The 133,511-nt window shown below is 41.9% G+C and overlaps 8 protein-coding genes, 2 long non-coding RNA genes, 1 other non-coding gene and 2 pseudogenes across 14 annotated transcripts; 6 read left to right on the forward strand and 7 right to left on the reverse strand.

Annotated features, from left to right (window-relative positions):
* The first annotated feature begins 10,796 nt into the window (after window positions 1-10,796).
* On the forward strand, window positions 10,797-23,172 carry LOC146710927 (interferon-induced very large GTPase 1-like). Its single transcript, XM_085453604.1, has 5 exons — window positions 10,797-11,340; window positions 12,440-12,471; window positions 14,686-14,794; window positions 17,087-17,121; window positions 17,210-23,172. Exons 1-5 carry the CDS (start codon window positions 10,941-10,943, stop codon window positions 21,983-21,985), a joined length of 5,352 nt encoding a protein of 1,783 aa, XP_085309730.1. The 5' UTR covers window positions 10,797-10,940; the 3' UTR covers window positions 21,986-23,172.
* A 1,402-nt stretch (window positions 23,173-24,574) lies between these two features.
* On the reverse strand, window positions 24,575-27,509 carry LOC146710928 (galectin-2-like). Of its 2 annotated transcripts, none has more exons than XM_085453607.1 (5): window positions 27,254-27,509; window positions 26,108-26,168; window positions 25,887-25,966; window positions 25,492-25,663; window positions 24,575-25,268 (listed from the first exon to the last, which is right to left on the reverse strand). In XM_085453607.1, exons 2-5 carry the CDS (start codon window positions 26,114-26,116, stop codon window positions 25,122-25,124), a joined length of 408 nt encoding a protein of 135 aa, XP_085309733.1. In that variant the 5' UTR covers window positions 26,117-26,168; window positions 27,254-27,509; the 3' UTR covers window positions 24,575-25,121. The 2 variants fall into 2 exon arrangements, with proteins under 2 accessions (XP_085309733.1, XP_085309732.1); XM_085453606.1 differs by having other exon boundaries at window positions 26,108-26,171.
* Window positions 26,845-33,198, forward strand: pick1 (protein interacting with prkca 1). Its single transcript, XM_085453605.1, has 13 exons — window positions 26,845-27,017; window positions 27,507-27,580; window positions 27,803-27,914; window positions 28,128-28,256; window positions 29,294-29,360; window positions 29,494-29,583; window positions 29,654-29,707; window positions 29,830-29,892; window positions 30,195-30,328; window positions 30,539-30,631; window positions 30,721-30,771; window positions 31,410-31,554; window positions 31,679-33,198. Exons 2-13 carry the CDS (start codon window positions 27,540-27,542, stop codon window positions 31,933-31,935), a joined length of 1,236 nt encoding a protein of 411 aa, XP_085309731.1. The 5' UTR covers window positions 26,845-27,017; window positions 27,507-27,539; the 3' UTR covers window positions 31,936-33,198.
* A 266-nt stretch (window positions 33,199-33,464) lies between these two features.
* On the forward strand, window positions 33,465-33,537 carry trnar-ccu (transfer RNA arginine (anticodon CCU)). Its single transcript has one exon. It is a non-coding gene; the product is annotated as a tRNA-Arg (tRNA).
* Window positions 33,538-33,731: 194 nt separating this feature from the next.
* Window positions 33,732-49,658, forward strand: plbd1a (phospholipase B domain containing 1a). Its single transcript, XM_085453610.1, has 12 exons — window positions 33,732-33,883; window positions 34,460-34,682; window positions 34,793-34,876; window positions 36,053-36,188; window positions 36,665-36,805; window positions 38,577-38,721; window positions 39,274-39,416; window positions 47,710-47,767; window positions 47,912-48,052; window positions 48,146-48,331; window positions 49,061-49,167; window positions 49,287-49,658. Exons 1-12 carry the CDS (start codon window positions 33,814-33,816, stop codon window positions 49,461-49,463), a joined length of 1,611 nt encoding a protein of 536 aa, XP_085309736.1. The 5' UTR covers window positions 33,732-33,813; the 3' UTR covers window positions 49,464-49,658.
* On the forward strand, window positions 40,875-45,242 carry LOC146710932 (uncharacterized). 2 transcript variants are annotated; one of them, XR_014920056.1, is made up of 2 exons: window positions 40,875-43,069; window positions 45,117-45,242. It is a non-coding gene; the product is annotated as an uncharacterized LOC146710932 (long non-coding RNA). The 2 variants fall into 2 exon arrangements; XR_014920055.1 differs by lacking the exon at window positions 40,875-43,069 and adding an exon at window positions 43,076-44,418.
* On the reverse strand, window positions 45,498-46,770 carry LOC146710933 (uncharacterized). The gene is made up of 2 exons (XR_014920057.1): window positions 46,563-46,770; window positions 45,498-46,517 (listed from the first exon to the last, which is right to left on the reverse strand). It is a non-coding gene; the product is annotated as an uncharacterized LOC146710933 (long non-coding RNA).
* A 10-nt stretch (window positions 49,659-49,668) lies between the features above and the next one.
* Window positions 49,669-57,028, forward strand: LOC146710934 (uncharacterized). Of its 2 annotated transcripts, XM_085453612.1 has the most exons (3): window positions 49,669-52,286; window positions 52,611-52,793; window positions 56,224-57,027. In XM_085453612.1, the coding sequence occupies exons 1-3, from the start codon at window positions 52,184-52,186 to the stop codon at window positions 56,544-56,546; spliced, it is 609 nt and encodes a 202-aa protein (XP_085309738.1). In that variant the 5' UTR covers window positions 49,669-52,183; the 3' UTR covers window positions 56,547-57,027. The 2 variants fall into 2 exon arrangements, with proteins under 2 accessions (XP_085309738.1, XP_085309737.1); XM_085453611.1 differs by lacking the exon at window positions 49,669-52,286 and having other exon boundaries at window positions 52,317-52,793; window positions 56,224-57,028.
* gucy2ca (guanylate cyclase 2Ca) lies at window positions 57,006-76,869 on the reverse strand. Its single transcript, XM_085453608.1, has 27 exons — window positions 76,321-76,869; window positions 75,108-75,220; window positions 73,564-73,631; window positions 73,262-73,480; window positions 73,047-73,165; window positions 72,729-72,828; window positions 72,513-72,618; window positions 72,290-72,434; window positions 70,349-70,434; window positions 70,135-70,252; window positions 69,946-70,027; window positions 69,602-69,695; window positions 69,070-69,132; window positions 68,911-68,982; window positions 68,719-68,823; window positions 68,105-68,191; window positions 67,720-67,852; window positions 65,527-65,664; window positions 65,241-65,329; window positions 64,964-65,055; window positions 64,593-64,751; window positions 60,625-60,817; window positions 60,280-60,454; window positions 59,045-59,143; window positions 58,822-58,916; window positions 58,629-58,705; window positions 57,006-57,762 (listed from the first exon to the last, which is right to left on the reverse strand). Exons 1-27 carry the CDS (start codon window positions 76,541-76,543, stop codon window positions 57,561-57,563), a joined length of 3,252 nt encoding a protein of 1,083 aa, XP_085309734.1. The 5' UTR covers window positions 76,544-76,869; the 3' UTR covers window positions 57,006-57,560.
* An 18,654-nt stretch (window positions 76,870-95,523) lies between these two features.
* Window positions 95,524-96,386, reverse strand: LOC146710936 (interferon-induced very large GTPase 1-like). Its single transcript, XM_085455346.1, has 2 exons — window positions 96,361-96,386; window positions 95,524-96,218 (listed from the first exon to the last, which is right to left on the reverse strand). The coding sequence occupies exons 1-2, from the start codon at window positions 96,384-96,386 to the stop codon at window positions 95,714-95,716; spliced, it is 531 nt and encodes a 176-aa protein (XP_085311472.1). The 3' UTR covers window positions 95,524-95,713.
* Window positions 96,387-96,392: 6 nt separating this feature from the next.
* LOC146710937 (interferon-induced very large GTPase 1-like) lies at window positions 96,393-97,469 on the reverse strand (annotated as a pseudogene).
* Window positions 97,470-98,767: 1,298 nt separating this feature from the next.
* Window positions 98,768-99,523, reverse strand: LOC146710938 (interferon-induced very large GTPase 1-like). The gene has a single exon (XM_085455347.1). The coding sequence runs from the start codon at window positions 99,521-99,523 to the stop codon at window positions 98,768-98,770; it is 756 nt and encodes a 251-aa protein (XP_085311473.1).
* Window positions 99,524-106,300: 6,777 nt separating this feature from the next.
* LOC146710939 (interferon-induced very large GTPase 1-like) lies at window positions 106,301-107,083 on the reverse strand (annotated as a pseudogene).
* Window positions 107,084-133,511: the final 26,428 nt, after the last annotated feature.

Here is a 133,511-nt window from a genome sequence, read left to right on the forward strand (position 1 = left end):
TAACATAAAGAGCCTTGTTAAGTCACAGAATCTTCAGTCTAATATCATCATACACCAGTAAAAAGGTTCGTGTGTCAGCAGGTTCTCAGTTCAAACCATATAAGGAAGTTCCCCCTAGCTCTGAAAGGGGCCTTCTATAATCTCAACATATCTTTGACAGGTCCATTAAACACTAGACAGTTAGAATCCTTTAGTGATATAAGTTTGCACATGGTAAAATACTACATGTAGTTATTTGCATTAGGAAATGGTTAACCATATATACCTAGAGGCACATAATCAATTGTGTGTGATCTTTAGCAGGCTTGCAAGCTGCCTGTTTCAGTTTAAGTGCCTTCTTTACATATAGATGAACTGTTGGATTTTCCAAACCAGCAGGCCAAAGGAAATTCCCGTGGGGTCACAGCAAGAGGAGATGAAGTTTAAACAAAGGGCATTTGCAGAAACAGGGTCCTTTGTATAATATTGTAACGTTCACAAGAACCAGACGGTTGGGGTCTCAGTTTGTCCGTTTATTTGGCACATAAGCCAGCGGGTTGTTAACTCAGGGGGAAGCGCTCTCGAACTCCACCTCTCTTCCGCCTGGCACACACACAGAACAACCAGGTCCCACCCACCCCTTCCTGTACACCACAACCAAACATGAATCTTAAAGGAACAACAACAGTGTGCAGAGATCACCAACATGTCACTGTACAATAACACTTAACCATCGTTACACTGCCCCCCCAGCAATAAGTTCCTCGTCCCCGAGGGAACGACACAGTCTCTGAGGCGGGGTGGTAGCCTACGTTCCCTCCTTGACCTCCTGAGCCCCTGAGGTGGACGCGGAGCTTCGGGGCTTTGGGGTGGAGAGTCCGAGGGAGGGGAACGCAGCCCCGGTCGGGGGTCCCTCTGAGCAGGGTCACGGACGCTCTGTACACGTCCCTCTGGAAAGGAGGGGAGGGACTGCCCTCTGTAGGGGGCCATCCGGTCTCTGTGCAGCGCTACTATCCTCCCCCTAGGAGGCAACTGCACCCTGTAAACAACCTCCCCTACTCGCTCTAGGACGCTGCAAGGCCCCACCCAGCTGCTATCCAGTTTAGGACACCGTCCCTTCTTCCTCTTTGGGCTGTAGACCCACACCAGCTCCCCAGCATGGAAGTGCCTCCCCTTAGTGGTGATGTCGTAATTCCTCTTTTGGCGCAGGCCTGCCTTCGCCAGCTGCTCTCGGGCGTAGGAATGTGCAGAATCCAGCCGGTCCTGCAGCTTCCTTGCGTAGTCCCGGCCCGGTGGTGCCTCTGGCGCGTCCGGGGGCTTCCCAAAAGCCAACTCTGCAGGAGTTCTCAGCTCTCTCCCTAACATGAGCAGGGCAGGCGTACATTGGGTGGAGTCCTGTACTGCCGACCTGTAGGCCATGAGGGTAAGGGGAAGATGGTAATCCCAGTCCCGTTGGTGTTCTGAGGTAAGGATGGCTAGCTGCTGGGCCAGCGTCCTGTTAAACCTTTCCACCAGCCCATCGCTTTGGGGGTGAAGTGGGGTGGTGCGGGTTTTCTTAGTCCCAAGGCGTTCACACATGGCAGCAAATACCTTGGACTCAAAGTTACGCCCCTGGTCACTGTGGAGGGTCTCTGCTGTTCCAAAGCGGCTGAACATCCCCTCCACTAATACATCAGCGACCGTCTCAGCCTCCTGATCTGGGATGGCGTATGCTTCCGGCCACTTGGTAAAATAGTCCATGGCCACAAGAACATAGCGGTTTCCTCTGTCTGTGCGAGGAAATGGGCCCATGACGTCCACAGCTACTTGCTCCATTGGGGCTCCTGCTGGTTGCTGCTGAAGCTGAGCCCGGGACTGGTCCTGTGGCCCTTTGTGTGAGGAACATGCATCACAGCTGCGGCAAAAGTCCTCCACGTCCCTCCGCTGTTGACCCCAGTAATAGCCCTGGCGGAGGCGGCGGAGAGTCTTGGAGACCCCAAAGTGGCCGGAGCCAGTGCTCCCATGGCAGGCTTCCAGCACAGCTGACCTCAGCGACCTTGGCACCACAACCTGCCACCTCCCCCGTGGCAGGATCCTTCCAGGCACGCTCCAACACCCCCTCCTTCAGCCTGAGAGCTGCAAACTTGGCCCATAGCCCCCTGGTACAGATGGAAAACCCAGTGACCTCATCCCAAAGGGGTTGCTCCCCCTTCTCCAGCCACTGCAGGACCGGCAGCAGGTCCGTGTCTTGTTCCTGCCGTGCCCTCCACTCCGCTGCATCCACCATCAGAAGAGCCCTGCAGGCGAGCTGTGCTGCTCCGTCTATTGTCGTGAGTTCCCGCTCTATTTCCTCTCGCTTCTCACAGTAACGGCAGCACATGGGCGACGAGAGAGGGCGTCTGCGTTAGAAAGGTGCGTCCCTGCTCTGTGCTCCACAGTGAAATTGAAGGCTTGGAGCTCCTCCAGCCAGCGAGCCACCTGTCCCTCTGGCTCCCTGAAAGACATCAGCCACTGAAGGGCAGCATGATCAGTTCTGATAACAAATGCTGTGCCGCACAGGTAGTACTTAAAGTGTCTCACCCCCGCCACCACAGCCAACAGCTCTCGTCGTGTGACACAGTAGCGCCACTCACTCCTGTTCAGGACCCGGCTGAAGTACGCCACCACCTTCTCCCCTTCCGGCCCAACCTGCGACAACACCGCTCCCAGCCCCACATTACTTGCGTCAGTGTCCAGGACAAAAGGCAGGGCGGGGTCAGGGGGGGCAAGGACTGGAGACTCTGTCAGCGATCTGCGGAGGGTGTCGAACGCCTGCTGACAGTCCCGGGTCCAGATGAAGTCACGGTCCTTCTGCAGCAGGTGGAAGAGTGGTGCGGCTATGGAGGAAAAGCCCTTCACAAACCTCCTGTAATAAGACGCCAGTCCTAGGAAGCTTTTGAGCTGTTTCTGGTCTGCTGGTGTGGGCCACTCGGTAATGGTGTGAATTTTTTCCTCCAACGTGCTGATGCCCTCACGACCCAGCTTGTGGCCCAGAAACTCCACCTCCCTCCTCATGAAGTGGCACTTGTCGGGGTGCAGCTTCAGGCCTGCAGCTGCCACCCTCTCCAACACTTGTCTCAGGGCATCCAGGGCAGCATCAAAGGAGCTCCCGTGCACTAGAAGGTCATCCAGGTAAACCAGACACCGTTGCCGTGGGACGCCAGCCAGCACACTGTCCATAAGCCTCTCGAAGGTCGCAGGAGCATTGCAAAGACCAAAGCTCAGGACTTTGAACTGCCATAGTCCCCTGTTAGTGCAGAAGGCTGTCTTCGGTCTGGATTCCGGGGACAGTGGCACCTGCCAGTAGCCACTCCGCAGGTCCAGGGTGGAGAACCAGGAGGACCCGGCTACTAAGTCGAGAGACTCATCAATCCTGGGAAGGGGGTAAGAGTCCTTCTTCGTCACTTTGTTGAGTGGTCTGTAGTCCACACAGAAACGCATCCTAGGACTTTTTTTCTTAGGCACCATCACCACCGCGGAGGCCCACGGGCTATCAGATGGCTCTATGATGCCCGCCTTCATCATTTCACACAACTCTCTGTCCGCAGCCTCCTGATGAGCCAGGGGCAGGCGGCGTGGGCGCACTTTAATAGGCTGGGCATCCCCGGTCTCAATGACGTGCTCTACCAAGTGTGTCAAGCCAACATCACTTTCTTTCAGGGCAAAAATGTCACTAAACTCTTTTAGTACCTGCCATAGACTCTCTTGCTGCTGTGGAGTCAGCCCCTCACAGTTCTTTGACCAGATACTCCTCACTGCTAAGAGCCTCTCCTCCTCCTCCTCCGCTCGCTGTTCTGCTGGCGGGTCTGCAGCGGTCTCTGCGGTGGAGGTGGACGCCGCGGCAGATGCTGTGCAGACCGGGGGAGGAATAAGCGGCACCTTCTTCCCATCAGGGGTTACGAGGAAGCCTTTGCCTAAGTCCAGTACACCGCCAATGGCTCGTAAAAAATCCAGCCCAAGGATGCAGGCGTCCTGCACGTCAGCCACCCAGGCAGCATAAGACACACCGAGGTCCCCCACCTTGAACTGGAACACTCCCCTCCCTCTCATTGGGGCCAGATCACCGGTCACAGTCTTAAGTTGCACATTAGTCGGTTGCACAGCAGCTCCGGTTGGGACAATATCGGGTCGGACCAGCGTTGCATTGGACCCCGTGTCCAGCAGGGCCGTACAGGACACCCCCGCGATCGTCACTGGAACATGGCAAAAGCCGCCAACCTGGGTCCAGCCCACAGCGATGGCCGCACCGGGTGGAGGTGGCGGTGGTGTGGGGATGTCGTTCTCCCAGGCCCGTGTACTCCCGCCTACACGGGCCCGTGGGCGTTTCCCTGAACCGCTGCAAGCTTGGGGCACTGCCTGATGAGGTGTCCGGGTTGTCCACATCCCCAGCAGCTCTGTGGTCGGCGGTGTGGGCCAGCCCGAGGGGAAGGCGACTGCAGCGAAGCCGCCTGCACCAAACTGCACAAGCCCGCTGGCGTCTCCATCTGTTCCACAGGTGCTGACACAGCCCTCACCACGTGTGCGTCATCAGCGCCCCCAGAGGATCCTGCAAGCATCTCCCTCTCCAACGCTAGCTCCAGGGCTGCACTGAGTGTGGCTGGCCGAGCAAGCTGAGTTTGCATACGGAGCTCTTTAGGGCTCAGGGCCTGCAGGAACTGGTCCCGAGCTAACTCCGCTTGCACTGATGGTGGCATGCTGTCATAAGATAAGAGATAAGATAAGATAGAACTTTATTAATCCCTCGGGTGGGTTCCTCTGGGAAATTCGACTTCCAAAAAGCACAGCAACGACCGAAGTTACAGTTACAGAATTGTTATATATATATATATATATATATATATATATATATATATATATATATACACACACACATACATATATAAATACAGAGACAAATATAAATAAAATATACAAAGGGGATAAATAGAATAAATAGGAATAAAAAATAAAAATAAAAATACAAGTGAATTGCACATTTCAAGTATTGAGTCTATTGCACTGTTGACTATTTACAAAAAGTATAGCACAAGGTATTGTACAGTGAGGTGAAGAGGCACTACAGCTTAGTTGTTCCCCCCTCCTTTGTCCTCCTGTTTCCCCTCCCTCTCCCCTCCAGAGAGGAGTTAAACAGTTTGATGGCGTGTGGGACAAAGGAGTTTTTAAGTCTGTTAGTTCTTGTCTTGGGGAGAAGCAACCTGTCACTGAACAGACTCTTCTGATTGTTTATGGCCGTGTGCAGAGGATGCCCAGCATTGTTCATAATGTCCATCAGTTTCTTTAATGTCCTTTTCTCTGCCACTGTCACCAGAGTGTCCAGCTTCATGCCGACCACAGAGCCAGCCTTCCTGATCAGTTTCTCCAGCCTGCATGAGTCCTTCTTTGCTGTGCTGCTCCCCCAGCACACCACAGCATAGAAAAGTACTCCAGCAACCACCGACTGGTAAAACATCCTCAGGAGCTTCCTGCAGATGTTAAAAGACCTCAGCCTCCTGAGGAAGTACAGTCGGCTTTGGGCTTTTTTATACAGGTGCTCTGTGTTGCATGACCAGTCCAGTTTATTGTCCACCCACAGCCCGAGGTACTTGTACTTGTTGACCACCTCCACCTCCTCCCCCTCTATCTGAACCGGCAGTGGACCTTCTCTGGACCTCCCGAAGTCCACAACCAGTTCCTTAGTCTTTGAGGTGTTGAGTTGCAGGTGGTTTGTGTGACTCCATGCGACAAAGTTCCTCACCAGACTTCTGTACTCTTCTTCCTGATCATCCCAGATACACCCCATGATGGCCGTGTCATCTGCAAACTTCTGAATATGGCATAATTCAGAGTTGTAGCAGAAGTCAGAGGTGTACAGGGTGAAGAGAAGAGGGGACAGCACAGTTCCCTGTGGTGCTCCTGTGCTGCTGACCACAGTGTCAGACGTGATGTCCTTCAGCCTGACGTACTGTGGTCTGTCGGTGAGGTAGTCGGAGATCCAAGCCACCAGGCAGGGGTCCACCTCCATTCTGTTCAGTTTTTCCTGAAGCATACAGGGCCGGATGGTATTAAAGGCACTGGAAAAGTCAAGAAACAGTATCCTGACCGTGCCTTTTCCCCCATCCAGGTGTGAGTGGGCTCTGTGTAGGAGGTACAGGATGGCATCCTCCACTCCGACACCCGCCTTGTATGCAAACTGTAGTGGGTCCTGGGCATGTTGTACCTGTGGTCGGAGGAGGTTGAGGAAGAGCCGCTCTAGAGTCTTCATAAGATGTGACGTCAGTGCCACCGGTCGGAAGTCATTCAGCTCATTGGGCCGGTTCTTTTTGGGGACCGGGACGATGCAGGATGTCTTCTATAGGGCGGGCACTCTCCCCAGTCGCAGACTGAGGTTGAAGACTCGTTGTAGCGGCTCCCCAAGTTCAGCAGCACACGCCTTTAGCATCCTAGGACACACCTTGTCTGGGCCTGCTGCCTTTCTGGGGCGAAGCTTCCTCAGTTGCCTCCTGACCTGATCCACTGTGACACTGGGAGATGTTTGGGAGGAGGGGAGGGGGGGAGATGTCTTGCTGCTGAGAGAGGGATTGGAGGAGGGGGGTGTCATGGTGTCAGGAAGGGGGGGAAGCGAGGGAGGCAGGAGAGTGGGGAGAGGACTCTGTAGTGAAGGTGAGGGTGAGGGTGGGGGGGTTGTGGGCTGGTCAAACCTGTTGAAGAAGTTGTTGAGTTCGTTTGCCTTCTCCACAGTCCCCCCCACTGTGCTTTTCTTGGTGTTGTGGCCTGTGATGGTTTTCACACCATTCCAGACCTCCCTCATATTGTTCCTCTCCAACTTCTGCTCCACCTTCCTCCTGTAGGTGTTCTTTGCTTCCCTCAGGCAGCGTTTCACCTCCCGCTGTGCTGCTTTCATCTCCTCCTTCACTTTGCTCCTGAAAGCCTTCTTCTTCATGTTGAGGACAGCTTTGACTTCCTGTGTTACCCACGGTTTGTTATTAGGATAACACCGTACCGTCTTAGCAGGGGCGACTGTGTCCACACAAAAGTTGAGGTAGTCTGTAAGACAGTGTGTCGCCCCCTCTATGTCCTCACCATGTGGGCTCAGGAGCACATCCCAGTCTGTGGTGTCATAGCAGTCTCTCAGAGCATCCTCCTTTTCTGGGGTCCATCTCCGGATGGAGCGCGTTGTGACAGGCTGCCTTTGGACGAGGGGTGTGTATTGTGGCTGTAGGTAAACCAGGTTGTGGTCTGACTTCCCTAGTGGGGGGAGGGGGGTGGCTCTGTATGCATCTCTCACATTAGCATACAGTAGGTCAATTGTCCTGTTGCTCCTTGTGGGACAATTCACAAACTGGTGAAAAGCAGCCAGAGTAGAATCCAGTGTGGCATGGTTAAAGTCTCCAGATATAATAATGAAAGCCTCGGGGTTTTGTGTCTGAAGTCTTGCTGTGACTGTGTGTATTTTCTCACAGGCAGCTGTTGCGTCGGCCCTCGGAGGGATGCAAACACACACACAGATCACATGACTGAACTCCCGAGGTAGATAATATGGCCGCAAGCTAACAGCTAGCAGCTCCAGGTCCGGACGGCATACCGAAACTTTAACGGAGACGTGTCCAGGGTTACAGTATCTGTTGTTGACGTAGACAATGAGTCCCCCACCTCTGCTTTTTCCGCTGGCCTGCGTGTCCCTATCGGCTCTCACGGATGTGAAACCGCATAGGTCTACGTTAGCCTGCGGCGTTAGCTCGGTTAGCCACGTCTCCGTGAAGATAAACAAGCTGCACTCACGGTATAGTCTGTGGTTGTTCAGAGCGCACAGTTCGTCAATCTTATTCTGTAACGAGTTCACGTTGCCCATGATCACTGTCGGGATTGATGGTTTGAATCGCCTCCGGTGATCCGCTCTCCTCGCTCCAGCTTTGCAGCCTCTGTAGCTCCTCTTTAGCTCAGCCGGGATGTTGTGTCGCATGCCGGTCTGTCCCTTTGTTCTTAGTGCCAGCAGCTCCGCTCTCGAATAGATGAAGGAGCTGGTTCCAGAAGTTTTGAAAAGTGCATTATCCATCTTGTATCGCTATATCTAAGAGGTATAAGTAGAGGAAGGTGAAAAAAAGTTTGAAAAGCCTAGTCTAAAAAAGTTAAAGTTAACAAAAAAAGGTGCGGTGTTGCAGAGCTACTTGGAAAGGCTGCCGTCACTCCAGCACCATGTTTGCATACGCCCTCCGGCAAAGGCACTCGATTTCATGAGCCAAAATGCGGAGGGGCTCGCCTGGCAATCTGCGTCTGTTGTGGAACTCCGACCTCAGCAGCACTGGTTGGTTATACTGCCCGAAGCGCCTCTGAAGTGCTCCGACCAGAGCATTATAATCTCCCCTCTGCTCCTCGGTCAGCAGCAGCAGGCAAGCAGCTGCATCCTCACACAGACACAAAGCCAGTTGGAGAGCTTTATGTTCCTCAGACCAGCCAGCTGCGACAGCTAACAGCTCGAACTGTGCGATAAACACTTCCCATGGCGTCTTGCCGCTGAACCTAGGCGTTTTTATATTCGCTGCAGCTTGCTGGGCGCCGCCATGTTTGTTTACATCACGTGACGGCGCGCCAAGCGAGGTCGACTCCTTCCCGCCGGAATCGCGGCCACTGTGCGAACAGTTCCCGAGCCTAGTCAAACCTGGAGAAAATCCAGCCTCGGCAGACAGCCGCAGCGCCGTTTCCCTCACTCCATGGGCGGGCGAGCGCGGACGAACCTCCCTCTCCTCCGTCTCCTTCTTAATCTTGCCCGGCAACATCCTCGTCTCGTAACGGCAAGCGTCGCCAGCAACAGGGTGTCGGGCGTTCTGGGGTTCTTTTTTCTTTCTTCACTTCTGACACCAATGTAACGTTCACAAGAACCAGACGGTTGGGGTCTCAGTTTGTCCGTTTATTTGGCACATAAGCCAGCGGGTTGTTAACTCAGGGGGAAGCGCTCTCGAACTCCACCTCTCTTCCGCCTGGCACACACACAGAACAACCAGGTCCCACCCACCCCTTCCTGTACACCACAACCAAACATGAATCTTAAAGGAACAACAACAGTGTGCAGAGATCACCAACATGTCACTGTACAATAACACTTAACCATCGTTACAATATCATCAAAAACAATATCCTGTAAATGCTAACCGTAGTGCTAAAATTCACAACACTATCTATATTTCTTAATTGCAAATGGCACCAAATTGTATTCAAAATTGAGCCACACTTATGGAGCTCCCCAATTCTTTTCCTGGTGTTTTGGTTGACATCTCTTGATTTTCCCATGTCAAAGAAACTGTCACGGTCTGGGGGGCAGACCGTGGGGGATGTAGGAGAAAGGACCCAAACGCTGGACTTAGTGGAATGAACAGTGGGTTTATTTACAGTGAGGTAAATGTACACCACACATTAGATCTCCAAAAGTGCTCCCTCGACTCCCGTGACGTGTCTTCTCCCAAGTGCTGGTATCCCGTGCTCTCTGCCCCTGTGCCTTCACACACCCCGTGTGTCTTGCAGTCCTGTGTTCCGCTGTCCTCCTGAGGAAAAACACAGACACAGCCGTTATGGCACCAACTCCAGCAGGCATACACTGACCAGCACTATAAGGCAAGGCAAGGCAAGGCAAGTTTATTTGTATAGCACAATTCAACAGCAAGGTGATTCAAAGTGCTTTAACAGAGACATTAGAAACAAAAACAAATAAAAAGCATGATTTAAAATTGATTAAAACAAGCAAATAAACTAACTAACTAATTAACAAACAAACAAACAAAACAGTATATAAAATCAAAACAGATAAAATCAGAACAGTAGATAAAATCAGTAGTTAAATGTAAGTTTTGAAATTTAAGCTTAAAAGTGTGGATTTGGTGCTTTATTCAAATGCAGCTGAGAACAGGTGAGTCTTCAACCTGGATTTAAATAAACTGAGTGTTTCAGCTGATCTGAGGCTTTCTGGGAGTTTGTTCCAGATATAAGGAGCATAAAAGCTGAATGCAGCTTCTCCGTGTCTGGTTCTGACTCTGGGAACTGATAAAAGACCGGATCCAGATGACCTGAGGGATCTGGAAGGTTCATACTGGGTCAGGAGGTCATTGATGTATTTTGGTCCTAAACCATTCAGAGCTTTATAGACCAGCATCAGAACTTTAAAGTCTATCCTCTGACGGACAGGCAGCCAGTGTAAAGACCTCAGAGCTGGACTGATGTGGTCCACTTTTTTGGTCTTAGTGAGTACAAAGTACAACACTAAGAGTAATATTCTCATTGTACAAGTTGGACAAAGGAGCAAAGTGACATTCGGAACTAAATTGTGTGCACATCAATCTTTCTGCAAAATTTAGGTGCCCTCGGGTGTTGAAGAACGGAATCACATGTTAATCTATTCTGTTAATCTATTCCTGAGGACAATGAAAGTAGGAAATAACCCCTAAACTGAAAATTTTCGTGCAGAATTATACTACATGTATACTTAAAAGTAGTACTTGTTATTTCAAATACTAATGTTACATTTTGCTCTATTTTCCTTTGACTGTAATAAGATGGAAGATAACAATGATAACACAGCAGCTGGAGAGGGAGGAGAAAGTGAAACCAATTCTGTGACAAAGAACAAAGGTAATCAGAATTTTTTTAAAGAACATTTGTTAAAAATGTTGATGATACTACTGATTTGATAGTTTAAACTTCAGTTGTTTTTGTAATTTTTGTTTGTTTGTTTGTTTGTTTAAGAAAAGCTTTATACCGCTTCAACAACGCCGTTTTTATAATCTGTAGTGTAATCTACTGATGTTCTTGTGTTTGTTTCAGAGCTGCCTAAGTTCACACTTTTGTTAATTGGTGACTCAAACGCCATTGAGATTGGACCAAAAAACGTCTTACTTGACCATGAAGAGAGAAGAAACGTGGAAGAGTTTTCATCCAAACTGTGTGATTTGTGTGGTCGACACATCTCTGTCATTAACATGCTTGGTTTAGAAAACCTTGAAGAATTCCCGGTAAACCAGGGAAATCATGCCTTTCTATTACTGTTACCATATGGTCTGCATAACAGCCATTACAGCTCGAGAGTTCAGCAGCTAGAAAGAGCTTTTGGGAAAAGATCTCTTCTTAATGTAATGACAGTTGTGACTCATGGGCCAGGGGAAAAATGTGAAAGTGCACTGGCAGACCTGAAAGCTCACAGCGGTTTTAATGAAAAAAGATTCCACACATGTACAAGATGCATGACAGATGCCAACGACATAATAGATCTGTTAGAAAAAATAGATGTCATGGTCTCTGAGAACAACTGCTGCAGTGAACGTGAAGAGCAGAGAGAACACCTGGACTGCAAATGTGACAAGGAAATACGGATCAGACATGGTGAGATTTTAATGTGTATAACTGGATTAATTATTATATTAAAGCGAGGATTTGAACATTTTGGAAAAAAGTTTGGTAATTATATTTGTAGCATTTGGGTTTTTGAGGGAATGCTGTATTTCTTTTTAATTTTATGAACACTTGATCCTGAATTTGTCCTCTTGTGGAGTTATGTAATAATGACGTGAGATCTTATCACATTTTACAACTTTAATCTCAGCTTCACTCAGCTGGTTTCACAAGGTGGCAAAACATATCTTAGAACCCAGAAACATTATTCCTCCCACTTTCTTTCTTGCTGGGTGTGAGTGGAGTCCCCTGGTGGTCTCCTACATTCTCACAATGCTTACTAAATGAAAGGGTTTTGTTTTTTTGTTTTTTTAAATTATTATAGTTTTTGTTTATTTTTTTTTCCTTCAAATGGGAATAAAATTAAAAAGCAGCTTCACTGCTGATCACAAACCACATACAAAATAATTAAGGACAAGACAGAAACTAATCACAGAATAAGGACTCAGGGTAATTAAGCCAAAAGCACATAAGACAAAAGACTGTCAAAATAAGACATGAAATAACTATCACTGAGACCAGGCCTAAGACAGAAGCTAAACCATCACAGACAGCACACTAGAAGAACAGAATGAGAATGCAAGAGGTGATTAACAAACCTATTGTCAATTAGGTGAGGAACTTAAGGCACAGAAACCGGGAAATTAATAAATATATAAGGACTATAAACATCACACCATAATAACTAAGAAATAACACAAAAATAAATAACAATACAAACACTACACAAACATGATTAAGAATCCAAAGCTAGAGAAAACTCAAAATATCCCCAAACCTAAAACTCTTGGTCCAGTATTTTTTAAATATTTTGTAAAGACTTGATGTGTCTTTTCACAAAGTGCTCTATATCTGCAATAACATCATATAACTTACACAATTAATGAATACTGCAAAAGGAAAAAAATTAAAGGGTCGGTTGGATGAGAAAATTTCAACATATAATGAATATATAGTAGGTGACTCTTGTGTTATAAAACTATGCAATGACCTGGTCCAATCTTTTTCTTCTTACATAATCCTTCATCAGAAGAGAGGGAGAATCTGACTGAAAATCTAAAGGTAAGATTTTTTTTTTTCATGGACTTCACATTCATTACAGCAATAAAAAAAATTTAAAGCCCTTTTAGTTCAGACTTTTTCTAACTGAAAAGTTCCAGCTTTGAAAGATAAAATTTGGAACTTTGCATATTTTTACTATACTGTTGTTGCTGTCTGTCCTGTTGATCTTAATTTTTTTTTTTTTTTTATGTACGTGGAGGGTCTTTCCGTACACTAAAAAAAAGAGCATGTTGGATTTACTTAATTCTATAGTGGACATTGGTTGCACACAATTGTTTTGCTTTAGCAGAAACATAAACAACTTAGTCAAATCAACACAAATTATTCATATTAAATAAACCTGTGCATTTTTTGTTGATGAAACGGGATTGAAACATATTTAGATGAAGCAAGTTGAGGTCTTGGAATATTTTCATCTATCACAATTTTGTAATTTTATTCCAACACTATTCAATAACCTTTACCCCAATACTACTTGTTAGAGCCAATCTATAGAGAAATATTTTTGATACTGTTTCCGTCCTTATGTTACATGTTTGATTTTGTATAATATGTTGTTAGAGAATATATGCTGCATGTTTGATTTGTGTCGGGTAGGAAAACATTACGGCGCATGTGTGGTAGCAGGTCAGAATGAGCCAGGACAGCAATGGAAATGTGAGCTGCAGCAGCAAATAGTTTTTTGACCGTGACATCATTTGTTTGTATGTACGAGTCAGAAATAAATCTGGACAGCTCACATTAAGAAGTGGAAGAATTCTTTTTTCAAAGCTTGAGACAGAAATTTGCCACTACATTACTTGGCCACTTAAATACTACATGTTGTCTTTATATTACTTAATGTTGAACAAAGTCTAGAGTGTGGCTAACATAAAAAGCAATTGGATTTACAATGACTACCATCCTATCTTTATCCGGGTTGCAGAGGGGCTGGGGCATATCCCAGAAGTGAAAGGTTAAGAGGCAGGATACACCCTGAACAGTTTACCAGTCTATCACGTAGAGACAAACAACCATTTGCACTCACATTCATGGGCAATTTGGTATCACCAATTAACCTAGTTCTAATTGCATGACTTTTAACTGTGGGAGGAAACCAGAATACCCAGAGAAAACCCACTGTAAACTAGTGAGAATGTGGATTTGATCTTCTTGCTGTGAGGCAATAGCACTAGCCACCATGCCACCAATCCAGGCTTAATGAAGTACGAAAGCTATGATTTCTGTACGTTTTTGTCCTTGACAGGTTAAACCACAATAAATAGCGATAGCATACATTTGATGTGTGTAGTTCTCTGCCACTTACAACTCGAGTGATTTTCCTGCAGTTTAAAATCTCATGTGATCTTGTGAATTTCACGAGTCCAGCAACTAACCACTCTGACTAGATTGTATCATGTCATCTAAACAAGAACAAATTAAGTTGTTGAATTTCTTATAGATCCTACATGATTTAATTATGTTCACCATAGAAACGTGAAATTATTTTGTTCAAATTATAAGTTAAGACTTTTGTAAATGTAACAACCACCCAATGTCCTTTTTCGGTATACCGAAAAAAGTGCTGCTCGACTTGACTGAGATGGATGCCTTCCTCAAACCACAATCCAAAGTGCGCAAGATGAAATCACATGCAGTGTTGCAAGATTTAACATTCCTATATTATTGACTTACTTCACTCGAACATGATATGAACAATTCAATATACCCTCTCTGCATATCATGTAGTTTCTACACTATATAGTTACACTTAACTTTAAAGCATGAGGCACTTGTGCTGAATAAACGCAAGATGCTTACATAAATCCAAGAGATGGCCATTCTCTTTCATCATCTGCTGCTAATAAACATCCAACAAGTTCACTGTGAATCATTCCGGTTTGCTGATAAATGCATGATTTTATGTATGTATATTGGGACAGTGAACCCCGAGTGGCTCCAGCAGATCCCAGGAACAACATCTGAAGTCTCTGTCCAGAAAACCTTTCTTAGCCCTTGGTTTTTGTTGACCTTCTCACATCCCTTCTTCTGATGTTGCTATTACTTAGCATTGCTACATCAATCACAACAACCTTCTTACTCTGGTTTTCCACCACTACATATGCTGGATCTATTTTTTTTTCTGTCCACTCTGGTGCTGTAATAATGTGAATTGTCCAAGTGTTGGACTAATGAAGAATAAACTTAAGTTGTTTAAAATAATCCTTTTCATAGTGTGAGTCTTTGAATGGACCTGGAGTTGCTGGACACTCCCAGCAGAATGATGGCAGCGCAGGGGGAGAAGGTGGACACAAGACTGTATCAGCTGAAACTGAGGAGAAAGGTAACATCTTATTGAAGAATTACATTGCATGCTTACTAATTCAAAGGTTTTGTTTTTTTCTTTAACTTGTTTTTTTTTCCATATGGTAGAACTTACTGCTCTTGCTGTAACAGAATGAGGCAACAGTGTAGAGTTGGATGTTATTCTAGCCGTTGCCCTCTTCTGACCCCGGAGTTTGTATCATAGCCAGTATAAAAGATTGATGTAGTTTCGAGGTCAGAAAAAGGAAGCCATTTTGAAAGTGCCTTAAACCATTTTCTAGCTGAAGACCTCTAATGGCAGTTGCTGTTGTTGCAAATAGACTTCCTGTTTCATTGATCTGTAGGAAATGGCTTTCTGTCTTGGCGGTTTGGCAAACAACTTGTCAATCTCAACTCATTACTAGAAAAGTGTGTGGTTTCGTAGTCATCCCCATCCATTCATATCACATCCAGGTTTTTGCAAATGAAATGCAACAAGTTTGCAAACAATCATCTTGAGCCTTCAAAATGGGACTTCTGAAACCAGTGATCGAGATCCCAGTAGCTGTATCCATCTTTTTTACTGAATATAGTTTTCGTGCAGTTGATATTATGAGGTTTGTACCCCTTAAAAACATAACAGAGGAAAGATGGCGCTCTCTTCTGAATTTCTGAATTACAACTGCAAGCTATTTTTAAAATCAGTGATTTTCATGAAAGGGTGTATCCTTGGCAGCATGGTGAATTTCAATGTTTCACCATGAATTATAAAACTTTTCTGTGCTCTGTCGAATCTGCACTAAAATTCATAAACATGATGAGGGTCTCGTCCCAAACAGATTGATATGCTCGTTATCAGCAATAAGTTAGAGTGCCACCTAGTGGGAACGGAAAATGTAATTATTAGTGTGGATGCTGATGAAGCATCCACAATATTGTTCTTGTATTCTTTACTTTTATCCTTATATTTAATACTTTGATCCACGGCTCCTTCCAGGTTAAACACATCTGACTCAAAAGTGGTCTGAACATCAGACCTTGATGATGCTTCAAGATTTTAATTTTGAGTTTTGATTGAACGGTATACCCTGGCGGTTTTGCACTTCTCCATGAAAAGGGAAGCAGTTTTTGTGGGTCTTAGACAGCTTGAAACGCCATGAAATTTGGCACACGCCTCCAATTTAATTAACATTTTAGCTTTTATTGCTCTGGTCATTGAATATTGGAAAATGGCTCCATTAAACCATCTATAAAATCTTTAAACATCTGCACCTGCACTAACTTCCATCTATGACTCAGAAATTTTGCAGCCTTGGAGCCATAAAAGCACATTAAAAATAATGTGAAATTTTGGTTGCAATTTTCACAGTTTTCAGACCTCATTTTAAACTAATACTCTTTGAATTAAAACTCCTCCAAGGAATTGCATCAGGTTAACATGATCTTTGGTGCCACCAATCTAAAGATCTTGGGGATATTAAATTGCAAAGTTTTTGAGCTGGTGTGGCAGCATGTTGAATTTCAATCATTCACCACAGAACACGACATTGTCAAATCCCAATTATACATTGTCCAATATGATCCAAACTTCACATACTTGATGGGAGTCTGAGTCTCAAAACATCTATGTATCAGTATTAGGTCACAATTATTGTGGCACCTAGTGAAGATAGGAAATATAGAGTGAGTTATGGTCATCATCCAATCTAGATGAAATTTGAAATGCTGATTCCATCCATGATGCACACCAATGTGACATTTGATTAGTATCTACATTTCCATCTACCGGGCATAAAAATGTTTATGGTTTGTTGTGTTGCAAGGGCCTTTTAATCACTGCTTTCAGCTTCATTCGTCTTGTTTTTACTTCAGAGCACTGTAAAGCTGTAGGGATCATTTCAGAGCTTCCTTCTCAATTGTTGTTTTAGCAAAAGGCTTGGTATTGGCTATAAAGCATCAAAAATTAGAAAGACAATGCAAAGCAGATGGGTTTGATAAGCATATGCATAGACACCCCACAACTGCACAATCTGGTCATAAATTCTGAGTATTGTGCTGTTATCTTCTTTTAACAGACTAGAGCTGCTTACACTTGTCAACTCTTTTTTCCCTTGTGTTTCTTGGGCCAATTAGTTTGTTTCTTAGTTCCATCATGGAGCCTGATTCATGCAGTCTGCTCAGAAGAGGTCAAATATAACTGATGGTCACAACATGATAAGAAGAAAAAACAAAAACAGAAAAAATAGTAGATGTCTTCAAACTTTGTACTGTTAATACTTCCATGGTGAATTAATCTCTTTCTCTCCATGTCATAATTAAATCTGTTGTGCAGGTGCCTTCAAGGATGTGAGTGGAAACAAGGATAAGGTCAGAAACATATACTATTTTGCATGATGTTAGTGATAAAATGTTATAATTTCTGCCAATTAGTAAATTTCATTTTTTTAAACTACAGACTTTTAATATTTCTGATGAGAGGAACAGTCAACGATTTCAAGCAGAAAGTGAAACACTGCTCAGAAGACTCAACCTTCAACACAAACAACAGAAAATGTCATCAGCAGACTTTCTTAAATTAGGCCCTCCTGTGAAACAGGGCCATGACACATCTGAGAAAGATCTAGCTCATACATTTATTCAGAGGTTGATGATGTTAGACTACAGAGCCAGACATATTCAGGTAAAACAAGACAATCCTGGTGTGAGTTATTCACAGTCTGTTCCAGTGTCTGACAGTGAAGCCTTTGATGATTTATTTAGTGACAGTGTAGACTCTGATAACTCAATACAATCTCATGTGCATCCAATGGATGTTCAGATGGCAGTATTTCACTGTTCAGATAACTTTCTGAAGCAGAACATAATTACAAAGCTATCACAGTGTCAGTACGCCTTACCTTTGCTTGTCCCTGACTCAGTCACTATGGATACTGAATGTCCTCTGTGGACATTCAGGCAAATAACAAAAACATGGAAGATAGCTAAAATCAAAGATAATTCAAATGTTGTCAACATGAAGACAATGCCCATCTGCAAAGCCGAGACACCCATGGTGTTTTTCTTTCGCTTGGGTTCACTGCCAGTGTCAAAATCTCAGCTCATGAACACTTTGATCAATGACCGTCACAGCACCTTCTTCCACAGGAACTGCCCAGGTAGCACCAAATCTCCCCTGCTGATGGATGGTGTGGCAGAGATTGCCTGGTACTGTCCAGCCGGAAAACCCAATGACTCCTTCACAGACTGCACTGCCTTTTGTAATCTTCATGGTGATGCTCTGTCATTTCAAAAACAGCGTGAGATACTGACAGAAAAATCATCAGTCACTGTTGTTCTTGTGCCGACTCTGAAAAAAGGCCAGGAAAGTACCACAGTAATCCAATACCTTTACGAGTCACCAAAGCCTTTGATTATTCTCATTGCTGATAATGATTGTGGTGCTCTTCAAGTGAAAAAGAGAAAATACAAAATGGGTCTGAAATACAGAAGCCAGTCAGATGTTTCTGAAGGATTGAAAGGAATTATCAGAAAGATTTTACATGAACCTGATAATACATCCTTCCAGCTTGAATCCTTGGCCAAAGTCCCTGGAGTCAGAGTGGATGAAGATGATGAAGTCTGTCAAAAAGGGAAATCTGCTGCATTGAAAACAGTTAATATGCTTCAAGGGATGGACATTTCAAAGATCAAAGTTACATTTCTACCTTGTCAAGGTGATCTGTGGCATGAGTGGTGCAGAATAAATAAAGAGCTGTATCACCTTAAAGGAAACATTGAGAAGGAAAAAAGTCAGAAACAGCAGCAGCTGATGCAAATAAGACAAACTCAATGCAAAGCTTCATGTAATGTACTGATGAAGTCATTCACAGAAAGCCTCTTGTCTTTGCCATCAAAACAGAAGGAGTACTTCCTGAAATGGAATCAAATCTTAATAGATGCCCTATCCACAGATGATCTTTCTTTGATTCTTCAAAGCTATGATGAAAAGTGGACTGAGCTCTTGACTCTGAAAAAGAAACACGACAAATCTGATCTGTTAACAAGTAAACAAACTGAGCTTGAAGAAATCTCCAAAAAACTGCAGTCTGCAACCTTTGGCCTGGAACACATCTTCAGAGAAATGGGACAGATCTATGAAGCCCACAGAGATATACCAGCAGAGAGCAGAGCAGTAAAACCAAAACATACAAACACTGAGTGGGTTAAATACCCTGAACTGGCTGCAGATCTGATGATTTCAGGATACCCAGTGGAGCTGATGGATGGTGATGCAGGTCATGTGCCTCTAACATGGATCTCTAGTCTTTTAGATGAAGTTATCAAGAAATTAGGCGACCAGAGAGTTTTTGTGTTGTCAGTTTTGGGCCTACAAAGCAGTGGAAAATCAACAATGCTGAATGCCATGTTTGGATTGCAGTTTGCAGTGAGTTCAGGCAGGTGCACCAAAGGTGCCTTCATGCAGCTGGTCAAAGTGTCAGAGGAAATCAAGAAAGACTTCCAGTTTGACTATTTTCTAGTGGTGGACACTGAAGGACTTCGTGCTCTTGAGCTGGCAGGAAATAGTACTCGTCATCATGACAATGAATTAGCAACATTTACTGTTGGTTTGGGAAACATGACACTGATCAACATCTTTGGTGAGAATCCAGCTGAGATGCAGGATGTCCTGCAGATTGTTGTTCAGGCTTTCATGAGGATGAAGAAAGTTAAACTTTCTCCGAGTTGTGTGTTTGTTCACCAGAATGTGACAGATATCGCAGCTGCTGAGAGAAACATGGATGGGAAAAGACGCCTGCAAGAAAAACTGGACCAGATGGCTCAACTAGCTGCTAAAGAGGAGCTGTGTGATGCTGAGTGTTTTGGTGATATCATTTCCTTTGATGTGCAAACAGATGTGAAATACTTTGCTCAGTTATGGGAGGGAAGTCCACCGATGGCTCCTCCAAATCCAGGCTACAGTGAGAGCATCCAAGAGCTGAAAAACATCATCCTGTCTAAAGCTAAACAATTTGCTGGCGTAAAACTGTCCCATTTCAAAAGCAAAATTCATAACTTGTGGAACGCCCTGATGAATGAGCACTTTGTTTTCAGCTTCAAAAACACATTGGAAATTGCAGTTTACAGAAAACTTGAGGTTGAATATGGAAACTGGACCTGGGCCCTGAGGAGCAACATGCTGACTATTGAAAACCAGCTTCACACCAGAATTGAAAATGAAGAACTTGACAAAATTAAGCGTAGTGATATTTTTAAAGAAATGAGCAAAACATCTGAAAAAATCAAGAAAGATATGTCAAAGTACTTTGAGGATGACAAAGACAACGAAATACTGGTTCAGTGGAGAGGCCAATTTGAAAATAAAATAAAGGAGTTCCAAGAGGAACTGGTGAGAGGAGTGGAAAGAAAACTGGATGAAGTTATTCAGCAGAAGAAAGCTTGTAAAAAGCTGGATGATAAGAAAAAAGACTTCGAGGACAAGCTGCTACAAAAGAGTGAAGAGCTCGCTCATCAGTTAAAAGACAAAGCAAAAGATGAAGAGAAACTTAAAAAACAGTTTGATGGTGTTTGGAGTGACTTGGTGAGAGAATTAACTACAAATATGCAACCCATTAAGGACATCAATCTTGAAGATGACCTGATCCTTCATATCCTTGGTTTCGAATGGGGTCTTATAATTGACTCTAAAAAGAGTAGCAAATACAAAACAATATCCCAGGTCAGTGATTACACTGAATACGTAGTCCTTCGCAAGCACCAAAACACAAGAGAACAGGGGTTTGCCAGCCAAATGTATGAAAAACTAAAATGTCAGTTTAAAGGACTTCTTGAGCATGGGGACCAGGGACTGATCATATCACTAATAACCAGTGTTGAAAACCAGTCTCTTCATGAAATTATGAAGAAACCTGTAGCAACAAGAGGCTACAGTTCAGCTTACTTACAAGAAGTGGCCCAAAATGTTCAGCGGACAGTGACAGAGTTTGAACAAAACAAGAAGTATGCTTTCAAGAAGGAGTTCACAGTTGATCTCCTACTGTATGTATTTGACAGGGCAGCCACTTGGCTTTCAGAGTCTCACAAAATATTCACAGTGAAAAATGATGCACACACTTACTTGGAGAGTAAAAAACCACAATACTACAACATTTTTAGAAGCTTCTGCAAAGGAAACTCATCTGCTGTTGTGTTTGGAGAAATGATCTGTGAAAAACTGAAGGTTTCCATTGTTGAGGCTGTTTGTAACAAGACTGCCATTGATCTCACTGGAAAGATGAAGTGCAGCTGCCCAGCATTCAGTGAGAACAGACTGAACTTAGAGAAGCATTTGTTGAAGTCCCTTGCAGAGAAAGAGGACTTTGATGCTTTCATCACCTACATCAGAAATCCAAAGAAGCAAGTAGAAGCTTTTATCAAAGCGAGAGTAAACACATACATGTCCGGAGAATCAAAAGATGCAGCATTGGATATACTCAGGAAAAATGTGGATGACATCAACAAACTTGTCAGTCAAGCTTTATTTGATGCAACAAATCAAGTCACAACACAGAACGGAGACATTTACATGTGGGTTAAGGAGTTTTCCAGGTTCCTTAAAGATAAACTGACCCTTGGTACCATCTCTTGTCAAAACTTTGGGGACATAAACAATTTTGACTTTCTTAAAGAAGAGATTGAGAAAGGTCTTATATCCATCAAAGAGGAGATGAATCGGCTTTCCCTGGATAAGATAAAGGAATTCAGACTGAGACCTGATCAAATCCTCATTGATCAGCTGTGTGACTGTTGCTGGGAAACCTGCCCGTTCTGTAGAGCTGTTTGTACCAACACTATGAAAGAGCATGTGATTAAGGACAAAATTGATCACAGTTGCCCCTTTCATCGATCTAAAGCAGTCAATGGTGTGCATTACAGAAACACTACGGAAATTAGTATTAATTTCTGCACAACAGAAGTTGCAAGTGATAGAAGCTTTTACCCAGATGGAGTTTCAGAAGAGCTTTTTCTTTATAAAGAGTACAGAAAAGCTGGGCCGAGGTTTGCTAACTGGAGCATTACTCCTGATGAGTATACATCGAAGTACTGGATATGGTTTGTTTGCAAATTTAAGAAGAGGCTAGAAGAGCACTATGGTTTAAGTTTCACAGGACGTGGTGAGATTCCCCCTAAATGGACAGAATTCACTAAAGAAGAGGCTATTCAAAGTCTGGATGAAATGTACCGTACACGCTGAATGAGTCAGCACATTTTCAACTCTGCTGAAAATCACAAAAGCTGTTCTCAGTTGATTATTCACAAAATGGATAATGATTACATATAATATTGATTTAAACATTTAATGTGAAGAATCAATAAGTGATTAAACTGGTAAAAAGAAAACTGCTTCATAGACATAAACACACAGGCAAGAATATTGGAACAATAATCATTTTGAGAATGCAGTGAGAAATATGTCAGTGTTAATATTAAATCACTGTGTAATCAACAAAGTTTGTGATTAGGAAATTTTTCTCATGTAGGAAAAGCAGAAGAATTTTTTTTATTTATTTTTGAAGAAAAACACAAAGAGCACCAATGAAATTATTGTATGTAAGGATGGTTTAAAATTGTATTTAATCATATCTGAAATTTTTTAACTTTAGCTCATGCAGAATACACGAATAGTGTTCTTCATACCCTATTTTTTTGATATTGTATGGAAGTTATATTAGTTTGCTAACTGGCTTATGTAATTTGAAATCACACCAATATTTTCTTGAGTGTTTCAGTACTGAAAATCCTATATTCTCTATATCCTTGAATGTTTTATTATTTGCATTTTAAATGGGTATGATTTTTTTTTAAATTAACACGAACAGAGAGATATTATATGCTTCTGATACATTAAAGCTATTTTTCTGCTGCTCCTGTGTCACAAGGGTTCACTGCACCAAATAGCTCCTCATGCTTGATTTTGGTTGAGGTTTAAGCCAGATGCCTTTCCTTGTGCAACCCTGAAAGGGTCTGTAGCTGGAAATGAACCAACAACACTTTTGCTTGTCAAACAACTGTGTAGATCACTACACAATGGAAATATTTTCTCTCAATTTAACATAGCTGAACATTACACTGAAATTGAGATTATTTACCTGGTGGTACATCCGTAATAAATGTGCACTGAGAAAAACTGAAGTGCCTCAGCATCTGCCAGACTGACCCCACAGCCAGTGATCTATCTGTGCAGCATCTATCCATTTTCTTAACTGCTGGTCTGATTCAAGGTCGTGTGTTGCACCATACATACAGAATATTAGAATATTTGTTGGGAAGCATACCTTTAATGACATGTTTTGGTAAAACGTTTGGAGATTTTTCTTTGGTTATAACTGCAATGTAATTATCAGACTGATAATAAACAGATGATGTTCCATTCTTCAAGTCGCTGATCGTCTGTGTCTTTTATCCAATATGTACAAAGCTATCACAGTTTACCTATAACTATAAATACATGATCTTAGTCACAGATTATAATTGTGGTGGAAGATTTATTTGCTGATGTCTTGATCACATATTTTAACTATATCACTTTAGTAATTGTAGAATCACTACAAATGGAACTTATGCTCGATCCAACATACACAATGGGCTCGCTCGGGCCACTTTGGGGGTGGGGTGCCCTCGGCCTCTCAGCCTGGGGCTCAGTCGGTCACTCTGGCACAGCTGGCTGCCGGCGGAGCTCACGGGCACGTCACTGCAAGCTTTTCGGATGAGAGGCGAAACGTCTTCAAGTAACTTAAAGAAGTCCAGACGCTTTTCTTTGCGAGCTCCTTTGACTAAGATGACCTGGATGACTGAGAACCTTCACAGACCTCTAGTAGATCATTACATGAAGGAACCTTTTAAAAACAAGCGTGCTCATGCTCACAGGTGTAAACACACACAAACTACACCCTTTTTGGCTCCTACCTCAAACCACACTGTGCACTGTCGATCTTACGTGCTGCACAATAATGTTTAATATTTAGTATTTACTGTTATATTCACGTCGCGATGATGTTGTTTATTATATTGCTCTCTTTTTTCTTCTGCTTGTTCTCTCTTTTGTCTTTCTCAACAGGTGATCCAGGTGATTGATATATGTATTTTTTGTCTGCTTATTTTGTTGGTTTTTGTTTTTTGCCCTTAACCCCGTCCCTCTGTTTTTCTTTCCTTTCTTTCTCCCTTTTCTTTTCCCCAGTCAAGTCTGTCCTGTATTTAGCAAGTGAAAATAAAATAAAATAAACAATAAAAGGTGACTCAAATAGACCATTACGGCAAGGCTGGGATGGTTCATTTGGTAAAGTCAATCCGTTGGGCATCTTTCTTCACCTTTACACAATAATTCTGATGGCAAAAGAACCAAACGGGACAGGCAAAAAAGAAAACAAAAACAAAAATAACATACACAATGGGGCCATTGTAAGTTCATGGGAGACATTAAGCGGATAGTAGGGCTCCTTCTGGTTATCAGGGATGTAGATCTCTAGGTGACGGCTAAGCAGAAAACAAGGTCATAATTCTCTCTCTCTGAAGAGAGCTGAAGGTATAGACTCACTTGATGTGTTAAGGAATTTTCTTTGTCTCTGAGTTTGGTCAAAGCACATAAGACATGAGCAACCGCGCCCATTTTCAGAGACTGCTTAGGTGATTGACCAGAGTCTCTCCATATTGCAATATGTTATTAAACTCACTTCAAATCATGCTCACTGAGGTGTTTGCAGGTTTTATTTAAAATTTCCACAACATAATTCAGCAGGATTCCAATGCTAGATGGCTTTATTGATTTGACTGATATATTTCAGGGGTGGCCAACTCCAGGACTACTTTTTTTGTTTGGAACTTAAAAGGCCCACCAGTTAACCTAACATGCATTTCAAAAGAAGTTGGAAACCTATGGAGGCACAAGTAACATACAAACTCCACATAGAAAAGTGTTAACTAGGAACCCTCGTGCCCCACATGCATTTTGTATGATTTGGAGCCATTTTTCTCTGCATGTTTACATGACTATAAATAATTAGTTACTGGATTTAGCAAATAACTACTATATGTGCATTTTCTTCTATTGTTCCGTGTCATCATACTTTTACCCTTTCATGCTTTGACTTATACTGTGTTTGTGAGAGGCTGCAAAACCTTAAAGATGACAAAACATGATTATTTGACTGTAAACATTTTATATCCTTTTGCACAACAGGACATTTTAATCCACTTAAATGTATCAATTTCTCTTTATCTCTTAATGATTCTTCAGTCAATAACTGACTGTTATTGTAAGAATAACATTCAGACAGTCAAACCTCATCTATAACTAAAGTGTTAAACACAGCGTCTGTTTACAGTTGTATCTCTTAGCAGATCTTGAAGGATTTCAGTTTAAAGTCTCCTGTGACTCTGATGTAGCTGATGGTACCCATACCAACACGATTTGGAAACTGGACTTCCTGTCCATCAGGAAGTTCCACTTCAAACGTGTCTTCAGCCAGTTTCAACACAATCTGAAACAGAAGAAAAATTCATAAGAAAACATTTTTTCCAAAACACAATCAATTCCAACCCAACTTGCATCCCCCAGCTTAATATCTGCAAGAATATTAGTGTGTTTTTTGTGTTTTATGTGGGTAAACCAAACATCCATTTGATCTAATCAAAAACCTTTGTGATATTCATAATACTCAGACACTCAGTACATCATCAATTACTTCGATCACATTCCCTCACCTTCACATCAGCACCCCTCTGTAGGGGGTTGTGAATTTCCCGTTTTTCATCGCCCCAGCAACCAGCAATCTTTGAGTTGCACACCAGCACAGCACCATCAGTGTCATCATGGAAACGAGGGTTGAAGTGCAGTGCCAGGTCATCTGCATCACAGCCGAGATCAATCTGGAATCTGTTGATCAGAGGTTGTACAAACTAGGTTTTAATATCAATGGCTTGCAGAGCTTTGAACACATGATCACACAGTGGAATACAAGATATAATATAATTTGTAAAAGTCCACTTTGTGCTAGATTGGATTTTCCTACTGCAGGATTAACAGCATATGTAGCTTTCATTCAGTTTATATGGTTACTGTACTGAAAAAATAAATGTTATGAGTTTTGTTAGCTTACCTCTCTGCATCATGCAGAATTACCCCTTTTATTTTCAGCTCATCTCCGGCTCTCAAATCCACATTCTTCAGTTCGAGTTCCTGAACACATGGTTAGAATATAATCTGAAGAAGTCTTGAGAATGAAATAACTTTGCATTTTCAGTTTTGCAAATAATTTATTAAAGGGTAAAATGTAGTTAATTTGTTGACATGTAGTGGCATACACAAACCTAAGCTTACCATACTCATACTGGTTGCTGGTGAACAGTCCTGGATGATGGAGTGTCAGCAGAGGTATAGTCTACTGTGCCGGGAGAAAAAAAGGTAAATGGGATAACTGTGAATTCTAGTTTATTTCTGATGCAAGACATGAGTTTTAGTAAGATTCTCTTTTGACACTGACTCATTCAACATCATACTATATTCAGTACAAGCACCACTCTGTTTAATCACCTGCAACAGCAAATTAGTATATGAACAAATTAGTGTGATTTTTGTATTTTTCATTGGTATTAATTTTGCATATTAATGAGGGCCTTCAATATACTGCTGATGACTCTAGAACAAAATAATCTATACTAGTGCACCATACCCATGCAATAAGTCTATTTCGCAACAATTGTTTTTGTATGCTTGACATTTAAAATGATCTACAAACAAGATCATTGTGAAATGTACATCACTTTTTCCATCAAAACAAATCTGTAATAATATTATATTTGACAAATTTCATGCAGGGGCAGGTTGACACTCTAACCACTGGATGGCAGTAAAACGCGTAGTCTAAATTAGAAACAAGCGAATCCTGGAAGGACTTTGATTAAATCTGCTAAAATACAATTACAGTGTTTTCATATGAGCTGATGAGAAGTTTAAAAAAATAATCTGTATCATTTACACTGAGGAATATAGAATTATAGACTGTAAGAAAAAACTAGAAAATGATCATCCAGTCCTTCCTTTTGTAATACGTTTTAACAACAACTTCCGTCATCCTTCCGGAAGTGACAAAATAAAGTAAATAGAAGCTGTCTTTAGATCGAGAAGTTGAGATAATTGCGAATAAAAAGGGCGATTAAAAAAAAAATATTTTGATTTTATGCACACTGAATAATATCTTTATGACGACTCTGTGCGACGCCTAAGAAAGGTAAATTGTTAATGGCCTGCTGACGTTTCAGGGGACAACATTAGCTAAATGCAGCTGCTATTAGCCTACAGGCTAGCAGCTAATAATCCAAGTTCCTTACTGACCTCGGTCACTGTAATGAAATCTAACAGTGACTGGTTTGTGTGTGCATGCAGATATATTAAGTGCAACAGTTACATTAATTAAAACGTATTTAAATGGTTGTTGTTAGGATGTTAGCATGCACTGCGGGTTACCAGCTGTTTGCTCTGCTCCAGCGTTTCCTCACTGACTCCACAGCGATTAGATTTGCCGCATCAGGAAAGCAAAGCTGCCAATTTTGGTGATTTTCCGATAGTCCATCTGACTATAAACTACTTTTAAATTCACCGGTAGCTCAAACTCTTAAACGTGTTCTGATTCTCACTCTTTTAATGAGCGTTTCTTTGGTTTCTGATCACTAGATCCAGTTAAAACCTTTGATTTCTGTTTTATTGTACTCTCTCGCAGGTTTCACAGGGACAGGAGTGACGCTGTCCTGCAATGTTCACAGATATGGACTATGAATTGGAGGAGGACAAACTGTGAGTCATTAATGAGCTTTCTCTACCCACCCCGCCGAATCACATATGCTTTTCATACATTATAAACATAAATCATTATTAAACATCTAAAACAGTAACTGATAAGGTGAATGCCTTGATATAAACTGTGATATAGTTCCCTCATTACAGAATGTCCCAGAATAAGCTGAACAAAATGCTTCAAAGCTCAATTAGTGTGGGTTTTTTTCTCTGTCTTAACAGGGGGATACCAACAGTGCCTGGGACTGTGACTCTGAAGAAAGATGCTAATAATCTTATAGGCATCAGCATTGGTGGTGGGGCTCAGTACTGCCCTTGCCTCTACATTGTTCAGGTGCACACAGAATAATTTATTATGACTTTATTTATTAACATGTCATCGATCACCAGAAGTTTCCATCATGCTTTAAATGTTATAAGACTATCTGTCTCAGTTTGCTGCTGTTTAGCATACGGGTCATTAAATGCAGCTTATCGCCTCTTATTCAGGAAAAATAACTGTACTTTGTCACGGTACTTTTTAAATGCGGTTGCTGTTGCTTTGCAGGTGTTTGATAACACACCAGCAGCTTTGGATGGGACGCTGGCAGCAGGTGATGAAATCACAGGTGTGAACGGGAAAGCAGTCAAGGGCAAAACTAAGGTGGAGGTGGCCAAGATGATTCAAGCTGTGCAGGTACACCGACTCTGAAAGTGTTTATTAAAAACTCAGCATTACACTATTGACCATAACTGCTATTTATCATTACAGTGTGACAAAAATGCACACAGTTTAGAATAATAGTACAGTCATTTTTGCATCTGTAGCTACAAAAACTCTCACCATCTCCATACACACTAAAGAAAAAGATGCATTTGACTGATAGCTTTATTAGCCTTTTCAGATTTTTGGTAGTTGTTGTGATGTGATGATTATTTCCATGGATTATTTTGAATACAATAATAGTGTCATTGCTGTGAAAATCTTATGACAGCCTTGTTGAAATAATGATGTTAACATGAGCCCTATTATTAAACTCTTGTTTTTAATCTTTTAAACCTAAAGACAGCGACTCTTCATACTCACCCTCACCTCTGATGACCAGTGCCCCATAATGAAGAAAAAAAGAACCAAACCACAGAAACACTGTGTGTCATTTAAAATAAATTTTGAAAATAGTTAAAAGATGACTCACTTTTTTATGTCCAGCACAGTCCAACAGTTAGTGAGATATGAGCCCACCTTCCCACTGTAGACAGGACACTGTAGGAGTGACTTCACTGGTTTGCTAAGCTGTGCTGAAGAGGTCGGGACAATAGCCCGTAGCATGTGGCGTACCATCACCGGTGAATAGTGGCGCTGTTGTTTTTGGCATCTTTTGTTCACAACCCAAAAAATTCCATGACTTCCTGCGTGGTGGGATAAAGATGGGGTTCAGTGTGGGATTAAAAGGATTAGGTGGTGTTGCTGCTGCCCGTCACTGAAAATACATTTCACACTTAGCACCATGAATGTTGCACATTATTAATTTTAACTTATCTACTAAGGTGAAATGTAACTTTCTTTGAAGCATGCATAGCAGTGCTTTGTACTGCATTCTTGCATAATCTCAACAAAAGCTAAAACAGTTCTATTTCTTATATTTAGCACTGCTACAATAGATGCTCTTCCTCTCACCATCCTATATTTATTTATTTATTTGGTTCATTTAACTGTTGATCCTATTTTCACAGGGAGAGGCAGTGATCCACTACAATAAGCTGCAGGCTGACCCAAAACAGGGGAAGTCTCTGGACATAGGTATTTATATTTATGTTACTTTCTTTTGAAGCGTGCACTGCAGTGCTGTGTACTGCATTCTTGCAGAATCTCAACAAATCGTTTTCACTGCTGCGTTAGTTTGTGTTAAACATTGATATTTTCTATGTTTCAGTGCTGAAAAAAGTCAAACATCGACTCGTAGAGAATTTGAGCTCAGGAACAGCGGATGCTCTTGGACTCAGTCGAGCTATTCTATGCAATGGTAAGACTGCTAAGATGGTAACTGCAGGTTTGTTCATATCTACTTAGATTTAACTTATTCTTCTTTACAGATGGACTTGTCAAAAGACTGGAAGAGCTGGAGAAAACGGCAGAGCTGTACAAAGGTAAAGAATGATAAGATTCTTTACCTAAACATGTTAATCATGTAATGTGAAAACTCCATAATCACAGATATGAGAGAGCTTTTAATCCACAGAGACGCTGTTGTTCTCTGTTTGCGTTGCAGGGCTTATGGAGCACACGAAAAGACTACTGAGGGCGTTTTTTGAGCTTTCTCAAACCCACAGAGGTCAGTCACTATATCCAAAATCACAAACGAGAAAAACAGTATTACACCAGTGGAATAATCCACTCTCACCCCCAAGCGAAAGTTTGCTGTTGTTTTTTTTGTTTTGTTTTTTTTCCCCAATGAAGGCTAAAACCTGGTGGAGCTTTTAGTTGAAACGTGACCATAAAATGAAGAAAAATGTCATGTTTTCATACAATGTCTGCTTGCTGGTGGAGTTGTATTTATTACTTTTTGTTTTCTAACTTTAGCAGATCTTTGCTCGTAGCTATATCTGAGCGGTTTCTGGTTTTGTCCCTTTGCAGCATTTGGAGATGTGTTTTCTGTCATCGGGGTACGAGAGCCCCAGGCTGCTGCCAGCGAGGCTTTTGTGAAGTTTGCTGATGCTCACCGCAACATTGAGAAATACGGCATTCAGCTTCTAAAGACCATCAAACCTGTAAGCACAGATTTAATTTATGCTTTGAGTCATTCATTGTACTAAAAGTGCACACATCAGTTAAAAACATTCATTTTAAAGAAAGCTTTGGAAAATTCTGTCTGTGTATACTTTATATTGTGTTCCTTAAATCTGTCAGAGTGAAATTTATTATGTAAGATGTCAGTTTTCCAGTGGATGTTAGATTTTAAAGTGTCTCTCGTTGTGCAGATGCTCCATGATCTGAACACGTACCTTAATAAGGCCATACCAGACACCAAGCTCACCATCCGCAAGTACCTGGATGTGAAGTTTGAATATCTGGTGAGACCTGCGGTGCTGTCACTCTGTTTACTGAAATTCACTGTCAGCCTGTAGGTTGAATAACAGGACGGGTTTTTTGTGTCTTTCAGTCGTACTGCTTGAAGGTGAAGGAAATGGATGATGAAGAATACAGCAGCATCGTGAGTCACAATTTTTACTGATTTAATTATATCAGTATGATATTGACAGTTGATGTAAAAGTGACATTTTGATTGCAACATTTCTTCCTGTTCAGTGTGTCAGATTATTCTTCTATGAGGAAAAATTTGACCCCAGGAAAAATGTAACCGAAACCTGCTACTTTTTGAACGTTCTAAAGCAGAAAGATGAAAACATTAGAAAAACTGACTGTAAGAAGATGGAACATCACATTTGTATCTGCAGACTAACTATAGATGCCCATCTTTAATTATCATGAGATCATTATGTTCCTCTCTCTAGTTATAGGGATGGTACCTTGAAGTATGAAGCTGCTTGAGATGACTGCGTTTAATCATGTTCTGTTTTGTACACAGGTGTTAGATTAGAGTCAGACTCGGTGATAACAGGTGTTCTTTTTAAAAGGTGTAGATATTTACCATCTCAGCATGACCGCCTCTATATCCTTCATGCTCACAGTCAAACTTTAGTTCACCACACTGATGCAGACTTAGCAAGTGCAAGGTTCTTATTTTCCGATAAGCACTCTGGGGAAGAACTGGCTATAAGCTTTCCTTGGATTTCCGCAGCTGAAAACATGTTTGATATGAACCAGTAAATCCTATTTTCCTTCTCACAGGCCATGGGGGAGCCTCTGTACCGCGTCAGCACTGGTAACTATGAGTACCGTTTGGTGCTTCGGTGTCGGCAGGAAGCCCGCGCCCGCTTTGCCAAAATGAGGAAAGACGTCCTGGAGAAGATAGAGCTGCTGGATCAGAAACACGGTCTGTTCTTGCTGTTTTTCACCTTTAGCTATTCCCTCCTCTGTCCTCCGTGGCCTGTAAACAGATGCTGAGGATTTAGTAGCTTCAACATGTTGCTTTTGTTTTCTTTCTTCCCCGTCTCCAGTTCAGGACATCGTGTTCCAGCTGCAGCGCTTCGTGTCGGGAATGTCACATTACTACAATGACTGCTACGCCGTCCTGAAGGAGGCAGATGTGTTCCCCATCGAGGTGGACCTCTCCCGCACAATGATCAACTACAGCAGCCAGCCGTTCTCCTACACAGACGAAGACGAGGAGGAAGAGGGAGGCGGAGAGGGAGGAGGAAGCAGTGCTGGCAGACAAGCAGAAAACGGAGCGGAGAAGCTGATCGATGACGAATGAGAAAGCCCACATGCGTTTGTGTTTACCATCAGTTACATTTAATGTCTACACACTCAGCAGGCAGTGATCCTGGCAGCAGAAAGCAGCTGCAGGAGCGGTTAACACTGTTCACACAGAGAGGAATACTGATTAGAAATGCTGCTATGATACTGTATGTGGGCGTTTTTACAGTTGTTTCTGTGGATTGTTAAAAATTCTATAGCTTTACGGTTACTTTATGATATTATTTACATTTGCAAATTTTCACTTAAAGAAAATCATTTATGGTGTCTCATAAGGTCATCACTGAAGGAGTGTGAGAGACACAATCAACTGAATGAAGCTTTATTTTGTTGTGAGTGATGTGTTTGGGTTTTAATGTTTCAGACTGGGATCTGTAAGCATATGAGGTGTGCCTTTGCTCTCTGTACAGTGAAGTGTACTGGGTCTGAGCTGTTTCAGTGTGGATAATATTTATTTTCTTTGCTGCAGAACCTGCTGCATCTTTGACGTTTATTTGTTTACCTGCTTGAAATGATATCACACTCTAAATGTTTGTCACTGCAGAGAGAAATTCTCAGTGCAACAAACCACTGGATAGTTTTACAAAATGTCAGGGTGTTTGTTACATTCAGCCTTTTTCCTCCATCTTTGCACATTTTAAGTTGTCTGACCGAGGTTCTTTTTTTTTCTTTGTCTAAGGTGTCTGTTTTATCTTCTCGGGCAGCATGCTTCAGGTGGAGTGTTCACATTCCCCTCACTACATTTGCATTCCAGCTGTGCCCTCACAGTATGATGAAGAAACTAGATGGATGCACAGCTTCACCGTGTTGTAAAAAGGAATTTAAGAAAAAACACTAGAACTGTGTAGAAAAAAGGTGTAAAAGCTCTTTTACTTACTGTTTTATTTATTGTGTTTATCAAATTATATCTGAAAATTTATTAAGGAAAAGTTAATCTGATAGTTTATTAAACTGTTCCAAAACCTATCACTAGGGGGCAGTGTCGCATCAGCTCTTAAATGTTTCTTTTTGTTTCTCTGAATGCAAAGAAAGGGACCCATTGTTTATGTTTCTTAATTTTCTTGGTTGGTTGCTTCGTACTACGTCATAATGACTTTTCGGAACTTGACTAAATATATGATCATTTTAATGAATATGCTGTCAGTTTATTTTCTATTTTAACTTTCTTTTACCTCGATAGGGTCTGTGCCACATGAATTGCGCAGATGCACTGTCCGTGACATTGTAATATATCAAATAAAGTAAATCCAAATATAAAGGAGGGTTGTGTGTTAATTATAAGAATGTAATCTCGAAGCCTCCATGAATATGGGGCTTTTGCTTTCAGTTGTAAAACGGAACGGAAACATGCCAGCTGCGCAGAAAGAATTCTCTTCGCTGTAGACGCGTCATGTAACTCTGAACTAAACCTTCGAAAAGCCCACACACGGCTCCGGACTCAGGCTCTGGTACCTACGATATGAAATCGTCGCAGGGTGATTGTTATAATCTCTAAAGAGTTTCCTGTGAGAGTCACAAAGCCATACAGCCCCAGTGGCCTAATGGATAAGGCACTGGCCTCCTAAGCCAGGGATTGTGGGTTCGAGTCCCATCTGGGGTGGAAAGTTATTTTCTTTCTTTTCTTGTCTCAAAACTGAAAACCATGTACTCTTGTTTACCAACTATCTTAGTTGTTCCAGCAGCTTGTCTCGAAGTGTTTTCACGTTCTGTTCCCCTTTTCCGCTCCTGGCCGCAGCCAATCAGGAAACTGAGCTCGCGTCACCTTTGGACTTTCCTTGCATAGAAAAGACAGATTTCCTCTTTACCCGTGCCACTTCTGTTCGAACCATTTCTATGTCCCGCAGCAGTTTTAGTTTTCAGCTCCATTCTCGCAGACATGTCTCCACTAAATTGGTTACATGCCTGTCTTTTATTCATCGTGGCTGCGACCTTCGCCTCTGCTGACAGTAAGTAGGACAAGTACATGAGAAGTCACTGGTGATTGTTTAAGGATCTGAAGAATCAGAATCAGAATGTCTTTATTGTCATTGTCGCAGGTACATCCAAAATAAAAGTGGTATCCGATCAGTGCATCATCCATAGAAATATAAAAATCTAAATTAAACAATAACATTTAATTAAATCACTAAATAAAATAAATAAAGTGCTAATAAGAATAGTATGAGCAAACATTCCCACACACATGCTTCAGTCAGTGCATAGATCATTTCAAGAATGGCGTGATGGACATTTTTTAGTAGCAGCATTCAGACATGTTATTGCGGTTGGGTAAAAGCTGTGTTCGACTCTATTTGTCCTTAAACTAATTGCTCTGAACTGTTGCCCTCGGGCACACAGTACAAACAGGGAGTGTCCAGGGTGTGAGGTGATACAGTGATCCTTTGGTCGGTATTAAACTTTCATTTTTGTTTGCACCCATTAATTCATCAGAACAATATAGAAGGAAAAAATCCATAAGTAAAGGAGCTGGGATCTGTGCCTCCCTTTTTGTTTATATTTTCATTGTGTTGATGTGTTCTCAGAGCTGACAGCAGCCACTGTGTACTGGGACCCCGATCACAAGCTTGTCAAGTTAAAGGAGGGGGTGATGGAGGTCGAGGGGGATGCTTACGGGTTCCTGAATGACACCCTATCCAGTACAGGCTGGAGTGTCCTTGAGATCCGAGCAGGGTATGGAGAGACTCCTGAAACGGATGAGATCACTTTCTTCCTGGCTGGCTACCTCGAAGGCTTCCTGACTGCCCAGTAAGTGCTGTCAGTTCTTATTATAATCTTATTTCTTTCACTCAAATTCTGAGTCTGGGCATTTTGTATTCATTCTTATACTTGTACTCATTCTTCCTTTTCTTCCCGAGGCAGATGATGGACCACTACACCAACATGTACCCGCAGCTGATCACCGACCCAAAGATGCTCGACCCAGTTCAGAAATTTATGGAGTGAGTCTGTTCCCTTTTCCTTTCAGAGTTACAACCCGAGCAGCAGAAATGTCACATCTACTTCACAATCTGTCATCTTCAATATCCTCTTCTGAAAAAAGTTCAACCAAACATTTAAGCACACTCAGCGTTGGCATTCAGCCACTCTTGACCACAACAGAGGTGTGGTCAAGAGGTGGGGGAGAAATATAGGAGTGGTGGAGAACGAACTTAACCTGCGTGTCTATTGTCTTGCGTAGTTTGGGAGATGATGATGGGTCGGGTGGGCTGCTGCGGGTTCTGTGGGCCCTGGTCCGGATGGGCCTGGGCCCCCTGGCCTTGGTGGATTCCAGAGAGCGGGGATGGCTCCGTGGGCTCGGTCCACTCTGGTACAGCTGGCTGCTGGCAGAGCCCACGGACATGTCACTGCAGCCCCCTCTGGCTTCTGCTCCTGGATGTCCTTCATGCCCTGGGGGACGGGGGTATGGCTCCCCACACCCTCTAGCAGATCGTTTAATGGAGAAACCTTTTGAATACAAGTGTGCCCATCCACACAGGTCGCGGACAGGTGTACACACGGGTGTTCACAAACACAAACTACACCTTTCTTGGCAAAAGCACAGTCTTGCATGTTCCACAATAACATTCAACATTGAGTATTTACGGTTACTTACACTTAGCCAGATTATTGCGACGGTGTCGTACTTATTATATTGCTCTCTTTTTTACTTTCTTTTTTTCTCTTTTTTTTCCTTCTCTCAACAGGTGATCCAGATGATTTTTTTAAGTGCCCTTTCTCACTGTCCCTCTTCACCTCTGTTTTTCGTTCCCTCCCTCGCTCACTCCCTCTCTTTCTTTCTCCCTTTCCTATCCCCCAGTCATGTTTGTCCCATCTGTAAAACTGAAAATAAAATAATGAATAATAATAACGAAGGTCATTAAAATGGACTAATACAGCAAGCCTGTGATGACCCACTTGGCAAAGTAAATCTGTTGGGGATCTTTCTTGGCCTTCAGACAGTAATTCTGACGGCTAAAGAACCAAATGGGATGGGCGGGAAAAAAAGACCATGTTGCAGAGTTAAGAACATTTTTGATCAGGTTTTTCTACTGATGCAGTATTACGGTGGGGTTTTGTAAAGTAGCATTTATCCATTTAGTTAAATTTCAGTCTAAATATGATTCTTGTACGTTTAGGGAGCAGGACTCATGGGTCAGACAGCAGGTGAACAAGAGCTCCGATCCTCTGTGGAAACACACCGGCTTCATCATGGCTCAGCTGGACGGATTGCAGGCAGGAGTGGCAGCGTGGGCCGAGAAGCAAGGGAAGAAGGTAGGATAGCCGTTTGGCTGGATTTTTGTCCCACAAAAACGCAACAAAACACAAGAATGTTTAAAAAAAAATGCTATCAAATAAATCTGCACTCTGAAATGCAGAAGCATCAACCAATAATTTTATATCAGGTTTCACAGGCTTAAGTCATGTTAAATATAAAAAGTAGAAGTAATAGTACTTAAGAAGATTTTCATGAATATGCTATAGAGCCAATAGTGATATTAATGGCAGTAAAAGTAATACTACATACCAGCAGTTATGAATTCAAATAATTTATTTGTTTAAAGAATCCACTTTGATTTGCTGTAAGATGTGAATTATTTTTAATATTTTCTTTTCTCATAATTAATTATTTTGTAGCTTTTATTCCGTGTTTTGTTTTGTTTTTGATAAATGGCCGTCTCACTTCAGGGGCAGCAGCACTGTTTGTTTGCATTTGATGACCAGCTGTTTATCTGTTGTCCTTCCCAAAGCCGCTGACGCTGTTTGACGTCCAGTTCCTGAACGCGGTGGGAGACCTGCTGGATCTGATCCCAGCCCTGGTCCCCAGCTCCTATCCTTCACTCAGAGACTTCAAACTTCCAGGGATGGGTCACTGCTCTGCACTCATCAAGGTCAGAGGTCAAAACACAAGTTAATCACAGACTGTATATAAAAGATGGATATAGAGACCAAAAGTGAAGCTAGCGATGCCTAAAATCAACTCACTCTTTCTTCTGGTTGCAAAAGGAAGTCTGACTTTGAAGAAGCATCTGCTCTATGAACAGTGTTGGGGAGTAAAGGAATACATGTACCGGCGTTACGTATTTAAAATACAAAATATGAGTAACTGTATTCCGTTACAGTTACTGTTTAAAAAGGTGGTATTCAGAATACAGTTACTTTGTTGAAGTAAAGGGATTACACGGCGGTCTTTTCCCATTTCATATGTTAGGCTATGCCCTTTCTATTTTTGGTAATTCCACGCTGGTGGAAATAAATAAAACACACATTAAGAGGCTCTAATGCCTGTGTCTCCATCTCGCGGCCCATGTCACCTCTATTTGCATAATGACGTGATGAAATATTTTTAAAATTATTGTTCAACAAATTATTTAATATGAAGGCAAAAGGTAGAGTGTTACAGGTATAACCCTAAAGAATGCCTTTCTCTGTCTCTCGTTAGCAAAGTTGACCCAGACAACAAAGTAAAGCTAGTTTTTGGCTACGAGCCCGACACGGAGCCCAGCGCATTAGCCAGACGTCCCTTTACTACGGTTTGGAGCCGCGGACCTGTTTTATATATGCGCAGAATAGTTTTCTATATGAGATCGCTGCAAAAATTTGCAGCCTTACCTAATGTCCACCCTACTGTTACTCATTTTATATTAAGATTTAAAAATCTAGTTGGTAATGGTATGGCGAGTATAGTCTTCAGTAATAGTAATAAATCGCACAGCAATCGTACATTCATGTAATTGTACAAAAGCTTGATAATATATTAAGTAATCCAAAGTATTCAGAATACGTTACTCTCATTGAGTAACGTAATGGAATATGTTACGAAATACATTTTGGGGCATGTATTCTGTAATCTTTAGTGGTTTCAAGTCTTGGTGAATAAACCGAAATGTTCCATTTCTGCAACATAAAACGAGCAGTTGATAAGTTCACTTTATGAAGATGTGGTGTCTCCTCTTGCTCGTCAAGTTTGAGGGGGAAAAAATATGGCAACCGATAAAATGCCAAACCCGAGGATCTAAAACACAAGTCTGCGCACAGCTTACAGTGGCCATCTTTTATATACAGTCTACGATCCTGATCAGGCTCTTATTCTTATTAGATATTAAAAAAAATACACATAACACAAAAAGCAGCTGATGTATATGAGTAGTTCCTCAAATTTACTTCACAGCAAATTAGTAATGCTTCACTGACATCAGCTGTAACCTGATTTTCATAGGTGTGCAAAATAAGAAGAACAAGAAACTACCAGTGAAGAGCAAATTTCCTGTGTAATCGAATGTGCTGGTGCATTAGTGCAGTAACGCATTATTCATCTTTATTTCATATTTAAAGAAACTAAGTTTAATTTTCAGTGACATAATTAAATCAGGGGACAGTTTTGTACACAGAGGTGCATATTCTAAAACCTGTAACTTCAAAGTGTTTTTTGCACGGCAGCTTTAACAAATGTATGTTTGTGCTAAATAACAGGCCAAATTCAAAAGTCCTATAACGTCACCTGTTCTGACTTCTTGTCTGTTTTGTTGCTTTTGTTGAAAGGAAACTATCGAATTTAAGTTAATTATCTAACTAAACCAATGTTATTATGTTGGTTAAGCTACATAACTGTTGGACATGACGCACGATTGTCTCATTACTGATTTCTGTCATCATCTTTAGATGCTGCCGGGGTACGAGAACCTCCTGTTCGCTCATTCCAGCTGGTACACGTACGCTGCTTCGATGCGGATTTACAAACACTGGGACTTTCACATCAGCGAGCCCCATACAGCCACTGGAAAACTATCCTTTAGCAGCTACCCTGGTATGTAAGAAAGCAAGAGCATCAGTGAAAAATTTTTACAATCTTTTAAAACGTGTCCTATCCAAGACAGGCAGCATTACAATCAGTAACTGCACAGACTAGTACAACACAGATGAAAATACACAGCAAAAACACACTAAAACTATAAGAATGTAAAACTGATGGACTAAAATACAAACACAACCAACATTTATGAACTGCTGAAACAAACATAAATAAAAGTAAAAGTCACTGAGTTTATTGAATAGTACTGTGCTGTTAATATTCATGCAGTACATTTGTAGTAGCTGCCTCCAGGTCAGTTAAAGACGTCTTAAATGAATTTGGTGAGATCAGCTTCTTAAGTTTTAGAGTTTTGCTGATGATTCCACTTCGTAATTCAGTCAGTGTCAGCCATCTCCAGAAGGCCAACCATTCATTCTGCTGTCTCTGTATAACAATTTTGGTTATCTCGCCCTCTTCACACATGGCACACATGCAAAAAGAACATCATTATGGAAGAAGATCATCCATAAAGCTCATGTTTGTAATGTGGCTTGTTTGTGGCTTCAGGGTTCCTGGTGTCGCTGGATGACTTCTACCTCTTGGGAAGTGGTCTGATGATGACGCAGACGACCAACGTTGTCTTCAACTCCTCCCTTTTTGACACAATCACCCCAAATAGCCTACTGGCCTGGCAGAGGGTCAGGCTGGCTCACAGTGTTAGGTATTTTAGTACCATGGTAGCATTTACTGGATATTGTTTTATAGTGACATTATGCAGGAAAACTCTGTCATTCAATAAGGCCCCTTTGTTTTAGTTATTTTTCTCTTTGACCCAAGAATTGATGTGTGAGAATCACAGGCTGGTACAAGGTTGAAATACCACAGAGATCACTCCCTCAGCTACATTAGTTTCTTAATCTTTTAGACGCCTGTTGAAGGCCAAATGGTTTGTTTCAGATTTCACTAATGAAAGAACTCTTCGTTTTGTGCCTTGAAAATATGTCGCTGAGATAATCACAATTGTAGCTGAACTAATAAACTACACAAAGGATGCTTCTTCACCCAAGGGCAGGAAGACGCTGCCTTATCTTGGTCTGTACTGGTTTAAACTGATAATCTGCTGTCTCATGAATTTTACCCTCTATATAAACTGTTGTACTTGTGAATAAAGTTGAGTCACTTTGGGAAGACAATCTAAAGCAGTCTCTGTTTTCTTGTTCTCCCAAGCTGCTCCCGAGCTCGTACTAACACGCTGAATGGCATGCTTGAATATTACTTGAGAATATATTTGACTGTGTTACAGACTAAGGGACATTCTCTGCTGATAGGTGAAGGTACATTCTCTGCTGATAGACGTCCACGCCTCGGAGGAAGTCGATCCACGGATTAGGCCTTGGAAACCGTTTCCTTCAATTTTGGTGTCAGAAGTGGGATCCTGACGAAGGTAGGCACTCGTCTTTTATTTTATAGGACTGTGTTATGCCTTTCTCAGTGATCCACATAGAAACGGGATACGCTGACAAGGCCTTCTTCAGTGGCCCACATAGTAACAAGTGGGATACGCTGAGGAGCCTTCGTTAGTGGCCCACATAGAAACACAGGAAGTTGCCTGTTGTTTTGTAAATAAAAGCAGAAAGGACACAGGAAGTTGCCTGCTGTCATAAACTAAGAAGTTGCTCACCAGCAGAAAGGACACAGGAAGTTGCCTGGGGTCATAAAACGAGAAGTTGCTCGTTAAAAAAGTGAGAAGTTGCTCACTAAAAAGATAAAATTGCTAGCAAAAAAATCAAGTAACCTCAGGTGTGCCACAGCAAAAATAAAAACTAACTTAAATCCTTCAAAGCGTCTAAACCCCTCTGGAAATCACTGACCATGGGTCAGAATAATTCAAAGACCTTAGACGGGTCCGATAAAAAATCAAAATTAACTGTAAAACCGAAAAAAATAAAATATAAAATCACAAATAGCGGCTCAGTACGACTCCCACTTCCGGTTACGTTTAACCCACGCTCGCGAATCAATGAAGACTTCCATGATTACGTATCCAGAACATGCGGAAGTGCTTACGTGACTGATTTCGTCTCGAACTTAAGAACTATAACTTTAATGCATCCTAATGTATTTCCGGAGCCCTATCCCGAACGATTATCGCCAGAAAACAGGTCAGTAGAAATGTTAAATACTATTTGTGATAAGGAAAGTAGGCTGATTAAAAAGTCCTGTAAAAAATATATGATAGAATGTCGTGATGTGATCAATCGCATGCTACCGCTATGGAAAAAAGGACCCGAGCCAGACGTAAATGCTTTAAATCAAGCCAGTGTAGGCTCTAGTAAATCCACTGCAGAAAAAACTAGCCTTATATGCCCATCCGTTCAACCTACGGCTCCGCCGCCTTATGATGAAAAGACAGAATTAATAGCTGCTGCGGCGGCTGCACGTCATCAGCGCGTATATCCTGATATAACAGCAGAATCCCAAAAGAGTGAGGAAGGCACTGAAATGACACCTAAATCAGAAGAAGATGACTGGTTTAACCTAGATCAAAGACAGGAACGAGAATACACTGAACGAGAAAGAGAGTTACAGGAACATAAAAAGCAAACAAAACAGTTAATGACAGAGTGTGAGGAAATCATGAAAGATCCTTTAACTGAACGTACGGAAGCTGAACTGCAGCAAGCCGTTTCCGTCATAGATAATCATGTTCAGCGCCACACTAGAGTAGCGAATGGTTTGACTGTGCCAAAAGCAATAACTAACACCAGAAATTTAATAAGGAACTACTTAAAGCAGAAAAAAGAGGAAAAAACTCAAGAGGGCCCCCACAAAAACACCCGTTATAAAGAAAAGCAGGGATCACAATTTAATGACGTCAGCACCTCCCTTCCGTTCATGATAATAGGGGACATGTGTTGCATTCAACCCCCTAAAATTTCAGAGTTAGCAGCAACCATTAAAGAACTTCCCGATCCTCTACAAAATCCTACAGCCTTTGTTTCTGCATTACAGAGAAGTACCAGATACCACCACTTGGGTGGGCCTGACTATAGATATATATTATGTCAACGAATTCCAGGTGTGACTGAATCTCAGCTTATTGAAGAAGTAGAGGAACTAGACCCTAAAAATGACCAAGCAGCCAACACCACCTCGTTTTTGTGGATAAACGATGACAAAATCACAGCCTTTTTTCAAAATCTAAAGAAATTTCTGCTCACAATGTCTAGAGATTTAGTTTTTATGAAACGTTTCACACACTGCTGGACTAATGAGGCATGCATGCCTGAAGGAGGAAATGATCAGATTTTCATAACAACATTCTTAAACAACATTCATCCAGAATGTTCACAACTATTGAAGCTGACTGCCACTGATAATCTCTATGACATGAAAATAAAGAACTTTATCACACTTGTCAAAACAAAAGCTGGTGCAGATCTTTTCCCCAACAGCACGAAGGCTAAAAGTGTTAAGATGATGTTGAATTTTGATGTTGAAGGCTCAGAGGAAAGTGAAAAAATGATGTATGCAGGGGCCCCGCCCCCTCAACAAGCGCAGCAGGGAGATTTCAGAAGGAGAGATAGGAGTGGAGACGTATGTTTTTATTGTGGAAAAATAGGACACTGGAGGAGGGAATGCAAATCAGCAGCACATAGGTCTCAACCACAAAACACAGGACCAGCTCCTGCCACTAGGCGTCAGCAGAGCTCTTACAGACAAGGTAACTGGCAACGCAGACAGGAATCACATCAAAGAAACGGCCCCTTTGCACTTAGGCAGCAACCTTATAATCCACATTTTAATCCCCACCCATATGATAACGAAAGACTGGACCGACAATAGGGAGGCCCAGGTGAAGATGAGGGACAGTGTGAAGCACTACACACGATGCTGCATTTGCAATTGTCCCGTAACACAGAAAGCTTGCCCATGTTAGATATAGAGATAGGTGAAAAGATTTATTCCTTTTTAGTTGACAGTGGAGCCACTAAAAGTTCACTGTCTGGAAAATTCTATAGTGGGCCTGTTTCCTCTGTGTGCATCAACACCATGGGAATAAACGGAACTCTAGTGCAATGCCCCAAAACTCATTCTCTAAAAACACGCTGGGGCCCAAAACCAGACGAAATTACATATCATCCATTCATAATTATTCCAAACTCGCCTGTGAATCTATTAGGCAGAGATTTAATGGCAAAAATGAACTTGTGTATTTCATTTAACACAAAGGGTGAAATGTTTGCAGATACTGATAACAGCTATGTTTTCTCTGCCCTATGCACCGACACCATGGAGAAGGAACAGCCTCTGTGTCAGCTGGACGCCTCAGCAGAGAATGAACTCAATATCCATCTGACTGGTATCCCACGTCACACTCTGTGTCAAAAACATGTGCAAACACCGTTACCAGGTAGCCCCATGCCTGGAAGCCACATATTTGTTTCTCTCACACTGTTCAACAACATGATAACTGCTCACACCAGTGAAGGCCGAACAGTGGTTTTGTCACATAACTCAGACATAGGCTATGACATTACTGCACCATGTCGACACATAGATCTAACCTACCCCATACACTGTACTATCTCTGCTGTCACATTGCCAGCTGAATATCAAAACATGACATTATGGTCAAGAGGTGAGAATGATGTAGGATTTATTGACTGTACACCTTATCATGCTCAGCTGAAAAACAACAAGCCGGTATATGTCAAGCAATATCCCATTTCCGCTGAAAAAGCCGCAGCCTTAGACATCATCATAGGAGATTTATTGACAGCTGGAGTAATAAAGCCCACAGTATCTCCATATAACACTCCTGTCAATCCTGTGCCAAAGCCTAACAAACCTGGCGTATGGCGTTTCACACAAGACTTAAGGCAAGTTAATGCAGTCATTATGCCTCTGCCACCTATTGTCCCAGATGTTCCCAGCATACTGACATCTATTCCAGCAACAGCTACACATTTTACTGTGGTGGATTTGTGCTCCGCCTTTTTCTCAGTACCTGTGCATGAAGACACACAGCCGATATTTGCTTTTACACATAGAGATAAGCAGTACACTTGGACTCGCTTACCCCAAGGCATGGTAGACAGCCCTGCGGCTTTCTCAATGGTGGTACGTGCTACCCTGGACGGCTTCACTCCTCCAGAGGGCTGTACTCTGATCCAGTATGTAGATGATCTCCTCCTCTGTGCTGAAAGTGAAAAACTATGTCAAACTGCCACACACATGCTACTCCAGCACCTCCAACAGACTGGCCACAAAGCATCAGCAAAGAAAATGCAGTACTGTCAGACTTCTGTTCAATATTTGGGATTTACACTGTCTCACGGACAACGTTCCATGACTACAGACAGGGTCAAAGCTGTGACCTCTGTCCCTAAGCCCACTACACAGAAGGAAATGCTGTCTTTCCTAGGCATGGTGAACTATTGCAGACAGTGGATACCAGACTGTTCTTTTCATGACCACATTCTGCGTGAATGCTGCAAAAAAGACAAGCCTCCTCGAATACTGTGGTCCACAGAAATGACTGCCTCTTTCAATGCATTACAGGGAGCGCTGACCTCCGCCCCTTGTTTGGGTCTGCCTGACTACCACTTACCGTTCCACCTGTACGTCACAGAGAACGGCACAACCTGCGCAGGTGTATTGGCCCAAGAGCATGGCTGTGGCTACCGTCCAGTAGCCTTCTACTCAAAGGTGCTGCCAGCAGTAGTTCAGGGGATGCCGGCCTGCCTGAGAGCAGTAGCAGCTTGCTCTATCATGATAAGGGACTGCGAGAAGCTCACACTCTCACATGACACTATTCTACACACCAATCACCAGGTCACGACCATTCTAGCAAACATAACTACACAACATATGACCGCACAACGTCGCTCAGGTTATGAAGCTACACTGACTTCAACAGCAAATCTCACTATAAAAGCAAGCAGCACACCCAATTCGCCAGCACACTTACTCATTCGTATGCTGTGTTCCTCTGACCGACAGGATGGTTCAGACGACCCTGACGTTCATGATTGTATGACACGTATACAGGAATCCACAGCACCACGCCCAGACTTAGAGCAGACACCAATCCCAGACTCAGTCATTGTTTATGTGGACGGGTCCTGTTCAAAACCAAATGACAACTTATTTCTTTGTGGCTATTCGGTGGTGACATTGCCTGACATCATACTAGAGGCTCACTCATTACCATTTCACTCAGCACAAAAAGCAGAGCTCATGGCTTTAATACGCGCCTGTGAGCTCCATGTGGATAAGCGGGTAACAATTTACACTGATAGCCGTTATGCATTCGGTGTGGTGCATGACTTTGGCACATTGTGGAGACAAAGAGGATTTAGATCTGCTGATGGAAAATCGATCGCTAATTCTGACCTTGTTCAAAGACTTTTGCAGGCTATACAGCTGCCATCGGCAATTGCAGTTGTTAAAACGAAGGGGCACAGCACGGCTGACACAGACGAAGCAGTGGGAAATGCTCTTGCAGACGTAACCGCGAAAGCAGCTGCTGCCTCACAGCAACCACCCAGAAGGGAAGTATTATCTTTGCCTTTACAGCTGCCACTTGTCACGCTCCCAGACTATTTAGAAACAAATGTTGACCTAAAATTCATACAAGAGCAAGCCTCTGCCTTAGATTACACTTACTGGGAAAGTAATGATTGTACCTTAGATAACAGAGACGGCTTATACAAAAACCTTGAGGGTTTGATTGCCCTCCCATCTTCACTACTGCCAATCCTTGTCCGCCATTTTCACGGTGTGAGTCATGTCGGACAAAGAGGGGTAATAGGAGCAATAAAATCAAGATTTGTAATCGAGAAAACATCACACGCAGTAAAACGCATATTAGCAACCTGTCTAACATGTGCACGAACTAATGTAGGAAAACCAAAAGCAAAACATCAGCATTTACCACAACCAGATTTCCCATTTCATACATTACAAATTGATTTTACACACATGCCAGCACAAGGAAGCATCAAGTACTTACTGGTAATAGTGGACCAATTTAGTAAATGGGTAGAAGCTTACCCAACATCAAAAGAAACTGCAGAAGTAGTCTGTCAAAAGTTGTGCAATGAAATAATACCCAGATTTGGAATACCTCACCAAATTAACAGTGATAGAGGACCTTCATTCACATCAGAAGTAATTCAAAAGTGTGCTAAAACTCTAGCAATAGACTGGAAATATCATGTGCCATACCATCCTCAGAGTTCAGGAGTTGTAGAAAGAATGAATAGGACCATAAAAAAATCGCCTGACTAAAGCAATGATAGAAACAGGAATGACCTGGATCAAACTACTTCCTCAAATCCTCTGCGAGATTAGAATGACTCCATCCGCAGCAACCAAATTATCTCCATTTGAAATAATCATGGGAAGACCGTTTCCAACACCATGGTCAGCCTCCAGAGGGGCACCGCTATTGGAAGGGGACATAGACACTGCATTGTCTGACTATGTTCATAACCTGGTAGAAACACTGAATAATAACTATCAGAAAGTTTGTCTCTCTCAGCCTCTCCCTTCCATAGATCCAACCCATCCGTGGAAACCAGGAGATGCGGTGTTGGTAAAGTCGCTAAAACCAAGGGCACTCAGGGAGGCCGCGTGTTCCAGCCCCCAGACTGTACTTGCAGTGACGAGAACCAGCATCCTAACAGACGGACAACCTCAGTGGATTCATGCCAGCAGGGTTAAGACCAGCCCCACCAAACCACCTAAGGCGTCGGATCAAGTAGATGACGTCTCCGGCGAGCCAGCGCCCGGATTCAATACACCTACAGATGACGACTCAGGTGAGCCAGCGCCCGGATCCAATCCACCTACACACACACAATCACTGATTAACACACAACGCCTGAAAGAGCCAAGACTCAGAAAGCCCTTTGATCCCCCGCCTGAACAACAACAAGGTACTCGAACATCCAGCAGGAACAGAAAGCCTAGAGTACCACACAATGTCTAACCTGATAAAGATAGACTCGTTTCATCCTGATAATGGAGAAAATGAAATGCCCATTGTCATCACACGACGCTTATACTGGGTCTCTCGAACCTGGGACCAGGCCAGGAGACGACTGAAGAACTGTGTTTTTTATATATTTAGGTTATTAATCATATCTACTGCATTAACCTTAGGATTTTTATTTGATATTAAGCCTGCTCGACAGACCAGTTACATTTTATGATTTGCTTTTTATATTATCTTATTACATTTGTGATTTTTCCTTTCTATTGAGTTATTATTTTTAAAAATAATAAAAGAGGGGAACTGTTAGGTATTTTAGTACCATGGTAGCATTTACTGGATATTGTTTTATAGTGACATTATGCAGGAAAACTCTGTCATTCAATAAGGCCCCTTTGTTTTAGTTATTTTTCTCTTTGACCCAAGAATTGATGTGTGAGAATCACAGGCTGGTACAAGGTTGAAATACCACAGAGATCACTCCCTCAGCTACATTAGTTTTTTAATCTTTTAGACGCCTGTTGAAGGCCAAATGGTTTGTTTCAGATTTCACTAATGAAAGAACTCTTCGTTTTGTGCCTTGAAAATATGTCGCTGAGATAATCACAATTGTAGCTGAACTAATAAACTACACAAAGGATGCTTCTTCACCCAAGGGCAGGAAGACGCTGCCTTATCTTGGTCTGTACTGGTTTAAACTGATAATCTGCTGTCTCATGAATTTTACTCTCTATATAAACTGTTGTACTTGTGAATAAAGTTGAGTCACTTTGGGAAGACAATCTAAAGCAGTCTCTGTTTTCTTGTTCTCCCAAGCTGCTCCCGAGCTCGTACTAACACGCTGAATGGCATGCTTGAATATTACTTGAGAATATATTTGACTGTGTTACAGACTAAGGGACATTCTCTGCTGATAGGTGAAGGTACATTCTCTGCTGATAGACGTCCACGCCTCGGAGGAAGTCGATCCACGGATTAGGCCTTGGAAACCGTTTCCTTCACACAGTTTGGCAAAAACCGGAGAAGAATGGGCCAAAACCTTTTCCATGTATAACTCTGGTGAGCATGTCTGCCTTATGTACATGGATCTTTATACACGAAGCACAGAAACTGTGCTGTGTTTTGATAGAAAAAGCTAAATCATGCTCAGGCCTCTTTATTAAACTTTTTTCTCTTCCATAAATCCACCTGTAACTCTTGCAGGAACCTACAACAATCAGTACATGGTGTTGGACAGAAGCAAAGTGAAGCTGGGTCACAGTCTCGACGACGGTGCGCTGACTGTGGTGGAGCAGATCCCCAGCTTGGTGGAGTACTCGGACCAGACACAGACTCTGCGCAGAGGCAGCTAATCATTTTCTACATTCAATTGTATTTTGTATCGTATTTCATTTTTAGACTTTTCTGTGATTTCGTCACCACATCCATTTCTTACAGGTTATTGGCCGTCCTACAACATTCCTTTCCATCGGAAGATCTACACAATGAGTGGTTACGTAGAAATGTGGGAGCAGTACGGAGAGGACTTCTCCTATGACCTCTGTCCCAGAGCCAAGATCTTTCGCCGTGACCAGTGTGGCGTTAAGGACCTGGAGTCCTTGAAGCGCATCATGAGATTCAATGGTGTGTGGCTCCATCTCAGCTTCTTAGTTTTAGCTCATTCTGCTGACTCTTTGTATGTTGCTGTTTCATAAGCTAGATTTTTGGCTGCAGTACACTTCATTAGTTACATCTTGTTAGAGGCACACATTCAACAAGCTGCTGGATTCAAATCACATCTAGCAGTTTGAGATGATCTGAGCTTTGCGATGTGGTCCGTTGTCCTGCTGGAAGCAGCCATTAGAAGATTGGTAGAACATGTTCATAACAGTCATAACAATACTGAAGTGGATTTGGGGATTTAAATGATGCTCAGTTTGAACTTTAGCAGGTTGTCTTCACCATGTCTATGTGCATAAATCCACTGTGTTACTGCTGTTTTACTGTCTGATTAGATATTTGCACTAACAAGTAGTTGAACAACTGTACCTAATTAAGTGGCCTTTTCCTAGCTATTCTGATAGCTATAGCTTGAGCTGATATAGTTTTATACATTTCTTTTAGGTACCTCTTCTGTTCAGACTTGTTGCACGTCTGTTTAAACCAAAGATGCACAAGTAGAGCATTTCTTCCCAACCAGGTCCACGAGTGTCCCAGGGTTTCTTCTGCAGTAGCCAGTGTGATAGCTGAACTGTGACACAGAATTAGGCTTAGTTGGATCTCTGTTTAATTTTTGAAATCTTTTCATTTCTTTTTCCAGTAGCCACCCATTTACATTCACAAGCATGATATTTTTGGTTTGCTTGTTTTCAGACTACAAGAAGGATCCGTACTCAAAGGGTGACCCCTGCAAGTCCATCTGTTGCCGTAACGACCTGCAAAGCGAGAGGCCTTCACCAGGAGGCTGCTATGACACTAAGGTATTCCCAGAGCGCCACAATAGCCTTTTCATCAGTAGCAGTCATGCAGGTTTCATGAATTCAGATGCTTTTAAGCTCTACCCAGCTTTCTTCTTGTTGGCGTCTTTTTCCCTGTGCAGGTGACAGATTTCCACTTGGCTGGGGATTTCCGTGCGGAGGCGGTGAACGGGCCGACAACACAGGACGGACTCCCGCCGTTCTTTTGGGACAAATTCGGCAGCATTAGCCACCAGGGTCTGCCACAGTATTACAACTTCACCTTTATCAAGATGCAGCCCATTCTTTTCGATCCATGAGCATCAGTGTGTGACTGTGTGCGCGCGACAGAGATTCTTTCAGGGTAATGGAGGTCCACGCCCATCTGTACAACCCAGTGAGTTTCTGGGAGGCGGGTTTTATCTGTCCTTTCAATGTCCATCCAGCAGATGATTTTTTTTTTTTCTGCATGTTTGCTATTGCATCCATGAGTAGATCTCCTTTCTTCTCAGCAGTCACTTCATTCAGCACTGGTAAACACAGATTTCTGATCTATTTCTAAACACGTTTTTTTTCCCAGGGTGTCCTGTGTGCAGCCATTGGTGCCTTTGATGCTCACAGTAGCTTTATGATATAATAAAATACCAAATCACAAAATCAGCAGATGTGCCACCTTAAAGTAAAATCTTTATTTTTGATGCTTGAATGTCTTCATATATACAAACACTATTGCTGCAGGAGTAGAGGAAACAATCAGTGCAATGCCTCAGGACTCAGGAGCTGATCATCTCTTATGATCTGATTTTTGTTTGCTGCTTTTTTTATTGTGCTGTGCAAAATTAAAAACCTCTTTTTGTATTTTTGTGTTTCTTTCTTTGCATGTCTACGATATGCCTTTTATTCCATTTTTGTTTTACACTTAAATTCTCACAGTCTGGACTTTCAGCTACTCGGGTTTAGATTTTTTTCTGGTGCAGGGTCATTTGATGTGTGAGATTTTAAAACATATGTTTGAGTGATTAAGTTTAAACTTTACTCAGATTTCAGTTAGTTTTCTTCACAATCTAAACTCAGTTCTATTAAATCTACATCAAATTAAGTGAGCTCAAGTTTAGGCTTTAAATCAGATCCCCACAAAAAGAGATCAAACCAGGACATTAGGATTGGAATCTCATCGAGCTCTGCGGTGAACTTCTCTAAATGAATGTGGCTCTAAGCCTCCATCAGTCACTTATCACCAGATTTAGCATTAGAGTTCTTAAGCCTTTGATCTTTTGTCACCAAAGTCAAATCTAGTGATCAAGTGGATTGTTCATGTGAGTTCGAGGCTTTCATAAATATTTAATGGAAAAGTAACAAAGCAAGACAATTCGAAAACTTGTCTTCTTCTGTAGCTGTCTCCGAAAAAAGTGATTTTTGGTATTGGCCCGTAAACCTATGTCAATTTAATGAAGCAGAAAAATGTTTATAATTTTATACATACTTGTAATTGGCTGTAAAGTCTTATTTTACATCATACATATGACAGCTGGGATAGGCTCCAGCGGCCCCCGCGACCCTGAAAAGGATAAGCGGAAGCGAATGGATGGATGGTCTTATTTTACATTGTTGGAATTGCAGCTACTAGTACACAGATTGGAAAACTGATCAGTTACATTCGTTGGTCACCAAGACCGACTAGCAATCAAAATGCATTTCACTTTGATCTGCCAACAAAATAAAGAGATTTACACGTCCTTACCTGTCCTGTGGGACAGAAACGTTTAATGTTTAAATGTATCCAGATTACAGTTTCAGAGCTCTGATGCGCACTCTTCAAATTAGAAAATCCCAGATTTTCTGCAGCATTAATCTCTTGTCTTGTGTGCAAAGATATTGTATTTAACTGTTATTTTTGTTTTACATTCTTTATACATTTAATCGTCATCATTTGTGAGTAAGTTGCACTCATAGAAGCCGCCTTTTTTTCTGCGGAAGAAGAGTCACATGATCCGAGAAATGCTCCTTTTTTTTTTTGTTTGTTTATTTATGCGAACACAGATCCGGGGTGTACCGGAAGCAGAAAACCCGACTTATCAGAGAAAGTTGATAACCATCGTCGCGACAATCGTTATCTCCAGCTGAGGTTTGGGGGTTAACCAGCTAACGCAAAGAAAGCCTGGTTGTACTGAACTCCCATCGTAGTTTTCCCCTCAGAGAGGGTGAGCTGCTGTTTTCATCATTGCTATCGTAGCAAGCGCAATTTGAATTTGAAAGTTGTGGGTCCACCTTTAGATGGTGCCTGTTTTTGTGTGTTTTTGTTTTTTCCTGATCACAGTGGGGTCACAGAAAGCATCTTTACCTGAGCTCACTGTGGTTTCTTTGCTTTAACTGTCTGTCCAGTGTGCTGAACCGCATCACTGGGTGCTGAAATTTACCCGGTGATGCGCTTTGAGCATTTTAGCGGTTTGTTTTGTTCTTTTCTTGTTTTTTTTCTTATAGTGCATTATTTCTTACATGTCACTGCATCTCAGTATAAAACAGAGGTCTTATTCAGTGATATGTGTCTTTGCTCAAGGCTTGAGGACCAGCAGCATATAAGGTCAAATATCTGCATAATTCTTGGCCCCTCTGTGCAAAGGGTTCTGAAATCTGACCCCATGCACTGTGCATTCATTGCAAACAATATTTCCAGTGGTTGGGGGGAAAAAAGACTGATAAAGCCGTCATGTTGAGATGTCTGCAGTGAAGAGTCTGTTTAATATAAACCTGCAAGCTTGAAAGTCAGGAACTCTTTGTTTTTGAAATAGAAATGTGGTCTCTCTCTCTCTCTGTCACGCTGTCCCCAGGAGACACATGTAGTGATTCACTCTTTCCTATTAAACGGAGGAACTGAAACGTCTGTTGGGCCTTCTGCATTCATTTCACAAATCCTCCCGTCATAGCCCTCCTCTGTGGCTCGCTGCTCTGTGTTTTTGTGTGTTTGTGTGTGTGCAACAAACACAGCATTAGACAAAGGCAACAGTCCACTTTACTTTTCGTTACTCACGTAGCACCAGGAATGGATAAGAAGTCTTGTCCTGAGGGAAAAAAGTTTGACAACTTAGTCCACACGTGTGTGCCCAGCAAGTCACTAATGAGATCTCACCCTGATCCACCAAAAGGTGAGTTTCACTGAATTCTAATCATTTTTTTCTGCCTCTTGGGCACAAGTTTGATCTCTCAGTGTTCTGCCTCTGTCTTGGAGTATGTCTCAGTTGTGGATTCAGCATGTCTTTACAACTTTATCATGTAGACTTTTATTTTACCTGACTACCTAATACATCAACGTTATCATCTTCTTTTTTCTTGTACAGCCGCTTATAAAATGAGTGAGCGAGTCAGACTTGAGTTCATCCTTTTTCTTTCTGAAACTTTTCTTACATGTCAGAATGCAAACTGTTTAACTGTTGAGGTAGTCAGCATGTGGCTGTCCTCCCCCCTCACAGAGCCGCCCCTGACTGTCGTGAACCAGCTCAAAGCCATAAACACCACTGTCAAGCCCACTTCGATGGTGGTGCTGAGTCCGACTCTGTGGATTTCTGTGGTCGTGGTCGTGGTGGGGTCCATCTTGGCTTTGACTCTTTGGTTTATCATATACAAGCGACAGACCAGACGCAGCAGCACCTCCGGTAAGGACAACAAGCTTTTGATGGTTTGTGTCACTTAGAGTGTTACGGTTTATAAGTTTGCCTAACAAGTGAAAGATCCCTGGTTCGATCACAGGAGGAGACACAAATCCCTTTGGGGTAGTGTCAGGAAGGGCATTCGCTGTAAAAATCTACCAAAATCATACACGCAGACCTCCCCACTGTGACCACCGCTTGTGAAAAAGGAGGAAGCTGAAAGCGGCTTTTATAGTTGTTTAAATTCCGCTCATTAGACTAAATGGCAAAATATACATCAGATGCTTTTAATACATCTAGTGATCTAGAGAAGTTATAAGAGGTCTTTTCCTAAGATACATATTTTACAAGACAACATGGTTTTTGAAGCTGTGGAGAGAAGTCGGTTTACTTAAAAAGAGGAGATCTGACACGCAGAGCTGACAGTCGGGTGGAGGAAACAGGGCTGCAGAAGGGCAGGTGATGAACTGTGACGTTCAGCACAGTAGAAACTCCACAGTTTCTGTTCTCTTCTTCTCACTTGTCCCAAGGGTCAGTCCCGCTCCCTTACCATCTATTCTGGTTTCAGCACACATCCGCTGGTTGGGCAAGAAAACGTAGGCACCCCCCGCACAACATTGAAAACACATAAACAGACTCTTCCGTGCCAGAGGTTGTACAGGGCTGTGAAAAAGTATTTGGCCCCTTCCTTATTTTTTGTGTGTTTTTGCTTGGTTATATTTATATGTTTCAGGTCAACTAACAAATTTTAACATTATTAAATACAAAATGATGTTTTGAAATGATTATTTCCCTTCTTAAGGGGAAAAAGTTATCCAAACCATATGTGAAAAAAGTAATTGTTTGCTCAAAAAATTAAATAGAACCGGTATGACAAAGTGAAGTAGGCTGAAAGATCTCAAACCAGCACAGCATGCCACCATCTAAAAAAACTCTGAGAGACAAAGTCATTGATATCTATTTGATTACACATTCTATTAAATTTTATTTATCCAGCGCCAAATCACAACAAAAGTGGCCTCAAGGCGCTTTATATTGTAAAGTAGACCCTACAATAATAGACGGAGAGAAAACCCCAACAATCATATGACCCCCTATGAGCAAGCACTTTGGTGACAGTAGGAAGGAAAAACTCCCGTTTAACAGGAAGAAACCTCCAGCAGAACCAGACTCAGGGAGGGGCGACAATCTGCCATGACCAATTGGGGAGAGAGAAGGAAGACAGAATAAAAGACATGCTGTGGAAGAGAGCCACGGATTAATAACAAGTATGATTCAATGCAGAGAGGTCTATCAACACAACAAAGCAATTTTGAAAACTTTGGAACTCCACTGAACCACGGTGAGAGCCATTATCCACAAATAGAGAAAACGTGGAGCAGTGGTGAACTTTCCCAGGATTGGCTGGCCCACCAAAATTACTCCAAGAGCGCATCCATCACTCATCCAGGAGGTCACAAAATAACCCAGAACAGCATCTAAAGAACTGCAGGCCTCACTTTCCTTAGTTAGGGGAAGTTCATGGTTCAACAATAAGAAAGATACTGGGCAAAAAATGGCATCCATGGAAGAGTTCCAAGATGAAAACCACTGCTGACCAAAAAGAACAAAAGGACTCGTCTCATATTTGCCAAAAAACCTCTGGGAAAATATTCTGTGGACTGATGAGACAAAAAATTATTATTTTTTTAAGATTTGTGTCCTGTTATGTCTGGCATTAACGAACACAGGAGTTCATAAAGACAACATCATAACAACAGTTAATTATGGTGTTGGTAGTGTGACAGTCTGGGGCTGTTGCTGCTTCAGGACATGGATAACTTGCTGTAATCAATGGAACCATAGAATCTGCTGTCTAGCAGTAAATCCTGAAGGACAATGTCCGACCATCAGCTCATGGCCTGAAGCTCAAGTGCACTTGGGTTATGCAGCAGGACAATGATCTGAAACACACCAGCAAGTCCCCTCTGAATGACTCCAGAAATCTAAAATAAATGTTTTAGAGTGGCCTAGTCAAAGTCTGAGCTTAAATCCAATTGAGATCTTTTGGCATTCATGCCTGAAAACCCTCCAGTGTGTCTGAATTAAAACAAGTCTGCAAAGAAGAGTGGGCCAAAATTCCTCCACAGTGATGGGGAAGACTCATTGGCAGTTATCACAAACGCTTCATTGCAGTTGTTGCTGCCAAAGGTGGCACAGCCTGTTATTAGGTTTCTGGGAAATGACTTTTTCATACAGGGCCATGCATGTTTGGATAGATTTTTTCCCTTGATAAATGAATCCATTATAATAACAGCATTTTGTATTTACTCAGGTTTTCTTCGTCAAATACTAAAATGCGTTTGATAATCCCAAATACGCAGCTGTGACAAACATGCAAAAAAACTAAGAAATCAGAAAGGGGTGCAATTACTTTCTCACAGCACTGCATAGCCCGAGGCTGAACATTTGAATGCTACAGATTTACTTTGTGAAAACACAAAACCTGTGAAACTAAAACTGACAGTCTGACAGCCAACAGCAGCTGCTTTTAAAGGCCTCTGTGTCTGATGATGGCCTGAATCAGACACACGAGTTTTTGTGTTTCGTAAATACACCAACATGACTGTGGCCATTTTTTTCAATCTCCTGGAATGCAGCTCTTATTCAGCCTTAACTTAATTTAAAAAAAGAGGAAAAACAAAGAAAGGGCTGAGGAGAAGCTCAAGTCACTTGGGCATCCTTTGCGTCAGTGAATAATCTGTCGACTCACACCTCTTACCACAGGAAATATGGAATGTAAAAACATTACTGCTTAGCTGCGTTTTGTTGCAGTGCAGTAGTTCAAACATTTTAGTTGCACGCCTACATTTTTCCCAATCTTTACTTTGATAACAGCTCGTGCTGAGCTTTTTTTTTTTTAAAGTCACAGTAAAGTTTTCTCTAAGAGATGAAAAATTTGGAATTTAGCAAATAGGATGTAAATTAAAAATCATATATGCAAATTAATATTTAATTTAAATTGTCAGGAGGTTCACTGAACAATCAACTAAAAAAAATAGAATTTTGTGGCAATTTTTTTAATGGTACAGCCTTTAAAGGGCAATATATTCATCCCAGGCCCGCAGTTCTGCCTGTGAGAAGTCCCGCCCACTTTCTGTGCAAACCTTCTGTTTTTGAGGGGCAACCAGTCAGAAGTCCTCTTTTTCATACAGAGGATTTATATACTCATCAATCTCATGACCTCGTTAACTGTTTTGATAGACATTCGTTTAATTATTTTAAAGCATGTTATGAACCTTTAATTTAAAGAAAAACACGATTACCTTTAATATATAAAAAGCACCTTATTGATCAATTGAGGAAATAAGGGGGGGGGGGGTATAATGTTGTGAATGGCTGAGGAGTCTTTCAGCGTGAACGTTCAGTGACAGTTTTTCTGTTGTTTGTGTCACAGAGGATGGCATGCCAAGACAGGAACTTCTTCAGAAAGCGCAGCCACCTGCCAAACTGCACCCTCTGCCCTCAGAAAGAAACGGTCAAGCTGAGATATTTCAGAGAGCGGCAGAGGCCCCATCACCCTGCTCTCACGTGCACTCTGGGAGCCAAACAGGCTCAGAGTGGGAGAATGGCTTCACAGCTTGCAGGGACCTCATGATGCGTGGTGGAGCAGAGGTGGGCGGAGACTCGCCTGCATGCAGCACAATGGCGGAGCACAGAATCCCACTTCCTGCCACAGAGCTGGGTGGCACTGCTTTAGTTACAACTAAAACCATGTAAGGCTGCGGGTGTGTGGTCGTACTCTTTAAGCAGGCTGTGGGGAAACACATTTGTTTGCTCACTAACATTGTGGCCACACCTCTCCCTTTTGTGGGCAAAAAGCAAGTTCATTAAACCTTAGAGTGAAGACTTGGCTTCAGGTTGGGGTACAGCTTTCATGAGTACTGAGAGGGGTCTCCATGAAATGTGAGGTCGAAGTAATATTCTCTAAAGAGATGAAAACACACCTGTGTTCTTAAAAACGTATATCCACTGCATTTATACTGCACGTTGTACTCAGTATACTGAGATTTCTGTGTTTCTACCATGTTTTTATGGGTTTTTTAAAAATAAGATTACGATTTTCTACAGCTGTTTTTATTCCTCTGCACTGCTTGTGTGAAAAAAATAGTGTACCAGGTGACTGTATAGTTTGTTGTTTTTGCCGTTGTACAGGAAAAGTACAGGAACTGCTTTAAATCTTGTGTCGTATTTCAAACATGTTTTAATAAAACAAACTAAAAATCAACACAAATATTTCTGATGCTGTGAAAACGGAAAGGTAGCATCATTACAGTGCAAAATAGTCTTGATGAGTACTGTTTGGATAGAGTTCCACTGTCTTTGAAGCAGAAAAATATTTACACGATAAATATATATTTTCTTTATCACGTGTTGCTCAATCAGTGAGCTTCCTGCAGGCAACATTGAGACATAAACAGAAGGATGGCTCAAAGTAAAGAAGAGTGCACTGGGTATCCTCGTCCACGTTATCTGGATCGCTTATGGAGAAACATTTGTATATAAATATGCCGCTCTTTGTGCCACAACAGTAACTACTTAACATCTTTAAAGGATCAGCAAGGCGAGTTGATCTCAAGGCGTTACGCTGTTGGGGATTAAGAGACGTGCTGCTGCGGCGTTGTCTCTCCAACCGATGAATGAACAAAGCTGTCCAAAGAAACCCAGCAGTCCTGAATCTAACTTGACAAACTTGTACAAAGTCTACGTCTTGTGCTGAAAGCTCTTCTATGATCACAGGTAGGTGCTCGGGTTCTCAGTGACAGCTAGGTGGAAGTACTCTGGCAGGCTGTCGCTCTGCGCGCTGCTGTTGGTCTCCCTCCGGCGGATTTTGGTGGACAGGGTCTTCCTCTTTTTGAAGCTGTCCCCTCCACGCTTCTCCAGACTTAACACGATCATCTCTGCCAGATCCTTCTGAAGCGACTGGAAGTTCTCCCTGAGACAGTAACATTGTTTTAGATTATTGTGTAATGATGTAAAACTAAAATTAGGTATCACGCAGATTCTGAAAAAAAATGTGGAACGGTAAAATATAAATTGAAAACCAAATGCTAGCCTACAATATATTTTATCTAATATTCAATCTGTCTAAAAGAAAACTACATTACAAGGGGGAAACTGCTCTTTATGAACTCAGTGTGCATAACATCGGACAAGCTTTGAACCATCCCTTAGATCCATAGGTTTTTTGGATTGTGCCACAATTATGTAATTTTGTCAGATCAAATATTTTAAATGTGACTGAAGTGCAGACTTGCAGCTTTAAAACAAGGGGTTTAACAAAAACTATTGTATTACAAAGGCTCAAAAGTCATTGGACAGCTGACTGACAAGCTAGCTATTTCACTACCTACAAGCAGACGAATGATGAAAAATGTTTTCAACAATTTGGAGCCTTCTTTGTGATATTTTTTCTTTCATAATATGAAAAATACTTTCAGTGAGTGCCAGGTCTGAACTTCAGGCTGACCAGTTTGACTCTTTTACTGTAACATGTCCACAGGGTAGTCTGGTATTGTCTCGCTAAAACAAGCAAGGCTGGAAAAGCAGTTATCTGAGTGGCAGCATGTATTACGCCAACATCCGCATAATTCATCCTCATGTAGTAACTTTTTAAAAAATTTACAGTTAATTAGTCTATCAATTAACAAATGAAGCACTTTAAAGTAGGTGGTAATCTAATAATATAAAGAACATACATTATTTATTAAATCATAATACTGTTTACGTATTGTGTTCAGGGTATACCAGAGTTCTTCAACAGTTTGTGTAAAAATTCTTTATTGATAGGACTTTACTCACGCGCTCGGTGGCGTCGGCAGGTTGTAACTTCCCCCGGTCACGCCTGTTAACCAGTATGTCATCATTTTTCCTTTACCCTGTGGGTGAAGTGCAGACAAACACAAACACTCACACACACTCGTGACCTCAGTTTGTGTGGTATGGCATTTAAAGTAAATAAGTAAGTTAAAAAGCCCAACACCACCCAGCTCACCTTCAGATACGTCTCTCCTCGTTTTTCATACTCAAACTTGCAGTCCGTCCTCTGCAGGATGTTGATGGTAGACTGGCTGACATGAATTCTCAGAGCTGGAAAGATGATGTGAAAAGCAGCCATCGGACTCTGTGCTTGCATCTGCCCTCCCTTTGTGCCAATTCAAGCTAAGCGCCTAAGCTGCCAGTGTTGTGAGTGTGTAAAATGTGTGTGGTTGTCTTACGCAGGCCTGTGGACTCCATCCGTGAAGCCGTGTTAACCGTATCTCCAAAGAGACAGTAGCGAGGCATCTTCTTCCCCACCACTCCTGCTGCACATGGTCCTGGACACAATTACATAACAAGATTCAATTTATGCTTCCTTTAAAAAAAATGTATTTAGTTTTTTATTAGCATATAATTAACATTAACCTACACGTATATTATTTGGCCACTAGATGTCAGCAGCTCCATGACAGACAAAGGAAAACCGAGTTTGAGGGCTACACACAGAGAGGTCTAAACTTAATGGTTTATAGAATTTTTAGGAGAACATAAACAAACGTGAAATTATGCTGGACTTCTGGGATGTGCAAACTGATATTTCCACTAATGCACCCCCATACATCAGAGATAGACAATTATGAACTGAGTGCTTGCTGCTGAACAGCTGGACGATACCTATACCTCTTTAATCTGGAGGATGTGGCACATCCATGTTTGCAAAAAAAAAGAAAAAAAAAGAAAGAATGTTTGGATTCATCTGACTACAAAATACTTTTTCACTTTGTCTCAGTCCATTTTAAATGAGTTTTGGCTTAGCATAGACAGAAGTGTTCCTGCATCATGTTGACGTTTGGCTTCCTTTTTACATGATAGAGTTTGTATTTGTAGATGGCACGGTCGGCTGTGCTCACAGACAATATTTTTGGAAGTGTTGCTGAGCCCATGCAGTGACAGAATCATGTCTGTGTTTAGTGCAGCGCTGCCTGAGAGTCCGAAGATCACAAGTATCTTTGTATTGATTTTCAGTCTTGGCCCTTGCACGGCGAGATTACTGCAGATATCTCAATCTGTGATCATATTATCTAGTGTAGAGATGATCAGTTTGTCGAAGTCTTCACAATTTCACTTTGAGGACCATTATTATAAAATTGTTCCATAATTTTGAGACATAAAATCTTTGCAGATCTGTGAACCTCTGCCAATCTTTACTGGTAAGAAATTCTATATTTTCTCCTCTTTTTTCCAGCTTTTTGTTGCTGCTGTTAACAAGCAGTTGCCAGGAGTTTTCATAAAATGTTACATTTATTCAATTTAAACATTTGATGTATTTTTTATTCTCTGTTGTGAACATCATTTGTGGCTTTATGAAGTTTGTAGATCATTGAACTCTGTCTTTATTTAGATTTTACACAGCATCCCAACTTTTGCAAAATTCGGATGAGACCATAGTAAAATCATTGTGAATCTCTGGTACCTGAATGTACACCAATACGGATCCATAGAGGAATCCCAGGCAGGTGCTCCAGCTCAAACGTCCCCACAAATGATAGGATGTCCAGGGCCATGTGGGCAATGTCCAATGCATGCCTGTTGCCGTTACGTTTGGGCAAACCGGATGCAACCATGTAAGCATCTCCTATTGTTTCAACCTACGAGACAATGGAAATGTAACTTATCTATAAAATCTTTGTCTTTATTCAAAAAGAAAATATTTATGTCTAACCCTAAGCACTTTCTTAGAGATGATAGATTAATGCTTAAAGAAATTGTGACCTCCTTGATAGTAGAGGCCTGGATTTCTGTTATCCTGCTAAGCTACCTTGTAGACATCATGGTGATCAAGAATGCTGTCAAAGTTCTTGTAGATTTCGTTGAGCATATCGACCACCTCCATGGGGGTGCTGTAGTAGCAGAGGGTGGTGAATCCCACAATATCACTGAAATAGATGGTGACCTCCTCAAACAGCTCTGGCTCCACACTCCCCGTTTCCTTCAGGGAACGCACCACTGGGCTATGGAGACGCAGAGAGAGTGGAAAATGTGATTACTGTCAGATATATTAATGTTACATGACTACAACATGTAAACATCCAAATACAGCATGATGGGGGTTTTCAGCCTCTACACGCAGTAAATGCTGGAGTGTAAATTCTGCGCTCAGTCATGACCAGAGATGGGTAATCTGATTACTTAAACAAGCACCGAGTGCGCAATGACGTAATGGGAAATTGACAGAGAAACTCGCGGATTCTTCCACTGACCGCTGCGGCACACCTGCACCAGGGCAAACCACCCCACTCCTGCTTTACAGGTGAAAATAGAGCAACAGGACCGCTAGTCTTTGATTTTATTTATTTTCAGCTGTGTTTTACTTGCATCTATTTGAAAGACTGAGTGTAAACACAAAAAATATTTTATTTTATGTGCTGGAATGTGCAGAAAATAGGTTTAAATGTTAAACAAATTTCTTCAAGTCAGAGAATGTCGCATATAATTTAATTTTTGCTTGATGCATAAAGTTAAAAGATTAAAACTAATAAAACAAGTTTTAAAAAGAGACTTTTCCATTTGATTACATTTTGTATGATGGATTATGTAGAAAAAGTAGAATTGGGCTGAAAGATCTATCGCTTTATCACCTATTCAGGTTGTAAATCGTGTTTTTAAAAAGTAACTAAGTAATTAATTACTTTTGAAAATAAGTAATCAGTAAAGTCACGGGATTACTTTTTTGGGGAAGTAATCAGTAATTAGTTACTGATTACTTTTTTCAAGTAACTTGACCAACACTGGTCATGACTATGCAGTTATAAGGCTGCATAGTCAGATAGAATGCCCAGAAGAGACGGCGGTCATTACTTCAACAGTAAATACACAAGTGTACAATCAAATTCATGATTAGATTTGTGATGGCAAAGTCACTTTGAGGATGATAATCCATCTTGTTACAGCGCAACGAATGCTAAATCTTTTCTTGCTGAAAGGCAATCAAAGGAAAAGGTCTGTATCTCTATCCAAATAAAAATTAATGAACAACAAAAAATGGACAACAACAAGCCTCCTCCCTACAAAGCTGACCTAGCAACTTATTTCTGACCTCAAAAAGTTGGAAGCAGTTTGATGGACAATATGATTTTTCAATAGTAAACCCCAGGCCTGATATAATTCTGACCATTATAAAAGCTGGATGCTGTGCAACAAAGTATTAAGTGTTTTTAATACTTCTTAATATTTTTTCTTCTACAAAAACAAATAAAAGAATGAAGTGTGGTGATTCTATAGATTTTGCCAGGTATTGTATTACAAAATACTCCAATTACCAATCACTGATTATGATTGAAAATTTGTTATAATTATATTATGTTTATATGTTATGATACATGTGTTATATTTGATAACATTATTAATATCAGTATTCATAAATAGTGTAAATCTGCATAACCTATGTCCCTAAACAGGTGGATATTTAGAGGGGTTTGTTTTTTTAAACAAAACCACTGCCTGCTGCTGCTAAACCTGCTTATTTTTACTAGAGATGGCACGATACCACTTTTTTATGTCCGATACTGATACCGATATCACAAATTTGGATATCTGCCGATACCGATATGAATCCGATATAGTGTTTTTTAATCAACAAAACTGTTTTTTTTTTAATATCTTGCTGCATTTTGTATAAGTTCATACTCAAGTTTAAAACAACTACACTAAAGCTATTCTGTTATACCTATATGCAAAAAAAAAAATTTCATAGTTCAGCAATACTGATCAATCTAATAAACTTAAACCTACACCATCCTCCCTATTCTGGTATTTTAAAGAGTACTTAGCATAAATATTAAGCAACCTAACTAACAGGGTTCCAACTCCCAGCAACAACAAAAATAAATAAATAAAAAATAGGGAACCACCCCTCACGCTCCACCTCATGATGCTTAATCGACGTAATCAACCTTAATTTGATGCAGTGTGGAAAAAAAAATGCACAGAAATCAATTATTTTTCAAGAAATATTAAATAGATTCAACATCTTTCTTCAACAAAATTGCAGACTGCACAGATGGTACCTTCCCAAAGGAAAAAGTACTATAGCTTACTAGGGTATATATATTAGACTTAATAGTCACTATATACAGTAATGGACTTCTATTCATTTTACATCAAATTAAAACTTTGGGTGTAAGATTCGGATAATTATTTATTAAAAGCTAGACATTTTAAATGAGAATAAGAAAGAAAAGTATGTCTTTGTGCCCCCTTTTCCCTGTTCATGCCCTATCGGCCCCCCTGGCTAAACTTTGCTAGATCCGCCCCTGCACAGTTACCAGCGTCAGCTACGTAGAAAAAGATCCTCGAGTAGAAAGTAATAATAAATACATTCTAACAACAGCTGATCAAGCTTAAACGTGCTGCTGTTGTTCAGCCGCTGGTTTCCTCTTTCTGGTGCAAAGTGGGCCAAAAACAAACCAGAGAGACGGACTCGCGACAGAAAAGCCGATCAGCTGATCATTAAGCAGTTTCATGATTGAAGTAGCAGCAAGAAGAGGCAGTCGCTCCATATATCGTTTGGTAAGCTTAACGCAGGAATGCTTTACAAACATTCAGAGATGGACTTACACACTTGCTTTACTTCTCTCGGGGATAACTTTGTCGGAGATGAAATGCCGGGTTGCTAGCGAAGCTCCAAATGCTATCCAGACCACCGACAGGTCCCGCATGCCACAGCCGCTCTATCACGTGATGCATACTGCTCCGACGTGCTAACGTTCTGAGGTGAGTTACGGCGTGTTGCAAGTTTTGAGTTGCTTTCGTGATATTTAATGGATCGGATTACATTTTTTATTTTTCTCAGATATCCGATCCAGTAATTTAGGTCAGTATCGGACCGATACCGATACGTACGGAGCCCCCCAGGGGACATGGGAGAAAAAAAAATTAGGGAGGAAAAAAAAAAAATTAGGGAGGAAAAAAAAAAATTAGGGAGAAAAAAAAATTAAGACGGACTTTTGCGAGATCTCGCAAAAGTATTGCGAGCACTCGCAAAAGTATTGCGAGATCTCGCAAAACTCCAACAATGGCGGCAGCTACTTAGTTGTAATATTACTCTTTCTGGGTCACAAAATACACTTTTAAGATATTTTGAGGCGTGAATGTAGTTGTGTAAACGTCAGATACCTGCTCGGTTTACAAGACATCACATATTTGCAAAAGAGCTCCGACGTTTTTGGAGATCTGACACCCACTAGCTCGAAGCTAACGGGAGGTCGAGACCTACTACAGCCGGGAGGAACACCGCTTTCCCGGCACATCGTGCCTCGACCTCCCGGTCGGCTTCGAGCTGGCGGCCACTAGCTCGAAGCTAACGGGAAGTCGAGACCTACTACAGCCGGGAGGAACACCGCTTTCCCGGCACATCGTGCCTCGACCTCCCGGTCGGCTTCGAGCTGGCGGCCTCCGAAGAATGCGGCTAAAACTTTTGCGAGATCTCGCAATACTTTTGCGAGCGCTCGCAAAAGTCCGTCTTAATTTTTTTTTTCCTCCCTAATTTTTTTTTTTTCCTCCCTAATTTTTTTTTTTTTCCTCCGTAATTTTTTTTTTCTCCCATGTCCCCTGGGGGGCTCCGTAGATACGTAATATCGGATCGGTCCATCTCTAATTTTTACATATGTGGTGTGCAACACTATAATCAGCACAACATATACAGAAACACTGTAATGAGGAGGAGAATGCAGACTTGAAAGTTCCTGGTGTCAGATGCCTCTGAGTCAGCTGAGTGTAAAAACCCACCCAGGAAGAAGCATAAAGTTGAGGCGATCCGCTCTGTCCCTCTCAGCTTTGTACAAAGCCGTTCTCTCCTCCACGAGCTTCTCCAAAGTCCTGGAGTACATCTGCAGACGACGGATCAGGTTGTCCATGTACGTCTCTGTGGCTTGGTTATGGAGGTTACTGCATCAGATCAAAAATGTTTTATATCACCATATCAGCTGTTACTGCTACTTACTGCTCTTCATTTAAGAGAATATGACAGAAAGACGTATTTTGAGGAAAACCTCCTCACTTGGGTCTTTGAGGTGAGGTGTTTGGCAGTTAGTTCGGAATGTGTCAAGTTATAAAAATGAATCGAAGCCACACCGAAGAAACACACAATGGGAATCTACCTGAAAATATTTCCAAGCGTTAACTCGATTCTTTTAAAATCTGGCCTCAGTTCTGGGTCTTCCTCCCAGCAATTCTTTATCAGTGTGTACAGCTGTATAGACACAGAGATACACACAAAACACGCATAAAAAAACACAAAGAAAAAAAAGAAGAGGAAAGTGTTTTTTATATACTTCATTTAGTTGAATGGATCCATATAACTTTATAAACTCTATAAGAATCAGGGTGTGTTGCTGTAACAGCTCCTTTGCGTTTGAAAGGCTTTTTTTTTTTTACCTCAATCTCTCTGTCTGACACACCCTCAAAGTTCAGGTCAGGTCTGAAGACATTGTGCCCGATAGGATGCTGCAATCTGTAGATCTTCTCTGTGGGTTTGCACAGCGGTCAGTTAAACAAGATAAGTATGGGACACACGTTACTCTGTGACCTCTGTGTTTCACAGTGTGCCGAATTTTGCATCTTGTATGTGTAAAATGGTCTTTAAATCAACGAAAACCGACTGACAAAGACAGAAATACATTTTTTCAGTTCTGCTGTTTATGGCTGTATAATGGTGGCCTACCTCTAACATCAGTGCAGTACTCTGTGTAGAAAGGGGCTTGTCTCATAACAATCTCATGGGCAATGATGGCATAGCTGTAGACATCGCCTTTTGGAGACACCCCAAATTTACGAAGATGCTCCGGGGCGGTCCACAAATCTGATTGGACAGAAAACCAGCAACATCAGTTTATCATCAGTTACTTTCACCAATCAGAATCACACCTTTCAATGTCAGACACATTTTTCAAATATATTAATTCTATGTTTAAATCTGCAGCTACCCTAACCCTGAACATAAGTTCAGCATTTACAAAGTCAGCCCCCTTCATCTGACTTCCCCTTGTAGCCAGTGCTCATCTTAGCCTGGCTTATTAGAATGTTCGTCAGACATATCTTCCTCCGCTGTCTTGCAGTACTTTGAACAAAAAATAAGAAGACTTATCTGAAATTACACGTAACCCAGTGAGCTGCTGCTGGAGCAAAGAAAAAGGTTAGCTAGTCTTTGACAGCCAAGCCACAGGCGGTGCAATATTTCCTCAGCCTGACAGAAACAGATAGTGACTCTCTATTGGAGATCCTTACTGTGTGTCTCTATGGGAGCTTTGTACAGGGATCTCCAGCTGCCCCTGAAGCCTATTACAGGTACAGTAGACAAAGCAACACCTCTGACTATTCATAGTTGATGTGTTTGAAAAGATAATAATAGTGATCCTTCAGCAATGATGGAAAGTCAGGCAAAGAGATTAACTGTTTACCTGCAGAATGAGTCCTGATTACATCTAACAGGCCAAACAATCCTGACTTTATCCAGCAGCCTCTACAGAAGTTACTGAGACCTCACCCCAGTTTCCTGAGCCAGCCTGGCTGCATTTTCTGCTTCCCTGCAGACCTCAGACCCGCCACTGCTGTTACAAGGTCCTGGGTCATGGAGTAGAAGCTCCTCGGCAGTGTTACTGTTACAACCCTTACAAATGAAAGCAATCTCTTTTGTTTTTTAAAACAATTGTCCAAGTGTGGAGAATCCACTGGTGAAAAAAAGTCTATGTCTGGCTGGTCAAGGAGAACTTTAAAATAGCATCTATGCTACTCTGTGAAGTAACATGGACGCCATTTAAAACCAAGGTGATTGCTGTTTATGATAGAGATGCTGCTGCTATGTGTCGCAGCCAAATAGCAAAATTCTGCTATGTGGCTCCGAAAGTCGATCAGACCCTGCCCCCTCCAAAACAGGATGGAGTCTTACCCAAAGAAATTTTGCATTTTTTTTTTTTGTGTCTACAGCTACTGTAGAGGTTCTACAGCAATACAATAGTGTCACGTTGTTCTTCAGTTAAAAATTCTGTGTTCTGATTTCATTAGTAGCTTATTTAACTCCTGAGAGTACTTTAAAATAACTCTCTGAATTAAAAGCTGTTTTTTTTTCCTAGTTTATACCTTTTATAATTGTTGTGTGTTTTGTGCCAGTTTGCTGCCAGAAAACTAATTTGTTTTTCCTTCCCAGTCTTTTTTCCTCACACTGACTTCAGAAGTCAGAGAAAAACTAACAAGAAAAGCTGATTTAGTGATTTAGTGACTGCAATGCATGATTTAGTCATGCATTGCAGTCGCCGTAAGGTAATGTCGGAGGCCAAACCAGTCATATCGTTGCTTTAGTTAAGCTAATGTTTATATTTGATTAACATAAATCCTGGACAGTTTATGAGGGGAGGATTATTATTCAAGGAAGTCAGAATACCAGGAGCAAACCCATGCAATCAGAGGGAGAAGAGGCAAACCCTGCACAGAATGGCCACAGCCAACGGGGAGGTTGGCTGATGCTGTGATGTGACGGTGCTAACCACCACATCACTGTGCTCACCTGACCACAGACATGTCATCCCAAGCTCAACCAACAGGTAAAGCAAGAGCAAGGCAACAATGACCATTAGAGAGCCGTCAGTCTAACCCATGCTGGCAACCCTCATTAGAGAAGGATGATACAACCCAAGCATATAAAACACAATTAACCCAGTTAAACTCTCTAAGTCAAGAAATGATATGATTAAATTAAAATCAAGAAATACACTCCAAAAGCTTCAAACACTCAAAACTCTCACACAAACACTCAGAACAGAGCAGGATTCTAACTCAGCAGGAGCTTTTAGGAGAAAACGATGATCTCAGAGCTTAGATCAATACTCAGCCACACTGATAACATTTTTTTAAAGCTTACCTTTTCCTGTATTTAGCATGGTGTTGCAGCCAAAGTCAGTGATCTTGACCACCATACGGTTGTCGACAACACAGTTGGAGGACTTGAGGCGGCCGTGGACTGCAATATTGCTTGAGTGGAGATATGACATGCCCTATCGAATATATACAGCAGAGCAGTGGTTATTATTTGCTATTTCAACAATTTTTTATCATGTGTTCTGGTTGTTTTTTCTCTTAAGAAAATCCTGAAATTATATGTTGTTGAAACAAAATATGTGCTGGAGGTGCTTTAAATGTGGTATTTAAAAACAAACCAGTTACCCAAAAGAAAACAGGCAAAATAAAAATAAAAGAAAGCATTTAATAAATCACATACTCAGAAAGGCAACTTAAAGAAACAATACCTTTGCTATGTCATACATGACTGATATTTTAAACTCCATATCCATGAATGTTTCATCTGGGTAAGAGATCCTGTCACTGAGAATGTACTGGGGGGAAAAACATGAGCAAATTCAGGTTTTAGCATTTTTGGAAACTGAAACAAGTCTGTGTGTGAGAGAGTCTGAATCATATGCATTCATACACACTGTAAGTGTTCTTTAAACACTGAGTGTCCATAACTTATCAACAAGTGAACATCAAAGTCACTGTGAACTATGTGAGCACTGAAAAGTCAAATCAGCATAGAGTCAAAAATTGTGTTTTTCTGCATGCAGTGTGACAAAAAGCAGACACAAAGCTCAAATCATCTCAAATTAGTTCTTTGAACTTTGTAATCAAACGGCCTCCACATCACCAAATCTCAATCCAGTCGAGCACCGTTGGGAACAGCAGGTGTAACTAATGAAGTGGCTGGTGAGTGCATTTCTGTGCTCATGGGTGTTTGTTTTTTTTATTGTTATACAGATTAGAAAACAATCTAAACAATAAGATAAACTGATTTACAAACAGAAATCCCAGCAGCAGGACCTGATATGAAGGTAGAAACAGTGTGTGAACGTTGCTCTGCTCTTACCCTGAGGGAGCCCCTCTGACACAGCTCAAACACACCGTACACACCATATTCAAACTTCACTGTGCCATAAAATTTGGTCAGATTGTAGTAGTCAATGCGCAGCAGCTGGAACATGAAGACAGTGGCAGGGAGAGTTAATTATTTTTTATGTACTTTTATTAACCTCTAAGATAAAACGCAGAGTTATCTTACAGTGTTGAGCTCAATCCTCTGGTCCTCGGTGAAGTCTCCCTCTGTGGTTTTCAGCTCTTTCATGATTACAGGCTGGAGAACACAGAGAAAAGGACCGACATGATCATTTCCCTTTGAATCTTTTTAAAATCAGATATCAATTTTTTGGATTGCTGATACCTTCTTGTCGTAGCGGCCTCGCTGCCTGAAGTATATACTGTCCTTCCTCTTATCTTCATCAATCTGTTTCATAAACACACACATACATTCTTATCTTGAACTGCCATAGATCTGAAAGCTTTTTACATACATTTTAGGACAGGTTTTATTTTCAATAAGATAGCTGCAGATGTATGGCCCTGTTCTAACACAAGAATCACTGAGCAAACAGGTCCAAAACAGAGCAGGCATCCATGACTTAACATTCACCTTCCTTCTAGGTGTATCATGTTCAACATGGGCTGCAAAGCAGCTTGCAGAGGCATTAAGATCATCTGTTATCACCTGGGATTGTGTGACTCTTGGACATCAGTTTCACTTTTTATTGAACTTTAACAATTTAGCACATACTCTGACATTTTCATGTAGTCATATCTTATTTATCTTGTTTAATGCGTATCAAAAAAAAAGCCTTACTGTGTCATAGAGCTGCATTTTTTCAGCAGTCAGGGAATAAAATCTGGAGTTAAAGTTTGCTGATGAGAGCATTTACCTTCAGAGACACTTCCTTCTCATCCAGAGGGCCAATCAGGTGAGGTTCGATGTGAGACCATTTCTTCTGTAGACAGCGTTCTTTCCTGTTCTGCCTGTCAGTAAAGAAATATTTTTAAAAAGCATGCAGTAAATGATCGTATATGTTTACTGCATAATAAGATGTTGTTGCGCCAGGTTGAAAAACACAAGGCAGTATTTGCCACAGAGCTGTTACCCTGTCCTCCTTTACCTAAATAAGGCAAATACTGCCTCATTTTTTCAGCTCAGCTCTAGTGATGCACTTGTGCTAAAATGTGACATGCAGCTCTTCTACCACAACTGGGAAATGAATCTGCAGTTTACCTGTAGAAGATAAGAGCGACTCCCGTCACCACCACAACGCTGAGACTCAGAACAATCACAATGATTTCCTGCATGTCAAACTCTGAAAGCAGACATGCATGAATAGAGTAGAAGATTCAGAGCTTTGCCTTGAATAAAGCATTAAATCATTCTGTAAATTATTCTGCAAAAAGTTCATGTGTGTTTTACCATCCGGCATCTTTGGCTCGTCAGGAGGCAGCTTGTTTCCTGCCCACGGCAGAGTGGGGTTTTGGGTGTAATTGATGGTTTTATTTAGTGATGTATCAAACAATAGCAGAGTTTTATACTACAGAGGAAGAGAGAGAGGAAAAATGTAAGGAAAAAAAACAGCTATTCACTTTTAATGCAGCAGTGTTAACTGATTAATAAACAAAGGTTTCACCTTGGCAGTGTTAGCTGATGTGTAAATGATTGAGAAGTTAACATCTCTGTCCCCATATTCATCAAGCACATAGTGTCCTCCCATACCTGCTTGCACACACAATCATATAAACAAGACAATAAAACATTTTTGCATTATGCTTTTCCAAAAAGTTTCATTTAAAAAAAATGCTTTGACTCAATGTTACCTAAAAATTTGACATGAAAAACTGCAAATAATTATTTCATTATCAATAAATTCTGTTTATATCCTTTATTAACTGTTAGGTAATTGCAGCTATACAACATGAGAAATCTGCATTTCTGAAAGTCAAAGTTGATCTTTTGAAGCTTTGTTTTTTCTTTTTTACACAATAACTACAAAACATAGAGATTCTATATACTCCAATCGAAATTATTGCCAGCTGAACGGATTAACAGATAAATCACACACAAATTACAAAAAGCACTACTCGAAAAATTAAAGTAATGATTAGGGTGGCAAGAACTGCTGCTCCTGGAGTGGCCACTGGAGGTTGTCTCCTAAAGTGACTCAATCCTTATAGACTCCCATGTTTAAAAGCCCAAAAACTACTCATCCATTTGTATTTTGTTAAAACGTAAAGTTCAGGATGTGGCTGCTTTGACTGCTGACGACGGTAACACTTTCATAAGTGGAAACTTGATTTATTGTATACATGCATAAAATAATACACGTGAAACTTAAATTGTTCTATGAATGTTCAAAGAGGGATTCTTCCTGGCCCTACCTTTCACAATAAAACATGTGACTGCTGTAAATAAAATTGATTGGTAGAGGCAGGATACACATAACTCATAACGCATAGAGACAGACAACCATTCACACCTATGGGCAGTTTAGAGTTACCAATTAACCTAACCCCTCACATGACTACATGTCTTTGGACTGTGGGCGGAAGCCGGAGTGCCCGTAGAGAACCCACGCAAACAGAAAGACCCCGCCCTGATGGTTGAAATGAACTCAGGACCTTCTTGCTGTGAGGGAACAGTGCTCACCACCGTGCCACTGTCCTGCCCTGATAGATTCCTAACGTTATATATAACAAACAACAGTTATGTGAATTAAACAATTGAAAAGCTGTTTATTTGTGACTGCAGTAATGACAGAAAGCATGTGTATTTTCATACAAGCGTAGAACAAATCAAACCTCCATGTAGAAATCAAGAGGTGACAATCACTTCTGGCTACAAAAAAAGAAGCCATTTTCCAAAACCCCTGACATGCAGGCTTCATAAAACTGAGCCCAGAAGCAGGTGACCTTATGGTGACTCATCCATCTTTTATATACAGTCTGTGGCATCCCATTATTGCTGTAGTCGGTACAGAAAAATAAATCACAATGGAATCGTTTTCATACCTGTACCTTTTAACCATAAAGAAAAATCCAGAAGACCGACTGACCCTTTTACTTGGGTACAAGTAAGAGGGCAGGATAAGAGTTAGCCAGAAAACAATAAAAGTTACCATAAAACAAAAGATCAAGGGCTGTAAATACTCACTTTGATCTCATACTCTGTATCTTGGAGGACAATCTCCACATTACAGTGAGCTGAACTGCAGTAAATATTAACTTGAAGAAAAAACAAGCAATGAAAATCTCTTTATCCTTTCAAAGTCATCTGAAGTCATCTTCAGGTATGATTGGTTTTGTTGTATGATAGCATCCAAAACCTCAACACAGAGCAGCAGAATTTAAAAAAGAGACGGCGGTTGTGTTTTAATGTGAAAGCCATCTTTGTTCCTCAGCTGCAGTCAAACGTTGATCTAAGCAACATCAATCTTGTGGGCATAAAATAAAAGAATGTTTAACTCATCCTTCTTATTTCAGCTACTTGAATAGGCATGGTGTCCTCCCGGATACTGCTTATCACAGTCCTCCGGCATTCTGCCTCCAGCTGTGTTATCTCTGGTCATACGCACCATAAAATGAGATGTTTCCAAATGGGTTGTCACCCAGAGAGCCATTGTCGGTCCCGTTGTATTTTTGCATGCTGAGCATCCTCTCTCTGAGTGCGTTACCAAACAGCAGAGTCCCATCATGATATCCAGCCACATAATCATTTATCTGCACGAAAGAATGGACGATAAAAGACCGAGCAGTTACTTCATGTGGTCTTCTTTCTAAACTTGAGGTGCGACTCACCGTTTCATTGAATGAAGAGCCAGAGGTGTAGTTTCTCTGCGGCAGAGTGACCACTAAGACACTTTCCATACCCGCAGAAGATGTGGTGTTTAAATAATAATCAGGGCTGAATGAAGGAAAATAGTTTCTTAGTATTAAGATTTCTTGATTCCCACTTAATAAAAACATTGTGGTAGCAGTGCATATGTGAAACAATAAATTCATGTCCAGGCTTACTTGTACACATCTATGAGAATAAACAGGAAGTCTTTGGGAATCTGGCCCACCAGCTCCTTTACTGAAATCATCTCATCAGTGTTCCCACATAAGATTAAAACTGAAAGAAATAAATCAGTTTTACAGTAAGCAAGAAGGAAAATTCTTCAGCTGTCTTTGTGCACTTCTTCAGTCAGACTACTGGTTGTTCAGCTCTTTCAGTCTTGACTACTGCTTAAATAATCAACTTACAATGAAATCCCCAGAGGACCAAGGCATTTTCTGCTTTATTAAAAAAACTATAAATTCTCAAAAACAGACAAAAATATATATATTCACTGTTGCTGTGTCTTTTCGGAGACTGGAACAATTTTTTCAGGCCCTCCTCTCCATGAATTGCCTCTGTGTTTGTGCCCAGCATAAACTTGTTATTTTGTGCCGTCAGTGCGTTGATATACCTGTGGCAAAGCAATGAAACAAATCAAAAAGCTGGTTTATGCTGGAGTACAAATGAAACAACAGATCTTATCCATAATCACTTGAGTTTGGCTCACCAGAAGCAGTCCTCAGATGCATTGTTGGTTTTCTTATAGACGTAGAATCGGCTCCACGGCTCCTTGAATGGCAGAGTTTCATTCAGAAAGTGAAGGAAAAAGTCACAGATCTTTCGTGCTGGAGGCAGAATTCGGGTTAGTTTAGGCTTGTAGTCACAAGAGAGGCCAAAACTTCCAGCAGAGATGATGGGAATGGTTAAACGCAGACCAATGTTTTCACTGGAGAAAAACAAACGGGCAAAAATTAAAAACTCATGAATTAAAAAATCTCCTGAAAGTAAAAGAAAAAGATCCATACTTACTCTACTAACTGATAGGTGGCATATGTGCAGGAAGGCCCCAGCATGACACATCCAACTTCACCATTAGCCTGAAGAAAGTTACAACTGCATTAAGGAAAATTAACTTCAGAGCAGTTACTTCACAGTCTAGTACTTGCATTTAGTCTTTTTGCTTCAATTCCTCCTAGCTCTGTAATTTTGCAATATTTCCCCAAATCCATTTCATTAGTCCCCAGTAAAATTGGACAAATCTGTTGCTCTTGACTGTGCTGGAGGAAGCAGTATCAGCTGTTTGGCCTAATGTCAGCTGCACTGACTGAGTTCACTATGTGGCATGCTTTGTCTACATTGCACTGTGCTTCTATTTAGCCTGGTGTTTGTGGTGATACTTGTATCTTGACATTCCACTAATTTATAAGTATCATAACTTCTATATCACCAAACCCTCTGGTAAACTTCCTCTTTAGCTCAGCTGCCTCTGTGACCGATGCACACAGTTACCTTCCAATCTAAACCAAACAAAGCTCATAGTTTAATCTCTTGCAAGTGATGGCAGTATCATCTTCACATAATCAATGAGTCTGTGGCATCAAGCACAAGTCATCAAGTCATCCTGCCCCCAACACCACTCAGAAAAATATTTCAGTATTTCTCTGATCTCTTTCACTTCTGCCCCCTTCCTCTCAAATCTCTGCTCGTCTGACACTGGACACTTGTCAGATAATATCTCCAAGCTGCAGACCTTATATACTGACTGTTGTTTACCTGAGGTCTATACTGTATGACTTTTTGGTACATAAAATGGGCAAAAGTATTGGGTCATTCTGTCTGCCTTTACAATCACTGATGAAAGAGTGGGTTGTTCTAAAGAGCTCGCTGAATTCAGACGTGCCACTGTAATAGGATGCCATCATTGCAAGAAGTCAGTTCATAAATTTCTTCCCTCCTAGATCCTCTATGATCAGATGTAAGTGTTTTTATTGCAAAGTGGAAGCATTTAGGGAGCAAAAGAGTTCCCAATCCCTTCTGGCATTAACATCAGCATAAAAACTGTCCACCGGGAGCTTCATGGCACCTTCTCTAGATGTAACATGTAGATGTCCCATTACTTTTGTTCATATATGAGGAAAGGTTATTTTACAAATCAAATATAAATATTACTATTATTATTATTTGAATTATGACGAATAACAGTGGTGACATTTATGGAAAAAGTCTACAGAGAGCTGAGGTCATCACTGATTTCTTTGTTTTCTACTGATGATGTTTTAGAAATAATATTTTCATGCATCCCCAAGAAATGAAAATGTCCATTCACGATGTTAAGTTCATGTTTACAACTAGAACTGTCCTGCTGTGTGTAATGATGCCAGTTACAAGCCAATTTAAGCATAACAACCTCAAACCATCAGTAGTTGCAGAACTGCAAAAACCCCTCAGACCTATTTACAAGATCTAAAACAAAGGCTTTAAAAAAACTCAGGGGCTTTAGGAACAAGAAAATCACATCAGAAAGTGTTATGTCTGATTGTGCCCACTATGTTTAAGCAAGTAACCACACTTACGTTTAGTTTCTTGAGTATTGTCAACCCCTCGCACGTGCTGCTCCCGCAGCCCTGCCGCTTGTACAAGTTGGTGTTGAACCCATTGAAGTTAGCAGTCAAAGTGAAGTCTAAACCTTGAGTCATGGAAAACAAATTGATAAGAGTTATGAATGTCGGAAAACAATGAGATTAGATTAGTCTGACACTGGCAAAAATAGGTCTAATGGTTGAATTTGCATCAGAAGCAGGAAGAACAGTAACATTTTTTTTTTTTTAAAGGGTCCCTTAATAACAGATACAGCAGATATGTTTAAATAACATATCTAAACATAACATATTTAAATCTCTAAATTTGTTTCATTTGTATCATATCTGTCAATATGTTTTTCCCCTACAGAATAAAATGCTAAAAATTACTTAAAATAGCATCATAACAAATGCTTTTGTCCACCAGAGCAGCTCTGGCTCCGCTGTTAACAGCACAGCCAAGGTTGTGTGTGACGGAGTACAGGATCAGAGTCGAATGGTGTTACGGGTAGCTATTAAACATTCCTGAGAACCGTGAGTCATCTTTTGTCCTTCTGTTGGCATTGACTGCAGAAATCTTGCATCAGTCCTTTTAGTAATAAAACGAGCAACCTTGAACTATTTAACAACAGCGAAAGTGACATATGATTTGGTACATAAACCACAAGTTAATGATGTATTTAACTTTTTCGTGGTAAACACGCACAAGCAGTAAAACACTGGTCAAACATCAGTGAGACAGATTCCTGGAAGAATGATTCAAATACACAGAACACTTTTAAAAGCTACTTTAATGGTTTCCTTGCGGGACCCGACTATTTTAGCCTCGCCTTGTACACACAGTAAAAGGACCTAGAAAGAGGTATCTTTTATATCTATCTGCAGGCAGCTTGAGAAAAATGTATTTATATGTTATATCTTTTTAACCTATGATAAATACAATTTCATGTGAAAATAAGATAATAGTCATACATAAATGTCATACTTTTAGACTAGGCAAACAAAAACCAAGCAGTCCAGTTTTTTAATTTTTAATTTTTAAGCTAAGTGTGAAAGTTGACAGTAAAGTATGTTTTGTGTAGGTTAATGCATTCGCAGAGAGACTTTTAAGATACTGCTGTATATATTGATACCCTTCTTGTTGTTCTTCGAGCCTGATGTGTTTTGTTTTGTGTGTTTTTTCTGTTGGGTATCTATCTGTCCATACCATACTTATCGTTCTCCTGCTTGTCAGCTAGAATAGCTTGTTCCACGGCCGCCTTCACAAGTGGCATGCTCCATTCATAAGTGTTGTCCTCCAGCAGTACAATATTCATGTAGTAAGAACGGTTTGAATTCAAACAGTCATCAATCATGTCACTGGCGACCATGGCGAGCGTAAGTACGCCCAGGTAAAGTAAACTGGACATCCTGATCACTGAGACTTTCATTTTTGCCTCTGAATTTTTGGCTCTAGTATAGATGTCAAAAATAGAGACCTCTGCTCAGGTAAACAGGATGCTGGAAGCACGACATATCTTCCCCACTGATGACAAAAGTTCAAAAACAGAAGTCAGCACATCTCTGCAGTAACCAAAAAGAAGTCGCTCTCCTGATCCGATGCCAAGAATCCAGGTAAGAGAAGTTTTGTGTAAGATCCGGCCCCCAAAACTTTCAGTAAATTCAGAATATCGAGATTGAAGACCAAAAAGAAAAGAAATAACAGCTGTTATGTTCCTCTTGGTAAAGACCGAGTTCTTTAATCGTCCACCTTAGTACAGGCTGGTCTCCTTTTGTTAATGAACAACTGCAGTGAGGCAGAGGGAGGGCAGGGCAGGAAAAACTCACACACTCTACCTGGAATGACACCTTACTTTAAAAAGTGACCAGGATTATAATTTACCCTGTTTATAAACACCAAGTTTAGACCTGCCTCCCTATTACCATCTAAAAAAAAAGTTTATTTCCTTGTTTTTAGCGATGATCCCATCAAGTGTGAGAACAAATGTCAGATTTTTAACAACAGCACATTAAATCTGGCTCCTGGAAACAGAACACAACAGTACACAGTGGCACCACTTAAACACCTGTTTTGCCTTTTTTCTAACCGCTTTGTTTCCTGCACTGTAGACGTCTTTACGCAGAGGCGGGGGAGAAGCTTTAATGCTGAGGGGGTCAAAGCTCACAGGAGGCCATAAAAGCGAAGGCTTGTGTGGAGCTGATAAATATTGCCGACCATAAAAGCCAGGTCGATTAAGCCTGTAAAATAAAACCTGTGCCACTGCATTTTCCGAAGAAAAAAACATTTAAATCCTCAGAGGTGCTGTTCAATGTTTTAAGTAATTTTTGAAATCCTCAGCTAAGTACCTTCTAACTAAGATAATCTGTATTTAAAACACTATTAGTGTATAGCTTATAAATCGTGTAATTACGACCCAATTAAGACAGTATTAATTATTATCACAAGCATCACATAAAAACCTATTTATCACATCAGGATAAAGGTCAAGAGCAAAGTCATAATAACCTGATAAATGCACGGATTTGGTATTTTCTGCTTCCAACTAACTAAAACTTTCTCCACCACAGAGTTCAAAAACCATTAAATATGAATTCACTTCAGCCAGTTATCTGACTTTTTGATTAAACACCGAAATCTTTGACTTTCAGTGAAATGTATTATTGAATAGAATATGTGTTGTCATGATTATCTTTTCATCACAGCTTTGCCATTTTGAGCAAACTGACACATAAAGTTAAGCTAAAGTTATGACTATAGACTCTTAATGGTGCCTATTTCACATGGATTTGTCCAATTTGACTGGATTGATTAAAATTACTTAAGTACAGATTCATGATTCGGATCATCTGTCTTAAGTGAATATTTGAGAAACTGCTTATCTGCTGGGATTTTTGGATACAACCTTTCCGAGGTTTATAAAGAATGGCCTAAAAAAAGAGGAACTATTCATTGATCATGGGCAGTGAGTTACTAACATGGACCAAAATCTGTGAGGATTGTTTCCAGTACATCATTGAACTTGTGCCATGAAACATTAAGGCAGTTCTGAAGGCAAAAGTGGATTCAACTACTTCAAAAGAGTACCTATCATGCGAGTGTGAGAGCATTTTGTGATGATATGAACATTTCTTAAAAGCAGAAATGAAACCATTTTTAAAAGAAAACAAGTTAAATCAAAGTTTAAGCAAGAAAGTTACCATTTCCTATAAAAAAAATTAAACTGATTAACTGATTACTAATTTTCAATTACTGGGTTTATTGAATAATACACTAATTACTGCGGCTCCAGAAGCTGGGCGGAAAAAGGAGAGTAAATGTAAAAGTTACATTTCAGCTTAAGTAGAAATCACTACAGCAAACATTTGTTTCAAAAGGAAAGTTGGGACATCAGCTCAACGTCCCTTTCATGTGGTTGCAGTCCAGAGTAATGTGAAACAGCCAGCGTCTTTCCTCTACAGAAAAAAACTGATTAGATGTCACTGTTTTAAGTAGTTATAGGCCAATTTCCAAAGAGAGAAAGTTGTTGCTCATCAGCTCTGTCAGATTATTGAAGGAATTTTTACGTCTTTGATAAATTCCAATCCGAGTTTTATTGAAGACTTCTAATGATATTCTAATGCGTTCAGATAAAGGTGAACATTACATTTTAGTCCTGCTCGACTTATACCGTTAATCATGCTCTCTTATTAACAGACTACAAAACTGGGTTGGCATCACTGTACTGCTTTCAGGTGGGGGGGGGTTCATACTTATCAGACACTTCAGAACTCATATTAATCAATGTATGCCCTCATCTGCACTGCTCGTATGTGGAGTCCCCCAGGGCTCAATCCTTGGACATGTTCTATTTTCTTTATATATATATATATATATATATATATATATATATATATATATATATATATATATATATATATAAAACACCCAGCACGCCCCTGCGGGCGGTTTATCCTTCAAGCTCGGGTCCTCTACCAGAGGCCTGGGAGCTTGAGGGTCCTGTGCAGTATCTTAGCTGTTCCCAGGACTGCGCTCTTCTGGACAGAGATCTCTGATGTTGTTCCCGGGATCTGCTGGAGCCACTCGCCTAGCTTGGGAGTCACCGCACCCAGTGCTCCGATTACCACGGGGACCACCATTACCTTCACCCTCCACATCCTCTCGAGCTCTTCTCTGAGCCCTTGGTATTTCTCCAGCTTCTCGTGTTCCTTCTTCCTGATATTGCTGTCATTCGGAACCGCTACATCGATCACTACGGCCATCTTCTTCTGTTTGTCTACCACCACTATGTCCGGTTGGTTAGCCACCACCATTTTGTCCATCTGTATCTGGAAGTCCCACAGGATCTTAGCTCGGTCATTCTCCACCACCCTTGGGGGCATCTCCCATTTTGACCTCGGGACTTCCAGGTTATACTCGGCACAGATGTTCCTGTACACTATGCCGGCCACTTGGTTATGGCGTTCCATGTATGCCTTGCCTGCTAGCATCTTGCACCCTGCTGTTATGTGCTGGATTGTCTCTGGGGCATCTTTACACAGCCTGCACCTGGGGTCTTGCCTGGTGTGATAGACCCCAGCCTCTATGGATCTTGTGCTCAGAGCTTGTTCTTGTGCTGCCATGATTAGTGCCTCTGTGCTGTCTTTCAGTCCAGCTTTGTCCAGCCACTGGTAGGATTTCTGGATATCAGCCACCTCCTCTATCTGCCAGTGGTACATACCGTGCAGGGGCCTGTCCTTCCATGATGGTTCCTCGTCTCCCTCCTCTTTCTTGGGTTTCTGCTGCCTGAGGTATTCACTGAGCACTCGGTCAGTTGGGGCCATCTATATATATATATATATATATATATATATATGTTACCCCTGGGAAATCTAATTAATGCTTTTAACTGAATCTTCTACCACTGCTATGCAGATGGCACACAGTTATACTTTTCTGTCAAGCCCAACAACCTCAACAGCTTATCCTGCCTAATGAATGTTTCTCTACCATTACTATTTGGATGTATTCTAATTTCCTCCTTCTCCATTCAGGTAAGACTGAGGCTCTAGTGCTCAGCCCAGACAGTTTCGCTAGGAAGGGCAGTCACTACATCAGTCACCTCACCAATAACATCAAATCATCTGCTAAAACCCTGGGTATCATTTTTGACTAGCACCTAACTTTGAAACTCATATCTCAAAGGTTAGCCACTCTTGTTTCCTTCATCTCAGAATTATTGCAAAAGTTAAACCTTTACTGTCAGTCACTCATATTGAACACTTCAGTTTTTTTCCCACTTGAATTATTGCAGTTCACTTTACACATGTGTCTCTCAGTCCTCTATAGCTCATCTTCAATCAATTCAGAACGAACTAGCAGGGGTTTACATATTACACCTTCACTGACTTGCAGTGAAATTCAGGATTCACTTTAAAATTCTGTTATTGACATATAAGGCTCTCTATGGACAGGCCCCTGCTTATTTTGCAAAGCTTCTAACACCTTATCAAAGCAGCCACCCTCTCTGATCATCTACTCAGGGTCTTTTAACTGACGCTTGCTCTGATTTTAAAACCAGAGTTGGCGTCAGCTGACTCTTTTATTTGTTTTTGCAACGGCTGAAAACTCATTTTTATATGTTAGAATTTCATATTATGAAAAATGCTGCAAACTGAGGCAGCCCAACTGTGTTATTTAAAGGTTACATGAAAATACTCTGCAGGTTAGTGCAGGATAAACAGGTTAGTTTGCTGTACTGTGATAGATTTAAAGTAAGGAACAGTGTGTGACTGGTGCACAGTGGCTGTGGTGTCATGGTCAGAGTTAGGTTATATCAAGTGTAGCAGAGATTCATATGAATTTTAGCTGATGATGCAGAGATTCATTCACTGAATTCCACCTTCATACCATACATCTAGAAAAAAAGACAGCACAAACAGTGTACTGTCAGTGTAGAGGATGGAAATCAGCCAGGATAATTCATGAAACATCTGCTGACATCTTGTTGAATTAAGTTGTGTACATCCACAAAGAGCTGATCATAGCCTGTACACTAAAAAAAATCTACCAGAGCTCCCAATAGGAATTATTGTGAGTTATGATTTTTTCCTCAGAACGAGCAACTACAAGGTCCAATTAGCTTTGCACAAAAATAGAAACATCCCCCAAAAGAGCTACTTTTCACTTTCTTGCTTAGAGTACATTTCAGAGTCTGAACTTTTTAACTTTTACTTGAGTAAAGAAGTTGAATCAGTACCTCAACTTTTACTGGAGTATTCTCATAAGCACAGAACATCCATACTTTTCCCAACTCTGATGTTTTGCAACCATGCGTACATGAATGTGTGTATGTTGGAATGAATGTCTGTCAGTATGGCTGATTATGTTTCTGTTTATGTGTCGGTACATTTTAACATGTGCACTCATCTTCGTTGTGTGGTTTTTGAACTGTAAAGCATTTAATTTTTTTCTCTGTGTTTTAAAAAGTCCTATATAAATAAAGTTCTTATTATTATTATTGTTACTTATTGAACATCCCCTCGATGTCCTTGTTAGACTTTCTAGCAAGAAAGAAACTTGCAGTGTTGACTTGAACTCATTTGTTGCACTCTGAGACCCATTCAAAGTGCAACAAATGAGACAGAATTTAGATGTACATAAAGAGAAAAAGTGTTGTTTAGGGTTTTTTGTTGTTGTTGTTGTTGTTGTTTTTAAAGCTGTTTTCAGTACAACTAGTGTGTATTTGACTGTCTGTTCACAGGTTATAGGTCATTGTTTAAAAAGAACAAAACAAAGACAGATGCATTAAAATATTGCATTAAAAGAGTCAGATGCAGTGTTGCAGTGAGTTTACCTGATGACTTTCAGCTGGAAGACTGGTTTGGATCTTTATGTATCCAAAAGTGAGCACTGACCTTTCTTTACTGTATAAAACTCATCTGGTGTGTGCGGATTATACCTTAAATTTAATATTGCGAAGTCTTTTGATTTATTGACATTAACCAGATGTGAATCTGAACATTTCATCATCATTTTTGATGGATGCATTTGTTTTTTCATAGTTGGTTTCATAGTATTCCAAAGTATTTCATGTGTCACTTCATTATCTTTCCATCCTCTGTACGCATTTACCAAATAAGCAATCCCCAAAGATGCCCACGCTGCAGTCCCAAATCTATTCCTAAATCTTCCTTGAGGCAGACTCATTCTCTTTGCTTCAAGACAGATTTACTTGTTTCTGTGCACGTGAATATAAATGGCATCCTGTAAAAATAAAGTCTTTCACACAGCTGTGTGCTGTGTTTACATACCATTAACATTAGGCATTAATAATGCCTAACCCTGTTTACACAAAACCAACAAACATATCATTTCTTCCTGTACATCACGCAGCCTCCTGTCCGGCTGCCACCTTGCAGGGTTGTAAACATCTTAAGCAAACACACACATATGATGGCGTAATTGCACAGTCGACACAGGGCCACACAGTCATTAGTCCCATTGCAGTTCCATTTGAAGAGGCTTTCTATATGTTTTTACTCAGAGTTTTATCAGCCACAGGAAATTATAACATGTTAGAAGGAACACGTCTCTTTCTTTTATTATCTCACCTTGGCTTTTTAATGGCGGTCAGAAAGCATTAAAAGTGTATATTATTGTTAGTCAGAGAAAGATTTAAATCTTCAGTATGGGCTTAGTGCAACAAGACAACTTTGGATTTAGGTTTGGGTTTCCTCTTTTCATGGTATCTGCAACAATTAATCTTAGTTTATAAAAGTACCAACCTTGTGCTTTAAACAAAGGTAAAGGCTATAAAACGCCTGTCAGCTCGGGCTGGAGATAACAGAAATTTGTGTCAGAGTAAGATAAACAGGTATCTTAAAATTTCAGTAGCTAATTATTAGTCTGTTTATGATTAGTCAATAATTGCCCAATGCCCCCCTTCTCATACACCATATTAACCATATCGACTGGCAACATACTAATAAATCTGGAGCCTAACTAGCGACTTCAATTTGGTGGCACAGTGTTTTTTTCCATAGCCCTTTCCACAGAATTGTATCGCTCATATTGAAATTCAGGTTCATGTGCAGTGGGGATTTATGGTTATTGTGAAAGATAAAACAGGCAAGTAATTTATGGTTCCACTATTAAACCTGGGACTTGTTGCGAAACCGGACATTTCATCACATGCAATTAAGAAAAACTAGGTTAGTTCAGTTCAGTTTAGGCACTGCAAAAGCATTACAGTATTGATAATTGATGACAACAAATCTCACACAGCTTCATTTTGGTCTGTGTTATATAGTAAAAGAAATAAACCAATACACCGATACGGGATAGTGGTGAGTTGGGTTAAATGAGGCTAATTTTGTTCTACATTTGGGTAACCACGTAAATTTTGTATATAGATCTACTGTATTTGTGGAACTGCCCTGAACTGGTTCAAGACTTATCTGACTATTATCTCTTTTTCCAATACCACTGCCAACTGCTATTCTCACTGCCTTCCTTATTAGTGGTGTGCCTCAAGGTTTTAGTTTGGGTCCATTTCTGTTTTCAATGTTTAAAACTTGTGTCTCACAAAGTTTCTTCAAACCTAATAAAAATAAAACTGAGCACAACTTAGACCAGGGGTAGGCAACCTTTCTGATGACAAGTGCCATCTAAAATTTCCTCAGAAGTCAGTGTGCCATATGATTGCATTAGCAATAAATTTAATAATGCTCTATATGAACAGTTATACACTATATAGAACCACTTTATAGAATTATATTTGTTTGCAGATGTTGGCAGCTATCAGCGAATAGTTATCAGCTATTTTGAAACAAAAAAAAGACACTTTTTATCCATAACAGCAAATGAACTGTACAACAGAAAATGCAAATTCTATTTATGGTCTCCTCACAACAATGACAAGAAAAATAAACTGAGCCAATATGGCATGTTTGTTAATACACATGTTAATCTGATCTCTGGTCCAGCATTCAGACGGCTACCTGAGGACACTCATGTGAGAGAAAATCTGCTCACACAGATATGTAGAGCCAAATACTGTCAATAAGGCCTCTGCAATGTTCTGAAGACAGTCAAACTTGTCAGGTAGTGATGTACAGCAGGTGAAAATGCAAGCTCCATGAACACGCACAACTGTGGATTCCAGCTGCTTCGATGTTGCATTAACTGGCATTAACTCAGCCAGTTAATGCAAGACAAATCCAGCTGCTCATTAAAGATTTCTGGTTTGATTAGAAAAGAAAACATTGGTCCATACACCTGAAAGTCCCAAAAACACATTGTGAATTCTGTCTCGAGTCTATGGATGTATCCGTGTATTTCCACGGTGCTGATGCTGTGCTGAGCAGACAGCTCCTGAAGCTTTTCAAGTGTCGGAATGTGGAAAGCTAACAACGTCCCCCTCACCAGTAGGCTAAGTTAGTTTTAGCCAATTACAAGTTGAATCTGGTAGTTGGGGTTGTTAGCTAAGATACTGTCATTAAGAAGCGGCACAACTGGTTGGGTATCAGACGCCACCTCTCTGGGGACACCTCAGGCCCTCCAAGGTTTGGAGGCCTATCTCCGCCCACCACCACTTCCCCTGCCAGTGGCGGACTCCCTCAGGTGTCGGTGCGTTGGTGGTTCTTTGTGTCTGGAGGTGGGCGTCCAGGTACACACCGGCTCACTCCTTGGCGGCCGCTTATCGGGGCCTGGAGCCTGGGGCTCGCTTGGGCCCCTTCGGAGGTGGGGTGCCCCCGGCCTCTCGGCCTGGGGCTCGGTCACTCAGGCACAGCTGGGGGCCGGCGGAGCTCACGGGTGCGTCACTGCAACTCCCCCTGGCTTCTGCTCCGCGGCTGCTGAGTGAACCCTCATCTGGGACTCTCCTCAGCTCTTACTGGAACAGTGGCGCGGCTGCCCCTCTGTTGGTCTTCCATGGTCTCTTGTGTCTGGGGGCCTCTGGATGTCTGGAGTTTTGATCTCCTCCATACCCGCTTCACACCCCGGAGGACGGGGCTGTGGCCCCCCCACACTCCCTAGCAGATCGTTACATGGAGAAACCTTTGGAATACAAGCGCGCTGATCCACACAGGTATGCACACGGGTGTTCACTGCTCGTAGACCCAAATTACACCTTTCTTGGCTGCTACTTCGAAGCACATCTGTCCTGCGTGCTGCACAACAACATTGAATATTTAGTATTTACTGCTGTTTACACTTAGCTAGATTAATGCGATGGTGTTGTGTTTAGTATGTTGCTTTGTTTTTTTTTTTTGCTTGTTTTCTATTCTTCTCTCAACAGGTGATCCAGGAGATTTTTATTTTTTTTCTCCCCCCCTTTCTCACTGTCCCTCTCCCCTTCTGTTTTTCCTTTCCTTCCTCTTTCTTTCTCCCTTTCCTATCCCTCACTCATGTTTGTCCCGTCTGTAACATCTGAAAATAAAATATAATAAATAATAAAAACAAAGATCGACCAAATGGACCAATACGGCAATGCCACGATGATCCATTTGGCAAAGTAAATCCATTGGGTATCCTTGTTGGTCTTCAGACAACAATTCTGATGGCTAAAGAACCAAATGGGACAGGCAAAAAAAAAAAAAAAAAGAAGCGGCACAACTAATGTGTCTATGCGAGCTAATTTGCGATGTGCACCACTGGTGTGGCCATTTATTTTTTAATGCACCTTCTCAGATTAATTCACTGCACGTCATGCCCAGGAATGGACTGGGACAAAAAAATTGGCCCGGGCATTTTGACTAAAGACCGGCCCATCAGGTATTAAAGCTATAAAGCCTTTGAATGAAAACAAACGCTGTTGTGACAGTAATGTACACTGTCTTGTTGGTATATATATGATTTCTATACATTTTATGTCAGATAAAAACTTTGGTTGTAAGCTTCAGAAAATTATTTAATAACAGCTAGACATTTTAAATGAGAATAAGAAAGAAAAGTATTTCTTTGTGCCCCCCTCTCCCTGTTAATGCCCTACCTGGCCCCCTGGCAAAACTTTGCTAGACCCGCCCCTGCACAGTTACCAGCCGTCAGCTACATAGAAAAGGATCGCTTGCCCCTCCCTTTCTTCCCTCCCCATCCTCAGCTGCCTCCCTATTCCCGCTCTACCACACCCACCCACACACGCATGGCTTGGGGTGCAGGTATGTCACCAGGGTGCAGGGGAGGCACTCCCCCTCTATCCCCTTCTGGCCGCCTGTGCCTCAATTTTATTCGGCAACCTAGACATCCACATTACTCACACTCTCACATAACACATACATATAGGGCCTTGGGGGTGGGCACGTTTTACAGCATCCAGAGGATGGTCGGTGTACTCCAACCCACCTTTGGCGCTGGTGCCCTACCCTCAATTTTAAATGCATTTAGACACTAAGGGTTTTCAGGAAGAGCTGTGCTGCTCTCCAGAGGTGTGGACTCGAGTCACATGACTTGGACTCGAGTCAGACTCGAGTCATTAATTTTATGACTTTAGACTTGACTTGAAAAAATGTTCTAAGACTTGTGACTTGACTTGGACTTTTACACCAATGACTTGGGACTTGAATTGGACTTGAACCGGTTTACTTGAAAAGACTTGATATTTTACCCCAAATATAAAATTTAACATGCATATTATATAGAGATTGAAAATGTGACGTCATTCACGGGTAGAACCGCAAAGGATTCTGGGAACTCGTGGCAAGCGGTACTAGCGCACGCAGGCTTTCAATTAAAATCAGTCACACAGCGATAAAAAGAAACACAAAAATGTCAAGAAGCCGTTGTATTATTAACTGCAATAGCCGGTCGCATGACAGCCACGGCAAGCCGACGGGTAAAGAGATCGGTTGTTATCGGATTACGACGTTGAAGAGAAATTGTTCGAGCCATGTTTCCGAAGTAACAAAGAGGCGATGGGTGGCCTGGATTGCAGCCATTCAAAGCCCAAATATAACGTCCCAGAACACTCCAGCTCACAGGTTAGTCTGCTCCAAGCATTTACACAAAGGTCAGTCTGCTGTTGTAGTTAATGCGTAATTTTTCTTAACATAATTGGTGATATAGGTTACAAGCAAGTCTGGCGCTGAGCAGAAATTGTTGCGCTATGCTCCTTTATTTATTGTGCATAAATAGTGAATTGTCCTGACACAATATTGTGTTTCGCTTCTGTTATTACCATGGTACATTGACAAAAACATATACTTTTATTCACAGGATAAAACAGTTGTTTTGTATCACTAATTGTCCAGTACGATTACAGCATACAATATTATTGTCACTGCTACATTTCTGTGATGCTACCAGAAATTATTTCCACTGCTAATTAATTACCATTGAGCTCAAAGGTCCTATTAATAAACGGTTAACGAATGTGTATTTATGACGACGATTTGTGAGACTGGTAAACAAAATAGACGTTTAACATATTTTCAGGCGAGAATGTAGCTGTGTAAACTTCAAATATCTGCTCAGTTTATCAAGACACCACATATTTTCAAAAGCGCTCCGACGTTTTCGGAGACGTCTGTTACCCTCTAGCTCGATAGCTAGGCGGGGGCTAGGCTCACTAGCGCCGTGAGAACACCGGACTCCCGGCAAATCGTTTTCAAACCCACCGCCGTCTTTCGCTACTCAGGTTAAACATATAAGTCACTTACATAACTTAAGAATGTTATTTTTTGGCTTTTTTCAGTGTTTTTTGTTCCTGAGTAAATCGGTTTGGCTGAGATCAAAGTTATAGTTTTTACACAGCTGAATAAACGTCAAGCAGACAGCTGATTGTCAGAAGTGTGAGATGCTCCAGAATTTACTCCGGTGTCCTGTTATATTTTAGATAGCAAGGAGTTTATTAAATTTTAATGAAATTTGCAGATTGTTTCGGTGAAGTTTAATAAACTATCATCTTGTCTTTATTTTTAGTTAGCACATACCTTAAACACTTAAAGCTGTAAGCTAATGATAGTTATATAAGAGCAGATGCTGCTGGTGCAATAAGCTGTACGCTGTACGTCCAATGGATGATGATCTGATTAGTCGACTAATCGCAAAAATAATCGGTGACTAGTCGACTATCAAAATAATCGTTTGTGGCAGCCCTAATAAATATGCATATAAATATGCTACGATGAGATAGCTGACTTCATCTAACTAGCAAATGTTTTCCAGGCTACGTTGGTGATGCAGTTTTTTTTTTAAATGATATTTTAAAAAATATATCATTTATTTATGTATGATATTTTTGTCATGCGATTTTAAAGCCGGTCCTACAACCGCATCCAAGAATAACATGCAGCTTATCTCAGAACTGTCGGTGAAAATTATTCTTGGAGCTAGGTTTAATTGAGCTGCATTTTAAAGAGGTGCAATTTCACAATTTGTGTATATTTTCTAAGTTCACTATTTTGTCATGTGTTGAGAAAAACACAGATTTAAAAATTACATGGTCTAATATTTACATTTAGCATATAACTGCAACATGCTTTTTTTCGTTTTTTTTTTTAAAGACTCGAAAGGACTTGAAATTCAAAATTTCAGACTTGTGACTTTACTTGGACTTTTACACCAGTGACTTGAGACTCGACTCTGACTTGCCTGACATTACTTGAGACTTGACTTGAGACTTGAGGATAAAGACTTGAGACTTACTTGAGACTTGCAAAACAATGACTTGGTCCCACCTCTGCTGCTCTCTGAGAGGAAGCTAGTACCATGCTCTCCTGAGTTTTAAATGCACTTTAGAACAGCACACAGCAACACTACATATGAGCGGGCGTAGGGAGGTTTGAGGTCTTCACTCACCCCGGTTCTGTTAGCCGTCAGGGCTGGGGGGCTGGGAGGAGGTGCTGGCCGTCAGACTGGGGTCTGGGATGCGGGGCCTCCCTGCTATTGCAGATAAGGAGGTGGTCCGCTTGCCTCCACCCCAGAGAGAAGGGTTACATATCCTGGGTCTAGGTGCGGCTTGCCCCTCTGAGGGCGGGGTTACCTGGACCTGGGATATAGAGTATGTTTGGGGAGTGCGACTGTCTGTGCAGTGTCTATTTGTGTCTGTCTACACGTTGGGTGAGTGCCGAGTATTTGGTTGTGCATATGGGGTGGGAATGCACGTTTGTGTCCGCGTGTGCCTGTTCGGCTGTGTCTATATGTCAGGTTGGGTCTTAGACTCAACCTCTCTGGGTACATCTCAGGCCCTCTAAAGTACGGAGGCCTATCTCCCCTCACCACACTCCCTGCCGGTGGCTGATGCCCTCAGACGTTGGTGTGTTGGTGGTCCTTGTCGTCTGGGGCTGGGCGCTCATGTATGTACCGGCTCACTCCTGGTGGCCGATTGGCGGGGCCGGGCGCCTGTGGCCCGGCTGGGCTCCTTCCGGGGGGTGGGGTGCCCTCAGACCTCTGGCCTCTGGGCCTGAAGCTCGGTCCTCTCTGGCACAGCTGGCTGCCGGCAGAGCCCGCGGGCACGCCACTGCAACCCCCTCTGGCCTCTGCTCCGTAGCTGCGGGGTGACCTCTCCTTTGGGGCTCTACTCAGCTCTTCCCAGGAGGGTGGCACGGTTCCCCCCCCTTTGGTGGTCCTCCTCGGGTCCTTGTACTCTGGAGCCTCTGGAAATCTGGGGCCTGAATCTCCTCCATACCTGCTTCCTACCCTGGTGGACGGGGCTATGGCTCCCCACACTCCCTAGCAGACCGTTACATGGAGAAACCTTTGGAATAAAAGCATGCTGATCCACACAGGTGTGCACACAGGTGTACACACGGGTGTTCACAGACGCGGACTACAGCTTTCTTGGCTGCTGCCTCAAAGCACATTGTGCGCTGTCTATCGTGCGTGCTGCACAATATCGTTTATTATTTAGTATCTACTGTTATCTACTGCTAGCTAGTTTATTGTGATGGTGCTGTTTTTTTTATTATGTTGCTCTTTGTTGTTTGCTTTCTCTTCTGTTTTTTTTCTCCATACAGGTGATCCAGGTGTTTTGTTTGTTTTTCTTTTTTTTCTTTTTTTCTTTCTTCCCCCCCTTCTCACCGTCTCTTCTCCCCTTTGGTTTTCTTTCTCTCCCTCTCTTTCTTTCATTCTTTCTCCCTGTCCTGTCCTCCAGTCATGTCTGTCCCGTTTGTAGCAACTGAAAATAAAATAAATTCATAATTATAATAAAGGTCAATCAAATGGACCAATATGGCAAGGCCATGATGATCCACTTGGTAAAATAAATCCGCTTGGCATCTTTCTTGGCCTCAAGACAACAATTCTGACAGCTAAAGATCCAAACGGGACACAAAAAAAAAGAAAAAAAAAAGAAAAGGATCCTGGTGTTATTTGTCTCTCAGAAACAGTTCATAACTTCCCTTCAACTCATTCACGTGACCTAAAAGGTAAACCTGTTTCTCCATCACCTGCTCAGCTCTGATGATTCAGTAAGGACATCTCCTGGTTTCATCTTCATGTTTCCCTCTCACCACATATCCAAACCGACATCATGACCAGCAGCTTTTCCAGCTGTGGCTCCAGCAAACATCTAGAAATCAATATTAAATAAATTCTAACAACAGCTGATCAAGCTTTTCTGGCACAAAGTGGGCAATAAACAAACAAGAGAGAAAAGCCGATCAGCTGATCATTGATCAGTTTCATGATTGAAGTAGCAACAGGAGAGAGAGGGGAGAGAATGAGATAAGAAGAGGCAGCTGTGCAGCAAAGACGCAGAATAAGTCCAGCTTTGTCCTTTTTTCTATTCTAGCTGAAGTCCGGGACAAATTGCGTTTCTTTTCAGCTCAATACGAAACGCGTAATATTTTCTCTGAATAGGGGACGATTCCGTTTTTACGGGACGGTTGGCAGCTCTAATAATTAACCTTATGAATAAAATAAAGATCACTATCAGTAAAATCATAGCACCCACCCAGCTGTATAGAAACTCCGTCATGCTAGCTAGTACGCAGTGCGAGTCATTAACTGACTGTAAAAAGTCAGCACAACGAAAATAAACTCCACCTAAACTTGGTTTATATCTGACCCAGATAGACTGCAGGTCATAAATTCTTACCTGAAGTTCAGTTCACCTGACACTCCGACCGGCCCCGCCTCGGGTCTCTCCTCCTCCTGCCTCCCCTTTCCCTCATCCACCTGCTGGCCTCCACCACTTACTAATGTTACTGAATCTGTGGAAGCGCCGCCATAGCCACCACCAAACAACTGAGTTATTTTTACACATCAGCCAGCAAGTGGCCAATCCACCACCTTTCATTGTTTATACCGTTACAAAAAATTTTTTTTTTAAAAAATCATCGGCCCATAAAAACGAAAATTCACCATCAGCCCACCGAGCAAATGCCCGGTATGCCCGATGGCCAGTCCAGCTATGGTCGTGCCATTAGTTAACCCTTCACGTGCCAGCTGTGGCACGCGTGCCTAGGGTTGCCGACCCCTGACTTAGACGCTCACATTATTTACACTCTTATGACACATACATATAGGGCGTCTGGGTGGGCACACAGAACGGTCTGTGCACCCGTTTTGACTCCATGTTGGGTGTTGTGATATTTTGATACCATGGTAGCATTTACAGGATATTGTTTTGTAGTGATATTATACAGGAAAACTGTTACTCAATAAGGCCCATTTACTAGTTGTTTTTCTCTTTCTCTCTGACCCAAGAATTGATGTGTAAGAATCACAGGCTGGTACCCCAAGGTCGAAAATACCACAGAGACGAGACCACTTCCTTACTCCCATCCTCCCTTCCTTATCTTTTAGAAAAGAGCTTGTTAAAAAGCCAGGTGGTTTGTTTCAGAATTCACTAATGAAAGAACTCTGTATTCTATGTCTAGGAGTGTATTTTGCTGGGATGATCATAAATTGTAACTGAAGAGATAAACTACACAAAGGATACTTCTTTGCTCACAAGGCAGGAAGACGTTTCCTTATTTGGTCTGTACCGGTTTTGAACTGAGAACCTGCTGACACACGAACCTTTTTTTCCTCTATATAAGCTGTTTTGTACTGAATAAACCTTTGAGTTGGTTTGGGAAGGCAACCTGAAGCAGTCTGTGTTTCCTTGTTCTCCCAAGCTGCTCCCGGCGCTGTAACTAACCCAGCTGAACGGCATACTTGAGTGTTACTTTGAATAATTAGGAATCTTATAAGGAAAGGACAAAACTCTGCTTATCAGTGCTCACGCCTTGGAGGGAAACCGGGACGGAGATTTTCTCTTCATTGGGCAAGTGTGCGTGTATTTGTATATGTGTACATGACGGTGGAAATGCATGCTTGTGTCTGTGTGTGCCTTGTGTCTATGTTTATGTGTCAGCTCAGGTCTTAGACTCCAACTCTCAAGGAACATCTCAGGCTCCCATAGGTGCGGGGGCCTATTGTCCCCCACCACACTCCCTGCCAGCGGCTGATGCCCCCACCTGTGAGTGAATTGGTGGGTTCTCTGTGTCCGGGACTGGGAGCTCAGGAGTGTAGTGACTCACTCCCCGGGGCTGCTTGGCAGGGCCTGGCCCACCGGACCCAACAGAGCCTGAAGGCTCGTGCCTTATGGGTGCCTTATGAACACAAGCGCTCTCACACACAGGTGTTCACACAGGTGTACAAACAGGTGCTCACAAATAGTTCATCTTGTTTGAAAAGAGCAGCATTGACGGCTGCTGGATGTGACAGTCATGCTGGACACTCTGTGCATTTGGTGAATGCATTTGCATTTGTGCTTGTGTTTAGGTTAGAATATGACTCCATTAAAGCTTTGTAAATATACTGCATTTTAACACAGGTAATCTGTGATATTCTGTTCTGACTGCTACTATCGCTCTCTCTGTCTGCCCTCTTGTGGCTGCTGTGCTTCAGTGACGATGATAAGTTGTGGAGAAGATGTAAATATTCTGTAGTTTGCATGTCAAAATACACTTTAAAACATGACCCACAAATAAGGTTGCAAATACCCTGTATTTACATGCAATTTGCAGGCAACAAGTCAGGTTTTTGCAGGAAACAATGAAACAAGTACACTGTAAGCAGAAATGGGCAGTAACGCGTTACAAGTAACGCGTTTAGTGGTGGAATGGCTAACCTTCATTCAACTGGTTTGTGCATTTCTTCACATGCTGGACTACTACTGTAAAGAACAGAAAAGCTGCACCATTTAAAATAGAAACGTCCCTTCAGGTTTTAAATCTGTTTTGGGTCCATATGGGACCGCTTTTGGTTCCTGACTGCAGTCTGCCTGTTAGTGACCTCTGGTATATACGGCAGGACTGAGCAAACACCTCATAGTGCCTTTCAAAAAAAGGGACATTAGAATACTACCAAAAAATGGTGTCTAGGCCAATGACTGTAGAAAGAACAGTCATTAGTCTAGATGCAATTTGTTTAGTCGTTATGTGATCCATGAAGGCCCTGACTGGTGTTAACTGGATTCCAGATGTGAGCCGCTGACACCCCCACCACCAGCCATTTTGAAGCTCTAATGATTACTTCCATTACCATGATGAAATAATACTAAGATAAACTTCGACAGCTAACTATCAAAGTCAAAGTTTTTTTGAAGAAAGCACCATCTCCTGGTGACACTGCAATTGACTAAAAGGGGCGAAAGTAGATACACCCCATGAGAAGGAGGAGGACTCCCAGCAGCTTAGAGTTGGCTGACAGTGGCAAGTTTGAATTGTTGTATCTGTACTGCCAGAGCATGGGAGGGACAAAAAGGAGGTGGCCACATATCATATTTTAGCAAAGTGTTTATTTAACAAAACAAAAGTAAAATAACCATAACTATGTAGGTCAGTGAAGTCTGTAGAGTATGCAGAGAGAGAGAGAGTGATGCCAGCAGCATATATATCAGAGGACAATCGGTCATTGATAGGTTTGTAGCATAAACTTATTCGCTGGAACGTTCAAGACAGTTCAACTACACACCAAAAGGATTAAACACCAAGCAGCCAAAGTTCTTTATGTTTCTCGTGCATGGGAGAGAACTGGACAAACACCGTTCTTTCGCTTGACCCCAGTTGCTCTTGTCCGCTCCCCCTGTAACACTGCTCTTTATTGAGGTTACATGAGTATGCATAGGTTCATTAACATATGACGTATACATACAAACAAAGAGTACCTTGTCTGTGCGTTGTATAAGTGTGTGTGTGTGTGTGTGTGGGGGGGGGGCACTTCCCTAAACCTGCTGGTCTGGAAGTCCGGCAGTTCATCTAAACAAAAGGCACTTAGACTAAAACAGACATAGATACAGTTATACTACCATAAAACAATAAAATAAGGTACGACCTCTCCCCATGACCCTAGGATCTGAGTGTGTGTATGCCAGAAGCCTCTGGAATGCACACAAAGTCTTTGCAGACTACTAAGGATCACACATCCTATCACTACACAGTTGATTATACACCTTTAAGCATATATGGTTATATATTTCTAAGCATAAATGACAATCAACAATATAAACCTGACAGTCATCTCAGATGTATCCTCTTTTCCACTAATGAACTCTCCAAATTCTCCTAAAAGAGGAGGCAGCCTAGAACATAGCCAATTAATAGACATATGTTCGTCATATTTAAGATTGAAGTATTAATGAATGGTCTAAAATGATGGTTTGGAGGAAGTTACCTCAGAAAGAAGAAAAAGTGTCCAAAAAAATCAGTGGTATTGATATTTATCTTAAGATTACCCTATAAAATAAGAAGTCATCTGTAAGTTTTTAATTAAATTGACTAAACAGATAGGCTACATAAAAACACCGTTGGGAGTTCGCCTTGTAATCGGAAGGTTGCCGGTTCGAGCCCCGGCTTGGACAGTCTCGGTCGTTGTGTCCTTGGGCAAGACCCTTCACCCGTTGCCTACTGGTGGTGGTCAGAGGGCCCGTGGCGCCAGTGTCCGGCAGCCTCGCCTCTGTCAGTGCGCCCCAGGGTGGCTGTGGCTACAACGTAGCTTGCCATCACCAGTGTGTGAATGTGTGTGTGAATGGGTGGATGACTGGATGTGTAAAGCGCTTTGGGGTCCTTAGGGACTAGTAAAGCGCTATACAAATACAGGCCATTTACCATTAATAACATGAGGTCAAATTCCACTTTTTTATTGTCATTGATTAACAATTCCACAAATAATCGAAACAACATTGTTTAAAAATATTCAATAGTTAAAATAAACTCAGATTTGAGTAAAAGGTAAAACATGCTGTGATGATTTAAATGAAGTTAAAGTTCGTATGTCAAATCAGAAACATAAAGAAACATAAACATCAGAAAGATAAAATATTCATTTGTTACACCTTACATCTAAATAAAATTAGAATAGAACACACACATAAACACATTATCGAAAGAAATGTTTCATGAAGCTACAAAAAAGAAAAATATTGTAATTTCTCATTAAAAATAAAACAATAAACTATTCGTTAATGTTCACAACAATATATTTGGTTTTAATTCTCATTATATTCTCAAAATGATTGTTTCTCTCATGTGTGAGCATTTATGTGACCAAAGCAGAAATATATATATACCATTCTGTCACCCACATGTAATGTTTAAATCACTAACATTATGTTTTAAAGTTTATTTGTGAGTAATCATGGTAAAACAGCTCTTGTGATTTTCAGCAAACTAAAAATGTGTAAAACTGAAACTGTTCAGTTTGTACTGTACATTTCATCCAGACTTTGAATAGCCTCTTTTTTATCGTGCATTTTCCATTCACTGGGAATCTCACCACGCTGTGTGAATTTTAAACCATGGTGGTTTTCGAGTTTCTCCTGAAACTGACACACAAACCATGTCCAATACTTGAGCTTAGACTCATCAGGGGTAATGCTCCAATTTTCATATGGTGGTCCAGCAGTTCCGTATTTTTTAAAAGGAATGGTATGATTTGAGTCATGGCAAGGGTAAAAACTTCCTTCACTTGCAACTTGGGTTGTACAAAAGTCGACACACAATATCTCAGTGTTTCTGTAGTGCCAACCATTGATTGCTTGAGATCGATGAAAGGGGACACTGTGATCTCCAGGACTGTGATCTTTAATTGTGTTGGTACAAACAGCTGCACAGAACGGGCAGGTTTCCCAGCAGCAGTTACACAGCTGATCGATGAGGATTTGATCAGGTCTCTTATGAGGGATCTTATCATTTCCTGGTCTTCATGCTCAAAAGGTCTCTTTAAGTAATGTATTATTGTTTTAGCACCAACTTCAAAAAATGTAGCCACTTGGCTGGCAAGCCCTTTTCTTGTTGTATCTTGGTGCTTGCCAAGGACAATATAATCAGAATAATTGCCAACCTCAGATCTTTTTTTGTATCTGCCATTCTTTTTGCATTCAAATATGAGATTCCATTCAAAACCAAGGTCATTAAAGATAGTTGCCTGATCGTCATCCAGCTTGATGTCCTGAATGGGTTGTGCATCTGCAGTTAACTCTTTTACCCAGTAATCCTAAACTGACTTGAAATGTTTTTTAAGTTCCTCTTCATTTTTTGCTTTGTCTTTTAACTTATGAGCAAGCTTTTTACTCTTTTGCAGCAGCTTGTTCTCAAATTCGGTCTTCTTATCATCCAGCTTTTTACAAGCTTTCTTCTGCTGAATAACTTCATCCAGTTTTCGTTCCACTCCTGTCACCAGCTCCTCTTGGAACTCCTTTATTTTGTTTTCAAATCGGCCTCTCCACTGAACCAACATATCTTTGTCTCTGTCATCCTCAAAGTACTTTGACATATCTTTTTCTACTTCTTTATATTTTTCACTCATCACTACGCTCAACCTTGTCAAGTTCTCCATTTTCAATTCTGGTATGAAGCTGGTTTTCAATCACCAGCATGTTGCTCCTCAGGGCCCAGGTCCAGTTTCCATACTCAACCTCAAGTTTTCTGTAAACTGCAATTTCTAATGTGTTTTTTGAATCTGAAAACAAAGTGTTCATTCATCAGAGCTTTACACAGGTCTTGTATCTTTCTGTTAAAATGTGAGAGAGTGATCCCAGGAGAGCATTTAGCCTTAGACAGGATGATGTTCTTCAGCTCTTGGATGCTCTCGCTGTAGCCTGGATTTGGAGGAGCCATCGGTGGACTTCCCTCCCATAGCTGAGCAAAGTATTTCACATCTTTTTGCACATCAAAGTCAATGATATCACTAAAGCACTCAGCATCACACACTTCCTCTTTAGCAGCTAGTTGAGCCATCTGGTCCAGTTTTTCTTGCAGGCGTCTTTTCCCATCCATGTTTTTCTCAGTAGCTGCCATATCTGTCACATTCTGATGAACAAACACACAGCTGGGAGAAAGTTTAACTTTCTTCATCCTCATGAAAGCCTGAACAACAATCTGCAGGACATCCTGCATCTCAGCTGGATTCTCACCAAAGATGTTGATCAGTGTCAAGTAGAGCTGGGCGATAGAACGATAACGATATGTATCGCGATATAACTTTTACTCGATAGAGAAATTAAGCTATCGCGATAGACCTCGCCGCTCTTGTCCTCTTAAAAAAAAAAAAAAAAAAAGATCAGCCAATCCAAATTAAGTAACGCAGAGCCGAACCAATCACAGCCGCAGCGTCACGTCGCGTGACTTGTAACGTACAGCACAAGTGCCAAGCCGCACGTGTGTTTGTTTGGGAAGCAGCCAGCGGGTAATGGAGGAAATAAGTGTGCCGACTAGAAAAATCAACCGAGCGTGACCAAAGAGAAAACAGATGATGGTTCCAACGCCGGAGAGATTGTCGAACGGAAGAGCCATAGAAGTTCCGTAGTGTGAAGGTATTTCGGCTATTTCAAGTCTGACAAAAAACAGAGTAGCGTACACTGTAAATTGTGCCGAAAGCAAGTCTGGAAATACAATAAACTGGTGCATGCGTCACACTGTGCGCCGCGTTATTGTTTCGGTGAAATGAATTTCTACAATACTGTTAATTCTACTCTCTGCAGTGTATAAATGCTTACATATACACACAGTTACTGTCCCTCCACACATACGACTCGGTTCTGCTTCTATGCCCCAGCTTTGTTTACTTTTTCCCACCGAGGCTTCTAGACTTCTGATTGGCCAACATTTCTGCACGGTTAGGAATCTAGCGCCACCTGCTGCTTTGGCATGTTCATAGCAGCGTTTTCCTTCATTTCTGCCTTTATGTGTGGACGGGATTATTTTTTAAAACGAAAACGGAAAATCTCCGTTTTCAAAAATACCCGTGTACGTGTGGACGTAGCCTCAGTCTCTGACTGGAAGCGCTAATTCGTCATTCGGCTTTTGTCAGACTAAAGTAACTGTTAAAACTGTTTGAAAAGCTAAGCTATACAACAAGGAGAGATTGAGAATTTCCTTTTAGTTCTCAGTTTATTTGATATTGACAAAAGTTAGTCAGTTTTGTCTGTTCTTCTGTAAAACAAACTAAGATTTATTTTTACAATTAATATTTTGTTTCTAAGTGGAATTGACAATTTAGTCTGTTTCGTTTGTTCTATTTTGAAACTTAAACGCTTTAGCGGCTGCCTTTTGTGTAGTTTGCAATATTTGCCTTTATTTATCTGAAAAAGTCTCATGTTCCTTAAGTACATCTACCCTGTTGAACTTATTATGGGAAATAAATATTTAAATAAAAACAAGCTGCTGATTATTTCACATTTTACTTGTGAGCAACGGCACATTTAAATCTTACAAATATAGTTATTTGGCTTATATCGTGATAGATATCGTTATCGCCTGAAATGAAAAAAACATATCGTGATATGAAAAAATCTCATATCGCCCAGCTCTAGTGTCAAGCTTCCTAGGCCAACAACAAATGTCGCTAGTGCATTGTCGTGATGAAGAGTAGCATTTTCTGCCAGCTCAAGAGCTCGCAGTCCTTCAGTGTCCACCACTAGAAAATAGTCAAACTGGAAGTCTTTCTTGATTTCCTCTGACACTTTGACCAGCTGCATGAAGGCACCTTTGGTGCACCTGCCTGCACTCACTGCAAACTGCAATCCAAACATGGTATTCAGCATTGTTGATTTTCCACTGCTTTGTACGCCCAAAACTGACAACACAAAAACTCTCTGGTCACCTAGTTTCTTGATGACTTCATCTAAAAAACTAGAGATCCATGTTAGAGGCACATGACCTGCATCACCATCCATCAGCTCCACTGGGTGTCCTGAAATCATCAGATCTGCAGCCAACTTTGGATATTTAGACCAGGAAGTCAGTTTATTCTGTGTTTGTACTGCTCTATGGGCTTCATAGATCTGTCCCATTTCTCTGAAGATGTGCTCCAGGCAAAAGGTTGCAGACTGCAGTGTTTTGGAGATTTGTTCAAGCTCTGTTTGTTTGCTTGCTAACAGATCAGATTTGTCGTGTTTCTTTTTCAGAGTCAAGAGCTCAGTCCACTTTTCATCATAGCTTTGAAGAATCAAAGAAAGATCATCTGTGGACAAGGCTGGACTGGGACAAAAAATCGGCCCAGGCATTTTGACTAGAGACCGGCCCACCAGGATAAAGATTGAAAATGTGACGTCATTCAGGGGTAAAACCGCAAAGGATTCTGGGAACTTGTGGCAAGAGGTACTAGCGCACGCAGGCTTTCAATTGAACTCAGTTACACAGCGATAAAAAGAAACCCAAAAAATGGCAACAAGCTGTTGTATTATTAACTGCAATAGTCGGTCGCATGACAGCCACGGGAAGCCGACGGGTAAAGAGATCGTTTTTTTTTTAATCGGATTACGTTGTTGAAGAGAAATTTTTTAAGCCATGTTTCCGAAGTAAGAGCCGACGGATGGTCTGGATATACCAAATATAACGTCTCAGAACACTCAGCTCACATGTTAGTCTGCTCCAAGCATTCCCACAAAGGTCAGAGTTTTGTAGTAGTTAATACGTCATTTTTCTTAACATAATTGGTGATATAGGTTACAAGCAAGTCTGGCGCTGAACAGAAATTGTTGCGCTATGCTCCTTTATTTATTGTGTTTATTGTGCATAAATAGTGAATTGTCCTGACACAATATTGCGTTTCGCTTCTGTTATTACCATGGTACACTGACAAAAACATATACTTTTATTCACAAGATAAAACAGTTGTTTTGTATCACTAATTGTCCAGTGTGATTACAACATACAATATTATTGTCACTGCTACATTTCTGTAATGCTACCAGAAATTATTTCCACTACTAATTAATTACCGTTGAGCTCAAAGGTCCTATTAATAAACGGTTAACGAATGTGTATTTATGACGACGATTTGTGAGACTGGTAAACTTACCTTTGTTCGTACGATGGTCTTTCACAGTGCATTTCAAGGTCCTGTACCCATCGTCGGTAAACTGTACCTGGGCTTGTTGCAGTGACCTGAAGTTACTAAACTTCATGAGTGTATGCACTCACTCCAAGAACCGTATAATTATAAATCTGAGCGTGGTGAAAGTTGGGCAGCACGCTAACGTCTTTTGTCCACTCTGTGTGCTCGTAAGGGTCTGACCCTTTCACTCCTTTGATTTTTCCTCGTATCCTTTCTTTGTCTTTTCGTCGAGTCTGTCTTTGTACGGACCGGCATTGTTCTCCTTTTGTTTTGTACATTCCTTTTTTGTGCGGCAAAGAAAAAACAAGAAGGTATTGGAACCGGAGAATGAACGTTTTGCGGTGCTGCAAATGCTTGCATTTGATGCGCTACTTGGATTGTTTTGCCACGAGTTCCCGGCATGCAATGCGCGAAAATCACGAGATTGCTAAACAAGGGGGAGGGTGCATCCGGCCTGTAATTGGTCCAGCCCAAAGTCGATCATGACCAATTGGCCAATCCAACACCTTTCATTATATATACACCCTTCCTAAAAAAAAAAAAAAAAAAAAAAATCCATCGGCCCATAAAACCATACCGGGCATTTGCCCGGTATGCGCGATGGCCAGTCCAGCTATGTCTGTGGATAGGGCATCTATTAAGATCTGAGTCCATTTCAGGAAGTACTCCTTCTGTTTTGATGGCAAAGACAAGAGGCTTTCTGTGAATGACTTCATCAGTTCACTACATGAAGCTTTGCATTGATTTTGTCTTATTTTATTCAGTTGCTGTTGCTTATGACTTTTTTCCTTCTCAATGTTTCCTTTAAGGTGATACAGCTCTTTATTTATTTTACACCGCTCATGCCACAGATCGCCTTGACAAGGTAGAAATGTATCTTTGTTCTTTGAAATTCCCATCCCTTGAAGCATTTTAACTGTTTTCAGTGCAGCAGACTTCCCTTTTTGACAGACTTCATCATCTTCATCCACTGTGACTCCAGGGACTTTGGCCATGAATTCAAGCTGGAAGGATCTATGAGGTTCATATAAAATCTTTCTGATAATTCCTTTCATGTCATGATCTGGCTGTGTGCCGGCAGGAATTGGAACCAAACGCAAACTCACTGGAGACAGGACTGAACTCAAAATGGCAGCTTTTATTGCTGAACACAAAAACTCTACAAAATCTAAACTGGGAAGACTCTAACAAAACACACAGGGAGCTACAGGTAGAAACACACAGCATGAGGGAGAACGCGACACAGAACTGAGGGAGACTGGCAAAGTAAAACAGGAAGTACAGAGGTTCAGACAGGAGGAGAGAGAGCACGGAGAGAACACAGGCATAACGGGCTGGGGAAAACATGGAATAAAACACAAGGAGAGACGAGGGCTCACAGATACACAGAGGGGCACACAAGGGGTAAGAGTCACAAGGGGAAAACACTTAGGGAACAACGTAACAGGGCAGCCCAGGAAGCATGGCCTAAATAAGGAACAAAATACAAAAATACATGAAACTAAGAATACTGAGCCAACATGGCCCAGGATCATGACATAACCCCCCCCCCCCTCAAGGGCTGGCTCCCGACAGCCCAAACCCAAGAACCAAAACACAAGAATAACAGAAAACAACCCACCCAGGGCGGGAGGCGGGGGACCAGGATGGAGAGAACGAAACCAAACAAAAGACAAGGAGCATGAGACCAAAACTGAGTCCACAAATACACAAAAACAGGTCAAAACATGGAAGCAATGTTCAAAGAGGTCGGAAGGTTAACTTGGGGGCGACAGCACAAAAGTTCAGTCCAGCTGTTCCGGGGGCCGGCCACGCGAAAAGTGGCAGTGGCAGCAGAGCGGGTCCGGAGGCCGGCCGTGTGGAAGACGGCGGCGGCAGCAGAGCGTCAGGCGTACTGGTTGAGGCTTGGTGGGCACAGGACCAGACGAGGCAGGACTAGACGAGGCAGGACCAGACGGCGGCGTGGCAGCCACAGGCGACGGAGCTGGAACGGATGCGGGGGCCGGACCAGGCGAAGCCGAAGCGGGGGCCAGACCAGGCGAAGCTGAAGCCGAAGCGGTGGCCGGACCAGGCGAAGCTGAAGCCGAAGCGGTGGCCGGACCAGGCGAAGCTGAAGGCGAAGCTGAGGCCGACGCTGAACCAGGCAACGTTGAAGGCAATGCAGAGGCCGGACCGGGCGTGGGTGCAGCTGATGCAGAGGCCGGACCAGGCAACGGCTGAACGGGCCCCTCTGACCCTCCAGCGGAGACGAGGAGGTGCTGGCCGGGCTGACCAGAGCCGCCAGCGGAGACGAGGAGAGGCTGGCCGGGCTGACCAGAGCCGCCAGCGGAGACGAGGAGAGGTTGGAGAGGTTCCCCTGAACCCCCAGCGGAGACGAGGAGAGGCTGGAGAGGTTCCCCTGAACCCCCAGCGGAGACGAGGAGAGGCTGGAGAGGTTCCCCTGAACCCCCAGCGAGAACAGATGCAGAGCCAGCAGGTGCAGAGACTTCTGGCTGAGGGGACGCTAACTGTAGCTGCACAGGACACGCAGTCGGCTTGGGATGCAACGGCTGGGGCTGTGCAGGGCAAACAGTCTGTCCAAAGTTTGTCAGCACCACGCAGTCCTCAGCTGGCGGAGAAAGCTCACAAAGGCTTCCAGCTGAGGTTGGCAGTGTCTGAACGGGTTGCTGAGCTATTAACTCGGCTGGTGACTGAGCTAACTGAACTAGAGAATGAGCTGGTGACCAAACAGGGAACTGGGCTGATAACTGAGCTAATGACTGTGCTATGGACAGAAATGCAAGTTGTAGTGGTGGTTGCAGTGATGGCGGGTCAGCAGGTAGTTGAACTTGTGATTGAGCAGGTGACTGACTCTTGGCTGCTCTCCTCCTGGGAACAGGAACAGGTGCTAGGCCTGGCCGAACACCAGCCATCCCCACCCGAGGAACAGATATGGGTGTAGGGACGAGCTGGGCTCTGGCTGCCTTTACCCTGGGGGCCGGTGTAGGTGCAGGAGCTAGCGGGACCTCTGCCGCTCCCACCCGAGGAACTGAGACGGGTGCAGGAGTCGGCAGGGTCACGGCTGACCTCACCCGGGGAACCGGAACAGGTGCAGGCAATGGCTGGGTGTCCATCAACCAGCCATTACTGAGGAGCAGGTACGGGTGCTTCTCGGTACCGGCACCCGTACCTGCTCCTCGGTACGGGTGCCGGGATGAACGGAGTCTCTGCCAGGCTAGGGACAGAAGCAGGGACCAGCTTGACCTCAGCCACCCTCACCCGAGGAGCTGATACGGGTGCAAGGGAAAGCTGGGCCCGTGCTGCCCTGAGTAGAGGAATTGGAGGTGGAGAGCGAAGCACAGGAACAGTAACAGTCACTGGGTGAACTAAGTTATTGGTGCCAAACTCAGTTTTAGGAGACCTAGGCTTAAAGCAAGCAGGTCCTAGGAAATCCACTGCTATTAAACTCTCCAGGTTAGCGCTAGCGGTCCTGGAGGAGGTTAGCTCAGGGACAGTCACCGAAGCAGTTTCAAAACAGACATCAGCAACTGTCTCTTGAGGAACGGTGTGCTGTCTAACACAGGTCAGAGAAGGAAGAACGCCAGAAACAGGTCTTTTCAGAATCGAGGCTGGAAGGACAATCACAGGTTGGGAAACAAAGTCAATTTTCATACAGTCCATAGGTGAACCGACTCGGCAGGCTGACTCAGATCTAACTGGATGGGGAGCCACACAGTCCAGGGACGAAGTAACACCCACAACAGTTTTCACAGCAACAGGTTCAGAGGAGTAGCGAACAGCTTTGGCTAGCTTAACAAAGGAAGCGACCATCTTGTTACCGCTCACTCGAGAAACTGAATGATTAATCACTGGTTGTGGAGCTGACTGGGCCCCACTGGACATGTCAAAAGACAGAACGGGTTGGCACATGAAACAGTCACTAGAAGGAGCATCAGTTACAGAACACTCACCCAGATGGTTTGTGCCCTCAGCATGCACTGTTATATCTAGGGCTGATGATGGTGGTGGTGTGTGGCTGAGCTCAGACTGGAAAACCTCAGAGTGTACAAGCTGATTACAACAGTTCTGCGGGGCTGCAATTCTGGTAGCAGTATGTGGGTGAGTCTGGTGTAGGATAGCAGTCTTAGAAGGAGTGAGTTTAGGAGCAGTCACGGGTACTGGAGAACTCACACAAGCAGCGTCTGTATAACCTGGATGTGAAACAACACTACACACAGTCGTACAGGATGTAGCCCGAGACGTAGTACACACAGAGTCCATGAAACTTGGCCAAAAAGCATGGCGCACAGAGTTAAACTGACATGACCGGGGAACAGAAAAGTAAACCTGTGCAACCAGCTCTGCTGTGCTCAAACTAAAATCCTTTGCCAGTCTATGTATAGCAGATGAAACCTTGCGGCTCTTAACCTTAGCAGGTATTGAATACACAGTTTCAAGGAGTCCACGAGGAAAAACAGAAACAGTCTCCTGCTTAGCAGGCACGAGAGAAGGTAGCGCTCCGTTGCCATCTACATTTACCAGCTGAGGTGCAGCACCGTCCCAGGTTTGAGTGGCAGTCCCATAGGAAACAACACAAAAAGTCGTTTCGTGAGGCGCTTCCTGAACATTCTTTGCAGAGACTGAGCTAAATGCCTGGTGCACAGAGTTCAAATGGTCAGACCGTGGAACACAACACTTAACAGAGCCCATTTGGTTACTGTCATGGATTTCTGGTGACAGAGCAGGTGAGCAGGTAAGACAGTCACTCTGAGTAGCTACATGGCTAATTGTCTCTATATTACCAGGTTTAGGCAGAACAGAAGAATCACTTGCTCGCTCATTGACACTGGATTCACTCAGAGGAACAACAGGCACGGAAACAGATGCTACTGAGTTAACTGCCTCAAAACCCTGACACTTTAATTCTGCTGAGTCACAATCTACAGATTCAGGCTTAACAAAGTCCACGGAGGGAAGCACAGTCTTACTCAAAGAGGGTGCAATGTCCGGAAGCCTGGGAGCCGAATGCTTGAGTGGAATGTGAGAAACACGATCACTCTCACCAAAGGAAGAAAGCTGCTCCGCTGCTCGGGAACGCTGGCGGCGTGCACGCCGTTTTCGCCGAGAAGGGGGAGGAGACAAGCCAGGCCGCGAATCCTCCAGCGGACCGGGCTGAACATCCTCCGACTCTTCATACTGGAGCGGCTGCTCCGGGTGGATGCGTACGGTGGAGACAAGGAAGTCCTGGATGTGGGGGTGTAGCGCGCAGAATAGCCATGGGAGTCCGGACACCATCCTCTGTAAACGGATGGCTACGGTTTCCCGATATTCTTCCCCTGGCAGCGCTGCCCACTCCTGACAGTGATACTCCACTGTGTAGATTAAATCCTCACGGAGCTCAGCAGAGGGGTTGTGAGTTGCTGGGTCCATGTCGAGGTCGCGTTCTTCTGTCATGATCTGGCTGTGTGCCAGCAGGAATTGGACCCAAACGCAAACTCACTGGAGACAGGACTGAACTCAAAATGGCAGCTTTTATTGCTGAATACAAAATCTAAACTGGGAAGACTCTAACAAAACACACAGGGAGCTACAGGTAGAAACACACAGCATGAGGGAGAACGCGACACAGAACTGAGGGAGACACAGACATAAATACACAGAGGGTTAACGAGGGAAGTGGGAGCACACGGGGAACACAGGTGACACTAATAATCATAACAAGACACGGCAGGAGTGAACGCAACACTGACGGGAGACGGGCAAAGTAAAACAGGAAGTACAGAGGTTCAGACAGGAGGAGAGAGAGCACGGGGAGAACACAGACGTAACGGGCTGGGGAAAACATGGAATAAAACACAAGGAGAGACGAGGGCTCACAGATACACAGAGGGGCACACAAGGGGTAAGAGTCACAAGGGGAAAACACTTAGGGAACAGCGTAACAGGGCAGCCCAGGAAGCATGGCCTAAATAAGGAACAAAATACAAAAATACATGAAACTAAGAATACTGGGCCAACATGGCCCAGGATCATGACATTTCAGTTCTTCAGAAACATCTGACTGGCTTCTGTCTTTCAGACCCACTTTGTATTTTCCATCTTTGACTTGAACTGCACTACCATCAGTATCAGCAATGAGAATAATGAGAGGCTTTGGTGACCTGTAAAGGTCTGAGATGACTGTAGTACCTTTCTGGCCTTTTTCCAGAGTTCTCACAAGAACAACAGTGACTGAAGCTTTTTCAATCAGTATCTCACGCTGTTTTTCAAATGACAGAGCATCACCATGAAGATTACAAAAGGCAGTGCAGTCTGTGAAGGAGTCATTGGGTTTTCCAGCAGGGCAGTACCAGGCAATCTCTGCCACACCATCCATCAGCAGGCGAGATTTGGTGCTACCTGGACAATTTCTATGGAAGAAGGTGCTGTGACGGTCATTGATCACAGCGTTCATGAGCTGAGATTTTGACACTGGAAGTGAACCCAGGCGGAAGAAAAACACCATGGGTGTCTCGGCTTTGCAGATGGGCATTGTCTTCATGGTGATGGCATTTGAATCACCCTTGATTTTAGTTTTCTTCCATGTTTTTGTTATCTGCCTGAATGTCCACAGAGGACATTCAACATCCATAGTGACTGAGTCAGGGACAAGCAAAGGTAAGGCGTACTGACACTGGGATAGCTTTGTAATTATGTTCTACTTCAGAAAACTGTCTGAGCAGTGAAATACTGCCATCTGAACATCCATTGGGATACGAACAGGACGGAGTCATGTGAGCTCTATCAATATTGCACCACTTATGTCTCAGACCTGTATGTATGTATTTATGCACTGAAATCGCGCTGTAATATCCAGTTAACTGTCCACATTTGTACTCTGTTTTTCCATTTATTATATTTTTTTCATTAATTTGTCTGAAAAAAGATCCACGTAGTAACCAAAGAGAGCCTAAATCAATGGTCTCTAATAGCAGCCAAATTATAAGAGCTTTCATTAGTGATGGTGAGATGAAGCCTTGTGATGAACTGAAGCTTTCCATCCAACTGGTCGACTCATGGTTCGAAGCATTGTGACGATTCATTGGCTCTACTGCGCCATCAAGTGGACGATTAAAGTCAGACAGGCTCAATGATTATAATGATGTGATGTGTAAACCTCTAAACTTAATAAATAAATTGTTTTCATGGTTATTTATCCCGAATATTGTCTCAGTATGTCTGATACAAAAGAGAAAGTGGAAACTATCAGGACAGAGTTTTGGTATGATTGTGTAACTGTGTAATCATGCTTATGTACATCTGGACAATGACACAAACTAGTGTGTGGTGCTTCACTTTTTAATAAACTAAAAGACAGAAATCAGATTATAAGATCTGTGGTGTTGTTGATTTATATTATGGTACTTATCATTTGTGATATTTATTACTGTGTGCATACTTTATTAGGAGAGATGAGATTAAATGTTGTCAGACAAATATTCTCTTCCTTGCTGGTTCCATCGAAGGAGAAATGTTCAAGTAAGTATGTAACTGGGACGTAATCCAATTCCACAACACAATGTGACGGGGAATCAGCTGTGTTTTGCTGCCCAATTTATTTAGAATCTGGTGCAAACCGGCGAGCCAGTTCCTGAATCAGTCACGTGGTACGGACTGCCCGCGAGGCCTCGAACATCACTGCATACGTAATCAAAGCAAGCCTCGATACGCGCTTTACAAAACTACCACGAGATTACCCGACACACGCTTCAAAGCTTTGACACACAGGAGACATCACTACTGCACACAGCCTTCACACGACAACAGGTGCACCACACTGCTAAGTGTGTTTTGTGTTTAGAGTTTTGCTAAATGGGAGACTGAGCTTTGAATAGTGTTTAAGATTTTGGCAACAGTGGGACTGATTTGATGAAAGAGTTTTCATAGTTGACAGTTTAGTTTTTACAATGGGGTTTAGTGTTTTAGCAATTCAGAAAAACTGTAATACACCTGTGCTTTTCCCAGCAACTAAGGCTTTTACCCTGCACAGTTTAAGGTATGATAAAGCACTGACCTTAAAAATGGCACAAAATACACATTTTAGCTGGGAGCTGGTCATTCACAGGGGAAAGGCTCCATTGTACAACAACAACAACAGTAGTAATAGTAATAATAAATTATTATTAGTCAGGCAAGTATATCATATACCAAACATGCTTCCAAACTAATGACATTTTTTGCATTCTTCACATCAGGTCAAAATGTACTTTTTTTTAAAAAGTGACTGGCACTGCGGAAATGGATCTACAGCACCACTTAAGAAATTTTAAAGAACTTCTAACAACTTATTTACAGCTTGAAATACATGTATGACATTTATTACACACAGATTCAGTGAACCCAATCCAAAGAGGAAGTCTGGAAGTCCGCCATTTTGAATGTAAAATGACATTTTGGCACAGTTTTAGTGTTTTCCAGGCATCGCTGGTTTACACATTCGCCTGCAAAGTGAGAGGTCACTGGTTAAATTCCATTTGGTTACTTCAGGAACTTTTTGGGGTTACTTCAGAAAGGGACATCTTCGTCAAAGCCATGTTTGTGGTGGAATTTTGATCATTTATCACTGGACATAAGATTTTCATCTCTAAAAATGTATTTTGTCCAGTCTGTCCCAAACTTCACACTTTTGATGACAGTCTGCGACGACTACATGCCAATATCTGGTCACACATGGTGCCACAGTTCTCATATAACATTTTAATCAAGACTACCCCACTGTGATTGAAGCATTTCTTGCAAAACAATCATAACCAAACAAAACCTTTCCTGTTCTGTAAATGAACAGTAGGACAAAATGATTACTAGTCATTGCGGAAAGCACAATTAATGTTTTTGTTTACATCGTTGGAACGAGGAAAAATTCCCCCACCACAAAAACAGAAATACTCATGAAAGCAACCTGTAGTGCAAACACGAGGGCTGAATTTATTACTTCCTGCACTAGAAAGCTGCCGATGTTGCTGATATGGATAGATCACCAGTCTTCCTTGTCTTTATCTTATTATCTCCTGTTGAGATGTTGCAGCAGAAAATGCAGCCTGGCCTGTTGAAACATTGTTTTTTTTTAGTGTTTCAACTGAAAAAATAGAATGCCTTTGATCCAAATGGAATGCATCTTGTGAAAAAAGGTGACATCTTGTGACATCACAAGATGATGACATAGATCCTTTGTTATGTCATCATCTTGCTGAGAGAAAAAACCCTTAAGTAGGAGCTTTGCTCTGTTAAACTTTAATGCTCAATGGACCTTGACCTGACAGCAAGCAAACCCTTTTTGGAGAGTTTTGAGAGAATTTTACTTAGCAATTCACCGACCAAGCCGACACATTTCACCATGTCAGCTCACCCATCCTTCAGCTCAAATGAGCTTGGATTAGTTAAAGGGAGCATTTTGGGAAAGCACTACAAGGTAGAGGCTTTCCTTGGAGAAGGGGGCTTTGGTATTGTAGCCAAATGTCGTGATACCATGACCAACCGAGCTGTGGCTATTAAAGTGAACAAGAGCCGCCCTGATATTCTGCAACAGGCGAAATTGGAAATTTTCATCCTGGAGCAGCTGCGAAGGTTGGATTCAGATGCCGCCAACATTGTTCAATGGAACGGCTTTTTTCACGACAGAGAGCGGGTTTGCCTGAAATTTGAACTCCTTGATCAATGCCTGAGGGACTACATATGGGACCGGAAAAACCACTGTCTCCCCATAAGCGAAGTCAGGCCAATTTTAGGTCAACTGACAAATGCTCTGTCCCACCTGGGTTCTGTGGGAATGGTGCACGCTGACCTCAAACCTGGAAACATCATGGTTGTAAACCGCCACGAGTCTCCCATCAAAGTCAAACTTATAGACTTTGGCCTCGCATGTCCTGCGTCTGCAGTGATGCCTGGTGACCGTGTGGGGACGGTTGGTTATTGTGCACCTGAGGTTATGCTTGGCCTTCCTTACAATGAAGCAATTGACATGTGGTCTCTGGGGCTGGTAGCTGTGGAGCTTGCTACAGGGCTGCCACTCTACCCTGGAAATGAAGACTATGATGTTTTGAAATTCATCATAGAGACTCAGGGTCAGCCACCAGATCATGTTCTAGACTCTGGCGTCTACACTGAAGACTATTTCATTGAAGACAAAGACAAGCAACAGCGCTGGACATTTAAGACTGACCAACAATTTCAGTATGAGACAGGATATGAGTCCCTGGAGACAAGATGCATAAAACTGACGCGTCTGGATGACCTTGAACAAATAATAATGTTTAGACGAGGACCAGAAGCTGGCCAACGCTTATTTGTCAGCTTAATTAAACAGATGTTGGCCTTGGATGCACACCAGCGGATAACACCCTCGGAGGTTCTCCGGCATCCCTTTTTCAGCCCTAAGAGTTCCCTGTGCATTGACATGAGTGCTGAAAGATCACAAAACCCTGTGGTCTTTCAGCACCCTTCAAACTTGGAAAGCAAGAGATCACAGAAAATCAACTGCAGTTTTCAAAACTCGGTTGAATTTTCTCAGCAAGTATTCGTCCACACATCAGCCAGTCCATCATTCAGCTCAGATGAGCTTGAATTAGTTAAAGGGAGCATTTTGGGAAAGCACTACAAGGTAGAGGCTTTCCTCGGAGAAGGGGGCTTTGGTATTGTAGCCAAATGTCGCGACACAACAACCAACCAAGCTGTTGCCATTAAAGTCAACAAGAGCGACCCTGATATTCTGCAACAGGCACATGTGGAAATTTTCATCTTGGAGCAGCTGCGAAGGTTGGATCCAGATGCCGCCAACATTGTTCAATGGAACGGCTTTTTCCACGACGGACAGCAGGTTTGCCTGAAATTTGAACTCCTTGATCAATGCCTGTGGGACTACATAGGGGACCGGAATAAACAGGGTCTCCCCATAAGCGAAGTCAGGCCAATTTTAGGTCAAATCACAAATGCTCTGTCCCACCTGAGTTCTGTGGGAATAGTGCACGCTGACCTCAAACCTGGAAACATCATGGTTGTAAACCGCCATGAGTCTCCCATCAAAGTCAAACTTATAGACTTTGGCCTCGCATGTCCTGCGTCTGCAGTGATACCTGGTGACTTTGTGGGGACGGTTGGTTACTGTGCACCTGAGGTTATGCTTGGCCTTCCTTACAATGAAGCAAGTGACATGTGGTCTCTGGGGCTGGTGGCTGTGGAGCTTGCTACAGGGGTGCCACTCTACCCTTCGGAGAATGACTATGATTATCTGAAATTCATCATAGAGACTCAGGGTCAGCCACCAGATCATGTGCTAGACTCTGGCGTGTACACTGAAAACTATTTCATTGGAGACAAATACAAGCAACAGCGCTGGACATTTAAGACGGAAGAACAATATAAAGGCTCTGTTCCAGGGACAGGACATGAATCCCTGGAGACAAGATACATAATACTTACACGTCTGGATGACCTCGAACAGCTAATGATGTTTAGACGAGGACCAGAAGCTGGCCAACGCTTATTTGTCAGCCTAATTAAACAGATGTTGGCCTTGGATGCACACCAGCGGATAACACCCTCTCAGGTTCTCCAGCATCCCTTTTTCAGCCCTGGCCTCTCTAAAAGGTTCCCATGTATCAACATTGAAAGACCATACTGAATCAGTCTCCAGCATGGCATCTTCCACCCTGGACAAAAGTGATAAAAATACAAACTGGGGTTGGAAAATGACATTAACAGCAAATTACAATGCAAAAATTAATTAAGCTGCTCCAAAAATGATCACTTTGGCTTCTTTTTTTTTAATTTTCACTCCCCCCACCCCAACCAGTCGTGGCAGAGGGCTGTCCCTTCCTGAGCCTGGCTCTGTTGAAGGTTTCTTCCTTTTTAAAGGGAGTTTTTCCTTCCCACTGTCGCTAAATGCTTGCTCATAGGGAAATCTTCTGATTGTTGGAGTGGCTAAAACTCTAGGGGAAGTAGCAATTCTTGTGAAAATTTAAAAAAAAAAGCCTACCAATCTTCAAAGCGCAGCAGTGGACACCTTACCATCACATCAGTCCTTCAATCAGACCTAAAACACCACGTTTACAGAAATAAATTCCATACAAATTGGAAATAAATTGCGTAATAATTGTTGTTTTTGATTGTTTATAAATATATAGAGCTACCCTTCAGCCTCCTAGTAGACATACCTGTGTTATGAATGTGAAACTCCTCTGATTTTCAGAAAAGTTGACCTCTGACCTTGAAGTCAAGGTCATTGAGATTTAAGCTTCACAGAGATTTTCAGTAGATGCAACCATGGTATTGACTTGAAAATTCTACACTATCAAAGACTTAGGTGCCCACAGCACCTCGCCATATACAAAAGATTTTTCTATTCATTTATGTATTATTAGTTTATTTATTTCTTCATCCCGCTCTCTCTCGCTTTTTTTAATTCACCTTTCTGTTGCGATGCTCTGGACATTTCTAAACCCCACAAGTTCAGCCTCAATTTTCAACCCAATTTTCTTATACTTTCACTTGAACACGTCCAGCCTTCACCTCTCACCGGTCCTCGTCCCCTCTTCTCACAGCTTCCTGTGTGGCCTCCCAAATCAAACGCAGGCCCAAAGCAGCCGTTTCTTCTTCTCTGTTCATTCTCTCTTCAACTTTTCAGTCTTTTCTTGGCGGTTAACTCCCAGCATGGATGCACATGACACTCTTTTGATTGGGAATCTACACTGGTGCTAAATAGAGCATCTAAGTCATCACTGTCAGAAATCGTAACAGTTTGTGAATAGCTCACATCAGCATCGTCTTGTCTTACAGGAATGTATCTGACTCGATAGTCCAGCATTGATAACTTCTGAAGAAATGTACGCACTAGATCTTTCTCAGATGTGTCATGGATCTGTTTCACAGGAGGACATATTTTAAGTAAGTCTGCTGGTGACATCTTTGTTTTTTTGTCTTGAAGGTGAAGCCTGCTGAGAAGTCCTTCAATGTTTCATGTACATTGTCCTTTTTTTACTTGAGTCACTGACTGCTGCAAGAAATAAAGCACACTTAGGAACTGACAAATTATTAAGACTGTGTGGGATAAACGTTAAAAAACAAATAAATAAATAAGTCAATAATGAATAAGTAAATAAAAAAGATTCTGACCTTATCCTCGCTTACACTCCTTGTCATATTGGAGGTACCTGCACAAGACAATTGATTTACCAGATTAGCAGAGGGACAGATTAAGGGACTATGGGGCGAAAAAGGTGCAATACACAGTTTAGCCAAAAGTCTTCATTCAATTTATTTTTGCCTTCTTTGACCATGGGTTGTGTCTGAGCTGTTCTGATTAGACTGTAAATCACACTCTATGATAGAACTCCAATAGAAATACCACTCAGAAGGAGACTAAGAAGAAATAAATAGATAAGGCCTGGGAAATCTTATCAAAACAAAACAAAGAACAAAAACATACACAATTACCTATGACTCAACTCAGAAGTCTTTTCATAATTCTACAGATATAAACTGCCTTCATGTATTCCTCAAATATATAACTGAATATTGAATACACCCATAAATTCCATCCATCCATCCATCCATTCGCTTCCGCTTATCCTTTTCAGGGTCGCGGGGGGTGCTGGAGCCTATCCCAGCTGTCATAGGGCGAGAGGCAGGGTACACCCTGGACAGGTCGCCAGTCTGTCGCAGGGCCAACACACAGAGACAGACAACCATTTGCACTCACATTCATTCGAATATTCACACCTAGTGACAATTTGGATTATCCAATTAACCTATCCCCACAAGCTGCATGTCTTTGGACGGTGGGAGGAAGCCGGAGTACCCGGAGGGAACCCACGCAAACACGGGGAGAACATGCAAACTCCACACAGAAAGACCCCGGCCTGGTGTTGGAATTGAACTCAGGACCTTCTTGCTGTGTGGCAACAGTGCTAACCACCGTGCCACCGTGCTGCCAAACCCATAAGGGTCCTTAATGAAAAAAAAAAATTAAAAAAAATAAGGACCCATAAATTCCTTAAATCTCTAACTATCCCATAATTACCCTGTGATCAAATCCATTTCTTATAGAAACCCAGATTTATTGTAATGTGAACTGAATCAATTGCAATCAACTAAAAATGTTAGATGCAAAGGTCCTTGACATCCAAGACTTTGCTATGGTCTCATTACTTTACAATTGCACCTTGTGAAGTTAATGCCAAAATGTGGGAAACAAATAATCAAACAAACAAAAACAACCTAGAATGAGTAGCTGTATAAATAAATTGTTTTGTTTAAGATGTCATAGAATGTTACCTTTCTTCTTAGTTTTAGTTGGTACAGGCTTGATGTGACCCTCTCCACCTGTATTGTCATCATTTTTCTGTGAGTGTCCAGAAACACCAGGGGCTTTCAATAGATTGCACTATGGAAAAAAAATAGTTTAGTTGAGCTTTAGTTCACAGATTGTGGGCTTAACAACATTCATAAGTCAGAAAAGAAAAGCACATCAACAACAACACACAAACCTTGTTAACAAAAGTATCCAAACACATGGCAGCAACTGGGTATATTTAGGATTTAGCTGTGTAGACATGGTCAAGACAACCCGATAAAGTGTGAAAAAATGTAGCAGAACTTTTTTTTAAAAACTGTGATTTAAGTGACTTTGATGTGGTTAATGATGTCAGATAGGTTGGCATGAGTATTTCTGAAACTGCTGATCTACTGGGATTTTCACACAGAATCATCTCTAGAGAGAATGATCTGAAGAAGAGAAAATAACCAGTAAGCCATAATTATCTGGGTAAAAATGTGTTGTTAATGTCACAGGTCAAACACTCATTGCAACCAAGGTATGCAGAAGAATATCTCTGAAGTTAAAAACTGAAGAACATGGACTACAGCAGCAGAAGATCACACCAAGTCCCACTCTGATCAGTTAATAACAGACATTCTCTTTTAAACATACATTAGTTCTTCAATTAAAAAAAAAAGCATTAAAAACTGACTCTTACCTTTTCCATAATAACTGCATTTTCTCTTTCTTTTCCTACAGGATCAAAAAGAAAAAAAGCAGAAATTCCAAGGTTATTGTTTCATAAAACTATAAAATATCTGAGCCCATGTTACAGAATATATCTGTTTGTGCCGTTGGCAAACTCATTTACTTAATCACACTGAGAATAGTAAAATTGTTTATATTAACAAACAGATAAATATAGAGTTAATTTTGTATTATATACAGCAAACCTATCAATGAAATATACACCCTTGTAGTGCAGTACAACAATTTATTTGTTAAGATGTTACCTTTCTCCAAATATGCAGTTTGTGAAGGCTTGAATTCATCCTCTCCTCCGGGGATGTCCTCATTCTGTGAGTGTTCAGCAACACCAGGTTCATTCAAGGACTCAGTCTTCGAAAACGGTCAGTTAAGATGAGTTTTAGTTCACACTGGCAAATTATTCAGGAATAACAACATTCAAAAATAAAAACATAAAATACAGCACTCACGTTGTGTACATACACATACACAAAGACCAGTGTTGAGTAAGTTACTTTAAATTAGTAACTTAGTTACATTACTAGCTACTTCCATCAAAAGTAACTCAGTTACTTAAAGTTACTCATTACTTTCAGAGTAACTAGTTACTAGGGAAAGTAACTTTGGTTTTACTCAGACTTCTCTTGTTAATGTGTTGCTTCCATAACTGGATACCCAGCCAGACTGCCAGTCTTCTAGCTTGCTTACTTGCCACAAGTGCACTGTGCCACCTACCAATAGAAAGGAAAAGATAATGTGCACATTTCCACGAGAGAAATCCCACGCCTGGACAGTCAAAATTCAAATTTTTCAAATTCAAATTTTATTTGTCACGTACACAGTCATACACAGTACGATATGTAGTGAAATGCTTGGACAACTGCTCGTGACCTAAAGAGAACAAAAAAGGAAAAGGCTATGAATAAGATAGGAAATAAATATGAAAAATTAAAAAGGGTAAATTTAACTAGGAAGGAATAAAATATAAATTAAGGTTAAAAATGAAATAACTGTACAACACAAATTAGAATGAAGGGTAAATTTAACTGGGAAGAATAAGATAAAGATAAATATATAAATTAAAGTTGAAAATAAAATAACTGTACAACAAAATACACAATACACAATATAGAACTATATAAGAATGTATGAAGAAATCTAAATATAAATAAATATATACACAATAACAGCAGCTGTACAAGTATTAACCGGAAATGAAGAATATAGTGACCAGTGTTGTGCAAAACCAAAGTCCAGAAAGTCCAGTGTGTGTGTAAGAACTGTATGTGTGGGTCAGTACTGTGTGGTGGTGTGATTGAGAGACCGTATCGCCTGCGGGAAGAAGCTCCTCCTCAGTCTCTCTGTGTTGGTCTTCAGGGAGCGGAATCGCTTTCCTGACCTCAGCAGAGAGAACAGTCTGTTGTTGGGATGGCTGAGGTCCTTCACGATCTTCCTGGCCTTGGTCCGGCACCGCCTGCTGTAGATTGAGTGCAGGTCAGGGAGCTCGGAGCGGATGGTGCGCTCAGCTGACCGCACAACCCTCTGTAGAGCTCGTCTGTCCTGCATGGTGCTGTTCCCGAACCAGGTTAAGATGTTTCCCGCCAGGATGCTCTCTATGGTGCACGAGTAAAAGTTCCTGACCACCTTGGAGGGCAGTTGGAAGTCTCTCAAGCGTCTGAGGTGGTAGAGACGCTGACGGGCCTTTTTCACCACGGTGTTGATGTGACAGGACCATGACAGGTCCTGCGTGATGTGAACTCCGAGGTATTTGAAGCTGTCCACTCTCTCCACTGGGCACTCGTTGATGACGGGGGTCTGGTAGTTCCTCTCCTGCTTAGTGCTGAAGTCCACTATCAGCTCCTTTGTCTTACTGACGTTTAGAAGGAGGTTGTTCCTCTGGCACCAGTTCTCCAGATTCCTAATCTCCTTCAGGTAGGCCGTCTCGTTGTTATCAGAGATCAGGCCCACCACGACGGTGTCGTCAGCAAACTTGATGATGGTGGTGGAGCTGGTAGTGGCCACACAGTCATATGTGTACAAAGAGTACAGCAGGGGGCTCAGAACACACCCCTGGGGGGCTCCAGTGCTGAGAGTGGTGGAGGCTGAGACATGTCCGCCCATCCTTACTGCCTGTGGTCTGCCAGTTAGGAAGTTGGAGATCCACTGACACATAGATGAGCTGAGTCCCAGATGCTCCAGCTTGGTGGTGAGTGTGGAGGGAATTATGGTGTTAAATGCAGAGCTGTAGTCTATGAAGAGCATTTTAACATAATTCCCCCTTCTAGTGTCCAAGTGAGTGAGTGATGTGTGGAGGAGATGAGAGATGGCATCGTCTGTGGAACGATTTGGACGGTAAGCGAACTGTAGTGGGTCCAGTGTGTCTGGTAGTGAAGAAATGATGAAGTCTCTGACCAGGCGTTCAAAGCACTTCATCACTACTGAGGTGAGGGCTACAGGGCGATAGTCATTGAGAGAAGCAGGGTGGGGTTTCTTCGGGACAGGAACAATGATGGACTCTTTGAAGCATGTGGGGATCACCGACTGAGATAAAGAGATGTTGAATATCTCAGTGAACACAGGAGCTAGCTGGTATGCGCAGTCTCTTAGGATACGACCTGGGATGCCGTCTGGTCCTGCTGCTTTCCTGGTGTTCACTCTCTTGAAGGCTCTCCTTACTTCATGCTCGGAGATGACGAGCACGTTTCCGGTGCTGGCAGTATCTTCCTGTCTGCAGCCGTTAGCGCCGCTAACACTAGCATTGTTGGAGACCTTAGCTGCAGCCTCGAAGCGAGCATAGAAAGTGTTCAGCTCGTCTGCCAGAGTCACGGCCGCGTTCGTCATACCGGTTGTTGGTGCTTTATAATCCGTTATTGTCCTTAGTCCCTGCCACAGGCTCCTAGAGTCACTCTGTTGGAGTTGTGACTCTAGTTTCCTCCCGTAGCGCTGCTTCGCCTCTTTCACCGCCCTCCGCACGTTATATGACGCGGCTTTGTACGGGTCCATGTCCCCCGTCATGAGTCCCGTGTTGTAGGCAGCGGTGCGGGATCTCAGAGCGTCGCGGATGGTTTTATCCACCCACGGCTTCTGGTTGGGAAACGTTGTGATAGTCTTTGTCTCCACGGTATCATCCGCTAGTTTCCCGATGAATCCCACAACCGCTTCCGTAAACACGTTGACGTCATCGTCGGAGCTGTTTCTGAACATGCCCCAGTCTGCGTCATCGAGTGCGTCCTGTAACGCGGCCACCGATTGAGCCGTCCAGCGCGCGACCTTCCTCTGAACCGGAACTTCCTGTTTCAGCCTTTGTTTGTATTTTGGCATGAGGAAGATGGCGGCGTGATCAGATTTGCCAAACGGGGGGCGGGATTGTGCCTTGTAGCCGTCCTTGACCGTAGTGTAGCAGTGGTCCAGTGTCCTTTCACCTCTGGTGGGGCAGGTGATGTGTTGATAAAAGTTCGGCGCTGCGCGTTTGAGGTTGGCGCTATTAAAGTCCCCCGTCACAATAAGCGCAGCGTCCCGGTGTTGTGTCTGGTGCTGTGTGAGTGCCTCATGCAGCTCGCATAAGGCGGTGACCGTGTCCGCTTGTGGTGGAATATAAACGGCACTTACAATGACCGATGTAAATTCCCGAGGTAGATAAAAAGGACGACATATGATGGACAGTAGTTCCAGATTTGGTGTGCAGGAGCGTGTGAGAGGAACAACGTTCGCACTGTTGCACCAGTTGTTGTTCACCATTAAACACACGCCGCCTCCCCTTGACTTCCCCGAGTCCCGTGTCCTGTCCATGCGGTGAACCGAGAAGAACTCGGCCGGCTGGATGGCGTGGTCCGGCACCGCTGGGTTCAGCCATGTCTCGGTGAAGCAGAGGAGATTGCAGTCCCGAATGTCTCTCTGGAACTTTATCCTGGCCCTGAGGTCGTCAAGCTTGTTCTCCAGTGACTGGACGTTGGCGAGCAGGATGCTAGGCAGAGGTGTGCGGTGTGCACGAGCTCTCAGCCTGTTCCTGACGCCGGCTCGCTTCCCTCTAGGCCGCCGCCGCTTCCCTTTGTTCTCCCTCGAGATCTCACTCGGCCAGCTCGGATCCGGAGTTAAAAACTTCGAATTGTGAGTACATTGTATACCAATAGAAACAAGAGTGTCACTGTCATACCTAATGTACCCAATGGTGATGATTTTGCCGATTTAGAAACGCTGAAAACTAACTTAAAAAACAAAGACAAAGAAAAAGTGGTCGGAGCAGTCGTGACGGCAGCCGACCTCACCGGCGCCATCAGTCGTTGACTGCCGCCATGATTCTAGCCTACGTCACAGCGTCATGTGCACTTTTTACATCCAACACAAAAACTGCAGTCGTGGTGCTTTCGATTGTACTCGGAACTCGGAAATTCTGCCTTCTGAATAGAAAGATGTAGGCAACACCAGACTGCAGATAAGCTACATACAGGGCTGGACTGGGACAAAAAATCGGCCCGGGCATTTTGACTAGAGACCGGCCCACCATTATAGGAAAAATCATAAAGCCTTTGAATGAAAACAAACGCTGTTGTGACAGTGATGTACACTGTCTTGATGGTTTATATGTATCAATCTATCAATCGTTTGTGGTAAGACTCAGATAATTATTTTTTAAAAGCTAGACATTTTAAATGAGAATAAGAAAGAAAAGTATTTCTTTCTGCCCCCCTTTCCCTGTTAATGCCCTACATGGCCCCCCTGGCAAAACTTTGCTAGACCCGCCCCTGCACAGTTACCAGCTGTCAGCTAAGTAAAAAAAGGATCCTGGTGTTATTTGTCTCTCAGAAACAGTTCATAACTTCCCTTCAACTCATTCATGTCACCTAAAAGGTAAACCTGTTTCTCCATCACCTGTTCAGCTCTAATGATTCAGTAAGGACATCTCCTGGTTTCACCTTCATGTTTCCATCTCACCACATATCCAAACCGACATCATGACCCGCAGCTTTTACAGCTGTGGCTCCAGCAAACATCAGCTGATACTAGAAAGTAATATTAAATAAATTCTAACAACAGCTGATCAAACATGCTGCTGTTGTTTAACGCGACGTCCACACGAAGTAGGCAATAAACAAACAAGAGAGAAAAGCCGATCAGTTGATCATTGATCAGTTTCGTGATTGAAGTACAAACAGGAGAGGGAGGGGGGAGAATGAGAGAAGAAGAGGCAGCTGTGCAGCAAAGACACAGAATAACTCCAGCTTTGTGTCTTTTTCATTGTAGCTGAAGTCCGAGACAAACTGTTTCTTTTCACCTCAATAAGAAACGTAATATTTTCTCTGAATATGAGACGATTCTGTTTTTTAGGGGACGGCTGGCAACTCTAATAATTAACCTTATGAACAAAATAAAGTTCAACATCAGTAACATAGCACTCACCCAGCTGTATAGAAACCCCGTCATGCTAGCTAGCACGCAGTACGAAAAAGTCAGCATAACTCCAACTAAACTTGGTTTATATCTGACCCAGATAGACTGCAGGTCATAACTTCTCTCCTCCTCCTGCCTCCCTTTTCCCTCATCCACCTGCTGCCTCCACCACTTGCTAATGTTACTGAATCTGTGGAAGCTCCGCGATTGCCACCACACGAAGTAACGAATAACGAAGAAAGGTGATTTAAGTGACTTTTAATGTGGCATAGTTGTTGGTGCTAGATCGGTTAGTCTGAGAATCTCAGAAAGTGGAACTCCCCACAGAAGTATCTCAGAAGTTTATAAAGAACGGTCTTAAAAAGAAAAAATACCCAGTGAGTGACAATTTAAGAAAATGCATTGTTTATGCCAGAGGACAATGTCCAGATGCATTTAACCTGATAGGAAGGCAAAGGTGACTCAAGTAACAACTTCTTTTAAAGCAGATAACTCGTAGGCTGGAGAAGAAATATCCTCTCACTAATTTAGAAGATCATCATTTAGCCTGGAGCCAGTTTAAGCCAATTTGCTGCTTTAAAAAAAAATCCTCAGTAGTAGACATCTTACTATTCATCACTTATTGAAGGAAATAAGAACAACCCTAGGTTTCTCTTCAGCACTACAGCCAGACTGACCAAAAGTCAGAGCTCTGCTGAGCAGGGCCATGCAGAGATTTCCGAAGAGGCAGGTGCTCAAAGTTAAAAAGGGCACATAGAACCATATTCATGACGAATATGGTTCTATGTGCCCTAATATGAAAACGCATCAAACTATATCACTGTAATCGGGTGGGGACAATGCAAAGCAAACGTAGCCTATGTTTTACCTGATGGGGTACAATGTTGCTGTTGAGGGGTTACTGCTGCTCCTGATGCTGATAATGCTGGAGGACAGGGCTGTGTTGATCTGAGACTGTAGACATTAAAAAGTCCATAGGAGAGAGGGTAGCTAATTAAAGAAATGTAATGAGATAACAATTAAATGCAAAGACTGGTGACAGCTCTTGGAACCATAAGACAACAGATTTTTTTTTTAAATGTGGGAAATAAACTGAAACCGGAGTATTAGTAGGGCAAAAGAAAGGGGCTGTCATAGTAGGGTAAGAATGTAACAAAAAAAATCTATGCACATAAAATACACACGCACATACACACATGCATATACAGTTACATTTCATACCTTCTCCAGAATACTGTGCATACTATGGCCACAAGTTTGTATCATGGTGCTTATCCAGAATCCTTCCCTTATTATTCATTCTTAGTGCTAAGTGATAAGAATTTAAAAAATAAATAATAAATATAAAATAATGCATTTATGATGATTCAATCTGTTTGACTAGCTGTGCAGGCAGAAAGCCTATTAAACATTTAAACTGTAGAGATACAATCATTTTGCTGCTGAAAAATCTGCATTTTTGTCATATTTGAAATATAAATGTAATATAATCTGTTTCTTAGTGTATTTTCTTTAAATTACAGTTTGTGTTTTTTATATCGTAATTATAATAATCCATAATTATGTGGATATGCATACCAGAAAGGTAGGGGAACGCCCTGTAACTTACTTTAAAACTAAATATGTTCCCTAAAACGGTTGCCAGACTAAGACCCCTGTAACCCTTACCCAGTTAGTTAGCAGCTAATGACCACCACTAATTGAGCATTTAATAAAAGGACAGGTAATGTTTTGTCGCACTTTTGCACACACAGCACGCTCATTTGTTTCAATTCGTCAGTTGCCACGAGACAGCTTTCATCGTGCACACAATAACCTAATATTCCTGTTGTTATAGACTATAGTGTACGCTGTACACCCTACTTATTGGTTTTTGTTGCATCAGTCTACGTCTCCCAATTAATTACGGTGCTTCCCCTACAGCTCCGCATCGCCCAGGCAGCAAACAACGAGCGTGCGCTTTGCAAGCTTGTTCCACCAGCGCGCTCTGCTGCCAAAGGTGAGCTTTGGTTCATGGTTTTCATGTGACTAATGCAAGCCGGATCATTTTATTTAGCAAAATTGTGAATAATAGTTAAATGTTATTGTTGAGGGGCACAGGCAGGACTCCACACACAAACACAGACATAAAAAAAAAAAAGAATAAAATAAAGTTTAAAAAAATGCCTCATGAAAAGGGCTCTTGGGGGCACCCATCAGGAAATGGGCAGGTGCTCACACCCCCTGCAAGTCCCTGGCCATATGCAGATTTCAGATATCATGTCACATTTGACCTCTGACCTCTCCTTCAAAGTCAATAGACTGTCAAAGTGATAAAAACTGCTATAGCTAGTTAAATCTATGTTTCTCACTGACATTTGTATTGACAACATACAGACATTTAGGGAATTATTCTAATTATATTGTTACTTTGAATCTCTGACCTCTTCTGTAGGATTAAATAAGGTGAAACATTCATAAAATTTCTTTTATCTTTTAAAAATAGGCTTAAAATTGTGCAACTTTTGTTTGTTTTGGTAACATTTATTTTATTATGACTTTGTTATGTACACAACAGTAACAGATTATAAGTGTTTAGATACATAACAGTTTGAATACATGTAGAATTCTCATGCATACTTTTAATATTTATTATTAAACATTTAAATGAATTTTATTAAAGAATGAAATAAATGTCATGCATGTATATATTCACATGAAAAAGGTTTCAAAATATCAAAGAAAACACAATGAAAATATACAAAATACAGCACTATTCCCTTAATAGTAAGTACTGCCCTGACAGTGAGTTGCCTTGGTGAAGGTTTGTGTTGTTGGAGTGCATCTTGCTGTTGTAAATTAACTCATGATTGTATAATATTAGTTGTCTGTATGCTGAGCCACTACAAATAAGTTAACAGTAAACAGTGCCCTCTACTGACTGAAATCACATATGGCGCTATTAAAATGTAGTCTCACACGGCCTTTGTTTAGAGACTGCAGAGTAAAGGAGTTAGGGAACTACAACACTCAATGACGCACATTTTTTTCCAAATCTACAAATATATTGTTTTATATATTCGATTAAACCAAAATCTTTTGGTGTTTGTATATGATTTAACATTATTAACCTCTTAAGAACTGAGGGAAAAAACGCACCTCTCTGTTTATCTGTGTCAACTACAGAGGACATAATGTCTCAGGGGGAAATTTACATAATTAAAGTTATGATATTAGGAAAAAAACTTTCCAGATAGTCATCATTATCGCAGTTGTAATTTCTGCCCATTGGGTAATTTCAATGATTTCTTTTGATAAACAAATTCCCTGAGATTTAAAAAGTTAGTTTCCCGAGTGACCTGGGCAACAAGGAAGCAGACATTATGATAAATGAACATAAAAACACTATGAAAATGCACAAAAATTCAACTGGGATAGATTACTACTGGGTGGACACAATATCGCATCATATATAATACAAAATCTAGATCAAAACGGGAACAATTTAGTCTGTTTAAAGCAAATTCTGCATTTGGAAATTTGGCCTTTAAAATATAAACAAGATATTAGAGCAGTGGCATACAGTCCCAACAATGCCGCCTGACCATCCAACACCAGCGAATGAACTTCCAGCATGCGCGGATGACCTTCCAGCAGCAGCGGCTGACTGCCCAAAACCAGTGCCTGAAATTCCAAAAGCAGCGGCTGAATGCCCAGCCACAGTGGCTGACCACCCAGCAGCAGCGGGTGGCCAACCAAAGGCAGCAGTTCATCGCACGACCACAACGGCTGGTAGTCCAGGAAGGTAGTCACAACTGAGGGGACTGCACTACCAAAAGACAATCTTGCAGACATTGAGGACAGCTAAAATTACCTGGGAATCCCACAGGGTCAGCGTTCACCCCAAATCCAGCACTTTGAGATTGCACACTAAGCAAAAGGAAGGAGGCTGAGGACTGGTGAGAGTCAGAACCACAGGCCAGGAGGAGACAACAAACATCAATGAGTATATGAGGAAGTTCGCCACAACCGACCACGTGCTTAGTGAATACCTTAGATAGCAGACACACGAGAAAGAAGAGGAGCAAGAAGAGGAACCATCATAGAAAGGATCGGCCGGTATGTACCATTGGCAGATAGAGAAAGTGGCTGACGTACTGACATCCTACCAGTGGCTGGACAAAGCTGGACTGAAAGGCAGAACAAAGGCACTGATCAAGGGAGCACAGGAACAAGCTCTAAGGCTATGTTCACATTGCAGGTGAAAGCACATCAAATCTGACTTCTTTGACCCTATGCGACCCATATCCGATCATGGTATGACATTGTGAACAGCACAAATCCGATATTTTCAAATCCGACCTGGGTCACTTTCGTATGTGGTACTGAATCCGATACATATCTAATGTTTTAGAAAGCGACTGCTGTTTGAATGGTCATGTCGCATTACATCCGTCACTGATACAAGACAGACGCCAATTATCAGCGCCCGAGAAGCGCCCGAGAAGACATCGTGAACGCTTCCTGGCCATCCAGTGAAACTTTTGGGAAGACAGCGTTGGAGAAACGTGAACATTTTGTTTGTACTGTATGATCAAGACCCCAGGAGCAGGCTGTGTAAAGATGGCCCACAATCTCCATTTCAAAGCAACAGAAAATAAAAAAAATTTGAAAACTTTGCATGTTCAAACGACAAACTTTGCATGTTAAAAAACTTCCAAAAAATTTAATACAGGGAGCAAAAGCTTGAATTTCCCCTTTTCTGTTTTACACCAAGACTTAACAGTCTCAACCAATTTTACAGATAATAAACAAATCTCAACAATTGAAAGTGCTTTAGAGGCTCACTTTCTTCCCCTTTTTAAACCTAGTGTGAGGGTCTACTAGCCCTGTTATGTAGGGGTATAGAAGTGCACGGGCTGCCTTGAACGACCAGGGGGTAGTGGGATCTGGGTCTGTGACCTCCCCTAGTACAGTTGATCCGGATACTTACTACTGTAAGAATGGTTTTAGCTGTCTGGCTGTCGCTGGTGCAGTAGGGGAGGGCTCCAGGGCTTGAACCTGCAAACAACGGCTGCCCGGAGTGCACTATGCTGTCTAACCATTAACTCAGCCTAGCCCCACATACCCGTACCCAACCAGACAACTTGGGTGCCCCTATTCCAAAGCAACCTGGTTTGACAGAAACATACTACAGTCACTTTTAAATCACGTGTAACCCTTTTATTTGTTCAACTGGCCCTCGTGAACCTAGACCGTCCACCAACGTTAACGGGGCCCTGGAGAACACAAGTAACAGAAAGAAAAACCCCAAAATACTCAAAAAATTTAAGAAACCCCAATAAAACAAATAAAACAGGCTGTTACTCCCCAAGGTTGTGAGTTCTCAACCCCTCCCGAACCACTCTAGCTACGGGAAAAGGGCCCAACATCACAATACAGCAAACCAATGAAACAACCCGGACGTCGTCTGGATGGCAGGGTAATCCAAATGCCGCCGACTCACGTGGTCCCAAACGTCGGGTCCGTGGAATATATCGAAGCTCCGGCAGTCCACGGGCAACGCGAAGCGAAGTTGCCCAACTCCCCAACTCAGCCTCGAGCGACAGGAACGGAGGTGAGTTAGAAAGGGCAGGGAAGCTAGCCTTAGCTCTCACTTAGCTCCTCTGCACCACGCTATCTCCGTTGCCACTACACCACAGCGCCGCGCCCGGCTACTTTTCTCTTACCTGACAAAGTTGTTTCAAGGACTATTTGCAGTCAAAAAGTGGAAGGTTAGTTCTTACAAACTGCTCTTTCGGGGCCACATTTGTTAGATCACCAATTGCATCTGAAGAAGTCTACCATTTACCCATTAAAAATGCTCTATTTTCACTGTTCAATTTTCTTCTTTACACAGCACCATTTGTTCCTTGTTTTTCTCTCCCTTTCTCAGTTTTTCAGTTTCTTTTTCTCAGCTTACTCTGGCGCTGTTGTCTGTATTTCTCTCTTTCTTTATTCTACACATGCTATCTTTCTTCTTCCTTCTACCGTCTTTTAATGTGTAACTTAATAACTCTCAGCTGGTGGCACTGCAGAGTCCCAGGTTTTACTGCCAGAATGTACAGGGTTATAGGTTACTATAATCTGATTCTATTTTTTTCAAGTAATGAGTAAAGTAAGGGATTACTACTGCAAAAAAGTAATTAGATTACTGTTACTTTCCCACAAGCACACTGCATTACTAAACTGTGATTTTGTTTGTGAGAGTTTCTCATGACAATGACGTACGAGTGTGCGACGTCCGTGGTAGCAACAGACGTGTGCAAATCAACAATGGATAATATGGCGTGCGGGAGAGTGTCCGACCATGCAGCGTTTAAAGCTTGGAAGTACTGACATTACTTTCAGTTTGATTGTGACAAAAACATGAGCGTCTGCTGTACACTGCGTGGGAAGAAAACTTCTTTCTACAGCAAAAAATTAAACTTGAAATCTGAGCAAGTACCTAGCACGCTGCAATGGGAATGTGAAATTCACACAAAGGAACCCCCGGATCCCCCCACTGACATGACCACTGCTGCACCAGGCAAACCTCCACCGGCCCCACTCCTGCTAAACAGGTGAAAATTTAAGATTTAAGAGCGACAGGACATAGTGCTGCTGAATCTTTCATTTTTTTCTGTTTTTTGCTGTGTTTTATTTGCATCTATGTGAAAGTGTAAACACACACAAAAAAATATTTTATATGTTGGAATATGCAGAAAATAGGTTTAACTGTTAAACAAATTTCTTCCAGTCATAATTCTTCTTGCATATAATTTAATTTTGCTTGATGTAATGTGCATAAAGGTAAAAGATTAAAAGTAACTAAACGAGTTTTAAAAGGAGACTTTTTCTCTTGATTCAATTTTATACTAGAAAAATTTGCATTTCCTGCGAAAGTGCTGTGTGGATGCTGTAACGGTGAAGCTGTCTGCTGAAAAAGATGAAAAGTTGCAAAAATCTGTGTTGAAAAGAGTTTAAAAAAAGTTCAACTGTGAACTGAAAATGTTGTTGTCACAAGCAGGATTTGAACCCGGGCCTCTGAGAATGGCTGCTCATCTCACTGAGCTAAAACACAGCTCAACCGGGCAAGGAAAATCAGGGACTCCACTGATAATCTGAAAAGAAGTGAAAATGCTGAATGTTCAGCAAAAAGGAGATAAGGAACCTGAAATTTGTGCTGGAAAGATGTGAAAAAGCTGTAAATTGTGCTGAAAAGAGCAGAAGAGGCTGAAAATTGTGTTAAAAAGGGGTGAAAACGCTGAAAATTGTATTGAAAAGAGGTGAATCAGCAGAATGTTTTTGCTGAAAAGAGGTTAAGAAGCAGAACTTTGCGCTGAAAACAGGTGAATTAGCAGACGTTCTACTAAAAAAAAGAGGTAAAGAAGCTGAAGTTTGTGCTGAAAACAGCTGAAGAAGCTTGAATTTGTGCTGAAAAGTAGTGAAAAAGTTAAAATTATGCTGAAAAGAGCTGAAGAAACTGAAAAGAGGTAAAGAAGCTTAAATTTGTGCTGAAATTAGCTGAAGAATCTGGAATTTGTGCTTAAAAGAGGTGAAAACACTGAAAATGTTGCTGAAAAGTGGTGAAGAAGCGGACATTTGTGTTGAAAACAGTTGAAAGATTGAACTGTTAACTGAAAAAAATGTTGCGATGAGCGGGAATTGAACCCCGCCCTCCTGCCCTGAGAACAGCTGCTCATCTCACTGAGCTAAAACATGGCTCAGCCCAGCAAGCAGGCATTAGCACAAAGAACAGAAGAGTTTAAAGTTTGAACGGTGAAAATTGGCTGAAAACTGAGGGAGTAGTTAAGCAGCAAAGAAAGCAGCAACTTGAAGAATAATAAAGGATAAAGAATAAGGAGAAACAGGAACTCAATAAAGCATCCACACATTATTGTGTGTAACTAATTAATAAAGTAACTAATTGTGGCCAGGGGTTATAGTCAGGGGGCTTTTTCCAGTAAGTCAAGCAGGAGATCATTTCTGGTCACTCGGGGTCGCAGGTTTTGAGTGAGGGTGGTGGTCATAACCCCCAAACAGCTGTTTCACAGAGATCAGGTTACAGTTTTTTCTGAATGCTTAAACCCTAACTGTGATTCCTGTAGCACAATCTCTAAAACTATTCAGACTTATAGCAAAACCACTCACTGAGTTTGCAAAACTAAAAGCACAAAAACTGCTTTGCACTCAGTTTGCAATTTTGTAACACACACTTTGCAAAACGGTAGGCACAATTCACTGCACAACACTCAATTACCAAATTTCCAACACACTCCTAGCAACAGTATACACATGTATGGCTATCATTAACACTAATTTGCCAACTGTCTGGCACACTTTCACATGTGAAAACTTTTTTAGATAATTAGTTCACTTTGCAATCAGCCTAAGCACTATAATACAGGTAAGCTGTGTGTGCGGAGTACAATGGAGGGAGCAGAAAGAGTGAGAAGTAGAGGAGGCCGAGGAAGAGGACGTGGAGGTGAAGAAGTAGGATGAAGAGGACGACAAGGACAAGGAGGAGCAAGAGGAAGACGAGGAGGGGGGAGAGGAAGATGAGGAGGGGGGAGAGGAAGGGTAGGAAGAGTAAGAAATAGAATTGCTGATGACAATAGTGGACCATGTAATCAACCATGTAATCAACCGTGGAATGACCCTGAGGGTAGCTGGCCAACGGGTCCAGCCTAACTCGAGCCGCTACACTGTAGCAAGTACCATAAGGACATCTTGAAATGAGAATCGGTTAGTACAGTCACTTCGCACAACGATTTGTAGCACTGCCATATGCCAATGAGAAACACACCAATACCATTGATGTAAAAATACTGAAATTGTTACTTTACAGAATTGCTAGATGACCAGATGCTGGGGGCAGAGGAAGCATGTTCACTGCAGACCAAGTAACCCATATAGTCATTATGGCGATTGCAAATAATCCTATACTTGGAAATGAACACTTGTGTTTGTTTTGATGTGTTTGAATAAACACCAGTGCTTGAAGTTTGGATCCCTCTATGCTTATGGATCTATGACAGAAGTAAGATAAGATAAGATAAGATAAGATAGAACTTTATTAATCCCTCGGGTGGGTTCCTCTGGGAAATTCGATTTCCAAAAAAAGCACAGCAACGACCGAAGTTACAGTTACATGAGCTCAAACTGACATAGCCTACCTTGTGCACAGAGAAAGCAAAAGCCAGATGTGTTTTGTATTCATACCATCAGTGTGCAGTTGGCGCATTGTGTGCTTAGTAGATGATGGCTTGTGTGTACTGTTTGATACGGAAACACCATTTTTACGAAGGTGTGAAGAGTTAATCTAGCTGTGTTTGCTTTTGCAAGAGAACTACAATGTTTTGATTATTGGGTGACAGGTTTTCTTATTTGTGTGAAGAGTTTTGCAAAATTAGCCAATAGTTACAAAAAATGTGCTTAAGCAATCAGAAAAAACTGTAAACTGGACCTCCTCCACTCTCTCATTGGTCAAAGCGAGAGCCTGCCTTTCTGAAATTGCTTTACTAATCAGTGGTTTTTCCCAAAAAGCTCTATTTTAAATTGCTTTATTGATGGATCGGGGAGGATCCCCAGTTTGGGGGTCACTGCGTTGAGTCAGAGAGATTGTCATTTTACCCACACTGGCTGGTGTGTGAAGACGCATTTTACTTTTCTCTGGGATGCTTGTTCCTATATGACCGTCTCCCGCTGAGGGGGTGTGTTTATAAGTCTTTGATTCTGATTTTCCTTGTTTGGATCACACAAACGCAAATAAAATGTAATAAAGCTTTCCATCAGGCACGCAGCCTCTAACTTCTCCATCTTCACTATTACAAAAACACCAGTTTAACTAAGAATAACTTAAATTCAGCTAGAGCCCAACCGATATATAAATAGTGAAGCCAATTTGCCAATATATCAGTACTCCCACTTACAACAGCCAAAAAATGAATATTTAAAAAGTAAAGAGAAGGTCAGAGAAATGCCCTACAACACGGGTGTCAAACATAAGGCCCCAGGGCCAGATTTCAGTCTGGCAAAGACTTCAATCCTGCCCGCTGCATAGAGCTGGAAAAATTTTGGACTTCTAACTGTATTTTCATATGTTTTACAGCTTTTGCTACATTTATCTTACATCAAAGTTATTGAGTAATAGAAAACAACCAAATGACAGAAAAGTTATTATTTTTCTTTTCTGTGAATTAATAAAAATCTTCTTATTTATACTTACAGCCCAGTCTGGGCAATGAGCTCCCAGAATCTTATTCTGCAGTTTTACACATGTAGAGAATAGCTTAATCCCACAGAGTCATGCTGACTGATTTCTTTCTTTGCTTGAGCAGCATTTCTTCATCATATAGAAAGATGGAGATGTGCAGTTCAAATTAGGCTTCTTTTTCTATTATGAAGATATCTCAGGGATTAAATGTGTACATTGACAGAAATTGGAATTTTACTAGTGGTGCTTTGTGTGTGTTTGGCACGATATAAATGATCTGAATTGAACTGATTTGGTCTGGCTTGCTTACAGTTTTTTCTGATTGCTTAAGCACATTTTTTGTAACTATTGGCTAATTTTGCAAAACTCTTCACACAAATAAGAAAACCTGTCACCCAATAATCAAAACATTGTAGTTCTCTTGCAAAAGCAAACACAGCTAGATTAACTCTTCACACCTTCGTAAAAATGGTGTTTCCGTATCAAACAGTACACACAAGCCATCATCTACTAAGCACACAATGCGCCAACTGCACACTGATGGTATGAATACAAAACACATCTGGCTTTTGCTTTCTCTGTGCACAAGGTAGGCTATGTCAGTTTGAGCTCATACTTCTGTCATAGATCCATAAGCATAGAGGGATCCAAACTTCAAGTACTGGTGTACTTGAAACACATCAAAACAAACACAAGTGTTCATTTCCAAGTATAGGATTATTTGCAATCGCCATAATGACTATATGGGTTACTTGGTCTGCAGTGAACATGCTTCCTCTGCCCCCAGCATCTGGTCATCTAGCAATTCTGTAAAGTAACAATTTAAGTATTTTTACATCAATGGTATTGGTGTGTTTCTCATTGGCATATGGCAGTGCTACAAATCTTTGTGCGAAGTGACTGTACTAACCGATTCTCATTTCAAGATGTCCTTATGGTACTTGCTACAGTGTAGCGGCTCGAGTTAGGCTGGACCCGTTGGCCAGCTACCCTCAGGGTCATTCCACGGTTGATTACATGGTTGATTACATGGTCCACTATTGTCATCAGCAATTCTATTTCTTACTCTTCCTACCCTTCCTCTCCCCCCTCCTCATCTTCCTCTCCCCCCTCCTCGTCTTCCTCTTGCTCCTCCTTGTCCTTGTCGTCCTCTTCATCCTACTTCTTCACCTCCACGTCCTCTTCCTCGGCCTCCTCTACTTCTCACTCTTTCTGCTCCCTCCATTGTACTCCGCACACACAGCTTACCTGTATTATAGTGCTTAGGCTGATTGCAAAGTGAACTAATTATCTAAAAAAGTTTTCACATGTGAAAGTGTGCCAGACAGTTGGCAAATTAGTGTTAATGATAGCCATACATGTGTATACTGTTGCTAGGAGTGTGTTGGAAATTTGGTAATTGAGTGTTGTGCAGTGAATTGTGCCTACCGTTTTGCAAAGTGTGTGTTACAAAATTGCAAACTGAGTGCAAAGCAGTTTTTGTGCTTTTAGTTTTGCAAACTCAGTGAGTGGTTTTGCTATAAGTCTGAATAGTTTTAGAGATTGTGCTACAGGAATCACAGTTAGGGTTTAAGCATTCAGAAAAAACTGTAAGATCAAAGTGGACCACAATGTAAAATGAGGCTAATGTCCCTGTCCTACAACTATGCTATGACGGATGTTGCATAGTTTGTCCACCAGAGGGCACTCTGCAACTTCCCATTTGGAAAAGGGTATTTGGAAGACCACAAACAACCAGCTGTCCAGAGCATGAATTAATTTAACATTTTTAGACACATCCCCAATACATCATTTTAAATATAAGAACTGGCTTTATAGTAGGATGAAAATACTGAACTCACAGTGACCAATTTGTCTTTTACAGAGGCAAAACTGCAAAATGAGGCTATTGTGCAAATTTTTAAAGACATAACTGCAACAAATGCAGCAAACCTGCCCATGGTCAGGAGACCAGGACCAAATCAAATCCAGGGTTTAAGGGTTTAAGCCTGAGGACATGAATATAAAGAAAATGCTTTTTGCTATTATAGGGTTATAAGAACAGAATTAACACATTTTTATTACAATATTAATTATTGTATTACTACATGGTCACAGTCTGGCTTCAGTCTCTATATACTAGAACACTGAAAATGTTTTAGAAAATTTTACAAAAGTACAGCTTACTTAACTTTGAAAATCTTGTTACATACATTCTTCACTGATTAGGTGCTTTAAATATGTAGCCATGAACTACAGATGAAATTTAGTTTAAACTAACCTGTGGCTAATTTACAGAAATGTTTATTAATGTACATTATCCCTGGTAAAAAATAATAATAATAATAAATAATAATAATAATAATAATTAGAAAATAGAATGCAAAGATCTAATATGGAAAGCCTTAAATTTCTATTCCAAAGATAAATTTTAAATGCATGCTAATACATTGAGAAGAAACAGGAAGAGCTATAGCTGCATTGTGGGAAAAGTCCCTGGATCATAATTCTGACTCACTGCAAAAACACAAAACTCTGGAGGAACTTGAGAATTAA

The sequence above is a fragment of the Copadichromis virginalis genome, linkage group LG4, assembly GCF_057382275.1.
Source record: "Copadichromis virginalis isolate Kocher_CV1m ecotype Utaka linkage group LG4, C_Virginalis_male_GT1.1, whole genome shotgun sequence".
NCBI lineage: Eukaryota > Metazoa > Chordata > Actinopteri > Cichliformes > Cichlidae > Copadichromis > Copadichromis virginalis.

Bases quoted from the DNA above. Each gene is read 5' to 3' on its own strand.
- LOC146710928 (XM_085453607.1), bottom strand. The intron at 25,664-25,886 runs GTAAGCTAACAA...TCTGATCAACAG, and splicing joins ATTCTGCATGATGCAGAGAG to ATTCCAGATTGATCTCGGCT. The intron at 25,269-25,491 runs GTGAGGGAATGT...CTTCTGTTTCAG, and splicing joins AGAGGGGTGCTGATGTGAAG to ATTGTGTTGAAACTGGCTGA.
- plbd1a (XM_085453610.1), top strand. From the start codon at position 33,814: ATGTCTCCACTAAATTGGTTACATGCCTGTCTTTTATTCATCGTGGCT. The intron at 34,683-34,792 runs GTAAGTGCTGTC...TTTCTTCCCGAG, and splicing joins GAAGGCTTCCTGACTGCCCA to GCAGATGATGGACCACTACA. The intron at 36,806-38,576 runs GTCAGAGGTCAA...CATCATCTTTAG, and splicing joins ACTGCTCTGCACTCATCAAG to ATGCTGCCGGGGTACGAGAA.
- LOC146710938 (XM_085455347.1), bottom strand. From the start codon at position 99,523: ATGCCTGGGCCGATTTTTTGTCCCAGTCCAGCCTTGTCCACAGATGAT.
- LOC146710934 (XM_085453611.1), top strand. From the start codon at position 52,490: ATGAGTGAGCGAGTCAGACTTGAGTTCATCCTTTTTCTTTCTGAAACT. The intron at 52,794-56,223 runs GTAAGGACAACA...TTTGTGTCACAG, and splicing joins CAGACGCAGCAGCACCTCCG to AGGATGGCATGCCAAGACAG.
- pick1 (XM_085453605.1), top strand. From the start codon at position 27,540: ATGTTCACAGATATGGACTATGAATTGGAGGAGGACAAACT. The intron at 29,361-29,493 runs GTATTTATATTT...TCTATGTTTCAG, and splicing joins GGGGAAGTCTCTGGACATAG to TGCTGAAAAAAGTCAAACAT. The intron at 30,632-30,720 runs GTGAGACCTGCG...TGTGTCTTTCAG, and splicing joins ATGTGAAGTTTGAATATCTG to TCGTACTGCTTGAAGGTGAA.
- LOC146710927 (XM_085453604.1), top strand. From the start codon at position 10,941: ATGCTTGGTTTAGAAAACCTTGAAGAATTCCCGGTAAACCAGGGAAAT. The intron at 11,341-12,439 runs GTGAGATTTTAA...ATCCTTCATCAG, and splicing joins GGAAATACGGATCAGACATG to AAGAGAGGGAGAATCTGACT. The intron at 17,122-17,209 runs GTCAGAAACATA...TTTAAACTACAG, and splicing joins TGAGTGGAAACAAGGATAAG to ACTTTTAATATTTCTGATGA.
- gucy2ca (XM_085453608.1), bottom strand. From the start codon at position 76,543: ATGAAAGTCTCAGTGATCAGGATGTCCAGTTTACTTTACCTGGGCGTA. The intron at 73,481-73,563 runs GTAAGTATGGAT...GTTTTTCTCCAG, and splicing joins GCCACCTATCAGTTAGTAGA to TGAAAACATTGGTCTGCGTT. The intron at 60,818-64,592 runs GTGGGTTTTTAC...GCGTCTCCATAG, and splicing joins AACTTTATGCTTCTTCCTGG to CCCAGTGGTGCGTTCCCTGA.
- LOC146710936 (XM_085455346.1), bottom strand. From the start codon at position 96,386: ATGGCAGATACAAAAAAAGATCTGAG. The intron at 96,219-96,360 runs GTTGGCAATTAT...TTGAGCATGAAG, and splicing joins GATACAAAAAAAGATCTGAG to ACCAGGAAATGATAAGATCC.